Source organism: Mytilus californianus, unplaced genomic scaffold (genome assembly GCF_021869535.1).
Source record: "Mytilus californianus isolate M0D057914Y unplaced genomic scaffold, xbMytCali1.0.p SCAF_6, whole genome shotgun sequence".
Taxonomy (NCBI): domain Eukaryota; kingdom Metazoa; phylum Mollusca; class Bivalvia; order Mytilida; family Mytilidae; genus Mytilus; species Mytilus californianus.
In genome coordinates this window covers 102,696,907-102,841,085 of record NW_026262712.1, presented here as the reverse complement: position 1 = coordinate 102,841,085, position 144,179 = coordinate 102,696,907, and the positions used below count along the sequence as shown (strand labels likewise).

At 32.1% G+C, this 144,179-nt stretch overlaps 2 protein-coding genes and 2 long non-coding RNA genes across 7 annotated transcripts; 2 read left to right on the top strand and 2 right to left on the bottom strand.

Annotated features, from left to right (window-relative positions):
• The first annotated feature begins 52,423 nt into the window (after positions 1–52,423).
• LOC127704627 (uncharacterized) lies at positions 52,424–59,259 on the top strand. 2 transcript variants are annotated; one of them, XM_052208751.1, is made up of 5 exons: positions 52,424–52,743; positions 54,857–54,913; positions 57,155–57,213; positions 57,687–57,766; positions 58,933–59,259. In XM_052208751.1, the coding sequence occupies exons 1-5, from the start codon at positions 52,488–52,490 to the stop codon at positions 58,967–58,969; spliced, it is 489 nt and encodes a 162-aa protein (XP_052064711.1). In that variant the 5' UTR covers positions 52,424–52,487; the 3' UTR covers positions 58,970–59,259. The 2 variants fall into 2 exon arrangements, with proteins under 2 accessions (XP_052064711.1, XP_052064710.1); XM_052208750.1 differs by having other exon boundaries at positions 57,155–57,259.
• Positions 59,260–63,434: 4,175 nt separating this feature from the next.
• Positions 63,435–125,297, bottom strand: LOC127704224 (harmonin-like). Of its 3 annotated transcripts, none has more exons than XM_052208179.1 (19): positions 125,003–125,297; positions 117,998–118,065; positions 115,601–115,684; positions 100,867–100,994; positions 99,108–99,181; positions 96,468–96,576; positions 92,724–92,748; positions 91,478–91,538; positions 90,316–90,416; positions 87,774–87,918; positions 86,671–86,727; positions 85,818–85,948; positions 79,575–79,645; positions 78,169–78,258; positions 77,675–77,820; positions 74,450–74,518; positions 73,777–73,845; positions 64,664–64,704; positions 63,435–63,637 (listed from the first exon to the last, which is right to left on the bottom strand). In XM_052208179.1, exons 1-19 carry the CDS (start codon positions 125,036–125,038, stop codon positions 63,625–63,627), a joined length of 1,518 nt encoding a protein of 505 aa, XP_052064139.1. In that variant the 5' UTR covers positions 125,039–125,297; the 3' UTR covers positions 63,435–63,624. The 3 variants fall into 3 exon arrangements, with proteins under 3 accessions (XP_052064139.1, XP_052064137.1, XP_052064138.1); XM_052208177.1 differs by lacking the exon at positions 125,003–125,297 and adding an exon at positions 119,507–119,661; XM_052208178.1 differs by lacking the exons at positions 74,450–74,518; positions 125,003–125,297 and adding an exon at positions 119,507–119,659.
• Positions 107,637–108,556, top strand: LOC127704226 (uncharacterized). Its single transcript, XR_007983189.1, has 3 exons — positions 107,637–107,665; positions 107,974–108,029; positions 108,530–108,556. It is a non-coding gene; the product is annotated as an uncharacterized LOC127704226 (long non-coding RNA).
• Positions 108,038–108,941, bottom strand: LOC127704225 (uncharacterized). Its single transcript, XR_007983188.1, has 3 exons — positions 108,857–108,941; positions 108,521–108,744; positions 108,038–108,132 (listed from the first exon to the last, which is right to left on the bottom strand). It is a non-coding gene; the product is annotated as an uncharacterized LOC127704225 (long non-coding RNA).
• Positions 125,298–144,179: the final 18,882 nt, after the last annotated feature.

Here is a 144,179-nt window from a genome sequence, read left to right as displayed (position 1 = left end):
GCTAACAGTTTATAATAATTTCTTGCTAAATTTCCTTCTTTTCTCCTCACATTTTTGTTGTTGGAAACACCCAACTGACCGCTATTTAATATACATGGACATCACGTATTTTGTTTGATGTCTTATTTAATTATTCGTAACTGGATAAAGTTCAATCCATATATCAATTGAATTATCTGTGTATTCGATATGACCGAAGAAAAGTTGCATAACGAACTTGTAAAGTGTTTAACTTAGCTTGAGGCTTGACATGTTATATTGACCTTTAACAACATTTATCTATAGTGACCGTTATAACGTAACTTACTTTATTAAGTATATTTACAAATGAATTTAATCAGTTCTTTACAACTTTAATTTCAAGTCGCTTTAATGTAAAATATTCTCAAACTATGGATTGTCCGTTTTACCAAAAATAAAGTAAAATTTATTTCCTCACAGTAATACCAAATAATCAAAGCTGGTATATAGGCAAGATCCATGTTAACATTAAATAACAAAAAAGCATTACAAATAGTATCAACAGGTCAAATTAAAAAGAAAGTACGATTAGAGAGTACTCGCAGCTAGTTAAAAGCCAAAACAATTTATAATAAAAAATCATGCATCAGAGACTGAAATCAACTAAAACACATCCCAGGAAAAAGCATGCTACTTATGAGCACACACAAACACATACATATTTACAGTGTTAATTACTAAACGAATAGTGTATTTTTTAAAAGTATGTAGGCGATTAATTACCATTTATTCAAGTACCTTGAAATATGTAAATATCCTTTATAAGTCCATATATAAAGGGGCATAACGCATGAACGGTGAAAGTGACGCCACACAATTTCGAACTGAATCTGTGTTTTGTGGTAATAAGCATTGTGTATAAGTTTCAAAACATTTGGTTGAGGCAAACTAAAGTTAGAGAACAGAAACGACAAATTTAGCAATTTTTATGTTTATAACTAATTAACGGTAAAAGTGACGCCACCCAATTTCGAAGTACAAACAGACGGAATGGACAGACGGACAGACGGGTCGGACGAACATGGGTAACACTTATTGCCCCCTCCGCTACGGCGGGGGCATAAAAATCAAACAGAAAAGATGAGTGTGACTGATATATTTCCGAAGTGATTTAAAGTAAGCAATATTCATAATATACGAAAATAATCTGTTTCCAAAAAGTAATAAGTCAATATTGATATCAACATTATCAACAATTGAGTAGGTGGAATCAAGTAAGATCTGTCTTACATCATTGCATTTAGAGCAAATAAAAAAGGAAATGCTGGTTATCCTCAACAGGGTGATTACAGTTTGAACAAATAGTGTTTTCTGATATGATCTGATTAAACAAATGGGATTTTAGGTTGCTAGGTTTATTTCTAAGTTGACAATGACTAATATTATGTTTCCGTACATCGTAATCGAAAGGTTTAAATATTTCATCAGTCCTATAAACGTGTCTAGTCTACCTCTAAATATACATAAACTTGGGGATTTCTGTATACTTACAGGAAGACTATTCCAAAGCTTTATATCGGAAGGAATGAAACTATTAAAGTAAGCGCTATTTCTAGCAAGTGGGGGGAGTATTATTTTCATTCCTCAAAGTATTAGGGGTTTGTCTGGGAAATATGGATGGACTAACTCATTTCATTATGCAGGTGTCTGCCCATTTAATTTTTTATAACACAGTATAAGCTTATGTTTATTTCGTCTATCCTCCATGCCAAATTCAATATGAAGTTTTTGTCTTCAGGAATTACACCGTAGTCCAGTAATAATTCTAGCAGCTTCTATTTGAATATTTTTAAGAAGCTCGGAATCGATCTGAGCGCCATTGCCCCAAACAACATCACCATACTCTAGTATAGGTCTAATAAAAGCATAGTAAATACGTATAAGTGAATTCTTGTCTAAAAACGTTTAACTTGTCGAAGCACAGATAAACGAGAGCATGCTTTTTTTTTTATAAATATCAATATGTGTGTTCCATGAAGCTGATGACTAAAATGTTATCCCAAGATGACAGTGGTTATTTATATTTTCAACCTCTTCACCATTTATCCTAAAAAAAATACAAGTAGATGATGACTTCCTTTCTATTTAATACAATATTTTTTGTTTTCTTTGAGTTAAATTGAACAGCCCAAGATTTAGCCAAGTTTGAGATAACATCTAAGTCATCAGTCAAAGAAGCAGCTGCTACTATAACAAATAAAGAGGTGTCATTTGCAACAAAAGTCTCATGTCATTAACAATGTCATTTAATATAGCATTTATATAAATGAGATAAGAAAGGGATCCAAAACTGATCCCTTAGGGACACCTGCACGTATACATACTTCTGTAAATTGACAAAAGCCTTCTGAAACTACTTTTTGTTGACGATCTGAAAGATAACTTTCTATCCAAGATAAGAGCTAATCATTTAAGCCAGATTGCTTAAGTTTAAATAAAAGTCCTTTATGCCAAACTTTATCAAAAGCCTTAGATACATCAACAAATACATGCCTCTCACTATCCATATTTATTACTGATAATTTTATGACATATTTCAATTAACTGATTAGTAGAGACTCCTGGCTGGAATCCAGATTGAAACTTTGACAAAAGGATATTACTCCTCATATAACTATACAAGTGTTTAAAAAGAGCATTTTTCATAATCTTACAAACAATACTAGTAACAGAAATATGACGATAGCTGAATGTGGACTACCTTTTCCTTTGATAATAGGATTAACATATGCAAGTTTCCATAACAATGGAACCTGTTTAACTGAAAGAGACATATTAAATAATTTAGTTTATCATTTAGAAAAAAAGCTATCAACCTTTTTTAAAATTATAGGACTGATGCCATCAGGTCCAGCTGCTTTGTTTATATTAAAAAATTTTATTTGGTCTAAAATTTCTTTCTCAGTGATGACGAAATTGTTTAAATGACATGGATGAGGCTCGTTATTACCAGGAATATGTTGGGCTCCGTTTCAATATTAGCTATATAAGCGAAATGATTGTTCAGGATCTCTGATTTGTCAAATGGATGAATAAAAATTTGGCCATCATGTTCTAAAAAAAGCGGGTGAATCTCTGTTTTTTATTTAGTGAAATTTGACACTGACTTGGCTATGCACCACCATTTACCAGGAGAAATATTTCTATCAGAAAGTTGTGATGTCAGTTTGCACTTATAGTCATCTTTTGCCATTCTAACTAAACTTTTTTCAGTGAGCTGGACTATATGAAGTTTTCGCTTTATGGTGAATTCTATTACGATGTCTTATGTTGTTTCTAGTTAAGTTGTTCATAAATGGTTTATCATTTGGTCGTACTGTAATAGTTTTAGTAGGTATATATCTATTGACAGTATTTGCAAGTGTTTTGACAAAGTTAATATAAATCAAATCATAATTTTTATGATTTGAATTAAACGCTTCATCATCCCAGTCAGTTTCGATCAACTGGTTTTTAATTTTCAAATTTGCCTTTTAAACGAATGTTGTTCAAAAGTTTTAAATGAAATTTCAACTGAAACAGGAGAATGAGAACTGCATATCGAAGTAAGAACAATTCCTGATTTAATCAAGTTTTTGCGATTTGTCACACATACATCAATACAATATAAAAAAAAGAAGCTGTGGTATGACTGCCAATGAGACAACTCTTCACAAGTGACCAAATAACATAGAAATTAACAACTATAGGTCACTGTACGGCATTCAACAATGAGCAAAGCTCATACCGCATAGTCAGCTATAAAAGGCCCCGAAATGACAAATGTAAAACAATTCTAACGAGAAAACTAACGGCCTAATTTATGTACAAAATAATGAACGAAAAACAAATATGTAATATATAGTAGGATGCCCAATGTCCAAAAAGTTCTCTAGTTAACGAGTTTAAGTTAACGGATAACACACGGCTGATTTTTTTGCACATTATAGGAAAATCATTATATTTTACAATCATGATTGTCGTCGTAAGTTCCCGTGGTCACGATTTTCTCAATTTCGTGTTTTTACAGGGTACCACCAGATACCATATTGTACGGGGAATCTTTAACATGAAAAATAAAAATATTGCGGTCTTTTTTGGTGGTTAAAACAGTACCTATAATATAGTGTATATATTAAATATATCATATAACGAAATCGGAAAGTATTTAAGTGATTTTGATATAAGTATTTCAGCATTTTAGTAAGCGTAAAATTTTACCCGAAATTTACCCTATTTTCATCGAAAGCAAAATTATTACGTGTATCATCACAATATTTTTTACTCTGATTTAAGCAATAAGACACAGTGCATGTGTGTGCCAAATTGGATGCGTGAAATAAAAATCGTTTTGAAGAAATTAGTAATACATTGTAGTAAAAGTTCAATGATAAGTTAATATTGATATTAAAAGACCTCCGAACAAAAAGGGATGTTCAGATCCCTGAGCCTGAAGGGCGAGGGGATTTGAACAGCCCTTTTTATGAGGAGGTCTTTCAATGTCAATATTAACTTAATCATTGAACTTTTACTGACGTAATTCCCCTGAATTGGACGAGTCTAAATATGTTCAACTTAAATGATAGTTAAACAGTACTCAGACTGATATATACAATTAACAGTTACCAAATTGCAACGGAAACGGACCGATTAAATGGCAGTACATCATTTAATAATTCATTTATTATATTTTGTTTAGCATTAAAATAACACCAAATGATAGTTTTACAAAATTAGGGGGTACATTTATATTTTTGAATCCAACTTTTCAAAGTAACGATTTCTTATTTAATAAATGAGGCAATCAAAACCCTATACATACCTCATTTATAACTGACCAATGAATATTCTGCACAACAACTTCTTGTTAAATATATTTGATATTTTAATCTGTCAGTAATCATGAAACAGACCAGACATAAGAAAGCAGTAAGTAAATTCTTCCATCAATTAGCTTTTTAAACAACTTGTTTCAGAACTTCTAATCGAACAGACCTAGATGCATAAGGTCCTTCACAATATTCATCTGGTAAATGCTCATTCCTTTTTGATTCTGTAATTTTCCTACACTGTGTAACATGCAAATGCAAAATAACTAGTGTTGTCTGTTCAGTCCAATTAATTAATAGATCTTGCTTTGTTTTGTTTTTTTAAATATAAACTATGCATGGTTTACTTTTATAAATTGTAACTTGGATGGAGAGTTGTCTCATTGGCACACATACCACATCTGCCTATATCTATATGCAAACTTCAATGAATAAAATCGTATTAAAAGCATAAATGTGACATCTATAGCATCAACTACATGTAGGTTTCAATGACCCGATTAAACGTGTTTAGGTGACATATATTCGTAGGTTCGATGTATTATACGAAAACAAACTCTTATTTTAGTCGTCCGTTATTCCCATTTAATTTATGTCCAACTGAAGCAAAACACCTGAAAAAACTTTTACCTTTCTTAGTTTTATCCTTTCCTGACAAAACATCATGTTATAAATCGTATTAAAACAGTAAATAAGAACCATAGTAAAAAAAATATTTAAAACTTTTTTATAAGCAGTCAGTTATGTAATAAATTGAAGGAAAAAAAACACGAATAAAAAATAAAAATTTAAATGGAAATAGTGCATTTTAGCAATTTACAAGATCTTGCTAAGTACATGGAACAATTTATGAAGTTGATTGATTGTTGTTTGCTTTACGTCCAGTGGCAAATATTTCATACATGTTCATGACTATAACACATACAGTCTTTAAATACAATAGGTATGTCGTGCAATAGGAGGTCGACAGTGAGGTTGGACGTGAAACTTTAAAATACCACTGGAAAATGAGGGTATATTGAATTAGGACAGAAATTTACACTTGCAACAGCTGGCCACATTCGGACCACTCAAATAATTTGTGCAAGAGTTTTTAATTTGCCGAGAGCGTTGATCCATGAAATCTACACTAAAGTCGATCATCGATGTTTACGTGTAGTTTACAATATCATTTCACGCATTAAATTTTGGTTAGATACCTTTAGCTCGCTTTTGTAACTGTGAGAAGTCTGTGAAACTGTATTGTTTATTGTACTTGAGTTTTTGGTATATTATGTACTACCGCTCTACTGGTTGGTCTCATGTGAAGGTGTTCCCCTCGAGAGCGGGAGGTCGTTTGTTATATATATCTTTATTCTCGTAAACCAAGGTACAATGGTACAGAGACATATACAAATAAATTAAAATACATAGTATACATTTTAGATACAAATATAAAGTAGAGACATAAAGGAGTTACCCAGGAGATTCTAGGCATTTCATAATAATTCTTATAAACTTACACAGATTGTTTAGTTCAGACGGGTTGTTGCTATTCATTAGACCTTGAAATTTAAAAATATTTGGTCTGTTTACAAAATGATGCTTTAGTAGCATTTGTCTACTTTCGTCTATTGCCGAACATTCTAAAATATAATGGAACTCGTCGCCAATATCACCGGAATTGCACAAAGTACAAATACGATTTTCTCTCTGAATATTTTGCCATCTACCAATTTCGATATTTTTGTGTTCAAAGTTCTAAATCTACAAAAAGAAGCAATATTTTTGTCATCTAAAATATCAAAGTAGGTTTCGAAATTTATACTATTTTTGAATAATTTATAATTTAAAGCTTTTGGAGAATTTTGTAGAGTAGCATACCATGTCTGTCTGAACTGGTAAGTTAATCTTAATTTATTTAAATATTCAGTGTTCCATATATTTGATATTCCACAATTATCAAGCACATATTTTACATTCTTACACGAAGCTATATTTCCATTATAACTACCAGTAACAAGATTGTATAGAATAACAGGAAGTTTCGAATCCCTACCGGGCCAAACAAAGACGTTAAATTAGTATTGGCTTTTTCAACGCTTAACACGTGACTTTATAGAGTAGGAGCACAGACTGGTCGGCTCAGAGTCGGAAATGTGTCGGGGTCAGATGACTTTTCTTCCTGCGAACTAGTATCTTGGGAACTTACGTGTAAAAACACCGACTCAGCGTGTCAGTCTAGTAAAAAGCGGGGTTAATACTTGTATTGTATTTACATGTTATCGTCCTGAATATTCTTTTTATTTGCCGCTGGTCGTCATCACTTATCATCATTTATTTTACCGTTTTATTATACAGTGAAGTGTTTTTCTTCTTCTGGTTTATATTACAACTTCTTAATTAAAGGGACAATAGCTGTCAAATTCATGTTCACCGATTTGACTCAAATTCTCATATGTGTTATATAACAATGTAAAACATTTATCCAAATTATAAAAAATATAAAATAAACAATTTACAGGGCATAGGGTCGATAATATGTAGTTTCGTTTTGTGTGTATTTTAGTCTAGACGCCATCTAACTAACTGCCGAGTTGACCTCCCGAAAACCACCGATGCCCATATAAGGGATATAAACATAAATAAAGATATAAATAGATAGCACAACTCGTGCAATTGGATTCTTCTAGGTCTATTTAATTTCATTTATAGATTAAAAATATATGTTAATCATTATTTTTAGCTGTATAAGAATGATTTTTTGAGGATCGAATCAGTCAATTAAATGAATTACCTTTGTTTACTTTCAATGTTGACATTCTTTTCCTTTAAATAATCAAACATGCACACAATTCGTGCGTTATCCAACTCAATCTAAGGGGTTAAATTGAAGTTCACATGAATACAGATTCAATGAGGTCGAATTATTCACTTGCAAGTGAATAATTAATCATCAATATTTTTTTGCTTATTTTGACAAAATTAGACAATACTGGCTGCTAAAACCGAATTATTATTTCATTATTCCACTTTCATTAATGATTGAACAAAAAAGAAATCATATTTTATATTTTTTTATATCTCGTACTAGTGCCCCTTTAAATTTTCACCGATCAAAATTAAAATAGGGCAGGGGAAATTTTTCCACCAGAGACTTGTGTTTGTTGGGATATCTTTGACGGTAAATAGTATTAAATCAAATGTGACTTTTGGGATAAATAATATTTGACGGTAATTATTATTGAGTTAACTCCGTATAACTATAATTATTAAGTCATTAGGCGGTTTTCACTGATTAGTTTTCTGTATACGGATCTTTCTATAAAAAAAGAAAGACTGAAAGTTGACTATAAATGTTTTGATATGTCTGTGTATTTCTGTTGCTCTCGCATTAATGTACAGTATACCTTCATCACCTTTTATTCAAAATCAAATGATTCACTTGGAATTAGAAATATTGACATCTGGAGACCTCTCCCCCCGTCCCACAGTATACCCTTGCTAAATGGGTGCGTTCATTTGGCTTATCGGATATATAAATACGTAGTTTTGTCCCATCGAAATAGGAATGTATATCCGATTCCTGATGTAGTGAAAATTTCACGCTTTCTATACGTTAAAAAAACGTTAGAGGGAAATACGATCTATGCACTAGTTGAATGATCGAAATGTGTAATCAACAAGAAAGGTCAGCTAAATCTTTTCAAATAAGTCGCATTGCTGATTTTAACACACTTTTTGCGACTTTTGCTAGGACAATTGTTGATGAAAAAAAAATATATATAACGAAACCGATTAGCAAAACAATATCTAAAAAATAAATAAATAAAACGCCCAAAATAAGTTGAATCCTTTAATAGGTTGTTGTCAACATTTTTTTTTTATCCATTTTTGCTTTTATGGCAACTATTATACCAGTCTGAGATACAAATAAACTTGAAACAGCAAATGTTGACACGTAGACGAGACAGTCGTCATTGTTCGCTTCATTATATGAGTTATTGGCACTTAATGAAGATCGTTTTTCTGTTCTTATCCTCTCTCCTATAAGTTTTGCTAAAGGATACAATGTAACCCCTGATGTATACCACGACAACGGTTTCGTAATGTTTAAAAAAAAGATTAAATGCAAAGAGAAAAAGGATGGAAAAAAGATTTACTCTTAAAAATTCATACTCAAATAATTTAAAATATGAAATATAAAAATTGGAATAAAATTGAGAATGGAAATGGGGAATGTGTCAAAGAGACAACAACCCGACCATAGGACAGACAACAGCAGAAGGTCACCAACAGGTCTTCAATGCAGCGAGAAATTCCCGCACCCGCAGGCGTCCTTCAGCTGGCCCCTAAACAAATATATATACTAGTTCAGTGATAATGAACGCCATACTAAACTCCAAATTGTACACAAGAAACTAAAATTAAAAATAATACAAGACTAACAAAGGCTAGAGGCTCCTGACTTGGGACAGGCGCAAAAATGCGGCGGGGTTAAACATGTTTATGAGATCTCAACCCTCCTCCTATACCTCTAGCCAATGTAGAAAAGTAAACGCATAACAATACGCACATTAAAATTCAGTTCAAGAGAAGTCCGAGTCTGATGTCAGAAGATGTAACCAAAGAAAATAAACAAAATGACAATAATACATAAATAACAACAGACTACTAGCAGTTAACTGACATGCCAGCTCCAGACTTCAATTAAACTGATTCAAAGATCATGTCTTCATCATATGAATATCAGGCACAATCCTTCCCGTTAGGGGTTTAGTATCATACCATCATAACATATATGAGATTCAGAAGAACATAACCCGTGTCATGCCAACAACTGGTTTTTAAATAAATGTGTTTAGTGCCGATGCAAAGACCCTATAAGTGAATCAATATTAACGCCAACATATGCAATCTTTAATGACCTGACAACAGTATCGTACCTATATCCCTTCTTAATAAGTCTATTTAAAGGTTTTGTTAGCTTCAGAGGTGAATACTGACATTTTGGAAAACTGTTTTAGACGATTATTTATTGATTTATTGATTGTTGGTTGCTTAACGTCCAGTGGCAAATATTTCATGAATGTTCAGGACGAAAACAAGTTAACAATAAATACAATAGGTAGGTTTTGTAATAATAGAGGCCATCTGGGATGATGGTCGGGGAAATTTGGACTGCCACTGGACAATGAGGATATATTGGATAGGGACAGAAATTTTGCCTTGCAACAGGCCACCTACGGACCCCTCAAAGAATTGTTGCAAGGGTTCTTAACGTGGAAAGAGCGTGGCTTTTTCTGTACACGAGGCATCGGATTTAACGTTCCCAATATGACCGGACGTGGCTGCAAACTTGATACATCCCGCACAACCAAACAGACGGCCCACTTTGGCGAGTGTTTTACTGCCGGTCGGAAAAAGATCAAGTGACCATATTTCTATTCCCCAGTCACCCTTGGGTTACGATTATTTACTGCAACCAAATGATTATACGTCACTAAATGAAGCTGATTAACCAATTGCTCCTTTTATGTCCAGTGGCAAATAAGTCATGCATATTTACGACGAGATGCAAAGTGGATCAACCTGAGGCAAATGATTACAATTTTATAGTGGCACTTTTTACAATAAGGCAGGGCGTTCGCTAGAAGTAAAACGTATGCCGTAATAGAATACATTTGAATCATGATCGAAATCGTAAGCTAAGCTATTAGCCTTCCTTCCCTCTTTTTTCTCCACGGTAGACGAATGCCAAAAAACAAAACGTCATGAATTTACAAACAATGGCGGCCACTATAAGTAAATGAGATATGGACTTTTTATTTAAGTAAATTCCTATTGTAGCCAACATATCTCGGTTCGGGACAGGTTAGTATTTCCACCGAATGATTATTGAATGGAGATATTAAAGCAACCAAAAGCCCTTTGAATCACAATTTTTCTAACATTGTAAATTATGGTATTTTGCTGGGTGTTATTTCCCGATCCTATTTCGGAGCCCCTGATTTTAAGAGGGCGTATCTAATTAGTCATGCCCGATTAACTTTTTAATTAGTTAATTGAACCTCAACTTAAAGACCTACACAGTGTATTTAAGTTCGAGGTACAATAAGTAGACAATAGAAATCCTTTGTGTAATGAGATCGTACCAGGTATCTTAGATAATTATTTTGCGTTGAATAACAATGAAAAATGCACGAGCAGGTTTGTAAGCAATTAAAAACACAAATTAAAGTCAACATTTTGGTATTGATTAATCACGGATTATCTCGTGCCAATAATCATTTTGTTGCTTACACTATTAGGTCATTAACAAGGACAGAGGTCACTCAAAACATTTCTCTTTTTTGCTTGTTGTGTGGTTGATTTATTTTTTGTGAATAGCCAGCTAACTTTGTAGATTGTCACTTTGTTCGGAGAAATCTGTTTTGTGTCGTTTTTTCAAAACTTTAAACTTTTTATTGAATAAATATTTTGTTATAATTGTAGTATAAGAATCAAATCAGTCGGTTTTGTTTTACATCCGGAATATGGCACATCAAAAGTCTTGTATGATGTTTTCGACCTAAGTCCCTCTCGCTTGGAACGACAACAAAAATATACCACCGTTCGTGCAACAACAAATAACCAGATATAACAGACAGCAACCAACGAAAACCACTTAATTGCAGGCTCTTGATTTTGGACAGACATATACAGAATTTGGAAGGGTTAAACATGTTTGTTATCCTTCAACCCTCCCCTGACCTGGACAATGGTTTAACAACACAGCATAAGAAAAATCTGCTGAAAAACAGTTTGAAATGGCTTGACTTATCAAATCGGTATGAAGCACAAAAAAAAACTAACATGAAGCACATAAAAACCAACATGAAGACAAAAAACACAAAGTACCGTTATATAATAGTACTCGCCGTTAGGGTAGAACATTTTATATTCTGAAGAAAGGGATGGGGCTGACGGCGCGAATATTTATTTTCACTTTTGTAAACATTCATATCCTCAACTATCCTGCATTTCATGTTGCAGAGTGTTTATTCTCACCCTGTCTTGTGCAAAGTCAATTATTTCAGTTCATACCAGGCCAAGTAATTAATTTTCAAAATCCTGATTCCCTCCCTCTTTTCGAAATCAAATGGGTGTTCCCTTACTGAAAACTAATGAAAGGACGTCATCAATAGTCTGAGAAAAGTATGATCATAAACATCATTACCGTAAAAATTAGCTTTTGTTTTAAATCAGGCCGTTAGTTTTTTTTTTCAAATGAATTCTTTCATTTTTTTCATAACTGGCCTTTTTATACAGCCCTTGGATGGTGTAAACTTCCCAAAAAAACGTGTATGGTGCAATGGTGTATGGCATATGGTGCAATGGTAGAAGGTGTATGGTGCTATGGTGTAAGGTGTAAGGGGAATTGTGTAATGGTGTATGAGGAATGGTGTGATTGTGTAACGTGTATATAAAGTGTGGTTTTCAAATTTTAAAACTTTGCAAAATATTGATAAGAACTGATTTTTAATTTCATACATTAATTTACAATATTGTGATCAAAATTCGTTTTTTAAAATAAATAAATAATTTTGTAGTCGCACGCTTTCTTTGAAATTAAATTGCATTATGGGTAATTTCGGATGGTGTAGATAGAATGTGTAAGGTGTATGGTGCAAAGGCGTAACATGTATGGTGTAATGACACAGGGTATTTGGTGTAATGGTGTATGGTGAATGGTGTAATGATGTATGGTGTTAGTGGGAAGTTTACACCATCCAAGGACTGTACCCGACCATACGGTATGAGTTTTTCACATTGTCGAAGGCCGTACGGTTGCCTATAATTGCTTGCTTCCACATCTAATTTTATATTATACAAAAAGTATTACATAAAAATATCACTATCAATTTTCCATGTAAATGAGGTAAGGTCAGATGAACTCGGCCACAAAATCATGTACGTAATAGTTATCCCATGAGGACGCGGTGTGTCAAGTGTCAAGTCCGAAAAACCATTTACAATTCTTAAAATCTAGTTTAGAACGTTACACAACCATTATATATATACTTTATATAATACTATATAATATATACCCTGCATGACCCCCGAACACGATGTTTAAATATGAAACCATGTCACACCTCGCCCTACTGGCCAATCGGCCCACACTAAATCGTCACTTTCTAAAAAATCGCCCCACTCTTGTTTACCAACTCGCTCCACTTATGAAAAAGGATAAAATCCCATTGAACAATCAGTCTGACAACTCGCCTTATTTATGAAAAGGGTTAAAATCCCACTGAATAAAGGTCTGCCAACTCGCCCCATTTATGAAAATATATTGCTTCCTTTTAATATGTTAAATTACTGAAAGTTGGTATCCAGTCGTCCTGGTGTAGGGGTATGTGTCGTGGGTTGATATGCCAAAGGTCTTGAGTTCGAATCCCAGCATGTCTATGCTGGATTTTTTTCTACATAAATTTTGAAAGTGTGTCTTTTCTCAATAAATATTTCTAAGTTTTATTGTGGATTAGGCATTCCCGCCAAAATGTTTCAAAACAAAGGAAAGCATGCAAAACAAAGAAACTCAAGCTGGGGTGATCTGGTAGGGATGATCCGGCTCAGATCACCCCTGGTAGAACAAAGGAGCTGGGATGTAAACCTTGTTACCATTCCATACACCAAATATATTTAACCCACTACTATCTGAGACTGTACGGACTTGATCACTGAAACTTAACCTTGTTCACTGATCCGTGAAATTAGGTCGAGGTCAGGTTCAGAATCAGATTCAATAGTTTATTAAAGTCTCACCATATACAACATAGTTAAAACAAGATACAATTATATAATTAAATATACAGTAAACATATTTAAAATAATTCAATATATGTATGTGTCATTCTTAAAAGAATTATGAGAGACTATTAAAATACACATCTATACTAATTCATTTTATAAAATACTACAAATAGTTAATAATATAAAGTACTGTTTCTCCTTGTTAAAATGTTATTGCAAAACCACCAGTAACGAAGCAATTAAAAAATAAGAATATTAATAGACAAAACTCATTAAGAGTTCTTCAGATCAATTTTAGAAGTTGTAAAAATAAAGTTCCTCACATTGAAAATTTATTAACGTCATCTAAACCAGATATTATTATTGGTAATGAAACTTGGCTAATTAAAGATGTATTATCTTCTGAAATTTTTCCAAACACACTATTTGAAGATGTATTCCGAAACGACCGGGTCGGAAAAGAAGGTGCAGGTGTATTAATCACCATTAAAAAAGGTATTATTTGCCAAGAAGTATATAAAAGCAAAAATGTAGAACTTATTGCTGCCCAAATTAATATAACTGATACTAAATCCTTAGTTACTATTTCTGCATATAGACCACAAAATAAAAATGATATAGACTATCTCAAACAAATGATCATTGAAATTAATGAACTTAAATTAAAATTTAAAAATTCCACCTTCTGGCTTGGTGGTGACTTTAACCTTCCAGACATAAAATGGCCGGAGCAAAATATATCTGGCTCATTGTATACTAAGGAGCTGAATGAAGCATTTATAGATATGCTGAACAACTTAGGCATTGAACAAATGGTTGATTTTCCAACTAGGAAAGATAATATCCTTGACCTTTTCTGCACAAACCAACCTGCATTGATAACAGAAATAAAATCCATACCAGGGATATCTGACCATGATATTGTATTAGTGGATGCAATCTGCAAGCCCCAAAGATCTAAACAATCACAACATAAAATTTATTTATGGAAAAAGGTTGATATTAAAAAGATAAAAGACATAACATCTCATTTTATATCTGAACTTATATCTCAGGCTAATGAAAATTTAAATATTGACCAATTATGGAATAAATTCAAAGAAGGTAGTAATAAAATAATAGATGATAATGTACCAAGCAAAATAACTAAATCTAAGTACACCAACCCTTGGGCAAATAGGGATATAGACCATTTATGTAAAAAACAACGTAAAGCTTACAGCAAAGCTAAAAAAACTGGTAAACAAGAACATAAAGATAAATATAAAAAGTTAAAAGCTACTGCTCAAAGAGAAATAAGAAGAGCCCAGAGCACGTACATGCAAGAAATAATTAGCCCCCAGTTAGAAGAAAAACCTAAATCTTTCTGGCAATTTATAAAAAGTAAAAAAACAGAAACATCTGGTGTTTCACCATTAAGAGGAAAGGATGGCTTATTATATAGTGAGCCGAATACACAATCTAACATCCTAAATGAACAATTTAAAAAGGCTTTTACTACCGAAGATACATCCTCTATGCCAAATAAAGGTACAAGTCCCCACCCCACTATGCCAGACATATTTATTAGTAATAATGGCTTATTAAAGTTACTTAAAAACTTAAATCCACACAAAGCCACTGGCCCTGATAATCTGCCAGCATATTTTTTACATAATTTTGCAGAAGAATTGTCTCCATTTTTGACATTCTTTTTCCAAAAATCTATTGATACTGGTAAAATCCCAACTGATTGGAAGCAGGCTAATGTTGTACCAATATTTAAAAAAGGTGACAAGCATAACGCTATTAATTATAGACCAGTTTCATTAACTGCAATACGTTGCAAAATTCTAGAACACATTATAACAAGCAACATAAGGAAACATCTTACAAGTAATAACATATTAAATGATAGTCAACATGGGTTTAGAAGTAAAAGGTCTTGTGAGACCCAACTTATCATCAGTTTACAAGATCTTGCAAATCATTGGGATATGGTAACCAAATAGATGTTATACTTTTAGATTTTTCCAAAGCTTTCGATAAAGTCCCCCATCAAAGATTAGCCCAGAAACTAAACTTTTATGGTATTAGGAATCAAAATTTAAATTGGATAAATGACTTTTTAGCTGACAGGCAACAGCAGGTACTATTAAATGGTGTTAAATCTTCAAAATTAGCTGTTAATTCTGGTGTCCCTCAGGGAACAGTTTTAGGCCCAACATTGTTTTTACTCTTTATTAATGACCTACCCGAACATGTAACTTGCAATGCAAGACTTTTTGCAGATGACTGTTTATTGTATAGAAATGTTAATAATAGTTCTGATGCCAAATTACTTCAAAAAGATTTATCTAGTTTAGTACAATGGGAAGAGGACTGGCAAATGAATTTTAATCCTGAGAAGTATTATGTTATTCATATTTCTAAAAAAAGTAAACCTTCCACTTTTGATTATATATTGCACAATCATGTTTTAGAAGCAGTAAAAGACAGTAAATATTTAGGCATAACTATAAGCCATGATCTTGATTGGGGAACACATATAAACAATATTACCTGTAAGGCAAATAAAACCTTAGGTTTTCTTCGTAGGAACTTAAAAAACTGCACACGTACACATCACTTGTCCGTCCAGTCGTCGAATACTCTTCCCCTGTATGGGATCCGTACAAAAAGCAACACATCACTCAGGTTGAGCAGGTACAGCGTAAGGCAGCCAGGTTAGTCTTCAATGATTATAAAGACAGATCACCTGGAGCAGTTTCAAATTTAATTAAATCATTGGAATGGGAAAATTAAGAAATAAGAATGAAAAAAGCTAGATTAACTATGCTATATAAAATAAATTGGGGGTTAGTGGAAGTTCCTAAGGACAATTTAACAATATCTGATAGACGTACTAGGGGGAAACATAAATTTAGGCAAATATCAACAAATAAAGATTTCTATCAATTTTCTTTTTATCCTCACACTATTTCGGACTGGAACTCACTACCTGAAGCAATAGGTATGTCTGACACCCTGGAATCCTTCAAAAGTGGCATATCCACTCTAACATTTGAAGGATCCACAACAACTTATTAAACTACAAAGCCACTGTACATAATAAAATTGAGAATGGAAATGGGGAATGTGTCAAAGAGACAACAACCCGACCACAGAACAGACAACAGCAGAAGGCCACCAACAGGTCTTCAATGCAGCGAGAAATTCCCGCACCCGGAGGCGTCCTTCAGCTGGCCCCTAAACAAATATATATACTAGTTCAGTGATAATGAACGCCATACTAAACTCCAAATTGTACACAAGAAACTAAAATTAAAAATAATACAAGACTAACAAAGGCTAGAGGCTCCTGACTTGGGACAGGCGCAAAAATGCGGCGGGGTTAAACATGTTTATGAGATCTCAACCCCCCCCCCCCTATACCTCTAGCCAATTTAGAAAAGTAAACGCATAACAATACGCACATTAAAATTCAGTTCAAGAGAAGTCCGAGTCTGATGTCAGAAGATGTAACCAAAGAAAATAAACAAAATGACAATAATACATAAATAACAACAGACTACTAGCAGTTAACTGACATGCCAGCTCCAGACTTCAATTAAACTGATTGAAAGATTATGTCTTCATCATATGAATATCAGGCACAATCCTTCCCGTTAGGGGTTTAGTATCATACCATCATAACATATATGAGAAGAACATAACCCGTGTCATGCCAACAACTGGTTTTTAAATAAATGTGTTTAGTGCCGATGCAAAGACCCTATAAGTGAATCAATATTAACGCCAACATATGCAATCTTTAATGACCTGACAACAGTATCGTAACTAAATCCCTTCTTAATAAGTCTATTTAAAGGTTTTGTTAGTTTCAGAGGTGAATACTGACATTTTTGTGCTTTATAAAGAATATTTCCATAAAAAATTGGATGTGAAATACCTGAACGTATAAGAAGTCTGCATGTTGAGCTATATTTACGAATGATGTCCTTATACCGACGATAAAATTTAGTAAATGTTTGACTAGTTTGTGATATCGAAAACCCTGGTGTAACAATCTTTCAGTAATACATAAATTTCTCTCGTTAAAATCTAAAACATCGTTACACACACGAGCGAATCGTACAAGTTGAGATATATAAACACCGTAAGATGGTGACAAGGGAACGTCACCATCTAAAAATGGATAATTAACGATAGGAAATGAAAAATCATCTCTTTTATCATATATTTTAGTATTAAGCTTTCCGTTAATGATATAGATATCAAGATCGAGGAAAGGGCAGTGGTCATTGTTAGTATTAGCTTTATTTAAAGTAAGTTCAACAGGATAAATTTCTTTAGTATACATACTGAAGTCGTCATTATTGAGAGCCAAAATATCATCCAAATATCTAAAAGTATTATTAAATTTGTGTATCAGATGTTGTTTCGATGGGTCTTTACTGGTTTTTGTCATAAATTGTAACTCATAGCAATACAAAAAAAGGTCCGCAATAAGTGGTGCACAGTTAGTCCCCATTGGAATTCCGATAACCTGACGATATACGGAATCTCCAAAGCGAACAAAAATGTTATCTAGTAAAAATTCAAGGGCATATATAGTATCAAAGCATGTCCAATTGACATAGTTTTTTTGTTTATTGCTACTAAAAAATGACCTAAAAGAGTTTGAACATATATATTCACATTCTGACTTTTTAAATGCCCATTTAATTAGGTGTGTGAATTTTTTCTTAATGAGAATGTGAGGCAATGTGGTATATAGGGTAGAAAGATCAAAACTTTGAACAGATTCAAAATCACCAATATATGCATGCAATTTATCAAGTACTTCCAACGAGTTCTTGACACTCCAAAAGTAATTAATTCCACTATTTTCGAAGGCCTTATTTGAACAATTTATTATCAGGTTTTTGATTGTACCAAGTGTACTGGTAAGAAGAATAGACAATTTAGTAGTGGAACAATGGCTTGAAGACGAAATGAATCTGTATATATGTTATTGTTAATGATTTTTCTTTGTCATATTATTTTTAAATTAAGTCCATATGTACATAGCACACAAGTTCCGGGAAGTTTTACACTCCTACCTAGGAGTCTACTCCCGTAATCGGAAGAAGAAGAAGAAGAAGAGAAGTTTTGGCAACAATATTACACATATTGCTATTTTTAAACATATATATAAATTTTTCTTCATCAGACAAGTTTAAAAACATATCATTATGACACAATATATCAGTAAACAGAGCATGTCTTAGATCTTCATACAAGGGACAATTTAAAAGTACATGTTTTTCATCCTCTAAAATATTGCAGTTCAAACAGACTCTTTCGTCTAGATTTTTCTTTTCATATCGACCAGTTTCAATTTTTAATGGTGCTACACCACATCTAAATTTTGAAAAAGCACTACGATGACGCAATGGCATTTTCTGTAGTAAATATTGTTCAGTGTTATAAGTATGTTTAAAGAGCTTATATGTTCTCAGTTTACAACCAGTACTATATGAAATAATTCTTGTACACCAGTCTTTTTTATATTTATCAACCATTTTCTCTTCTAACTGAGATATACTATAACTATCAAGAAAATTTTCATTTATTTTAAAATATCTTTCAAAATCAAAAGATTTTAATATCTCCATAACTTTGTAACACCAATTTTTCAATTTACAACTGCCTTTCATCACTGACCATTTAAAACTTTATGATTAATTCTATTATTGTCCATTTTTGTACATCTGGACCAGTGTCTAAAAATATTTGTCCACTGTTTAACACATGGTGGCTTCCAGCCCATATCACCTGACACTGCATCGTTAGGGGTATATTTACCCACACCCATGTAGAAACGCATGGCGCGATTCTGTCCTGCCATAATGCACGAGTAATCTCTCGTGCCCCAGATCGATGAGCCATAATTTATGACTGACCAAACCATCGTATCAAATAGCTTTGTGTAGATATTGTGCTGAAAACCACCATGTGCTTTACATTTAACAATAAGTAAACCTAATGCCCTACTTGCTGACCTGGCTACAGCTTTTGCCATTAATTGGTAGTCTAAAAATTCGGTTAACAATAAACCTAAGTATTGGTAACTTGAAACATACTCAATGTTTTCATCATTTAAACTGAACTGAAAATCTGATCTGGCTACAGAAAAATGTATAAAATTTGATTTTCTTAAATTTACTTTTAAACTATTATGATTACACCATACATTTAAAACATCTAATAATTTTTGTAAATCCTCATCATTTTCTGCTAATAAAACTATGTCATCGGCATACAGCAAGATAGATAATTTTTATTAATATTAATACCAATGTCTAACAACTTAATATCATCAATTAAATCATTAATACATATATTAAACATTACTGTTGACAATACACAACCTTGTTTTAAACCAGTATTAAAACAGAACCATTCAGTCATGTTACCATTTAATCTGACACTACATTCTACATTCGAATAAATAGCCTTTAAAGCATATATAAATTTTGTACTAACACCAAGTTTTTTTAATTTATTAAATAACAAAACTCTATCAATAGAATCATAAGCTTTCTTAAAGTCAATGAAAGATACAAAAGTTGACAGCTTACATTTTTTCCTAGTTTCAATCAGAGATGTTAATGTACTGATATGATCTATTGTACTTCTACCTTTAATAAACACAATTTGTTCATCATTTATTATCTCCCTTTCGTCTAACCACTCAGTGTTAACCTTTTATTTAAGACTCCACAATATAGTTTATATGCACAAGATGCTAAGGTAATACCTCTGTATGATAAAGGATCTCTAGGATCTGTAGTTGAACATTTAGGTATAGGAGTAATAATACCTTTATTCCACATATTGGAACTTTGCCAAATTTAAAACAAATATTAAACAATTTAGTTAAATAACTGTATAATTTTTGCATAACTCTTCCTGAATACAATCTACACCTGGGCTTTTCCCATTCTTGGCTGCCATAGCTACCTTATAAACTTCATCAAAAGATATATAAGCATCTAAATCATTACATACAATATCATTCTTTACAATTAACTTTCCAACACCATAATTCTTATTGTTATCTGGATTGGAATTCAACAAACCATGAAAACTGTCTTTCCATTTTTGTAAAACATCGTCCATGTTATTTGTAACAGATCCATACTTCGCAACACCTCATTTGGAATTTTCGATTGTCTTTCATTACCAATACCAATATTGCCTATTTTACGCCAAAATTGTCTTGGATCATTTTTGTTTTTTACAAGTTCCTCTTGACAACTGTGCCAATACTGTCGTTTACTTTGTTGGACTAGTTTATCAAATTCTTTTCGCTTACTAACATAAATTTGTCGTAAATATGTGTTACTGTTTATTTTGGTACAATGTAAATATTGTCTTTCTGCCAGGCATACCTGATTCCATTTTACAGTTAGTTCATCGGTCCACCATCGTTTTTTATAACGGCGCTTTTTGTTATTTACACTGTTCATAATTTTTATCTTTTTGTCCAATTTAACATTCATCTCATTATGCATAATATTAACAAAATCATTATATATATTATCTAATTCAACTTGAATTCCGTTACAGCTTGCTATATTAGCAATGCAAGAATTGATAAGATTAATACTATTTTCATCATTCATCCATGTATCAGGAATATTTTTCACATTATAAACAACATAATTACTTCTATTATCACAACTATTTTTTTTTATAAAGTTTATAAACTTTGCTTATTGATATTTTCACATACTGCATTTTCCAATTCCCAGCATAAAACTGAATGATCCGGGATGTGTTTTTGCTCAATTGGTCCTGTTGTTAAATTTTTATTTGCTAACTCACTTGCACGAATGACTTCAAATTTTTTAAACCTATTTATATTTTCAAATGGGGCGTTACAATAATCAACTACTGATGATCCTCTTGTTGATACATATGTAAAGTCGTTGCTTATATGATTACGACCATTCAATACACAACAATTAACATTGGATAAAAATTCACAAAACATTTCTCCATAGCTATTTGCCTTAAAATCAATAACTTCACTCTCTGGCAAATTATCTACCCCTGGAATATAATCCTCTATATCTCCAATCCTGCTGTTAAAATCAGCACACATATAAAGAGGACATCCATTCGGAATAGAGTATATTTGAGACATAAGTGTATCAAAGAATTCAATAGCATTTGTTGAACGTACAGAAAATTCAGGTGGTAAATACACAACACTAACATAAAATTTATTGCTATCGTTGTTTTTTTCTACAAATTTTATCCAGATTATCCCGTCTGTTGAATCGTCTTCAACATCAATGTTGAAAGTAGATAGTAATTCCTCTTTCACTAATAGGCCAACCCCTCCTGAGCCTGTCTTTGCACGGGTGTGGATTAGCTTGCGGTTATTGCCATACCATTTATAATTATCAATGCAAATACTATGATTCATCAAGTGTGTTTCTACTATCCCTATCATGTGAAGATCTAAGTTTTTCAAACATGCATCAATTAAAAAGTTTTTGTCACTATTTACATTCTTTGACTATCCATTTATGTTCCATAACCCGCATCGGTATTACCATGTCTTACCACGATTGGGGGCACAGCATTGCTCTCAGGTCAGGTGAATCATGTCTGGCGGTCATGTAAACCTTGCAAGGATACCATATATTAGTAACCAAATATAAAATCCTAGAACTTTCGTTTTGTGTATAATCTTTAACTTCATGTCAATTGTAGGCCAATTTATATTCGATAAGTCATGTACATTACACTGTGTGTAAGATGGAGTGATTAGCCTGCGGTTTCTAATTCTCATTTTGTTTTCATAACTTGTAACAGAAACCCTCCCCCTTTTTCACCGTTTGCAGTTTGTTTTTTTATTTCTGTAAAGCAAATATATACTCAGACCTGCTAGTTCAATCAATTCTGCGTTAATATTCATCAGTTTTGGACCCAAGTACTATTTGATGTGTTTCCACGTTCACCAAAAGAAAATTGGATATTTACCCAGTAAATCATGACGAACACCTTCTATCAAAAGACGGAAAAAATAACATTTTGGGAGGACAACTTATAAATGTTAATATCTAAAAAACATCTTTAAAGATCACTTGTATCGAATCTTATGTAAAAATTCCAATTTTGGAACTTTTAAAAGGTCAAGGTCACTGTTATTTAACAGCTGACTGAAAATTGTAAATGTGCACCCTATAAGTACAAATGTCAATCTCGAACCATATTTGGCAATGAAATATCAAATTAGTCCTAAATATAGAAACTATAGTTATAATCCTTTGAATTATTTGAACTTATTTTGCTATAAACGCAAATATGTAGGGACGGTCAGCTGTCTAAACGTGACTCTACGTTTTCCTTGAAATTTTAGATTTGACCTTTGACCCAAATTTAAGAAAATCGTGACCACTGTAGACAACGACATCAATATTTCGACGAGGCTTTTTCTCCTCTTTCCAATGATATAAAATATAGCCGTGTGTTATTCCGTTAACCCAAATAGATCAAATTTTTTGACTGGGCACACTACTAATAGCAACAAACGATAACCACTGAATTACAGATCAATTTAGAATTAAGTTGGCGTTACTTTCACTGTTCCAGAGTAATGTCCTTTTATAACTGGAAAAATCAGTAATTTTTCGGTTTCCGTTCACCGTTCACATGACTTACTTTACTTTGCCACAACCAAACTGAAATGTTATGAAACTTGTACTCATTATACTTATTACCACCAAAGACATATCTAATTCAACATGTCCTAATTAGGGTTGTATCATTTAAAAAAAATGTCATGTTTCTCACCAATTATGTAAATTAAAGCATAGAATCTTTTAAATCTCTTTTAGGTATATTGTGTTTTATGGAATTAACCCCCCCCCCCCCCCCTTTCATAAATCATGGATCCAATCATTATACAAAAGAAGAATGTCCCTTTTCTATTCTGTTTGAATTTTCAGTTGAGATTAGAAGAAAGATAAGAAATGATCAGATTTAGTTACATTGTATGTCTATCTAAAATTTCATATTTAAAAAAAAATTCTCAAAGTTATGGTTGATTCCCTTACAATATGTCTTTCATTACTTTTGGGTTTTAAAAAGTTAAAACTAAGGTATACTTGTGAAAAAAATTTACAGAAATACATGTTGCTGATTCGTAAGCGAAAAGTTAAATTCATATAAGCATAATAATGTATAAATTAAACTTTATCAGACGAACATGTCTCATTTTAAAGGCAAATTTCAGCTATTTATTGCTCTACTTGGCTATGAGAAAAATTAAAATAAACTATCGCACCAACCTTGCACCAAAAAGATTTTTTATCTGAAGTTTGATATGTATTAACTTGTCAAAATGTGAAAATTTTAAATTGGTGGAAGTATGGTGCGGTGGTCAAAATGTAGGAAAACCATCTCAATTTCTGTATTTTTGCCACCTTTTTCGATTATGACGTCATTTGTACCTATCATTGTGACGTCATTAGATAAAGTCAGTTTTTTTCAATCATTGACTCATATTCTATTAATTTATGTAGAAAAATTATCTGGGTTTAAATTTTTATTATTTTGTAAATCTGGGGCCATTTTAGGCTATTATAGCCCTACTCCTTTGTATAGAACTACTGAGGATAGAAACATTCTTTATGTGATTATGATTATAGGGAGGATAATGTTGTAATTAATATAGTTTACAAATTTTCAGATAAATGTTAAAAACATTAATCAGTTAAAACTATCAAAACTAATAGTGAATATATACCTAAACATAAGCACATACTGTACACTTAATATTATACAATTATGCGCGCCTTTATGACGTCATTTACCAGATAGAGGGGGTCACCTGTATCCCTGCGCTATTAAAATTCATCAAGCGTTTTCGTGATCGTCACAATGCAGGATAAACTAGAAATAATGTTTGTTCCGTAAGTACTTAACCACAATTCCCTAATGACAGCAGTGTTGATAATCAATTATAAGAATTTAATTCGCCGAAGTATTTGTGCAATATAGCATCATATTTTTTCAACCGCTCGCTCAATATGGGAAGGAAGTGACGATGCCCCTAAACGCACGCATGATGTTCACAAAAACCAAAGTTTTTGACGGAAATGAAACGAACTCGAAAGTGGTCTATTGCGTTATACATAATAAACAATTATATTTGCAATGACATTAATATGACAAGTTATGCATGGTGTGGTTATGGTTTTTTCCTAAAAAAATATTCTGATCCCCAATTTGATGAAAAAAAAATATTCTGATCAAGCAGATGACTACAAAAGTATTCTGAATCCAGATTTACCCCATGCCTTAGTTTTAATTTTGAAAAAAATAATTTGATTGATAGCGTCGAGAAACTAAAAACTAAAAACAAATCAATATTCGCGCTAAGCTCGATAAAAATTTTCTGACAAGCCCGATTTTTGGTGGGGTTCGTGTTGCTCAGTCTTTATTTTTCTATATTGTGGTTTGTGCACTGTAGTGTCTCTACGTGGTCATTTTTCGTTTTTATTTTTTTGAAATTGTTTGTTTGTTTTCGACATGTTTTTGAGGGTCCATTCGGTATCCGTTGCCTCTCTCCAACAAAGCTGTTATGTTTTTTGCATATACCATATTTCAAAAAGACAAGTACCAAAGTTTTCAGCAAGTTTGGCATAGAGAAGAACGCAAGGACAAATTGAACAAGTTAACATCAATCTAATTTTTTGTATCAAACACCAAATTCACTTCTTTTCATTATACTCTACAGATAAATATAAATAAAAAGTTGTTGTATGAGTGTCAATGAGACAACTCTCCATCCAAGTCACATTGTATAAAAAGTTAACAATTATAGGTCAAAGTACGGCCTTCAACACAGAGCTTTTGCTCATACCGGACAGCAAGCTATTAAAAAGCATCAACATGACTAGTGTAAAACCATTCAAACAGGAAAATCAACGGTCTTTATAAATATGAAGATGTGGTATGAGTGCCAATGAGACAACTCTCCATCCAAGTCACATTGTATAAAGGTAAACCATTATAAGTTAAAGTACGTTTCTAATCTACATGAAAAAACAAGAAACGAGAAACACCTATGCACCACACTAACAAACAACAACCACTGAACAACAGGCTCCTGACTTAGGGCAGGTGCATAAATAAGCATACTTGTCATAATGATTGATAGCTTGTCAAATCTTCTGTCTGTTGTATTTGTTGCAATACGGTTTTAAAAAGAACTAAAATATATCGAAAAGGCGGTGAAAAAAATTGACTAATCGTCAAATTAGACGATTTCATTCATTTGGAGAATCAATGCTGTTTATGTCTTAATACAAACGCAAACAAGTTTTACCTTTCTAAAACGGTGTGGACTGCTTCGCTCTATCCTAATTTAAGGTAATATGTGTGCATGTGGTTGTTGATTTGGTATTGGAAATGCGGTATTTTTAGATATTGATTGATATAAAATTGATGTCTTATACTTGGAATATCAATTTTTGTATATATATATATTAAGATGAACTTTTCTGAAATTTTAAACTGGCAGCTGTTCAGTGTTGTGCGTTATACACCAATGCTTTTAACATTTCGTTTACTTTACTTGTTGAAAATTAAAACATTTACAAATAGACACGACTCTGGAGGTGTGCCTAAATTGGCAGAAGTTATAAAATACAGATAATGCATTTTTGTAAACATTGTATAGGAACATTGTTTAGCAAAACAAATCTTGCATATTGCAGATTAACAAAGCAAATAAACACGTATTAATAACTGATATTTCAATATTGAATTTCAGTGGTCAAAATATGCATAATAAAACGAACATGAATTAATGACAGTTGATCGGAACAGAAATACACATAGTTAATTTTCCGGCATTTGATGTCTTATCCTGAGACGAGAAAATTGTAATTTTTTATCTATTTAAGCCCATAGCTGTTGCTGTATCTCAACCGCATCATAAAGCAACAAATCAGAATCTATATGTGATAAGTTATTTCAAGATGGCTTGTATTTCGACTGAAACTAATAGCTCCGCACCGTGATGCGAAGCAAACAGACCATGTGTGCATGTATGAAAATGAGTGTGAATATTTTTATTGACGATACAAGGATTGCGGGCAAACAGTTGAATTGATATCATTAATTGAAAGCAAACCTAAATATAAAAATATATAAGGTATTGACTGTTTTAATCGAAAGTATTAGAAGACTGATATGACCTTTTCTAACTAGTCCCATAACAATTGTTTGAATAACTTGTCCAAACACAAGTTACCATATGACTTTCATTTCAGTGGGCTAGAGGGAGTCATCTGAAACAGCTCTGAAAGCCTATTAATTAAAATCAATTCAGCAAAATTCAATACCATTAGCTAAGATCGACAGAGAAAAGAAAAAAGTGTTAATTCACCGTTTTTACGCAATGGTATGATTAATACCGTCGTTGCAAACTACAAGGGAACCATTGAGTGCCCATACAAAAACGGCTTGATTCATGCTAAAACAATAAAAGAAAGAAAAGATTGTGGACAGTAACCACCGACTAAAACTGAATAACAGGCTCCTGGTTGTTGTCTGATACCTAGACAATGATATTTTGTTATACAGTTGTAAACTTCGTTCACATTCCATAAATAACAAATTTTGCAATCTTTCACAAATTCACATGCAGGCAATTGATTAAAACATAAGATTTATTACATGTATACATATACCTCTTGTGATAAAAACTATCGTAAATATCACGATTAGAGCTATTATCGAACTGAAAGCTGTTAAAATCCGGAGTATTTTTATTATGTATACTATAGGTTTACATATTTACAGACTAGTTCCCAAACAAAATGAAATTTTATAAATTCAGTGCGTGTAAAGCTGTTTCCAGGATTAACTTTCATTAGGAATTCTAAAACTCAACACTAAAAGCAAAGAATGTATAAATAATCGAACAATTAATAGGTTTTTAAGAACGTATAATTACATATGGCGACAACATTTATATCACAAAACGTATCCATTACTTTTTGGGAGGGAAATTTCGTTTTAGAAGTATTGAAAAAGAAGGTTATTTTTCTTATCACCGTTAGCATTTATGATTTATATCTACACTGCAACAAAGTCTTAACTAACAGAAATATTCCTGTTTAATAAAGTTATATTAATGTGACTAGGTATAGCTATATCTGTTATAATAGTTCCAGAAAATGCAAGTGTTGACATGTGTACAGAAATATGTCCCTCTGGTCTTCTTTAAGCCCAACTTATTCTAATGCTGATGAGAAGCACAAGTTTTGCTGCGCGAAATATAAAATAAAAAAACTACACAGACACCCAATTCTTTATTTGTCCTGTTTCAATGTTAGTTTACCCCTACTGTTTATAATCTGTGAATAAGCTACATATTGCATTAACTATACAATCGTTATTGTTCCAAAAATGCATAAATTGTTTGCTGCTGAACGTAAACAAAACAACACCCAACAATCAATAAAAGCTATATTTTTTCAGTAATATTTTTATGAAGTAACTGTAATGAGATGTGCAAAAAATGGTAAAGCTACTACTTTTTCCTCCTTGATATGCAGAATAACTATGCCCTTCTCAATGTTGCACTGTTATGAATCGCAGCGTATGGCTTAATTATTAAAGATATTGCGAGTATTTCTGAAATATGTGCTTTATCTCTTTTGCCTTTATGTAAGTTTTTGTGGATCGTGTCCATTTATTGTTTAAACCAGCCACATTCTATTTGTGTGGAGTCTGTTATTCGGTCTGTTATTCGGTGGTTGTCGTTTGATTTTTTCTGTGTTTTAGTTCATTGTTTTGTTATAAATCAGGCCTTTTTGTCTTTTGAATTGTTTCACAATTAGGCTTGTTACTATACGATATCGGTTTTGCTCATTTCTTAATGCCATATTGTGACATATGTAGACAATAATAATGTACTGACTTGAAATATCAACGATATAAGGATGAGGCTTAGAAACGGGCAAATGCGAGGCTCTGCCGAGCTTTTTTCTCGTTTCGGACCGAGTTATTCTGTATATTATCATGAATATTTAAATATAGTTCCGGCTCTACTATTTTTAAAAATATTCATGAGGAAAAGTTAAATCGGGTTAGTGACTTTATCCTGCAATTGGGTGTCATATTATACAGATACAGCCCAGCAGATATCGCTAGGCTGTATCTGTATACTATACAGATATCGCTTTAAAGCTCCGTCCACTGTCTAGACTACGTTTGTGTATTGCTGTTGACGAGTGTTGTATGAACCTTTGTCACTTCAGAATGTGTATTGCAGTCGCATTCCAATGACGTATGGCTTGACTTTATGTGAACTATAGATTAATTTACGTTCTGTTGGTTTTCAAGCATTTTTTGTAGAGCAATACGAAATAAATACATTTTCTGCTAACAAAAAACATGAACAGCAGGATTAACTCCATTTTCTACGGCGCCAATCATCGAGTGAAACAATTGAATGTGTACATGTGTAACAGAAAACAACCAACCATGCAACAATGTCAATTTCAGCATGTTCAGTGAATGTCACGTTCAGTTAAAAATTTTGAAGCGTAGGACAAATCATACTCTTTTGTTTTAAATCGTACAACGTTTTGTTATTTATCTTAACTGTTGAAAGTAGTTGTTATGTTATAAGAAGTAATTATTATATACTTAGTAGTAAATACAGATAAATTGTATGTGTAATACAATCATTGGCAAGCGAGCTGTATCAGCCACCCGTGATGATATCGATATCAGCACGGTTGCAAAGGGTTTATCACACCTTTAATCTGTATGACGTCACGTCATCGATTGCAGTCACTGTTGCAAAGACTTTATCAAACCCCTAATATGTATGACGTCATGTCAAACCTATAATCTGTATGACGTCATTTCAAACCTCCTTACCTGTATGACGTCATGTCACATAAAAAACATCTACGTGAGGTATATGTATATAATAAAGTGTATATGATATGGCTTTTTCAATATCACACACCGTATCAACCCTCAACCAATATAATCCCTCGAGCAGAGCTCTTGGGATTATATTGGTGTCTCGGGTTGATACGGAAGTGATATTGAAAAAGCCATATGATTTTCTCTATTTATTTACTTTGAGCGATGTATTATTGTTGACAATACGAGATTCTTTTCTGCGAACCCGTCTTCAGCTGAATGTGTGATTTAAATATTATTACGCGGACCTCAAGGGATTTTAAATCGAAAATAAAGGCAATTAATGTGAGTTTTCTGTCTTTCAAAGCAAAAACAAAATACTAAACTAATTGCAGGATAAAGACAATAACTGTTTAGTGTCTTTAAATATCAGCTGTATTTGTACTCAGCTCGGAACAGGAGTAATAGCTCGCTAAAGCTCGCATTACACCTGTTTCTCAGCCTCGTATATATACAGCTGACATTTAAAGACACTAAACAGTTATTGTCTATGTATGTGATATAGAAATATACAGTCAACGCATTTTGACTGCTCAAATAGAACCGCAAACATGAGGTTCAAAAGTTTGTACACAATATCCGGATTTCGACAATTAATGTCTCTTCAGTGATGTTAGGAATCGAAACGGTATTTGGAAGGCCATATAATTTACCTCAATTTAGGATAGACTCTTCAATTTTGAAGAGTCGAAATAGGATGAACGGATCATATAAACCCGAAGGCAAATATAATACAAGCCCAAACGAAAAAATATAAATAAGTCTAAATTGAAAACAACGTTCAAACCTATGACTGCGTTGGATAAAATCGCAATTTTAATACGTGAGCATGCAAAACAAATTTCTTGGTTGAGGGGTCTAAATATAGCACAAACAACATTTTCCAAAAGACAAAAATGGTGAAAATGTACATTTTAACAAAACGCATTTGACTAACAGGTTGAACAACGGATGTTCTTAAACCCTGCTACACCGCAATTTTTATACCCGTGCATGCAAAACAAATTTCTTGGTAGAGGGGTCTAAATACAGCACAAACAACATTTTCCAAAAGACCAAAAAAGTGAAAATGTATATTTTAACAAAACGCATTTGACTAGCAGGTCGAACAACTGGTGTTCTTAAACCCTGCTGACTGCCATTGGCGATTGCCAAATAAACTGTTCACCAGATGTAACAAAATGGATCTAAACTATTAATTTAATACCAAACAGAAAACAATAAACTTGCGGAAAAGATGGTATACCGCAAACAAAAGGTACAAAAATGTGTACACCATATCCGAATTTCGACAATTAATGTCTCTTCAGTGATGTTAGGAATCGAAACGGTATTTGGATGGCCATATAATTTACCTCAATTTAGGATAGACTCTTGAATTTTGAAGAGTCGAAATAGGATGAACGGATCATATAAACCCGAAGGCAAATATAATACAAGCCCAAACAAAAAAAATATAAATAAGTCTAAATTGAAAACAACGTTCAAACCTATGATTGCGTTGGATAAAAACCGCAATTTTCATACGTGTGCATGGAAAACAAATTTCTTGGTAGAGGGGTCTAAATACAGCATAAACAACATTTTCCAAAAGACCAAAAAAGTGAAAAAGTATATTTTAACAAAACGCATTTGAGATATCTATATATGTGTTAGCGGCAATAAGTAAAATTAGGCATTAAGCTTATACCGTAGGCAATAAGCTAACGCCTAGGCATTAAGTTATTGCCTGAAATATTCAGGCATTAAGCTTATTTCCTGAAATCTGATGATGATTATTCATCCTATTGCCGAACATAATTTAAGGCAATAAGTGAACTCTGGAATTTATGTATATTTGGTGATTTATTCTTGATATAAAGTAGTTTCTTAATTATATTCCTAATATTACATGTATCAATATACATTCATATGACAGATCTTCAATTTCAGTTAGTTTATTTAGTAATTTTAGCAGTTAAAAAACAGAATTAACTCATACACTTCACTAGTCGAACTGGTTTGAACTGGTCAAAAGTAGACAAAATTAAGATATGATTTTTTGCCTACACCATTTTTCTATTTTTTTATTGGATGAGTAAATGTTCGTTATAACAGTTCCCCAACTTGAGATAACAAATTATTTTAACAAAAATTTCTATTAAGTTTTCACATTTTTGAAGTATTATTTGATGAGTTTTAATATAAATAACATATTTTATTAGTGATTTTATTTCCGGTAAATGACATTTTAAACTTCAGGGGCCTGTTTACCGAAGCAGTCTTAGAATTAGGATGTGTCCTAAGACCAACTTGGGACATATATAAGTCCTAAGTCACTTACTAAGTGGGTTTATCAAACATGTCGCAACTTAGGAAAATCCTAGGAATTATCCTAACTGTAATATACCAATTTAGGTGTCTTAAGATAGTCTTAGGATGGTTCTAACTTTAGGATAAACTTAGGATGGTTATTTTATAAACAAATATGGCCTGTATTGGTTGCGTTTACTACAGAGAGCTACCATTTGATTTTTAGAAGGATGGGGGGGGGGGGGGGGGGCTAGGATGAAAAATTGTGTCTTGCATTTTTTTTTAAATCTCTGTCTTTCCTTTTTATTTTTCACTCTATTCCTCTATTCATCCTGCCTTTTTTTCAAATTTCATACTACCCCCCCCCCCCCCCCCCCCCCTCATAAAATTCAAATGGTAGCTCCTTTAATGCATATTAAATCCCTATCCCTAATTTCAGCACCATTGACATTTTCAAAAAAGCAGTTTTACTATTTTCCACGTCGTCCAGGTTTCACGAAGCTATCCTAAGACATGTCATGATCCTCTTATGACTATCATATACATATTTCAGACCTCGTCTCGAAGCTGTCTTAAGATGAAACTTGACCCTGTAGTTTTGCATCGGTAAAGTTCGAATTTCGTCTCTTGCTCATATTCACACGTATGTTATTTGCAGTAATAAAATAGTTGAAGTACTCAATATTCATACGAAGATGCACGAGATTTGCCTTTGAACTTTTAAGTATGAAACCGTGACACTTCGAATTCACTCACTCAAAGCATATAATGACATTACCGATTATATATTAAATTTTTACTATTTACAATTAGTTTGTTCAATTCTAATATAAAACGTAGTTATATTTTTTTAATTATGTTTTGTTTCATAGAGATTAAATGTACAATATAATATCAAAACTAATTATTACCTTTAATTTAAAACTAATAATTATTTTCTAATTATTAATCTTTTTTAAAACTATAGTTATTGGTTAAATTTGATACAATATTTCATTTTTTTCCATTTGCTATTTTTTTTACGCCAATACTTAGGACAGCGGTTAGAACATCCTAGCTCATAGGACCGATCTTAGGACAGTTTCGATAAACAGGCCCCAGTTCTCATACTGTTATTATGTAACAAATGTATTTTTATTTAAATGAATAAATGTCTTTTATTTACTCGCATTTATATTTTAGGCATTAAGCTTAATGCCTGCACACATTTTTCAGGATTTAAGCTTAAATCCTAGGATTAAAGACTAATGCCTAACATCATTTAGGCAATAGACTTACTGCCTAGGCGTTAGCTTATTGCCTAGGATTTAAGCTTAATGCCTAATTTCACTTATTGCCGCTAACATATATATATATATATAATTTATCACAAAAAAAAGAAAACATTTGTTTCACCTGACTCCAAATATTTCTTAGAAGTAATACATAAAAAGACTCTGACAGAAAAAAAGTCGAATTATTGAATATTGCAAATACAACTTGACGTTATGTTTTGTGATTTGAGAGTTTACATTAAAGTCATACACTAAATGGTCTTATTCAAAACAATATGGGCAAATTCATTTCGATTATGTGATGTCGCAAATCCAATCACCCAAGTGTACCACATATTTTACACGGATGTTCCAATTATCGTAAACAAAATCCCGTTCTCTACTCTTCGTTTGTAAATTCGCCCAATTAATTTTTACTCACCAAACTCAACATAATGAGTGCCACTAACGGAGGAGGATCTGCATACCATTCCGCAGCACTTGAGATCACAATAATTTTTTTATGGGGTTTGGGTTGCTCAGATTTTATTTTTTCTATGTTATGTTTTGTGAACCTGTTTGTCCTTTCGTCACTTTTACGGGATTTTTTCACGGCGTTGTCAATAAATTTCCCTATTAGTTCGTTACAACGTTTTATCGGACCTTGGTTGGTATTTTTGTATTTAGAAAATGTTGTTGTATGTGTAAAGGTCAATACAAGTTCAGAAATATATTCAACATTTAGAGAAAGGAATTCTCTACAGTTCCTAAATTTAGTCCATAAAATTGAGAATGGAAATAGGGAATATGTCAAAGAGACAACAACCCGACCAAAGAGCAGACAACTGCAGAAGGCCACCAATGGGTCTTCAATGCAGCGAGAAAATCTCGCACCTGGAGGTGGTCCTCAGCTGGCCCCTAAATAAAATTGTGTGTTAGTTCAGTGAAAATGGTCATCACACTAAACTCCAAAACATATAAATGAACTCAAATTAAAAAACATACTAGACTCACAGAGGCCAGAGGCTCCTGACTTGGGACAGGCGCAAAAATGCGGCGGGGTTAAACATGTTTTGTGAGATCTCAATCCTCCCCCTATACCTCTAGCCAATGTAGAACGAAGAAACACATAGCAATACGCACAGCAAAACTCAGTTTAAAAGAAGTCCGAGTCCGATGCCAGAATAGGTATCAAAAGAAACTAAGCAAAATGACAATGATACATAAATGAACAAAGGACTACGAGCAGTTACTGACATGCCAGCTCCAGACCTCTATTAAACTGATTAAAAAAGATTATGTCTTCATCATTTTAAAATCAAGTACAATCCCTCCCGTTAGGGGTTTAGTATCATACCGTCATAAAATATATGAGAAGAACATAACCCGTATCATGCCAACAACTGGTTTCAGAATAAATGTGTTTACTTCCGATGCAAAGATCCTATGAGTGAATCAATATCAATACCAAAATATGCAATCCTTAGTGACTTGACAACAGTATCGTAACTATATCCTTTCTGAATAAGTCTGTTTAAAGGTTTGGTTAGGTTTTGAGGTGAATGCCGACATTTTTGTGCTTTATGTAGAATATTACCTTAAAATATTGGATGTGAAATACCTGAACGTATAAGATGTCTGCATGTTGATTTATATTTACAAATGATGTCCTTGTACCGATGATAAAATTTAGTAAATGTTTTGACTAGTTTGTGATATCGAAAACCCTGGTGTAATAAGTTTTTAGTAATACAGAGATTTCTTTCGTTGAAATCAAATACGTTGTTACATACACGAGCGAATCGAACAAATTGAGATATATAAACACCATAAGATGACGACAAGGGAACGTCACCATCTAAAAATGGATAATTAACAATAGGAAATGAAAAATCATATCTTTCATCATAAAGCTTTGTTATTAAGCTTCCCGTTAAAGATAAAGATATCAAGATCCAGGAAAGGGCAGTGTTCATTGTTAGTATTAGTTTTTATTTAAAGTCAGTTCGGGAGGATAAACCTCTTTAGTGTGCATACTGAAGTCGTCATTATTGAGAGCCAATATATCATCTAAATATCTAAACGTGTTATTAAATTTTTGAATCAGATGTTGATTCGATGGGTCTTTGCTGATTTTAGTCATAAATTGTAACTCATAACAATACAGAAACAGGTCCGCAATAAGTGGTGCACAGTTAGTCTCCATGTGAATTCCGATAACCTGACTATATACGGAATCTCCATTGCGAACAAAATGTTATCTAGTAAATATTCAAGGGCAGTTATAGTATCAAAGCAGGTCCAAGCGACATAGTTCTTTTGTTTCTCGTTACTAAAAAATGACCTAAAAGAGTTTGAACATATATATTCGCATTCCGACTTTTTAAATTCCCATTTAATCAGGTGTGTGAATTTTTTCTTAATAAGATTATGAGGCAACGTGGTATACACATTCATATCGTATGAACAACTGCCTAGATGTTCCGAAAACTAAATATATTATTGAATGTCATTAGACTTGTGCCTAGGATTAGGAAGGTGCCACTAAACAATGAAACTCTGTTTACCTTTAGTCAAACCCAGAGTTAAGTGTGGTTGTTGTTGCTCATTCTTTCGTTTGTTGTGGTTTGTTCAAAAATTGTTGTTTACATGACTTTTTTCTTTTATTTATGGTGTTGTCAATTTGTCATATTTTATTTTATTGTACTCGTTATATTGTTTTCATTTTTATAATATTATCACAATACGATACCCTATCAGGTTTAAGAAGGAAATGAAAATTAGCAATCCAATGAATCCGTAAAGGCATAGACATCGACATTTTAAAAAAGAATTTATGGAAGGCTATCATATTGACATTTTTAAATATTCATGTTTTAATATTTTACAGCGAATGTAGTAAAGTAAAAGCAGGAAACTACATACATTATATCTAAAAATGGTTAAAAATTGTAAGCCTTAAGAGTTTTTTACCATGCGGAAATGTTTGAATTTATGCTTTTTCGTGTATAATAGCACATATAAATATTTCATACCGGATGTTTTAATACGAGATCGAATTGGACTGCGATCTGAAATAGTAGGAGGCACAATTATCATTACTTCAAGGTAGGATTAGTTGATTTTCGTGAATTGTTTTCGACGATTCAGGGACAATCATTTAATAAAATAACGTCATTTCGCATCGTATAACGTCAGCACAAAATTACAAACAAAAATATGAGTGCACGCGCTCTTTATACAGTTCTGTTAAGCAATTTGAGTTTTAACTTCATATAGAAATATCCCATGTACATTTGGATGCACATCTATGAACAGAAAGGATTATAATTCATCATTAAATGGAATCAATCATACGGATCAAATTTTTCATAAAAACATAATTTGAATCTACAACGAACAAACTGACTCGATGTTCTACACTATTCAACGAAAATATCCTGTACTTTTCGAAATTGAAATGTAATATGAATCTACGTTGCTTCTACAGTGGACATGATATCAAAACTATTTCATTCTTTGCATTGGGAACTTATCTTAATCTGTAAGGTTTCGAATTATGGACATACCATAAATAGTAAAACTGCCAATTCCATATTCGACACTGTTATTAGAGATCTATTTATACGAGTTGTTTCCCTTAGTAGGGACATACATTTTCATTGAAAATTAATATCGAGCGGTAAGAGTAAAATTGATTTTTACTTACCTAGAAATACTGAGTTAAAGCGCCAATATATCACTTTCAACTTATAATTTGCCGGTCTAGAACAAATCTATAATTGACTTGGGACATGCACATAAAGAATATGGCTGGGTTTTAAATGTTTATGAGCACTCAAACCTCCCCTTACCTAAGACCGTGGTGTTACAGCACAACACCATAACAAACTGTAAAAATAAATTGCAATTTTCTTAACTCAAAAGATCAGTATGAGGCACCAAAACAACTAACATTAAATAAATAGAAACACAAAGCACCGAAAAAAGAGTACTCGCAGTTACTAAAAGCTAGTTCAAAACCAATAAAAACTAATAGATAAATCAGGTTCTTACAGACTAAAGTATCAATCATAATGTATCCAACACATTTAGTGTAAAGATGTCATAAACAATCTGAAAAAAACATGACCTTGTGCAATGAACAAAATATAAGTAAACAGTATCGACAGGATGTAAGATCCTGAGTTCTCATAACTGTACATATAAACGGATATATATAAAATTCTGTTTTAATTTTTCAAAAACAAAAATCAATGATAGTTCTGATAGAAACAATATCTAAAGATTTTACTATTGTGTTTACTTAATAACATTTAGGAATAATTTTGTTCAAAGAATCAATTATTTACCATGGATCGTATCTAAATTTACGAGCTTTATAAACAACATCGCTGTAAAATATATGGTTGTTTCTTATGTTGTATTGTTACACCACTGTCCCAGGTTGGAGAGGGGTTTGGTGGCAGTAAGCATGTTTCAAACCACCATATTCTGCCCTCATGCAAAATATGAAACCTACACTTCATAAATTGCATGCGTCCGAAGGTTTTCTGGATTTGCCCTCCTCTGGAACGCTCCAAGCTTAATATTTGAAAGCCAATGATATATAAGAACCGAAACAATTGCAAATATGGGACTGATAGTTCACCAGCAGCGGTATCAACTTAGTGCTGTAAAAATAAAACAACACTTTAAAATGTACATGCGTCCGAAGCTCAATTCTTGATTCACCTTTATCGAGAACGTGCAAGCCAAATATTTGAAAGGCAATGCTATATAAGAACCGATTTGCAGTGCTATATGACCAAAAATACATTAAATGCATGATGGAGTTGAAACCTTTGTTTCCGAATAATTCATAAATTTATAAATGAACATTGCAGAAAGGTTTGCTACAAATCGCAAAGCTCTGATTCTTTGTCAGGGTTTGGCTTTATTTCTATTTTTGAAGAGACGTTATTTGTCAAAATGCGCATCTACATGTAGTGCAGTAAACTTGGTATCGTTAATGTTATAAATAGCATTGAACTTTATATTATATATATTTTTTTTAATATAATCCTATGGCGTTGTAACCATATAGTGTATTCTTGCGGAAGACCTGAGGGTGTCATTAAAGCATTATTGCTATTTTTTATGAGTTTTGCTTCTCCAACAATGTTAACGTTACGTTTCTCAGAAGACATTTTCTGGTGAGATGTGACAAAAAAGACGAAACGACACGATCTTTGAAGAAATAGAAAGATATCTTTATTTAAAATTTTGATTTAAATTTATCAAAATATAAAGACTTTGGGACTTGGGACACTTTAGAATTCTTTTTGGAGATAGACACTAATCTAATGTTCTGCATCAATAATATTAACACATATGGTTTACTCTTGACTTATACTACATTATTGTCGTTGGTTTGGCACGTTCCGATTGCTCAACATCTTTCAAAGGCATACACATGTGAAGATTTTTTGTTATAAGTATTGTCTCGTTGGCATTAATGCCATTTCTCCTTATGTCTATAGAGGATTTGAAATACTCAAATGTTAATTTTCGTTTTTTGTTTGTTTTTTTTGTTTGTTTGTTTTTTTTTTTTTTTTGGTTATGCACATTTTACCAATTAGTCGTAGTTTGATATGTACTTTCACTTTTTTGCAGATGAGTGGTCTGATTGTAGCGGTGCTTACAATTTACTTACAGAGCATTCAATCAGGCAAGTTTATTTCTAACATGACACTACAACACTTTTATAGAATACACTACAAACCAGTAAAAGTCTGAAATGGCCTATATCTGTACTCGATTGTACTGATTTTTACTCGACCAGTCTGAATTGGTCTGAATTTTACTCGACATTACTCGACCCCAGTCTTAACCATACTCCGTACAGACCGTACTGATTTGTACTTGACCCTTATCTTTGCCATTGAAAATAGTCTGAACAATTACTCGACCAGTCTGAAACAGTCTTAACCCATTCTCGACCAGGACTCGACCAATATTTTCAGTCTAAACCATACTCGACCAATTCTTTCAGTCTAAACCATACTCGACCAAAGGTCTGAACAATACTCGACCAGTCTGAACCATACTTGACCAAAAAACCTATACTTTTTTTTAATTTTAGCTGTTAAAATTAATTTTTTTTTCTGACATGACAACAGCCACAATAAAATAGAGATATATATAAAAACACATTTTTACATCCTTACATGATTCTCAGATTTATCAAATAGAGATAGTTAAATTAAATTATCTTATATAATAATTTAATTATATTAATTTTAAAGTTTTAGAGTTTTGTTAAAAACAATATTTTCTTTTAACTAAAAACCACACCTTAACTGAGGGTGATAAAACCTTATTGAGGTGCTTCTTGTTTGGCATGTGTTTTTTTTTTTTTTTTTTTTTTAAACTTTATTTTCCTAAATTCCTGAAGAAAAACTATATAGGTTTCATGGTTTCATACAATAGTAATATAATTATGAAATTGTTTAACTTTATATTAGAAATATATCTATTCTTACTATAATTTTGGATATATTATATATAATATATATCAAAACGGGATACAAAAATTAAAGAAATAGATAAAATTTATCTTCTGATTAGTGGTAAAGTATAAAGTAATACCTCCTGCTTGGGACAAACTCATTAAAAAGATCACACCTGGCTAGAGAGTATTAATTTCTTATTAACATTCATTAAAAATTGCAACATCCAGTAAAACTTAAATCGCAAAGCCTTTTGAATTCACTAGATAAGTAATACACGAGTTTAAGTAAAAAAGGGCTTTCTTTTTACCTGTAAAACACACATGTACTGAGGTAAATAAACCTTATTAAAGTTCTTCTTGTATGCCATGTCTTTAATTTTGACAAAAGTTATTTAAATTTAATTGAAATAGATTTTTTCTGCAACTTTGGAACACATTTCCTTTTTTAAATGGTTATCAAGGATTGCTATGGAAGTTCTATTATCATGATTATATTAAATCCTTTGTTTTACAAAACAAAGGTGTGATTTTTAAAATTTATTAAGTTGCTTTATATACTATTTTAAATATATTTTAATAAAAAAAATGTTCACTGCATTATTAACTAAACTCAACTGACACCATAAATCTATACAAGGCTTAAGTAAATGGTGAAAATTGTCCAGTAACCATAAAATATATCTGAAACATTCAAAAAAATTTGAATAACATTGAAAATATTAGTCACAATTCAGTTTTGAGATATTTTGATCAGCTTGTTTTATTTTTATTTTAAAGGTGATATATATATGTAAGTGTTGATAAATATGGTGTTGAATTTATATTATGTTTATTGTGAAATTTTGGTTTCAATGCCATATTGAATACATTTTAAATTTCAAATTGTTGTTCAAATTTCTAGCCAGGGGAAATAGCTGTTAAAAACAGTTCCTAAATTGATGAAATTCAATAGATAGATAGATACAAAAATTAGGTCTAGGTTGGTTTAGACTTAGTCGAGTATGGTTCAGACTAGGTCGAGTATGGTTCAGACTAGGTCGAGTATGGTTCAGACTAGGTCGAGTATGGTTCAGACTAGGTCGAGTATGGTTCAGACTAGGTGAAGAATGGTTCAGACTAGGTCGAGCATGGTTCAGACGAAAATAAAATGGTTAAGTACTGGTCGAGTAAAGGTGGAGTACTAGTTCAGACTGTTAAGTATGGTTCAGACTAAAGTCGAGTATTATCAAGTAAATTTCAGACCAATTCAGACTGGTCGAGTAAAAATCAGTACAGTCGAGTACAAATATAGGCCATTTCAGACTTTTACTGGTTTGGAGTGATAATAATACAATGTAAAAAATATTGCATTATTACTCTTGCAATTTTGCCTTTAAAGGATAACGACAGCAGTATTGTAGTAGTAAGGAATGATACATCATTTATATAACAAGAAAGGTAAATGCACATGTACATTATTCTATATTCATTTAATATGTGAAAAGGAAATTTTAGTTTCGTCAATTAATTTACGGATGTCAAGTTGGTTCAATATTCAACATTCAACATTCAACATTCTTTTTTTTTTTTTTTTTTTTTTGGGTACCATTCATTTTCAACATTCAACATTCGATTTCAACATTCAAAATTTTTTTTTTGTTAAACTTTTTTTTTCAATTTTTTTTTTTCAACATTCGTTTTCAACATTCGATTTTCAACTTTCAACATTCGTTTTCAACATTCAACATTCGATTTCAACATTCAACATTCAAATTTTTTGTTTGTTAAATTTTTTTTTCAATTTTTTTTTTTTTTTTTTTTCAACATTCGTTTTCAACATTCAACATTCGTTTTCAACATTCGATTTTCAACATTCGACATTAGCTTTCAACATTCGATTTTCAACTTTCAACATTCGTTTTCAACATTCAACATTCGTTTTCAACATTCAACATTCGTTTTCAATATTCGATTTTCAACTTTCAACATTCGTTTTTAACTTTCAACATTCGATTTTTAACTTTCAACATTCGTTTTCAACATTCAACATTCGTTTTCAACATTCGTTGTCAACATTCGTTTTCAACATTCAACATTCGTTTTCAACATTCAACATTCGTTTTCAACATTCGATTTTCAACTTTCAACATTCGTTTTCAACATTCAACATTCGTTTTCAACTTTCAACAGTCGTCTTCAACATTCGTTATATAGATAATGTGATGTGTACACAACATGACATTGGTTAATTGTATAATGTATGTAGTTCCTGCAAGTTTGCAGCAAACACGCAGGAGAAAGATTAATTTGCGTAAAAATGTTTGCTGTAGGTCTGCAGCAAACATTCGTTTGCATATAGATGTTTGCAGCAGGTCTGCAGCAAACACTCATGTGCATGGTAAATTGTTTGCAGCAGACCTGCAGTGTATTTGCAACAAACATGCCGCAAATACAGACTCTGTGTTCGCCGCAAGTCTGCAGCAAGTTGCAGGAGGCTGATTTTTTCAGTAAGGGGGACGCGATACGAATGCTTAACGGACACACACAGGATATGCAACGTACGAGAAACGGATGTCGAACGTACATTCAACGGACAAGTACCACATAAAACGGATACCTAACGGAAGCGTATCGGATAAAACGGATGAACAAGATATCCGGAAAATTAAAGGCAACAATAATAATACATGAGGCAATTATCAAAACTCAAACTACAGAGGGAGAGGTGATTATTTTAATACAAGCTACAGAGGGAAAGGTGATTATTCAAACTCAAACTACAGAGTGAGAGGTGATTACTCTAATACAAGCTACAGAGGGAGATGTGATTATTCTAATACTAGCTACAGAGGGAGAGGTGATAAATTCAAACCCATACTACAGAGGAAGAGGTGATTATTCTAATACAAGCTACAGAGGGAGAGGTGATTATTCAAATACAAGCTACAGAGGAAGAGGCGATTATTCTAATACAAGCTACAGAGGGAGAGGTGATTATTCATATACAAGCTACAGTTGGAGAGTTGATTATTCTAATTCAAGCTACAGAGGGGGAGGCCACTATCCAAACTAACTACAGAGGGAGAGGTGATAATTTAAACTCAAACTACAGAGGGAGAGGCCATTATTTAAACTAAAACTACAGAGGGAGAGGTGATTATTCTAATACAAGCTACAATGTTCAGAGGGAGAGGCCATTATTCAAACTCAAACTACAAAGGGAGAGGCGATTATTCAAACACAAACTACAGAGGGAGAGGCTATTATTCAAACTTAAACTACAAAGGGAGAGGCGATTATTCAGACACAAACTACAGAGGGAGAGGTGATTATTCTAATACAAGCTACAGTGGTAGATGTGATTATTCTAATACAAGCGACAGAGGGAGAGGCGATTATTCAAACTTAAACTGCAGAGGGAGAGGTGATTATTCTAATACAAGCTACAGAGGGAGAGGCGATTTTTAAACTCAAACTACAGAGGGAGAGGCCATTATTCAAACTCAAAACTACAGAGGGAGAGGTGATTATTCTAATACAAGCTACAGAGGGAGATGTGATTATTCTTAAACAAGCTACGTAGGGAGAGGCGATTATTCAAACTCAAACTGCAGAGGGAGAGGTGATTATTCTAATACAAGCTACAGAGGGAGAGGCGACTTTTAAACTCAAACTACAGAGGGAGAGGCCATTATTCAAACTTAAACTACAGAGGGAGATGTGATTATTCTTAAACAATCTTTAGAGGGAGAGGCGATTATTTAAACTCAAAACTACAGAGGGAGAGGCCATTATTTAAACTCAAACTACAGAGGGAGAGGCCATTATTCTAATACAAGCTACAGAGGGAAATGTGATTATTCTAATACAAGCTACAGAGGGAGAGGCGAATATTCAAACTCAAAATATAGAGGGAGAGGCGATTATTCTAATACAAGCTACAGAGGGAGAGGCGAATATTCAAACTCAAACTACAGACGGAGAGGCGATTATTCAAACTCAAACTACAGAGGGAGAGGCGATTATTCAAACTCAAACTACAGAGGGAGAGGTGATTATTCTGATACAAGCTACAAAGGGAGAGGCGATATTTCAAACTCAAAACTACAGAGGGAGAGATGATCATTCTAACTCAAACTACACAGGGAGAGGTGGACCTGGTTCGAATATTTATCGTAGTGGATACAGAGGAGACCGTCATTGTGGACACTATTAAATATTTAACTTTATTGCTTTATCTAATAAAGAATTTTATTTATAAGTATTAAGTAATAACCTAAAGCACTAAATATAAAGATTGTAACAAGTTCATAGGCTAGGATGAAATTTGAAACTAGAGGCTCTAAAGAGCCTATATCGCTCACCTTGGTTATGTGCATATTCAACAAAGGACACTCTCCAACATTGAAGAGAAGAATAGAATTCATGGACAAAAATCTGTTTTATTGATCTTGTATTGCTGATCATTTAGCCTGTTTAGTTTCTCTCTATCTTCTTTAGTTTTTGCTCAAAACATAAAAGGGGATATAAAAAATCCTCATTTAAGGGCAATCACTCCTATAAAGAGTCACAGTCTACTTATCTTTGTAAAAGATTACAGAATTTACGAAAAGTTGTTAAAAATTGACTATAAAGGGCAATAACTCCCTAAGGGGTCAATTGAGAATTTTGGTCATGTTGACTTTTGTAGGTCTTCCTTTGCTGAACATTATTGCTGTTTACAGTTTGTCTCTATCTATTATAATATTCAAGATAATAACAAAAAACTGCAAAAATTCCTTAAAATTACCATTCAGGGGCAGCAACCAAACAACAGGTTGTCAGATGCATCTGAAAATGTCAGGGCAGATAGAACTTGACCTGATGAACATTTTAACTCTTTCTCAGATTTGCTCTTAATGCTTTAGTTTCAGAGATATAAGCCAAAATCTGCATTTTACCCTCATGTTCTATTTGGTTCCGTGGTAACCATCTTGATTGATGGGCAGGGCAGTCGGATATATTTTTAAAACAAAATACCCTACGGATGATTTAGGCCAAATTTAATTTAATTTGGCCCCGTAGTTTCAGAGAAAATATTTATAAAAGATTACAAGAATTTAAAAAATTGTGAAAAATTTACTTCAAAGGGCAATAACTCTTTGTGGGGTAAATTGACAATTTTGGTTATATGACTTATTTGTAGATCTTAATGTGCTGAACAATTTTGCTGTTTACAGTTTATCTCTATTTATTATAATATTCAAGATAATAACCAAAAACTGCAAAATTTCCTTAAAATTACCAATTCAGGGGCACTAACCCAACAACAGGTTGTCTGATGCATCTGAAAATTTCAGGGCAGATAGATCTTGACCTGACAAACATTTTTATTCCATCAGATTTGCTCTAAATGCTTTAATTTCAGAGATATAAGCCAAAAACTGCAGTTTACCCCCATGTTCTATTTTTAGCCATGGTGGCCATCTTGGTTGATGGGCAGGGTCATCGGATACATTTTTTAAACTAAATACCCTAAGGATGATTTAATGCAAGTTTGGTTTCATTTGGCCCAGTAGTTTCAGAGGAGAAGATTTTTGTAAAAGTTAACACGGAAGACGGACGTGATGAGAAAAGCTCACTTGGTCCTTTTGGGCCAGGTGAGCTAAAAAGGCAGGACAGAGATAACAACTAAAAAACATGCCGGACAAAATTTTTCATCCTAGCCCCCCCCTCCTAATGGTAACTCCCTTATTTGGTAAATTCGCTTGCCATAAGACCGTCAGATCTAGTGTAGTCGATTATTAAATAGTATCAGAATGTTTTATGTCAAATATATACTTAGCTTTGAGGTTTCAGATTTTTTACCAACTTTTTCTGACTGTCATTGTAAGCTTGTATTCAATATTTAATATAGCAACTTATATTAAGAATTCGTCAAAACTTAATATAAATATAACTGCTTTAACATGAGGATACATTTGGAGTAATTCCTCACCAATAAATTTTAGAGATGCTCTGTATGTCACCCACTTTGTAAGACTAAAATATATGATTTTCTAAAGCAAGATTTTGATTAAGAAAAAGCAGCCTACCAATTTCTGATATACTAAAAACAGCTGCTTCAAAAGGTTGTATTCTAAAATAAAAGTATTTATTAGAGTGAGGCAAGGGGATGTTTTAAGTCCCAACTTATTCAAACTTTTAATTAATGATCTCCCTGATGTTTTCCCTTATTGTGTTAACCATGTCAGAGTTAATTAGCAAAGGGTTGATTGTTTAATGTATTCTGATGACATATTGTAATTCTCTCAGATTCATCAGAGGGATTGCAAGAGAGGTTAACTATGCTTAATAATTTAATACCGGTACATTAAATAACATTGAGGATGAGATACACTTTGTGACTGAATGCCCACTGCTATGTTGATACTAGAAATGAGTTTTTTACTGAAATTTCTTTAACCTGCAATAATTTTTAATTTTTATAGACAATCTTTCAAAGTTGTCATGGCTATATTTACAAAAGAAAATTTATATGTATATAAATGTTTGGGAATTTTTTATCTAAAAATCTGAAGATAAGGAGATGTTTAAAGATAATAAATGCAAATCAGCCACAAATATACAGATTTTGAGTGTTATATTTTATAGATGTTATTTGTATTATCTGGTTCTTTCTTGCCTTTTATAACACTTTTTATAGTGTAAAACGGTGTTGTTTTCTTATATGTTTCTCAATTTATATTTTATCTTATGCATTTGTATGTAATGTGATTAAGGCCTAAAAAAATAATACATGTGTTTCCGCTAACCCTACCTACACTAATTTTATAGTGCCTACCCTAACACTGAAAACGAATGTTGAATGTTGAAAACGAATGTTGAAAAAAAAAAAAAAAAAAAAAAAAAAAAATGAAAAAAAAGTTTAACAAAAAAAAAAATTTGAATGTTGAATGTTGAAAACGAATGTTGAATGTTGAAAAACGAATGTTAAAAGATGAATATCGAATGTTGAATCTTGAAAACGAATGTTGAATGTTGAAAATCGAATGTTGAAAACGAATGTTGAATGTTGAAAACGAATGTTGAATGTTGAAAACGAATGTTGAATGTTGAAAATCGAATGTTGAAAACGAATGTTGAATGTTGAAAACGAATGTTGAATGTTGAAAACGAATCTTGAATGTTAAAAACGAATGTTGAATGTTGAAAACGAATGTTGAATGTTGAAAACGAATCTTGAATGTTGAAAACGAAGGTTGAAAGTTGAAAATCGAATGTTGAAAGATGAAAATCGAATGTTGAATCTTGAAAACGAATGTTGAATATTGAAAATCGAATGTTGAAAACGAATGTTGAATGTTGAAAACGAATGTTGAATGTTGAAAACGAATTTTGAATGTTGAAAACGCATCTTGAATGTTGAAAACGAGTGTTGAAAGTTGAAAATCGAATGTTGAAAACGAATGTTGAAAAAAAAAAGAAAAATTAAAAAAAAAGTTTAACAAAAAAAAAATTTTGAATGTTGAATGTTGAAAACGAATGTTGAATGTTGAAAACGAATGTTAAAAGATGAAAATCGAATGTTGAAAGTTGAAAATCGAATGTTGAAAGATGAAAATCGAATGTTGAATCTTGAAAACGAATGTTGAATGTTGAAAATCGAATGTTAAAAACGAATGTTGAATGTTGAAAACGAATGTTGAATGTTGAAAACGAATGTTGAATGTTGAAAACGCATCTTGAATGTTGAAAACGAGTGTTGAAAGTTGAAAATCGAATGTTGAAAACGAATGTTGAAAAAAAAAAGAAAAATTGAAAAAAAAGTTTAACAAAAAAAAAATTTTGAATGTTGAATGTTGAAAACGAAAAAAAATTTTGAATGTTGAATGTTGAAAACGAATGTTGAATATTGAAGACGAATGTTAAAAGATGAAAATCGAATGTTGAATCTTGAAAACGAATGTTGAATGTTGAAAATCGAATGTTGAAAACGAATGTTGAATGTTGAAAACGAATGTTGAATGTTGAAAACGAATGTTGAATGTTGAAAACGAATGTTGAATGTTGAAAACGAATGTTGAATGTTGAAAACGAAATCGAATGTTGAAAACGAACGTTGAATGTTGAAAACGAATGTTGAATGTTGAAAACGAATGTTGAATGTTAAAAACGAATGTTGAAAGTTGAAAATCGAATGTTGAAAACGAAAGTTGAATGTTGAAAAAAAAAAAAAAATTGAAAAAAAGTTTAACAAAAAAATTTTTCTGAATGTTGAATGTTGAAATCGAAAGTTGAATGTTGAAAATGAATAATACCAAAAAATGTTGAAAAAAAAAAAAAAAAAAAATCGAATGTTGAATGTTGAATGTTGAATATTGAACCAACATGACATCTGTATATCAATTTACATTAATCTATCGAACATGTCGAAAGAAACGTTTAAATTTCAGAAAATATATCTCTGAACCCAGGTGATGAAAACATGTATAGTATTTTACCTGGTGACACTCTTACACTGGTATGCCCTGTGAACAGTACCAAAAAGAGCGACGTCCGATGGTCATATGTGACCGACAAAGAGCCATCTATTTTATCAATTGGAGAGAAATTACAATCAGAAGACTTTCGATTTAGTGTTGCGTATAAGAACCATCTCAAAGAAGTTATATATCTAAGGATATATAATATCACTTCGGAAGAACAAAACACGTACAACTGTTATTATCCTGTTCAAAGCAATAAAAATTTGACAGAATATAAGTATGATATACAATTAGGTAAGTAATGCAAATGTATCGAACTATTGTAGGGATTACAATTAATTATGTCACCTTTCGCTATCATAAATTATTTAAATTAAAGAACCGGCGGATTTTGGTGAAATTTTATATCTGCTCAAAAGAACTTTTAACAAAAGTTCTATTGGGAACATTCACCATATGATATTTTATTCATTGCTGTAAGAAGATTTCCTTCACACTGGATAAAATATTACATAACAGATATTCAATTGGAATTTCAGCAACACACATGGATTTCAATAACACCTAAAGAGAAATAATGACATAGGAATAAAAAATATGCAAACGATTTGATTGTTAAATTGCAAATATTTATATTTTTGACAATACTCAAAACAATATCTTAAGATTTACAAAATATTTAGTTATCACTTTTAAATTATAATGAAATATTCAATATAAGTATATCATGCATATTGTTTACTGCATATTGATACACGTTATTCAAATCATCAGAGCAAATCATGTGAACTAACAGAAATGGGCCAATTCCATATCAAAGATAATTAAAGTACATGGAAGTTCAATGTCAAAATAATTATTTTTCTAAGGAATGTCTGTATTGGCGTATTTTTAGTTGGACATATTATGTACGAAAGGTTCCAGGAATATTTATTATGTAAGAGAAATTGCTGGAATAATAATAATGTAAGCGAAATGCCAAGAATAAGTTTATGTAGGAGAACTTTCTGAAATAATAATTATGTGATAGAAATTAAAGTGTCATGCATGCATAAAGTTTTATGTACAGATGATTACTATTTTAAATGCAATGTCTAGGTGTAATCAATCAGATGATATACAAGTATCTTTTATTATGACCGTCAAACATCTGTCTATTGTATACAAGTCATCATCGTAGGAACAAATTTTATAGGGCTTTATGTTTCAGGAAATTATTTAATGAAGAAGGAATAAATATTATACAATTTACGTACTAAAGAAGTCTACCATTTTGTTCCATATGGATTATATATATTGCGGAACAAATACATATATATATATAGTCACAAAATGGTGTGTTATGTCTCCACAGTAACAGCCGAAATGTTATGACGACCGATAAATGTTGGCATGATAACAAATCGAATAAGTATCCCAGTAATTCATAATCTTTATATTCATATGACATATTTTTAAGACGGCTTTCATGTGCATAGACATCCTTTAGTTTAATATTTCACTCTATAAGATCCCTAAAGTATTATGGATTTTTACTTCAGCATAAGAATAATATTTTGTACGTTGTAGATTTTACAAACTCCTTTATAAAGAATCAAAGTGGAAGAGTGTGTTGTCTAGTGCATGGTAGAAATATAAAAGCAGTCAACTATATTTGGGAACAGCGAACATTATTAGGTGAACACGTGCGTTTTATTGAAGCTGTCAAGAAAAATTATTCAGGAGCATCAGAACTAGTTTGTGTTGCCACACGTAAAAACTATCACTTGATTTCATGCCTGAACTTTAATATAAATCAAAATTTGACATATGATAGAGAAGGGGAGTACATATGTATTGCAGAAGTTTTCATCGAAAGAAGGAATCAGTCGATTAAAAAAACATCCTCCAAAGAGATAAAAAATATACAAGGTATTTTACAATGTCTAATCATGACTAAGAGAATAAAATACACGATAAAAACATCGCATAAGAAAATATTATATTGAAAGTAACATATTTTGGAAGTCACCTTGCCAGAAGATCGGTTATTTGGAGGAAGGAGAAAATAGAATTACAGATAAACACATTACACGAACTTGTAAAGTAAAAATAACTTCAAAACTTATCAACAAATAAAGTATGTTTTTTTAGTTTGTTTTCGGTATATGTAGTTGTACACAATCTTTCAGATTTTTTTTACTAAAAGATATGTTTTGTTGTTTAATTCTGTGATTTATTTTCTTTATCGTTCGTTCCTCTTTGTACTTTTTGTTATGTATTTAAAAATACCACTATTTTGTTCATCCTTTTACAAGATTCCGAGGCTAAAGACCATATGAAACCTAATTAGTGTCAATTATCGAAAACACTTGCAAAGATAACAACAATGCCATACTTACTGATATAATTGTGATGGATTTTGTAAGACATTTGACAAAATTACGCACACAATAGTACTGTCCAAGTGTAGCTTTTGAGGCATTGATTACAACACCTTGGAATAGATAAAAGTCCCCTCTCCCAGCACACACAAACAGTCATTATTGATGGTATTTAATCGGACAAAATTAATCATAATTTATCATCTGTTGGTTTCCAATGACGAAAAATGACAAAAAACAAACAGCAGTACCCAAAACACAACATAAAAAAATTAAAGACTGAGCAACTCGAACACCAACTAATACCGAGGGAAAGCAGGTGCCCCCGAATGGCGAGCAGGTCCTGATCTTCATGTGACGGGTTTCGCGTTACTATAAAAATACGTTAATAAGCTATATCGAATGATAAGGAAGCGGATTGTTAATTGACTCTTATCTTATACCTTAAGAGATCAACACTTTCGTAAACAATAGGTCGTGTAAATTTTCTTACCCTGAAACCTGACCAAATGTGAAAGTAAGGAATTTAATTGAAACACGTTTTTCATGACTAAGGATAGACAATACTGTTTCCAGTATAAACAAAACAAACTTTAAAAAAATAGAAAGCACAAAAGACAATATTTAAAATTAAAGCAACACGAACACGAAACTTAGGGTGATCGCAGTTGCTCCGTAAGTTTGAGTAAATCATGCTCCATATGTGGCACAGAAAAACAACAAACACATTACCTTTAGAATATTTGCAGATGACAGCATCATCTTCAAAACAAAACAAAACAAAAACAATGAAGACACACACAAATTTCCTTAAATTAGCAGCAAAATGGGAGAAGGGCTAATTAGTGCATGTTGTCACATTCAGATAAGTTATATATTAAGAAGATTGTATGCATATGCGGTATAGTGACATTAGTGCACTGTACATGCAAAGAGTGCTGAGCTATAAATAAGAGAAGCACATATTGTTTTCCAAAAGACTAGTTTAACTGCGCTAAATGTTTATGTGCCTACACAAATTCGAGAACCGACTTTGTTGGTCCTTTTGAAATAAAGAAAAATAAAAGTATATTTACACTTCCCAATTATATTTTTCCAAGATTCAGAAGGTCTTTCCGATTTCAATATTGATTTTTATTTTATTCTTTTGTCTTGCATATTTTTAATTTTTTAATGAAACTGCAAAACCTTAAATTATCGTCATGGAGATGTTGTCAGTAATATTAAAATATGAAGTAGAGAAAAATAAGAGATACTTTACTTCATTCTATTATGTAAATATACATCACAAGGATAACAAAAATTAACTACAATATGTCGTACTGTATAACAGACCACAACATGCATCACCACCCGTCTTATAAAACGCCGCAAAATCAAAGAGATATAATAACGGACATTTATGATCACTATACCTTGATTAAGTATAGGCAGGAAGCCAACAGAAGTTTACCGATGTTCAAATCTCATCAATCGTTGTAGTAATCAAGCAAGATAACAAACAAAAACCTAGGTTATCGAGTACACTCAAAAAGGAGGAAGCCCGTGTGTAGTGGCATTGTAAGCATCTCCGGCTACGCATGCATTATCCAACATGCGAATTCACAAACCTTCATCTTACATCTCAAGACCATAGATGAACATTGACACAACAAAAATGCACAATCCAGGTCTTTTTTGTTATATTCATTTGTAGCTCTTCATATGTTTCGATTCAGCTTTACGCGTTCCAGTGGCAGGTATATAAAAAGGGCTTCGGACGCATGAAATGTATAAAGTGTTGTTTTTATTTTCTTGTTTGTGTGTGTGTGTGTGTGTGTGTGTGTGTGTGTGTGTGTGTGTGTGTGTGTGTGTGTGTGGCTAATATTTAAACCACATAATATGTAGATTTCAATATTTCATAATGTTATTTTAATTGTAAATGATTCAACAAAAAACAGTTAAAAAGATTTCGATCGACATTTTCAGACCGTCCTATATGCGTTCAGGAGACCAGGACACAAAGAAGCATTCTTGGAACTTATATCAGGATCGGTATGAAATTTTACAGCAAGCCTAAATACTCAGCTCTATTTTTAAGCAAAAACATTAGTGAATTAAAATTTGGAGACGATTTTACTGTTTCCATAACAAATATTTCATTGGATGTATATAACGTTACTGTTATGGTCAGTGGATACGAAATAAAAATCAACATCACAGAATTCAGTGAGGAAGACATTGGAAATTATACTGTTGATATTACCAATGAGTTTGGTTATTCTAACTGTACAGTGCAGTTACTGTCTCTAGGTAATCAATAATTTCTTCTTTTGATATTTAGTCCTTTTTTTCATTTAAAGTATCAGATCAGTCTTATTAAATCATTTAATTGTAAAGCCTTGTCTGATGCATTAAAATTGTTTGCACTCATTTTGAAGCATTCAATTTGTATTTAAACAATAAGTATGTATGGATATTTATGAACTAGATATTGATATCCAGGTTTCGTAATAATCATTGAGGGTTTAAAGCAGTTATTGATAGCTAAGAAACTTTAACCCAAGACTGAATATATATGTAAATGTTCAATAAATACAAACATATTTTTGGTTAAGATGTTCTCTCTAATTATTTATAAAGAGTGTCTGTGCATGTGTCATCCAACTTTAACCTAAGACTGCAACTAAATGTTTTAAAACTGCAAAGAACACATCTGCATTTACCGTCACTTAACAAAAAATTAGAAAAATAAAAACAAACTGGATCTAAATGTTGATGACGCCGACAACGACTCAATGTACGATCGTTATGTGTCGTTGACGAGATGTTCCTCGCAAGCCAGTAATTATTTCTGCATTTGTGGTATAATTAACGATAAAGTGATAACTTTATAGGAATATTAACATTTCATGTTGATTGCTAGAGAAAAAAAAAACAATGTGTGTACATTGTATGAAGAAACTTATAAGAGACTGAAAACAGAACAAGAGCTTATCTCCCTGATTTTAAAGCTCGTAGAAATCAATTTTAAATATTATTACAAGTGTACAAAGATTATTTATTCCTACATTTGAATATTTACACTTATTATTTCATATGAAATATTGCTAGATGACAAATGACCAAAACCCATACGGTAAAACCAGCTACAAAAGGCCTTGACAAATCAATAGATACAACAATTTGCACAAAAAACCAACGGCCTTATTTATTATAAAACAATATACAAAAAAGATATAACTGACCCTGGCATAGGACAGACACATAAAATGATGTGACGGGATTCAAAAAGTTTGTAAGCCTACCCGTAACTTGTATCTATACAACATAAAACAAACTGTAAAAATCAGTTGGAAATGACTCGACTCAACGGTGCTGTACAAAGCACAAAAAATAACGGCTAATAAAAAATAAAAAGTGACAGTAGTTTTCCGATGTTCTAATAGTAAATTGTTCAAATCTTGTTCTCCCGGAATTTTTTTCTTTTTTAAAATCAGACATTTAATTTGATGTTCAATTCAAATCAACATGACCTAAAGACGTACATTGATTTAAAAACTATATGAAATATTGCCGTTTCTTTAATAAAGAGAAAGTATACCAGAACACTTTATGTTTATGCTATAATAATAAACAAATATATGTTTGAATAAAAATGAAGAGATGTGGTATGATTTCAAAAGAGGGACGAAAGATACCAGAGGGACAGTCAAACTCATAGATCGAAAACAAACTGACAACGTCATGGCCAAAAATAAAAAGACAAACAGACAAATAATAGTACAGATGACACAACATAGAAAACTAAAGACTAAGCAACACGAACCCCACCAAAAACTGGGGGTGATCTCAAGTGATCCGGAAGGGTAAGCAGATCCTGCTCCACATGTGGCACCCGTCGTGTTGCTTATGTTATTACAAATCCGGTAAATAGTCTAATTCGGTAAGTCAAATAAGACAACCACTCACCAGAGACCACATATTGTCGACGTCAATATCGGTATTTGTATCATAGTGTCAACACCATATCGATTTGATAAAATTATGTCCTCAAAACTGGGCTGATTGTTTACAAAATTGTAATGAATGAGACTTAAGGAAGCAGTTGTGTTTTGTTTCGTTTTTTGTAGACTTTTGTTCGTTTTTTCGTTGTTATTATTTTGTTATTTTGTCGGTCTCTCTTCGACATTTGAGTTTTGATTCTCTCTTTGATGTCTTCTGTCTCTTTTTTTATAATGATGTATAAAACTTTACATTATAGCAACAGTAAAAACTAGTATACCAGCTACGATAACACACGCATGTAATCAATGAAGAAAAGAAAAAAAAAACAATCATTAGTTGGCTGGTCAAATCAAATCAAAATGTCTTAATATCCGATTTAATTTATAATCAAGTTAGTATCTTATATTTTTTTCTGCAGGAAATGGCAATCCTCAACATAATCACACGGAGAAAGTTGTAATAGAGGACACGAAACGTAAGTTTTTATATCATTTATCAATTATTTCCGATATTTGCTGCATCATGTATAAACGGGAAAGTAGATTTAAAATACGATTAACATATATGTAAAAAGTAAACAAATCTAAATAATTATATTCGTATGTATACATCTCCATTATAACATTTAACGAAATTCAAATCATCAAGGCATTTTAGCTACATGATCTAATTATACGTCATTAAATATCTGGAATGATTTACATATGGTTAAGATTTAATAGCACCTTTTCCTTTACATCGGATGTGACCTTGAGAGGTCATACCGGTGTTATGTTGCCGCAAAAATTTCCTTGCCGTTTGACTGATAACCGAGAGTTATTAAGATGATCTGCTATATATATAACTGGTATACAAATATTAATATAATATATTAAAAAAAAACAGAGTATATTGATAACAAATGATTATATCACTACAATATAATAATTATTACGGTGAGGTTGAATTCTCTGTCATTTATTAATCATCCTCACAGGAACTTGTCTCAGAAAAAATATATCTATATACCTTAACCTAACTTTCAGGTAAAGAGATGTGATTTTTTTTCTGAGACAAGTGCTTGTGGCCATCCACCAGAACTTGCGGTCATCCGATGTTCAGTACTTCTGTACTTTGATTCTTAACTGGTATATTGATCCCCCTTCCCCTTACATGGAAAATTGAACCCTCTCTTCTTATACGTCATCCTTGTAATTTAAGATTTCATTTTCACTATTTTAATTGGATATAATGTAAAAGTTTCTTGAATGAAGAAACTATGTTCGAAAAGTTTTATAACATGTTTTTATGCCATGTTTTTATCCCCTACCTTGGAAATTGAACTCCTCCCCTAATAGGTCATTATTTGATTTGCAATAGCAAGTATACTGTTTATTCATGTATTTGCTCCGATGAAAGTCTTATAGGTGTTGTTTATATCGAGAAACAAGGGGTTTTAAAAATATCTTATCGATCGTTCCAAAGCGGACAAGTTCACCAGTGTGTGTAGCAAACCAGCCGAAAGTTAAACTTTATAGCAGGTTTGGTTCAATCGGAGTTATCTGGGTCAAAGTTAACCTTATGCAGGACTGTTTAAAATTTAAGTTAAACATAAGTAGCGGACCTGCCCAAAGTTTATGTTTTCGGTAGTAAAAAACAGTCCTATGAACAAGTCTGCTTTTTAGTTAACATGGTTTTGATCTTAGGACCGATCAAAGCAGTCTTTAAAACCTATTGCAGATTACTTTGGCCCGTCAAAATGTCTGGTAATCAAGTTAACTTATTGTACGGTTTTCACATCCACATCCATATGTACCTTGTTTCCAGCTACAAACAAATATATTCTGATATGTTGGTGGTTGAAATACAATGTAGCTGTATTATCTGCCAAAAATAAGTGTATCAATTTACAACTGAAATATTTTTTTTTTCTCAAATAATGAGATCCATTTTTCCATGAAATGGAATCCATCTAAACAATATAAATGTAACGGAATCAGTATTGTCTAAACCATTTACCGTTTAAAAAACTAATAAAAGATACCAGCCATATAATTTGGTGTGCCAGACTCGCGTTTTATCTTCATGAAACGTTTCAATGGCACTCGAATCAATACATTTGGAATGGTAAGTTCAATGCAAAGTTGAAAAAACTTTTAACCCTAATAAACCGAATAGTAGTTTTAAATATAACTACGCCATCTATGACTGAGGTAAAAATAAAACACCTTATATAATTAGTGTTTCAAATAATAGAATTAAAGCATGCTATAATTGCTTACATCCACTTCATTTGAACTTTGGTGGATAGTTGTCTCATTGGCAATCATACCACATCTCCTTATTTTTATATTATAACCATACACATACATTACATTTTATGTCAACTCAAAAGTGATGATCACTTAGTTGGTAATACCCTTGGGAAAGAAACGTCCATCATCAGCGGCATCGACCCAGTGGTTGAAAATCAACGAAAAAATATGTTTATGATTGGGAACGAAACAATGTGCATACAAACTTGATCAATGTTGTTGCTACACTAATGTTCAGAATCATAGCCAAGATAAAAAAAATATCACTGAGTTCTTTATTCTAAGGTTTATAAAAACAGTTAAAACGTGTTTAGACTGACTTCATCCTATACCTATAACTCTTTTGCTTGAAAGGTTACACAACTTATCATTCTTATTAGTAGTTTGAAATATTTTTTTTTTCTGAAAGATATATATTTCAGGGACAGAAGAAACCAAGCCTCTACAATGGTATATTGTGGCATGTGGATCGATCATAGTGGTATTGTTAGCAATGTCAGCACTACGATCTACATTTTTAAAAACGGGTAGAAATAATATATAGTTTCTCATACAAAACAATTATTGTGTTTTAAGTATAGGTAGTAATTTTTACTAAACTTTGGTCTATATCTCTCGAGACTGAAAGTAAAAAAAAATCCCGAAAGAAACATAATCAACGAAAAATTTTAGCGTGTGAAGCAGTCTTCGGTCAAATCTGTCCGAATGATTGTTGCTTACGTGTCAGTACAAATAAAAGAGAATTCCCATTATATGGTAGCAGCACTTTACAGTCCATGACTATGACTCTTTTTACTATGGCACTTGTGGTGATTCCCAGAAACAACCTAAAAATCAATATAATGATAATTTTACAAGCAAAACAAACTAATGTCATTTCAAACAATACCAATTCTTTCGAAATCATTAATATTTTACTACAACTTATTAAATATTTTGTAAAACTCTTTGTAGTTAATACCTGTTCAGAGCCAACGATTTGGAAGCCATGTTATCACAAAAGCACAGAGAAACAAGCAACTAGGAAACAAAGGGTATGCTCAATAATAGTTGTTTTTTTTCAAGTGATTACATAAAAGAGCATTTCAAGAAATTTCACTGCGATGCACAACCACCTAACAGTATCCTTATTTCTTAATTATTACATGTTCATGCATATTAAACTTCTCTTTTCCTTGGAAAAATCTATCTTAGCTATTAAACACCATATTTGAGTGTGAAAAAAAAATCATCTCTTAAATTAAAGCTTGTTTCTCTTTAGATCTAGATTGGTTTTCAATCCAACGGTTTGATACTACAAGTTATCTTGGTGTAATCAGGGGTGTACAAATACCGGTGTAATATTCCACGTACACCCTGATTACACCAAGATAACGAATTTATTTCTTATGAAGCGTACCAGGAAATTTGTTTATCCCGGGGTGAAAAAGGGTGGGGTGTTATTTACACCCGGGTAATTAACCTATCAGATTGCAGGATTCCTGCTGCATACGAAAAAAAGTAATTTACTCTTTGTTAAAGAGGTAATATTAAATAGTAATCTTCACAAGATATGTATAAAGTAAAATAACAAAAATACCGAACTCCGAGGAAAATTCAAAACGGAAAGTCCCTAATCATGCAAATGGCAAAATCAAAAGCTCAAACACATCAAACGAATGGATTACAACTGTCATATTCCTGACTTGTATGTATGCGTCTCTGTTTTTAAACACCAAAATTTCTACCGTATGACTATGCTCAGGGGTGGTATACTCAACAGATATTGGTATAATTTTGCCTGCAACTTCGGCATATAGAAACTTTAAATGAATGAAATTAATTTTGTTTTCCCACTAGAACCATATAGTTTGAATTTTCATTACAACGAATTCAGTATAACAATGATTATGTAGCATCAGTATACAGATTTTATCGTGCAACAATCAAATCCACAAAAATTTGCATGCATTTCAAAACGTAAAATTGATGAATTCTTACCATTTAATTTTCTGAGAATCGTATTTTCGACAACATCGAGTTCATTAATTCATTTCTATACAAGTACCCAAGCAAAATTAGTTAAATTGGAAAGAAACACCTAGAAACTTATTTGTTTTCCGATGGATGAAAGATCCAGACAGTCAAAAAACTATATACCTTTCTGATTCAATGTTTGAAAGTAATATATGAAAAATGTAAATCAAAAATACTTTTTCAGAGAGCTTACAGTGATCATTTCACGGAGGTTACTCTAAATCAATTACAAAATGGTGAACGAATACTGAGAATAGGACAGACCAATGAAATGAACGCCAGTGCTGAGAGCAACATTTGATTTGTTAGTTTTTGTTTTCTTAATGTTACGATTCGTCTTTTCAAGTATTGTTAAAAGTTGGAAATTGATCTTGATATCACTATCAGTTGATAAAAGAAAACGCACGATTTAGGACCAAATTGGCCCTGAAATGTATATACATGTAGGTCTTTAATTTGAAGAATAAAATTATACTGTTTCTACTTCTTTAGTAAAGCATTGCAGTTTTCATCCAAAACATTTCTGTTTTAGGGGGTTATATATGGTCGATTAAATATGAATGGCTAAATTACACAATAAGTCTCGCTTTTTTTCTCTCGCACATGCTGAGAAACAATAAAAAGCAAAACCCTCAGCTTAACAAATATTTATATACAATGTAGATGTTATACTCCTCTACTCATCGCGAATTTTTGAGACTTTTGTACTATATATGCTATAACAAAATGTCCCAGAAATATAATTAGTCCTGTTATTGCTTGTCCAGGTTTGACTTTACTTTAAGTCTTTTTATGTTTTATCATCTCTTTGACATTGTAGTCGGTTTTGGACTTTCAAATTTTTGCACACGAGCATCAATGAGGGAACCTCTGTTAGTTTTGTTTGTTTTTGTAGCAGTAAAGTGTTTCTGTTGTTCCTTTGTTTTCCTCTTATAGTTTATGTGTTTCCCTCGGTTTTGGTTTGTGACCCAGATGTGTTTTATTAGGCTTAAATCTGACAGAAAATAAAAACCCTTTATGATGTCGCAACAAATTCTAAAGCTTAATTTTACAGGGCGAAAGTGTTTTTAAGTTAACAAAAAGATCCAGGAGAAGGATGTATTGGCGCTATACCAAGTATCGAAGGCCTAGATTGCATGGAAGACAAAAACATACATAATTGTCTACTTAAGATTTATATAAACGAGAAAGGGGAGAAAGAATTAATTAATGAGTAATTGTTTCTACATTTTGTGACTTAATGTTTCTTCTGGAAATATTATAAGCCATCCAAGCCAAAACAAAAAAATAAAACAACTTAACAAAATTCCTTATCCGCATTCCGCAGTCTAGGGAATTAAGGCTTAAGAAAAAAAAAAACCCATCGTCAGACAAAATGTAGAATTCGTTACCACTATCTGAAATTTCAGCTTATCCCAATAGTCAGCAAATTCACATATCTCCTGCCCTTAAAATGATCCATCACTGCATATATCTATGATCATCAAAATCATAAGATATTATAATATTGATTGTATGGGGGGAAAACCTCATCAAGATCAAAAGTCTTATAATTATAATTTGGTAACCAGACTCGTGTTTTGTCTACATAAGATTCATTAGTGGTGCTCAGATCAAAACAGTTGGAAGGCCAAATTAATAAACAGCTGCGCCACAAGCGCATGATACGCCCGTCGTCTTGTTTGTGAGGTTCTATGCAATAATCATAAATCGTTTCTGAGATACGGCGCGACATGTGAAAACCCCCCTTTTTTATAAAAAAATCAATAACACTAAAATAAATTTTGAATCATCACCAAAAAGTATACAGATCTTTAGATTAATATAATTAAGAAGTGTGTAAAGTTTTAAGCAATAATCGTAAATCGTTTTTGAGATACGGCGCGACATGTGAAAACCCCCCTTTTTTTACAAAAAAACTCAATAACTCTAAAATAAAATTTTGAATCATCACCAAAAAGTATACAGATCTTTAGATTAATATAACTAAGAAGTATGTAAAGTTTTAAGCAATAATCATAAATCGTTTTTTGAGAACGGCGCGACATGTGAAAAAAAACTCCCAGTTTTAGTTACAAAGTCCCGTAACTCAAAAAGTTTTAATCTTATTTTCACCAAAAAGTATACAGATCATTTGACCATCATAAGAAACAACTGTTAAGTTTCATGAAATTTGGATATAAGTCGTTCTCAAATTTTGTGGTCGACAGACGGATGCGACATTTGTATACTATAATACGTCCCGTCAAAATTTTGACGGACGTATAAAAACAGTTAAATAGTATTGAAATATTGAAAACAACAAATTCCGAAAAGTTGTGCAAAATGCGGTTAAGGCTAACTATACAAGAGGCATCAAAACCTTAGCATTTCAAATAATTAAACATTTTATAAACAGTAAGTTCACTGATTTTTGTGTGGAAAATATATGAACAAATATCAAGTTTTTTTTAACTTATTAGATAGATTGATTGCTGGTGTCTAATGCCACTTTTATCACTCTTGAATATATAGTGTCAGTCAGTTTTTATGTGTTGTCTGTCCTTTGACATATGTGATTATTTATAGCCAATTGGTATCCAAATTTATTGACTAAGAAATATATATGGTATTTAAAAACTGATGTTTTATATCAACAACATTATCATCACAAGATGCAATATAGTTCTTCCCTTGTATATTTATTTAGAAGACAGTACCTTAGAACCAAAATATATCTTGCTATTAACATCATTTTTGCTGTAAATTGTATTATTAAAAAAACTTAACATTTGTCAAAAATCGAAATACCATGGCAATAAGTCTGGAAGGGAATCAGTAACATTGATAAGGTTTAGTAATATTGGCTATTTTCTAGATCTAGAATTGCTGATCATTTTTAATGTTTCTCTCGAGCATGTCAAGCTTGCATATTTCTCATGATAATTTATAAAACAGTAAAACATTGTCATGTTAGTATGGCAATAACTTCTATGCAGGGGGGGGGGGCCTCGGTGGCCGAGTGGTCTAAGTAGTTACTACTGTAATCACTAGCCAGTCAACACTGAGGTTGTGAGTTCGAACCCCGCTCGTGCGGGTGCACTCGACTCCAATCTTAATTGACTAGGATTGTCAGTTTTCCTATCGAAGGTCGGTGGTTTTCTCCGGGCGCTCCGGCTTCCTCCACCAATAAAAACTGGCCGCCACGAAATAGCCCAAAAGCGGTGCTTAAAAGTGGCGTTAAAACACCAAAAATCAAATCAAATCAAATCTATGCAGGGTATATTAAAGGTTTCAGTCATATTGGCACTTGTGTGAATCTTATACTTCTGATCTTATATGTCAGCCATATCAATTGTCTTTATCTTATAATAAAAAACTAAGAAAAAAAATGCTATAATTCATAAAATGCTGTCCTTGCCATTGCTTACAGGATAATTAATATAACTCCTATGCCACGATATTGACTTTCTAAGCATCTTTATCTCTCTCATATTTCCTGTATTTCACCATGGATTTTTTAAAAAGATATGAGACAAGTAATTGCATTTTATCCTAATGTTTTAATTAAGCTGTTGAGACTATGTTTGTTAATGAATTGAAACAAAGTTCTAGACCAATTATCTTAGACACCGTAGGAACCAATCATATTATCTAGACACTGTAAGAACCAATCATATTAAATTTGATATAAAATTTTATCTGAAGTTTCAGAATCTAAAACTTTGAGAGAGGTTTTGACAGACAACAGTGGCCAAATGATGGCAAAAGCTCTCCCGGCTCACAAGAAAACTGTTTTAAAAGCAGAAAACAAAGAAGTTTTATTTTGGAGAGTGTGACCATGCGTGAAGTTCATACGTGTAATATCATCCAGATCATTTGCACATAACAGACTTTAATGCAGGGAGAATTTATAAAAAGTGACATGTATATCTTGCATCAACTTATCATGATTTTTGTCTCGCTGCGACAAGTCGCAGAATCCAAGACATTGGGATTACTATCCAGTGCCGGATACATAAACTATTTGTATGAATGTTATATTTCTGAAATTAGTATGTATGTAGTGTATTGAATGATTGTAATGCGTGCATGTCCTACTGGCATATTTCATCTGACCTTGACCTAATTTTTATGGTTTATTGGTCAATGTAATTTTTTGTGTGATTTGGTTTATTTGTCAGATACTCTATGCAATAGGGCCACTATATTTGGTGGAGGGAATAATTGTAAGGTGTTCATGTCTGTCTGACAGGATTCATCTGTCCTTGACCTCATTTTCATGATTCATTGAACAATGTAAAGTGTTTGTGGTTGTATCTAGTTCTCATATACTTTAAGCAATAAGGCCGCTATTTTACTGTTGGGAATGATTGTAAGGTGTCTGTCCAGCAGGGTTCATCTGATCTTGACCTCAGGTTTATGGTTTATTAGTCAATGTTAAGTGTTCATGGTTATATTTGTTTCTCAGATACTTTAAGCATACATCAACTATATTTAGTGTATAGCATGATTGTAAGGTGTTCATGTCTGTCTGGCAGGATTCATCTGATCTTGACCTCATTTACACTGATCTTTGATAATGTTAAGTCTATGTGATACTTGTAGTAAAACCTTTATATTACACACTTTCAATCATGGTAAGTAAAGCAGGCAAGAAAGCTAAGTGTGTGCAACCTTGTTAAACATGTAATAATAAATCCAGTATTCCTGAATAGGTTTTTTTTTTATTATCAAATTTTGTTTTAACTAAATGGCACATCAATATATTTTTTTGTTTTCAATTGTAATACTCCATCACACTTGATGCTCTCCATATTAACAATGATCTGTTTATGGTTTCAAATAAGTTATCACAGAATAAACTGGTTGTTCTACTCCTAAATCATCTACTGTGTCAAAAGTAAGTGCTGAAATATAGAAATTAATTATAAACAACCAGTGCTTGTCTAAGTAGGATGTTTAAGTCCCAACGTAGCTGCCACACAAAATATTTCTATCATAAAAAATCAGTACAATATATTTTACATAAATCTGACCATTAGTATGCCAATTAACTTCCATGAACATCATTCAAAATTTAATCTCTTTAACTTTTTTTACAAACTTCTAAACAATCACCGTTGAGTTACTACATTTATCACTACATGAGCAAGTTATTGGTTACAAGTATATTTACAACAACAATACAAGTAGACAGGAGGTAAAGGCATTTATTTGTATGTGAACAAGATGTAAACTGTTTTAAACTGGCATAATGTGTGTATATGATGTTAAATAGTGAATAATAAACTTATATACCAAGCTACTAAAATACAAAGAAACTATTTAATGATAAGGTTATCTATTCTGATAGGACTTACAACTACTCCTGAAATTCTCTAGTACATAGCTGTATTAAATAAACAACATAATTTTGTAGCAGGTTTATCAAATTGTGCTTACTCACTAAAATAATCATTTGAAAAAAAACAGGTGAACATTTTTTTTGGATGTGCAATCCCTAATTTATACCAATTTCCTGTTTTTGCATATCTTTTTGGGATGAAATCCAGTAGAAACAAAATCATGTGTCCATAGGATACCATAACTAGGATCATCATATTTTCATTTCCATAAAGAACTAAAATCTAGGTCAATACCCTACCTTGGTATATATTTTCAAAATTCGTAAAGGGTTCCACGGAACCCTGTATCTCGTCTATGATTGCTGCTGTCAGTAATGGTGTAAATTTGACTTAAAAAGAGTCCATTTGTCAGTAAAATTTAGTAAAAATAGTTTAAACTATAATTTAAACCTGATCCTGAATGTACAAAAGTTTTGATGCACAGACTGCAAACCATAATGTGGCTATCTTGGGCAGGCACATGACTATGTGAGCCTCTTGGAACCTTCATGACAGGATTACAAAAGTACATTAAAGTTATTAACTTACCTGACATCAGATGTATTATTTCTATCAGATCCTTGTAGTCCCTGTTAAAAGAAAAGAAATTAACCAATTATAAGCATGCTTATACAAGATTTCCTATGTTAATCTCTTCAGTGTTTCATATGATGAGAAGCTTTTAAAATTTAAACTATTTTGTTATGCAGGGGTCTTTTATAGCATACAAGTATGGGTTTTGCTCATAAATGAAAGCCACATTGTTCAAATCCTCATCCTTAGGTATCTCGTTAATAGACGTCTCATTGGCATTCATACCTAATTTCCTTATTTTTACATTAAATGTGTATTTTTTCCAAATATATAAATTTTAAAAAGGAAAAAAAACACAACCATCTTTCTTTTTTTGTGCCCTCTTTCACATGTTTGTTCAAACAAATGGTCAACCTGTTTGAAGCTGCACTGTGCATGTTATTTATTGTGTGTCTTACTTTTATGACATATGGTCACGAGGGAAATAGGTGGAGGGTTGTCTGCATGTAAAACTGGTTAAACCCAACAACAGTTTGTGCCGTTACCAAATCAGATTCATACATTTAGGTCTATTATTGGGCAGCTGTCAGGTGTTGGTGGTTATTATGGTCTGTTGTACTGTCTTATAACTCATATATATGCATATCTACATGTCAATTTTTCATTTGATGGTATATAGTATCTAATGAACAAAAATGCAAATGTTTGGGTTAAGAATAATAGGGGTAAAACACATTTTTTCTAGAGGTTATTGATGTGTAAACTGGATTGCTGACTCACAATCTTTACATTTTATGTTTGAGAGTTAATCACTCCAGCTTACATATCAATAACCTCTTGAAAAAATGTGTTTAATCCTATAATATTTTTGGTGTTTCAGCTAACTTTATATATAATTGACTAAATAAACAATTATTTTTCAATTTCAAATGTCATTTCACATTAGATGGGACTATATAAGCAAGTGGTCCAAGGACACAGCTATCGTCCTTTAATTTCCGTTGTCTACAAATATAGTCCCTAGTGTATACATTGCATATTTTGTTCATACAATTTCCAAATTTATTTCTTTATATTTTAAGCATTATGGCACGTTTAAATTCCACAACAAATTTCTGCTAAAGTCCATAACGCCGTTAAAGTCCACAAACTTTCCGCTAAAGTCCACAAAATGACCTCCGCTAAAGTCCACAAAAAAACACAGTTTAAGTCCACAATAACAAGTTCCGCTAAAGTCCACAAAAAACACCGTTAAAGTCCACACTATATGTTTTTAATTAAAAACACAATTCGTTTTTTTTTTATCCCGGTTGTAATAATAAAAAGCATGAAATTTTGTTCTTGGTAGTTATTTCTTATCAGCTTGAATTATATGTTTGATAAATTAAAGATTACAGTATCTGTAGAAGATTTTGATCCCCATAAATTTGATCTTTGTATTGTGATTTTCAGTGAATCAAAGATGCAACATTTCTGAAAAGTTATATAGCTATATTTTGATTTCAAACAGCAGCCAAAACGGTCCATAAATTTCAAAGATAGACTTTAAACCATAATGTTCTTGTTTGAAATCAAAATAATAATAAATAAAAACAAGAATGTGTCCATAGTACAAGGATGCCCACTCGCACTATCATTTTCTATGTTCAGTGGACCATGAAATTGGGGTCAAAACTCTAATTTGGCATTAAAATTAGAAAGATCATATCATAGGGAACATGTGTACTAAGTTTCAAGCTGATTGGACTTCAACTTCATCAAAAACTACCTTGACCAAAAACTTTAACCTGAATCGTAGGTGGGGCATAAAAATCCACACATGCATTTTGTGGTGCTAAGCAGATTCCGATCACTCATTGGTTTGCATGTTTGTTTGGTTTCCAACAAGGAAAAGGTATTTGTTTCAGAATGTGTTCAAAATGAATTGAAAAAGTTATACGTGGATGCTGTTCTGCATTGTGTATTACCCATGATGAGTATTAAAGATTTTATTTCGACAATGCTACATGTATATGTTGTAGGTCACTGTAAAAACAATTTGAAGATGAAAAATTTGATCAAAACACTCCTAATGGAAATTAGTTGAGCTTGCATAAACTAGGTTTCAGATTCAGATGAGAAAATCATCAGACTATAATACCTTGCACTTGTAGAGTACTTTACACAAGACCTTTGAACACCAACTTTACTTCCGCTTTACCATTTAATAGGTCGAATGATGATCTGAGTAACCTGGTAGGCAAAACTGTTCAATTGACAACACTAAAATAAACATTTTACCCTGATTTCAAGTTTGTAAGGAAAGAGGAAACAAATCAAAGTGGCTTCTCGTGTCTTAGTTTCATCCATTGATTTGTCTGGTATCAAGGATAGGAAAGGCGATCAACATTATTTTCGTATTTTGGATTTATGAGAATTGATAATAAACAAAAAAGTGAGAAATGAACATTAAAATTTAATAAACGACAGGAAATTCTGTGCAACATATACATATCTAAATAAAAATTATTAAAACAAGAGGATCATGTGATCTTAAGATTGTATCGCTCACTTGACCTAAATAAGCTCATTGCTGGTTTTAAGGAAACACATAGTTTAAGCTTTTTCTATGAAAGCGTATTCTAAACTTTGGCCTCTAGTGCTCGATCCCCATGGACAAGCATTTCTTTAAACTAAAATCTTCACGCCCGCCCTACTGAAGATTCGTGCAAAAACTTTAAATAAATAATCTTTTGAAGAATTGTCCTTTTTTCAGGAATGGTGGCCATCTTGGTCGTCTCACGGGGCCATAGGGACCATTCTATCAAAGGGTGGTCCAAATTGGCCTATTGGTTTCATCGAATATATTTTGAAAGAGGAGCACAAGAGGACCATCCTCACAGATTTTTTTTTCAGAAGAGAAGACTAAAATGCGAAAAAATTACTACAAACGGATGATCGAACGTTGACAATGACAATCGCTCAGTGGTAGCAAAAGCTCACATGTAAGCAAAAAGAAAACAAATTAAATTTAAGTCCATCGAAACAAAATACAATTGGTAGTTAACCAGGCACAATTTTGAAAAGGCAGCATTCATGGAGCATTATACCAAAGTTTGGTCTATAATGAACAAAAAATTTTCACAGGAGGAGATATGTGTATTGTGGACGAACAAACGACGGATATAGTAATGGCAATAGCTTACATGACCAACAAGGTCATGTACTTGACTTGGCTTTCAACAGTACAATGATGGCTTCAATATAACCCTTTACTCATAATCTAATACCAAAATCTACATCTTTTAGACCCTGTACCCTAGGCCTACACATTCTCAGTCAAACAATCATGTACTTCACTGGAGATTGTGGAACAAGGTTAAATCAAAATTAAATTAAATGTACAAATACTCAGAATTCTTATCTAACTATTTCATTAGTTTAACAATCAAACACTGCCTTTTATAATAACTAGTAATTAACTAACAGAAAGAAATTCTGCATTTAATAAATGAAAATATAACTTCTTCCTCTTATTGTAAAAATCAATATAACTTTATAATATATAACAATTTATATACAAGTTTTTTAAATTTTTTAGTAGTTTACCTACTAATTATATCAAATGTTAATCTCTTGCTATGTACAGATGTTCCAGACCATATGCCCATTTGGACCATACGCGTTATTTTAAGAAATTGGTCAAATTTAGAATTAATAAGAAAAGTTGTAATTGAAATAAAAAATTATTTTAACTAAATACAAAAGTCACACTACATTGTAACTTAATCTGTAAATCTCCTGTATTAAGCATATCAGTAATACATTAAATTGAGTTAAAATGCTCACTGAAATTAAAGTTATCGGAAGTAAATCATTTGTAAATATAATGTTGGAAGATAAGTTTTTACAATATTTAGAAACTTTACTACAAAAACCGTCAAACCAGCTGTTTACTCGTGAAAAGACAGATAGAATTAAAATTGTTTTGATAAATGAAAAAAAGTATAGCTTTGTTACTGTAGGAATGCCAGTTGATGATAAGGCATCGTATTGATTGTTGATAGAGCATCATATTCAGATATAATTCAATAGATATTTAATTCCAATTGATTGATTTGGTAAACTATATAAAAGTCGAAAAAATAGCTGGAGGGGAGGGAAGGATACATCATCTTGACTCCATGTCCCTGTGCTTATATTTAGTAACAATTTAATTAAATCTAGCAAAATCGTTTCATATGTCGAATTTCTTGTATCATTTAAAAAAGAGCACCTGAGATCACCCCCAGTTTTCATTTATCAAAACATTTTTAATCCTATCCAGAGTACCTGAGATCACCTCCAGTTTTTGGTGTGGTTCGTGTTGCTTAGTCTGTAATTTTCTATGTTGTGGTTTGTGTACTATTTTTTTGTCTGTTGGTTTTTTTCTTTTTTAGCTATGGCGTTGTCAGTTCATTTTCGACTTATGAGTTTGAATGTCCCTCTGGTATCTTTCGCCTCTCTTGTACGTGCTCACGTCTCTTATCATCAACATAAAAAAAAACATTATAAATAACATGTCACGATACTTTTGATATGTACATTTAATAGTTACATCAAAAAGTGATTATATACAAAGAATAAAAAAAAAGGTCATGTGTCCCCACAACGACAGTACTTGTTCCGTTCAGACACTCTAAAAGAAGAATGCAGTAATTATGTATTAACTAACGAATGTACTATGGCTAGATAACTTTTCAGAAATGTTGTCCAAATTGGCCTGTTTGGTTCACTGATCTGATCATCACAATACAAAGATCCAATTAATGGAACAAAATATTCTACAGATACTGTAATTTTTTTCATTTATCAAACATATAATTCAAACTGATTAAAAATAACTACCAAGAACAAAAGTCCATGGTTAGTCACTGTGCTTAAACGGCTGTGGGTAACTTAAGTTAAGTTACCCACAGACCAAGATGGCGGTCTCTAAACTCGTTGATATATGATTGATACAAAATCTACTTTTTGCGACGTTTTTCATGCACTATGTAAATATTTATAGGATTCTTGAATAAAGAAATCACTTACCATTACCATAAATTTGCTAATTTTGAGTTCATTTTAATGCAAGGCCAACTTTAAGAAATGTAGAAGATGTCCGTAACTTTATGGTCAAAACTAATCAGACTGTCCGTAACTTTATTTTCGAATGTGGGTAACTTTTGTTTTCAAAATTGTAAGATTGATAATTTCAACAATTAAAGGACAATAAACACTATCAAATCCTGTATTTATTACCTAGTTTTATACTATTACGATATGCGTCAAAATAACCAAGAGAAAAGAGAACATAGCTGTAAAAAATCAGACCCGAGTTTTACGGATTTACCGTTGTTTTTTTCAATTTATTCCCGATTTTCTGATAATATGTTGATAGATTAATCCAGTAAACCTGGTTAGCAGCATCCAAAGTATACTTTGCAGAGTGTTCACATAAAACAAGATCTGATGGTACGGCGAAATTTATCTTGCATCTTCTGGCTTTATAGATTGTTTACTGTTGAGTCCTTGGCCCTTTAGCCGCGGGCAAAATTGATACCTTTTCCTTTAAATAATTTCCGAATTGTTAGCCAAAAAAGTATGGTCTCCACTATACCTAGTGTTATGAAAAAAATGCGAACATCTTAAAGTAAATGGAAAGCTATATTGTTGAACAGGTGTCCGTTTATAACAGCAATTAAGGTAGATTTAAAATCTTCTAAACGTTTCATTGACCTCAGGGATTCAATAGCACTTGGTACCAAAGCGTAAATATCTTTTTCAGGGGTCTGGACAGCTCTGTCTATGTATTTCCGCTCAGGATTGACATCTGAACTTGTTCTCTTAAAGGTGATTTTCGTATATTCACTTTTAATGTATGGTTTAAAGCCTTGACACAATCTTATCAAGAAAAAGTTTTCATATTTATTTAAATGGTCTTTTGAAAAATCTCATTACAAATTTATTGCTGTTACTCGTTTAAAGCCTTTTTCTGTAACCAAAAAGGAAAGTATGCTAGATGCACTTTCTGGAAATGTGAAGATATGATTGAAACTTTAAATTTTCTCCTGGACAACATATAGGTACGTTTCGGCGATAAAGTGTATCGACAAGTAGTAGGCATTCCTATGGGCACTAACTGCGCCCCTTTAATAGCAGATTTATTCCTGTATTGCTATGAATCTCAGTTTATGACCAAACTCAGTAAAGACACGTCATTGTTACATTTGGTTGATACATTCAACAATACCTTCCGTTATCTAAATGATATTTTTTCGTTAAATAATCCAGAGTTCTCTAAATATATTACCGAAATTTACCCAAGAACTTACTTTAACTAAATAAACAGCAGTAGTTGTCCTTTTCTAGATTTGGACATTTCTATCTCTAAAGGAAAACTCCATACTAAAATTTACGACAAAAGAGACGACTTTTCATTCCCTATTGTTAATTTTCCTTTTTTAAACGGCGATGTTTTCCTTTGGCTCCATCATACGGTGTTTATATATCCCAACTCGTTCGTTATGCCCGTGTGTGTAGTGATGTCATAGATTTCTGGTAAATTATTAAGTCAGGGATTTCGCTACCATAAATTACGTAAAACTTTTACTAAATTCTTTCATAGATACAAAGATTTGATTAGTAAATTTGGCTGTACCTGTAGAAAACTGATTATAAATGGTATTTCACATCCTAATATTTTATTATTAGTAAAGGTTATCTTACCAGTGTTGTAATTAGATCTTTGAATATAGTTTACATTGGCACTAATACCGATTTTGTCATCAGCAAATTAAAACATAACTAAATTTGTATTCTTTTCAAACGGGATGTATAAAGACACACCCACGTTCATTTTGATCTATAAAGAGGTTAACTCCTAACTTTTGGCATTGCACAAGTCCTGTCTTCTTTGACTGTCCATGACGTTAAAATACTAAATTCCTGGGGTGTGTTTTAGTTGATTTTGGTCTCTGATGCATGTTTTTTTTTATTATTAATTGTTTTTGGCTTTTAAAACTAGCTGCCAGTAACTGCGAGTACTCTCAAATCGTACTTTCTTGTTTGTGACCTGTTGATACTAATTGTAATGCTTTTTTGTGATTTAATGTTATTTAGGGTTATATCTGGTCTATATACCAGCTTTGATAAGTGTTTGGTATTACTATAAATTTTCACTTCTTCATACTATGAACATCAAAATTATTTATTTTGTAAAAATATTTCATTTCTCTATCTGAACTGTACAAGTATGCCTAACAACAAAATTATTTTATTTACTTGTGTTTAAAGTAATTGCAAATGGCTGATATTTTTGTTCAAGTATATTGTTTTTCTTAGATTGTTTAACATTTCACAGCGGTATAACATGTTACTTTAATTATTCTTCCCTTAGTTTATTTATTTTGTATTTGCATTGTATCATAGATCAAATTTATTTGTTCAGTGTATGTTCACCGGTGTCTTTTGATTGAGTTAAGCCATTTAGATTGATATTTTATAGTGTGTTTTTCTATGTTGTGATGTTACACTATTGTTTCAGATAAGGGTGAAGGTTTGGTACCATTAAAACGTTTAAACCCGCTGCAATTGTTTGCACCTGTCCTAAGTCAGGAATCTGATGTTCAGTAGTTGTCGTTTGTTGATGTGGTTCATAAGTGTTTCTCGTTTTTTTATGTAGATTAGACCGTTGGTTTTCCTGTTTGAATGGTTTTACACTAGTAATTTTTGGGGCCCTTTATAGCTTGCTGTTCGGTGTGAGCCAAGGCTCCGTGTTGAAGACCGTACTTTGATCTATAATGGTTTACTTTTATAAATTTTGACTTGGATGGAGGGTTGTCTCATTGGCACTCATTCCACATCTTCTTATATCTATTGAGCAATTTGATCTGAAATTTGTGATATCTGCAGTGGGAAGTGGTGAGATTTATAAGCTGCATGTTCTGATTTTTCGTCCAAAACTAGTTTCCTTATGCTAAATTTTGAAGTTCCATTGTGTTGGCTGATTGAATGATAAACATGGTATCTATGTCACTAGATAAACTAACACATGTAATTTAAAAAAAAATTTCGAGTTTATTAGCTGGGTACAATACCAGAAATCATGGTATTCACAAAAGAATTATATCATACTAGAAATCTACTTTATTTTTGATTATATATTCGATGCAATTTCTATAATATGTTTAATTATTACATCCATGCACGAATATCGATTCTTTGAAAGTTACAGCTGGGACTATTATACTATAATATATTATGTCCCAGGCTACGGACATCATGTTAAAGTTACGGCCATCCCGTTAAAGTTACGAACATCCCTTTTTGTATAATGAAAAAAGTTACGGACAAGTTATTTTCAAGTTACGGACATCCTAAGTGTTTTCGAAAATCGTAATGTGATCGTTTATTTTGCAGTATTTAATCATCTTTTATGTTTAGGTGTTTCCCTAAAAGATTGATACAACTTTTTAATTACTGAACATTTGTGTTGTTTTCATTGTATTGTTATTAAATAGGAGAGAAGTTTCTTACCGAAGCCAGGCGGCTCCATCTTGGGCTGTGGGTAACTTAAGTTACCCACAGCCGTTTAAGCACAGTGTTTAGTGGAACTTGTTATTGTGGACTTTTTAGATGAGTTGTGGACTTTAACGGTGCTACAAAGCATGAATTATTTAGTAGGGGAATGAAAGTACATGTTAAAAAAATTTGGGTGATGAATTTCTATGTAAAGTAGTGATTTGGTCCAGTTAAAAAAGGTCAAAAATAAATATGCCTGAAGCTGTTAAACTAAAGACCCCTTTAACATAGAATTGTCCATATTATGAGTTAGAGCTGGCAGACTATTCTATAATTTTGATATCATTTGTCCCAAGAGAGAGCAGGTGCAATTTTTTTAATTTGAATTTATTGTCTAAAAGAAATGCATTACGAAAATAACTGTGTTCTAGGGCCAAGTACCATTAACAAAAAATACAGAACCAGTGGTTTCAAAAAGAAAATTACAGAACCAGTGGTTTCAAAAAGAAAAACACAAAACCAGTGGTTTCAAAAAGAAAAATACACATCTTTTTTTTATCCGAACTGAGCATCATTTAAACAAAAAATTTTAAAATTTGTACCTGAGGATTTCCAAGCAAACCATAACTTGTTTTCTTCAGAGGACCTCCTCGACCAGACAAAATTTCATCCTGAAAGTAAAAATGTAATATCTTAGCTTTTGTAACATCAATCTGATTTTGTAAAAGGAAGGGGTATGGTAAGGGCCCCTTAAATTGCAGAAATAGTGAACTACTTCCAGCCTTTCAAAACTATGTTAATCATGTTGATAAATGAACAGGTAATTATTTATCTTGAAACATTATTAGTGCAGATAGGTCACTTGTGATGGCACTATGATGTCATAAAGATATCAAAATTTAAGTGTTTGACCTAAAATGGCCATTTCACTCATAGTGTTTGGTCAAAATACAAAAATGTATATATGAGCAACAGCTTTCCACAAAAAGCTATTTTACTCATATTAACAACTTATAGCAAAGAACCCCAAATGGTAAGTACTAATTTTAATGAGCAAGATTACCAATGCAATCTTTTTTCACCTTTATGATAATCCTAAAATTTATACTGTTACTTTCTAAATACTCAAACCCCTCCTTATGGTATTGCACTAAACTAATTTTTTTATCTCCTTTGTTTCCTTGGTGATTTAATTTATTATCCCCAAAATATCATTTTGAACTGGTAATATAAATTTTCTGAAAGAAATTATTTTACAAGATTTGTATTACCCACCTCTTTCTTGTGTTTTTTAAACAATGACTTTGGCTGCCAAAGTTTAGAAAACGTTTTCACAAATCCACTCTGTTCATGATAGCATACAAAAATGTCAATATAGAATATAAACTTTACAAACTAATTCAGTCCAATAATTTAATACCTGATATGATGAAATAAGTTGTCAAAACATATTTTTAAAACAAAAATGTTAACGGCCAAAGTTAAAAGTTACTTTTGAGAAGAAATTTGTGAACTAAGATATAAAGTGCTCCTCATTTATAATATCTGAGGAAGAGACTTTATCTGATCCTTAGAGCAAGAAGTGGGAAACATTGACTGGCTGATATATATGGTATCTTATAAATATCTTATTATTTATCCAAACTATGTACCAAATTAAAATAAAATTCTTAAACGTAGACTTAATAATGACCACTGAAGCATAAACCTTATATATTCCATGTTGAATTGCTGTGAAATGGATCTTCAACAAATTGACCTAAAAAGAGATAAGGGTATTCCTCTAATCATTTGTTTCCATGATGCCAATCGGATTCCAATCCCAAGTAAGGTTCTTCGGTAATTTATCATCAGGAAACAAAATTGACTGACTGGCAGACTTACAGACAAGTAAAAAAAACTATATATCCCTGATACTTTGTAGCATTTGTATAATAAATATAAATATCAAAAGCTTATTATCTTTCAGCAAAAATTCATTCATATTATAAATATGCTCAGGAATACTGCTTTGCCTCCAATTCTTCCAATACCCTTTTGTACAAATTATTACCATTCTTAACTTTTATCGCAAAGCATCCAAACTTTTGTTAGAATTTACAAATAAAATTACTATTTATACCAAGATTTTCGCTTATGATTCAATTTATCTATGAAAAACAACTTTATATTCGATATGACTATGCAATTATGTAACAGACATCAAAACTGTAAAACCAAAAGTTTGCTAAAAATATTGTTAAAAAATCTTCAAAATTGTGAAATTTTAAAAAAATTGAAGTTTCTCCTAGCTTTGTCACTGCGGAAAAAGCAAACAACGGTCAATTTTTTTTGTCGTTTCCTGAAAAAATTTTCACAGCTGTTACAAATTCAATATACAATGTTTGAAATGTTGCCATATATTGCCCAAATAAAGCCATTATTTCCACTGAATATCCTTTTATATACATAAGGGTATATACATTAAAAAATTATAGTAAAATTTATCATTTAATTTTAATTTATGAAAAAAAATTGATTCAAATTTGAGGAAATTATTACTTTTATATGAAAATATACAAAATACAAATACAAAATATTTTAAAAGCAGAAATGTTCTAATTTGATATTTAACAAATAATGCTACAAAATGACATAAAAGGCGCTACTACAACTGAAAATGTCTGGTGACTACAAAAATACCTAATGACATTTATGAAAATAAAAGACTATGTATTAGTTTTAAAATCCAAACTATATAAAAACATAATCTGAGAATATATTGTTCAACAAATTCAAATGCAAATAATAATTCTTAGAATGGAGAAGTTATTCAAATGCAATATATATATGTAGGCATAAAAAGTAAAATTGTGCCTGATGGAGAAAACAACCTGTGAGAGGGAAAGGGAGACAACTATACCATTTCCCCGCTTGATTCACGTAACATTTCCTCCTGCTCTTGTTTATGTCTACAAAATCTTAATTCTTTTTCTGCATCCATACTATTTTTCTCAATTTTGCTCAACAACTGTTTTTCAAGTCTTTGACGTTTCTTTTTGTTTTTTTCGAAGGTCTAGTTCAAGACAAAGATATAATAAAACATGTTTTAATTCTACAGGAAGGTACATATCTATTCAAACAAATAGGCCAATTTAGAAAATCGTTCAAAAAGATGCCAAAAATCAAATTTAAATGTATAAAAGATCTACTGAGAATAATTTCCGGCTAAATTTTCAATGGCTTGTATTTCAAAAATAAGGACATGGATCTTAAATTTATTATGACTTTATTTATAAACTATTAATATATAACAGTCTTTTTGAACAAAAGTGTGTTATTTTGAAACAGAGTAACCAGCATCCTTAAACATCTCTCACATTTATATGATCATATTCTCATTTGCATTCTTAACAATATGATCATATTCTCATTTGCATTCTTAACAATATGATCCTATTCTCATTTGCATTCTTAACAATATGATCATATTCTCATTTGCATTCTCAACAATATGATCATATTCTCATTTGCATTCTTAACAATATGATCATATTCTCATTTGCATTCTTAACAATATGATCATATTCCCACCTGCATTCTTAACAATATGATCATATTCTCACCTGCATTCTTAACAATATGATCCTTTTCTCACCTGCATTCTTAACAACATGATCATATTCCCACCTGCATTCTTAACAATATGATCATATTCTCACCTGCATTCTTAACAATATGATCATATTCTCACCTGCATTCTTAACAATATGTTCATATTCTCACCTGCATTCTTAACAATATGATCATATTCTCACCATATGATCCTATTCTCACCTGCATTCTTAACAATATGATCCTATTCTCACCTGCATTCTTAACAATATGATCCTATTCTCACCTGCATTCTTAACAATATGATCATATTCTCACCTGCATTCTTAACAATATGATCATATTCTCACTTGCATTTTTAACAACATGATCATATTCTCACCTGCATTCTTAACAATATGATCATATTCTCACTTGCATTTTTAACAACATGATCATATTCTCACCTGCATTCTTAACAATATGATCATATTCTCACTTGCATTTTTAACAACATGATCATATTCTCACCTGCATTCTTAACAACATGATCATATTCTCACCTGCATTCTTAACAATATGATCATATTCTCACTTGCATTTTTAACAACATGATCATATTCTCACCTGCATTCTTAACAATATGATCATATTCTCACTTGCATTCTTAACAACATGATCATATTCTCACTTGCATTCTTAACAATATGATCATATTCTCACCTGCATTCTTAACAATATGATCATATTCTCACCTGCATTCTTAACAATATGATCATATTCTCACCTGCATTCTTAACAACATGATCATATTCCCACCTACATTCTTATCTGCATTCTTAACAATATGATCATATTCTCACCTGCATTCTTAACAATATGATCATATTCTCACCTGCATTCTTAACAGTATGATCATATTCTCACCTGCATTCTTAACAACTCTGCCTCTTTCTTGTTCTCATCTAACTTCTGTTGTAACACTCTTTGTAATCTTTCAGCCGTATCATCTTCTTCATTGTCTGATGGTACATCTTTGTTCTCAATACTGACCTCTGGTTCTATAATATCAACTGCAAACACACATGCATGTTAACCATTCATAAATTGAGAGTAAAAATTAGAAATATAGGAAAAGAAATAAAAAAATAACACATGTAATCTATTGTTTTAAAAAAGAGGCAGAAAATACCAAGGGACTTTGGTCATATCAATTTCCATATCTTAATAGAAAAGAAATGTGACACTTTAAACTTGATTTTTATGTTAACAGATCAAACATTCAGGATAAATGACTTCATATTTATAAATTTCACTCAGCAACTTGGCAACCAGTTTTTGTTCATGTTTTCTTAAAGAGCAGAAATAGTATGACATATTCTTAACACTGTACAAGTAGTTTGTTTTAGTTGTTCCCTTACCGATTTGTATCATATCATCTTTATCTGTCTGGTCTGGCAACCTTCCTTCTTTACTCTTCAGATTATAAGATGATACTACATGTACCTCATCTGAAAATATAACTAAAGATATTTCAGTAAATTCCATTTCAATAGAAAAATGTGTCTTAATTTACGAAGTTCAAAGTGTATAGATAAATATCTAAAATCATGACAAAGAAAGATATTTATTTATAAACACGACCAAGGTTACTTTTTATACTGTACAAACTGTATGATACATTTGAATACAAATTTTTTGAAGAGTTTTTTCAGTTTTTTTTTTTGTTTTTTTTTCATCATATCATAAAAGTGTTTGCTTCCTGAATAGGAAAAAGGAAAGTACAAATATAAAAAAGACAATCCTTTGGTCAAAGGCTAATTTGTACAGGTTGTACAACTAACCATAAGAATCACTGTACAATGGGAACCTCCAAATCATGTTGTGTGTTGGTATATGCTCATATCAGAACAGTTCCATTAATCTCACACGTTCAGTTTTCACCAGTTCAAAAGTTTTCTGCATTCCTCTTTACTCAAAATTTTGAAGATAAAATTAGCAATACCAAATATAAATTAGTTATGCATATCATGCATCTGTCAATCAGATGTTAAGAAAAGATCAGTTGGGTGTTTAAATGTCTATAATGATGTAGATTGAATTTTTAGTATATAGCATAACAAACTGTTCAGGGATTGCAAAATGTAGCAAAATATAACATCTGCTGAACACATGAATAAACTTTAACCTATCTGAAACTGCTCATTTCCTTGGTATCGTTTATAAAATAAATTTTACAGAAAATAAAATAAACCTCAAGATTATATCAGCTCATGCTTTAACAGACATGCAACAATTCATTCTTTAATATAAAAATCCATGCTACATCAACCTTGTTACAATCACTTTAGTCAGAAATTTACTATAAGTACTTTGCAATAGTGGTTTTAAGTACCAACATTACAACTTCTTGCTGTTCATTTGATTATATATTGTGAAGTGTTTCCTCAATATTATTTTCAATTTGACCTCATTGGTGATACTATTCTCATAGATATCATGGTATAATTATATTAATAACAAAAATTTTACTTTGTAACAGGCTCTTGTCAATTTCCTTCCTAAAACAATTTTCAATTTTTTTCTATATCTTCCTTCCTGAAATTCAATTCATTCAAAACTAGGATATGACATTTGTTAAAATTTTTTGTCTTCCTGTCTTCCTGCTCTGGACAGTCTATCTGGTGCCAGCTGTTCAATCCTCTCTGACCTCACATGTAATGAACAATGTCACACCAATAATTATTACATGAGAACTGGGTCACATCATTAGAATTGAAGAATCTTTCAAATTATATACTGACTGAAAACATATGAATGATCAAACCTGTATTCTGAGATGAGTTGTCAACTTGCATCTTAGTTTCTGTGTTATAAATATCATCTCTGTCAAATATTCTGTAAATAAATTCCAATTTAAATGTTAATATTAAATATATTGGTAATTGTACACATGGTACAAGAGTGTTGTAATTATCAACATCAGAGAGAAAGAAATATAGAGGTATAGTTGTCAATTAGAAAAACTATCAACCAGAGACCAAAAAGCAAGAATGTTAACAACTCTTAGAGCCTGTACAGTTTCAACAATGGGTAAAAGCACATACTCTTGTAATTAGATATAAAAGACATGACAAAATGTGAAACAATTCAAAAGAGAAAAAACAACAGGCTGATTTGATAACATTCTGAATGTGAAAACAATTTCTTTTTTTTTCTTTTTTTACATGGACAATGTCTTATTCATATTTCAATCATGTAACTGCACTTTATTCATTAGCTGGTACTGAAAATTAAAGAACCTGAGCAAGTCAGCTCACAATACCACAAGCCAAGCTAACTAGAGACTGTTAAAATGACAGTAAACAGGGTTTTTCCTACGTACTTGAATTGGACCACCATTTTGTCATCAGTTACAACATATTAATTTTTTTTTTAATGGATAAAAGCAATGGAGTTATTGATATATTACTTTTCTGCATTTATTTTCGATAAATATTTATCCTGATCTTGGAAAAAGATTATATGATCTCAAAATCAATAGGATTACTCCTCTCATTATATGTGACCATATATGTATGTTTCATTGCAATTCCATGTAAAGTTCTGGTTTATTTATCAGGAAACCTCTTTTATGCACTAATCTCAGTCTATTATTACCCACCATATCCATGTCATTAAACATAGTGACCTCTTAATTCTTAGGGGTCTTCCTCTTATCATATGTGACCATATATCAAAGTTGGGTTGCAGTCCTATGTAAGGATCTGGTTTTAATATCTAGAAGGTTCTTTTTGCACTTGTTTCAGTCTATTTTTAGCAATTACAACCTTATTCTTAGATGTGAAGTGACCTCAAAATCAATAGGGATCTTCCTTTTATTATATGTAAGAATTTATCCAAAGTAAGGTTACAATATAATAAAAGTATTTGGTTTATCATACAGAAACCAAGATGATGAACAGACTTATGAACAGGTTAAAACTAAATAAACTGATTACTTTGTAGTGTGAGGTATAAATAAGTTTAACACAAAGTACCATTATCTTTAGGTACTAAAATTACACAATTGACAACTACTTACATCAGCACTGACACTAAGGAATTGTAGAATAAATTGTAGGGTTTTGATTTGATAATTTGATAAATATTGGATTTAAACTTTTACAAATACTAAAACATGTTGGATTTTTACTTTTTTTTCTTTCCTTGTTTTTCTTTTTAATCGACATGTGACTTGCTCAGACTAAGCCCTTTTTTGAAATTCAATTACAATGTCAGATAGTAAATGTCATGCTGGTCTCAAGATTTGCTTGTGAACAGCATTAAAAGAAAGATGTTTGAAATCATCAAACAGATGAAACTTATTGTTTGCACACAAACTTGGATTTTTAATGAAAATATCAATGTCTCGAATTGAGGGACATCCTATTTTAATCAATGAAGTGGTAGAATCAATACTGGGTTAAATGCCTGTAAAAACGAGGTGTAGATATCAAAAGGGCAATAAAAACCCATAAGTCGAAAAAAACAAAACAGATAATACCATGCATGGCCAAAAAAATAATGGCAAAAAGACAAACAGTCCACAAAATACTACCCAAAAAACTTATAATTTTGGCAACATGAACCAGACCTAAAACCTGGGATGAATTCATAGTTTGTCGAAGGTGAGCAGTTCCTACTCTTTTAGTGGCAACCTCAAGTTTTTTATGTTAAGTAAATATTTGGTAATTAGTCACATTCAGTGATGTCACTATCTAGGAAAAAAGGAAAGATAGTTGCTATGACAATTGGGCATATCTATGGTTATCTGTGACACTATAAAATGGGAGATATATATTCCATAAGCAGGCACTCCTGGAATATTGCTTACCGAAATAAAAAGTTCACAATGGAAAAATTGAAATCATTTCTCGTCCTAATGTATGGTTCTCCACCAACCTTCAATGTCAATTTCTAGATGTAAGAAATCATGATATGAAGCAGACTTGATAAGTTAATATTATATGAGGTATGCTTTATATCCAGTTTAATGGGCCAGATTTGATCAACATAGTCACCAAACTTTTAATTATTCAGTAAGAGATCATTTATATTGCAAAATGTGAAGTCACAGGATTCTTTTCATTCTAGCGTGATATCTTAAATATGATTTTCAGAAATATCAAAAAATGTTGCCATGGTTCATTGAATACAGAGGCTGATAAGGGGATCCATCTATGCCACCAGTGGAGCAGGAACAGCTTTTCATTTCAGAACACCTGCATGATTCATCCATCTTTTTGGTGAGGTTTGGGTTTACTAAATCTTTAGTTTTTTAATGGTTGTGGTGTTGTTTCACTGTCCGCCTTCATCAAGATATTTATTGCCCCTTATATTTTCTTTTTAAAGCCTGCAGCAATGGCCAATATAATACATTAGTTAACTTAATTTTTTTTTTTCAATGACAGAAAAATTTCTTTCTTCAAACTGTAAGGGTCAACATCAAAAACTCTTTGCTGAAAGTCACAAAGCTGAAAGTCACTATGGTGGGTAAGGGGAGATAATCCTAATAAATTTTCATTATTCATTATTTGGTCATGATTGATTAAGAATAAGGAGACCTGTGTCAATGTATATTTGAGTCTGCAAAATTCTGTTTCAAGCCAGAGGCATTTGTAAATTTTCTTTTGTTCCTCGAAATATAATAATTTCTTTTTTTCTCTTAAAACAAGTAACACATAGTCAGTGAAAGCTATCATAGGTTATAAATTGTAATTCTTATGGAAATTGATAAACTTGCATATATTTAATTATCTATTTTCTATTTTCTCTATCTTTACCTGTTACTATTCAAAGCAGTTCTTATTAAAGATATAAATGTCTAATACAAGCAGTCTATGAACATTTGGTTTATTTATTAAATGCTAAATAAAACTATCTTTCAGTAACTGTGAGTTCTTAGGCTGGAACTTTTCTAGTGTTCACACTACCAGATATTGGATTCTTGTGTTTAGTACCAGTCTGATTGAATCAGAACTGTTTGGTTGATATGAACAGTTTGTTACTTCTGAAAGGTGGAATAGACATGTCCTTAAACTTATTGTAATATAGATTACTCCTTCCTTGAAACAAATTGTACAGTTGTATTTCCTAGACTTTCAAGTAGTTTTTCTCTTGCTGTTTCTGTATTTCTATTTGTATTCTTTTTTTTTTTTGGGGGGGGGGGGGGATATTTATTAAACAGTTCGGATTGCAGTGTTTGATTGTGTAGACATAAAAAACAAGTGATACTGCGAGCTACTGCTCACTGATGATACCCCGCTGCAACTGGATAATTTGAATAGTATAAAAATATGTAAGTGTTCGGTAAACTGGAAGTTGTTGAGTGATGAATCTGAAAACGCATCATACGGTATAGCTGACTTATATAAACCCTAAAACCAAATTTCAGAAATCCTTATGATGTAGTTCCTGAGAAAGATGCGACGAAAAATATTCATGGGACGGATGGACAGACTGACTGACGGATGGATGGACGGACGGACAGGCAGAGGTAAAATAGAATACCCCCACTTTTTTAAAGCGGTGGTATAAAAACACCTCCTTTTTTACATCTCTTAACACTGCACTGCAGAAACCAGTAATTACTCCTCTGAATGGAAAATATTTCAGAGTAAATTCAGGATTAAAAAAAACTTATAAAAAAGGATTGTATTAATATTTAAGGAAGTTCACTTACTCTGTTTAAAAATAATAAACTTTTCAGAAGACTGTTATAAATCTATAATATTTCAATAGTGGAACTAAAATAGCAGAAAAAATGATGGGTCCGTGTCTTTGTTTTCGCGATATAAGCCATTGAAAATTTTGCAGGATATGATTCTCTCTAGAATTATCATACATTTAGCATTGACACCTTTTTCCTTTCAAGAACTATGAAAAAATAATCAGAATTTTATAAGATTTTCAAATATGGTTTTCTAAACTATATGTAATAAAATTATGAAAAGAAAAGTAGAGGGTAGCGGGCAAATTTTTTTAATGGCACTACATGGATGAAACCAGAGGATTCCGAATATCTGACAAAAGTTCAAAAACAAGAAGAGCGAACATCCTGAAATTATAATAGCATCCACTGTCCTAAGAAAGATTTTGTAAAGAGTCTGAACTTTTTTTTTATAAAAGATTTTTGTTCGTTGTGTGTATGTCTGTGAACTCCATATTCATTAGATTAAAGAGAAGTTAGGTGCCCATCAAATGCTTTAACTAAAAATTGTAAAGTTTTCCTTGGATTATATCTAGGTTAGCCATATTTTTAAGAAATGACACTAGTTAGGAATTTTGTGACTTTAAAGAATATCTTATTTGATTTTTGCTACTTGGTAATAGAAATACAACAAGTAAAAACAGTGCAAGCTAGAATTGAGTTTTGAGTGTTTTTTTGTTTTTTTATTGCTTAACTTTTTTTATTGTTTGCTTACTTTTTTATGCCTCATTTGTTTACAATTTTATCTCACTGGTATGATTAAAACTATCAGATATAGTTCAATTATAACACAAATATCAGCAGTTCCATTGATGACATAATCCTCTAAATAATCATAAAACACATATATCCATATCTTCTTAAAATGGAAATGATTTTGAAATAAGAAACTTATTTTCATTAAAAACTAAAGTTAACAAACCTAATATGTTCAATATAATAAAAATATCTGAAAAAAATGTGTCTGAGGGGAATATCTAGCTTACTACAAAGACAGAAATAAAAGCTGAACAAGCAATGGTTATATATACAAATTTTATTAAAAATAATCATGCAATTATTAAAAATCATGGCAAGAATTGTAAATGAAACAACATGCAATGAAATCAGTTGGGATGCAAATCAAATAATACATGCATTATCAATTACAAATGGAAAGTACGGGTAACCGCCATTGTTATTACATTTAAGATTCATATGTGCAATTTGTATCTTCAATTTTTTCTATTGATTTGAACGTGATTATCTAGTGAAATCATCTATCTCCAGCATTTGATTTCAAATAGTAAAATATAATTATTAATTCTCTACAATTCGAATAAAAAATGTGATCTAAGGGAGACTATCCTGACAAATATTTGCACACATTTGCACAGAGATAATAAGAATTTTTTGTATACACTTGCAATTTTCATTTCATTATTAATATATTCAGATTTCAGTAAACAAGAAAAGTATCAAACTTAATAATTTTGAAAATCTACTGAATCATGAAAAGTTACAAAATTATTTCTTGGTAAGTAGTAGGTTCCATACCAATGGTTCAATTTCTTTTCTTAAAAATACTGTAGACCATAAAGTTTTTCCATTTACAAATATACATCTTTTCTCTGATTGAAAAAAAATCCCCTTTTATTCACTAATAAGAGTTCAGAGAATGGTTTTGATATTTTCAAAATAAAAGTAATCACAATTACTGTAGTTGTAAACTTAATACTTAAATTGGAAAAAAATCAACAAAAACTAAATAACAAATGGCAGGCAAATATGTTTAACAAAAAATATAAACTAAAACATATTTAATAACATAACCTGAATGTCATGGTTTCATTCTATTTAAAGAATTCTGGGCCTTCCTATCTTGATTCTTAAGATCCTTTCATGATCATAAATAAACAAAAATTCCCTGATTTATTCAGTACCCTTCAAGCTATTTGAATAATTGCAAAGGTCTGTTGCACTTCAGTTGAAAATTTCAATGTTAACACTACAAAGAAAAAGGGTTCAATATCTCAAACTTTTTACCATTCTCCCAAATCTGTATATAAAAGCAATTAATAAGCATCATTATCAGAAATATCCTTGATAATTTGCAATATGTTTGCAAAAAATGTGCATAATATTTGGCAAGAAACATTGACTGGCAAGATAATATTTTATAAATGATAGACTAGAATTCAATATAAATATAAAAATATAACAAAATCTGACTAGGGACTGACTAAGTCTAAAACAAAGGAAAATTAAATTTTCATTTCCATAATAACTGTATTCTCATCATCTATATCATCAAATTCTGCTGCCAAATCATCAGTGTACCTGTCATTTACTGCAGACCTGTCATTCAGTGAGGAGCTGTCATCTTCTGCTACAGGTGGTGGTGGAGGGGATGCTGGTCGAGTCATCTGGCGATTCATGGCAGAACTTCCACTCTGGATTAATGGAATACCCTGAAGAAAAAAAATACAACCTTCAGGTAATTTTGTTTGGTAATTTTTTTTGTATGAGAATTTTCTAAATCATCTTGACATGATTAGTAAACAGTTATATTGTTTTGCAATAAAGTTTCAAATATAATAATTGTGTATTGATTGAACTGAAAAAAAACTTAAAGAGTACAAGGTTATTTACACTAGACTGCAGTATTTTAAAACAATGCAGCTGAAAGTCTTCCAGTCGTTTATGCCTACTAGCTACCGGTAATCTAAAGTTTCAAAGGAATTAAAGGACTTAGTGATCATATAAATAGCCCTTAAACACAATTTAAAAAAAACATTTAATACTTCTTTGCAAAAACAATAGATGGGGCACTGAGATAAACATACATTGTCAGAAGTTATCATGCCTTGAGAAAATATTCTGTTTAGTTTCATATTTTTATGAAAATTTTCCAATCAGAATCAAAGATAATATCAGATGGCCTATTACAGGTCACGATATGGTATATGTTTTGTTCATTGTTGAAGCTCATACAGTGACCTATATTTGCTTACATCCATCTCATTTGGACTCTGGTGGACTGTCAACTCATTGGCAGTCATACCAAATCTTCATCTCATATTTTGTTTATAAAAAAGATAAATATGTTTATTATTTTATACTTAAGTTCCATTGAAATATTACTTATATAAAACAACAATCTCCAAAGAAAGAAACAGATTACAATACTCACCACATGCTTCCTGAGTATAACTATTAATTCTTTACTGCTTTTTAATGCCACCACAGCCTATAGATAAAAACAATATAAAACATATCAAATAAAAGAAGAATGTGTCTGAGGACACAAATTCCCCCGCTCAAGCTTCAAACAAACGAAAATGGGAGGGACAGACGGATAGACGGACGGAAAGTTGGACGGTCAAGGGTAACACTTAATGCCCCCATCGCCTTTGGCTGGGGCATAACAATTTCTGAATCTTGCGGGTAATATGTAATCATACAACCTAACAATACATTTATTTTTTATTATTTAAAAGGAAATCTATAGATTCTACCGCAATATTGCATTGATAAAAATATTTATCATTTGCAGACGGTTTAATTTCAAAATTGAAAAATGAAATATTGAGAGTGGATAAATATCACAATATAATACAGAGGAAAATTGGTGATATCTTTTTTAGTATGGCCTTGATGACAAATAAAGTATTCCAGTCAGATTTGGAAATCACACGCTAAAATGTAATATATGTCTTATTTATCAAAAATTAATCAAACCCAGTTAAATTTTTTTATGAAGAATAAGGGAAAAACCAATAAATAGCTAAAACAATTCACAGTTATCTCTCTTTAACCAGTATGTGGTTCATGTACTGGTAGTGGTATCATGTTAACCCTTCATTACTTAATATTTGGAAGTTTTTAAACCAAAAAACATAAAAACATCATGAAAAGCTGACTTCAATACCTAGTGCCTTTCTTTTTTGCCAAATTGGTGTTGTTTTTTAACATCTGAAGATCCAAGCCCTGTCCAACAATTTTTAGTTTATTCTTATGTTGTGCAGTAGGTTAGGGGAGGATGTTTTACCACATTGAATACTGTATGTTCCTGTCCCAAGTCAGGAGCCTGTAATTCAGTGGTTCTCTTTGGCTGTTGTTGGTCTTATTTTTTTCATTTATTGTTTTACCATAAATCAGGCCTTTTATAGTTTTCTAAACAGTATGGGTTTTGCTCATTGTTGAAGGATGTACGGTGACATATAGTTGCATAAATCTTTCATAACCAACTTCATATTTTTCATAGCATATGCCTAACAAAGATTAAATGATTACCTCTTTATGTGTGATATCTATAAAACTTGTATCGTTAACTTTGATAATCTGATCACCAGCTTCCATGCCTACTTTCTCTGCTAGACTGTTCTGTTTGACCACTTCTACATATATACCTGGGAAATGTCTAGGACCACTGATTATACTGTAAATATAGAATACACTCAAATTTGTAGGCTATAATTTTATTCAATATTATACTTAATTTATTATGGTACATATTTTTCTGTTATTCACACATTTAGTATAACAGATCACAACAGAAAAATTCAAGCAGAACGCCTCTATGTAATCTTTTTAATACCAATGGGGTATGAATATTCATAGGATGAAGACATACTAAACAAAAATTCTAAACAGAACACAAGATAAGATAAATATTGTACATTGTTTAGAGTCTGAAAAATTGAAGGCATGTCATGAAATTTTAACAGTAGGACAAATCTTAAGTATTATAGTCTGTTTATTAAATCTAACTTAATAAATCTATGGAAGAGTTTAAAAAGTAGGAAGAAAAATTGAGGGGTAATTAAAAATCACAAAATTGAGGACCTTGTGAATTACATACTTTTAAGGTGAGTCGATACAGTTTCAACATTGTTCAAGGGTGATAACTCTTTATGCAAGAATGAATAATTAATTTCTTGTAGTTTTTAGTTGTTCCTATAATGACATCATAATAACAGAAACTAATCATAGGGCTAAATCTGAAAAATAAGTCAAAAGAACATTCTTCAACACAACTGAAGTTTTTGCCATAATTTTTCTTTTCCTGACCACATTTTGAATTTGCAGGATACGTCAATTAACTATTCTGAACGTTAGAAAAGAAATTTCCCCCAAAACATTGAGGCAACATTTGAGGAAACATATTTTCATTAACTATTATTTAGTTTTTCTCTAAAATAAGTACAGATACACATACTTATCATATATTTATTTCAAACTGGACAATAAATGCTGACTCTTATAAAAATATAGGAAAAAAGACAATACAATAACCGTGTAAAACTCTATTAAGGATGGCAAATGTTAATTATTTTGGCATATAATTCTAAACTTCAATTAGATTTTGAAATAAAACTATACATTAATTAGTGGTTACTGTAGTAAAATACAACAAGTTGTTGTGTAAAGCATACCTCCAGTTCAGTGGTTCATGAGAAAAGAGTGAGCTTGCTGTTCAGTGTGAGCCAAGGCTCCGTTTTGAAGACCGTACTTTGACCTATAATGGTTTACTTTTATAAATTTTGACTTGGATGGAGAGTTGTCTCATTGGCACTCATACAACATCTTCTTATATCTATGTTTTCATTCAAAATATTGAAAAAATCAAAGGACATGTTTTAGCAAACAGAAAGTATATGTCTGAAATATCTACTAAGCAGTAACACGTTATTACAACTTATCATTGTCAAACTGTTGACCAAAAATAAAATCATTCTGTTTGGTAGTTCCAGAGAAAAGTGTGATGAAAATATTTGTTGAACAAATGGATAAATGAGGTGATTACAATGTACAAAAGTCTGAACAAGTGTGGGTATTATTATATGAATTATAATTCATCAGACAAGTCATAAAAAAATCAGGATTTCCAAAATTAACAAATTTAAACACCAAATCTTATTTTTTCATTGCACTGTTTTCTTATGATATCAAAATATATACAAAAGGTTCCAAACTTCATGAAATCTGTTTTTTTTCAACTCTATGTATTCATTATTTGTTTTTAATTATATAAGTACATTTTTCTGATGCTTTATTAATGATGTACCTATCCTAGTACATTGTATTAAATATTAAAGATTGATTTTAAGCTTATTTCTATAAAAGATAATACTGATGTTATTTATTGGCAATTTATATGCAAATTAAATCATTTTTTTTTTTAATCATTCAACATCAATGGGTAGATTAATGTGATTTGATGATCAATAAAATGATTAAGATATGTATTTTTCTGTAATTTGGATAATTTGTCAATAGGACAGGTGTGTAAATGACCTGATTTGACCTCAAAATTACAGCATTAGAAAATAACGGGAACTCTGAATCATATTGATAGGTAGATGAAAAGTCCTAATGAGTTTATAACACACTGTAGAAAGACTATGGTTTGTGCCACTTAATTGTCCAAGATAAATATATGGAAACCCTAATACTACTTTAAGGGTACATTTGGTGTCTGTCAGGAAAACTTCCCTTGCAATCCACTGAAATATAGTATTGATATATGAAAAAGCCACAGGAGATGTCACTTTGCAACATAGTATATATATATATATGGTTTACTTTTATAAATTGTAACTTGGATGGAGAGTTGTCTCATTGGCACTCATACCACATCTTCCTATATCTATGTACTGGAAAGTGTAGTTTGAAATTTGAGAGGTTAAAAATCTCAACTTACCTACAACCAAGTGTTGGAGCAGTTCTCAAATTTACTCTACTTACCTACAACCAAGTGTTGCAGCAGTTCTCAAATTTACTCTACTTACCTACAACCAAGTGTTGGAGCAGTTCTCAAATTTACTCCACTTACCTACAACCAAGTGTTGGAGCAGTTCTCAAATTTACAAACACTTTAACTTCCTCTCCTTCTTTGTCAAGAGAACTGTTGGATTTTCTTCCACTGTCTCTTTGCTATAAAAACACATAAACAATTCTTATATGTTAACACAAAATTCTTCACAGAAATTCCAAAAAAGCATCTTGTGCAATTTTCAAATATGGTTTTTATACTATTATTCATAGCATCAGAGTTAACAAAATTGATAAAAAAAATAAATTCTAACAAAAAACATTCCTGCTCAGATTAAGGTAAAACAAGTGTTCTCCAAAGGGCATTTTAGCATCAGGGTATACTTTTCCTGTTGATAAAAGACCCTACAGAGAAAACTGATGTAACTCTGTCATTTAATTCTTTTGTACAATTTCAAATGCTTTGCAGAGCAAAACACATTGGTCCTTGGCAAGTAATTCATACGCTAGTAAATAAATAAACCTTATCTCTATTTGTTCGAAATTATTGACCATAACAGAGGTTCCCATAAAATGTTGACATCATAAGAGAAAATGTTTGATGCAGCAATGCAAAAGTGATTGTTGTATGATGTCAATAGTTCAAGTGTTTCAAGCAGTTTTCCACTACAATCTAAGTAAGTCTGCAACCCCTTCCAATGTGGTGATCAGCTGATCTGTTAAGGTACCTAAACTATCCACACAATTCAACCCTTGAATTCTGTATTAATTTCAATGGAGATTTATAATACATATGTCCAGTCTTGTTACATACTTCCAGTCGTGTTACATAAGTCCAGTCTTGTTACATATTTCCAGTCTTGTTACATAAGTCCAGTCTTGTTACATATTTCCAGTCTTGTTACATATTTCCAGTCTTGTTACATAAGTCCAGTCTTGTTACATATGTCCAGTCTTGTTACATACTTCCAGTCTTGTTACATAAGTCCAGTCTTGTTACATATTTCCAGTCTTGTTACACAAGTCCAGTCTTGTTACATACTTCCAGTCTTGTAACATATTTCCTGTCTTGTTACATATTTCCAGTCTTGTTAAATACTTCCAGTCTTGTTATATATTTCCAGTCTTGTTAATCCTTATGATTCATTGAATTCATTTCTGAAACGGTTTTGTCTCATGTATTTTTCAAAACTTTATTCATTATATTATAAAACTTAATTTACCGATCTTCTCTTTGAAGCCTGTTTTTCTACATATCTCCATGTAACATCATGTTCAGCTTTACTACAAATAAAATGGATATATCTTAAAATCATATAATGTAAATTTTTGTGTTGTTTTTTATTTTTATGAAAATGCTACAGAAGAGACATCACAAAAATAGAAACTTTCATTTTAATTCTTGATAGCATTATTTGTTACAATGTTTACTAAAATCGCAATAAAAAATGCTCACAAATATTTACACTAAATCCATTGGATGTTGGATGTATACTGATTGATATTTTAGTCTTAGATGCATGATTATTTTTATGAGTTGTTATTGGCTTTGAACTAGCTGTCAGTATACGTAACTGCAAGTACTCTCAGATCTGTACTTTGTGTCATTTTGTTGTGGGGATATATAAGTACCAGCCATGTCCACTCTGTGTTTTTGTTAGATGTATTTCTATTTGTATCCATCTGATGAATTAAGCCTTTTTCAACTGATTTTTATAGTTTGTTCTTATGTTGTACTGTTACACCACTGTCCCAGGTTAGGGTAGGGTTGGCGCCTTCAAACAAGTTTAACCCCGCTACATTCTGTATGTGCCTGTCCCAAGTCAGGAGCCTGTAATTCAGTGGTTGTCGTTTGTTGCTGTATATCATATTTGTTTTTCGTTCATTGTTTTGTACATAAATCAGGCTGTTAGTTTTCTTGTTTGAGTTGTTTTACATTTGTCATTTCGAGGCCTTTTATAGCTGACTATGGGGTGTGGGCTTTGCTCATTGTTGAAGGCCGAAAGGTGACCTACAGTTGTTAATTTCTGTGTCATTTGGTCTCTTGTGGAGAGTTGTCTCATTTGCAAGCATACCACATCTTCTTATTTTTATATTCATAAAAATGTCTGAGTTGATGGTAATGTAAAGTGATCATCATATAAGGTTTTCAAATTGTGTAAAAATGAATACTATTTACAATGTTGAAAACACTGGCATTTTTTAAAAAATTTCTTAAGAAACTGCTAGGAGCAATTGATTACTGAGTGTTATGTTTTGTTGCTGTAAAAGGAGTAAGTGCAATAAATTATGAGACATTTTTTAATTGCCTACAGGCAACAATAGCAATGATGTGGATGGTGCTTAAGAAGCAAAAAATCCTACATTATTTTTGGTTTTATTTTTTATGAGGGCAAGTTATTGACTATCCGTGTAACCAATCAACAACAAAGTCCTTTTTTTACTACATGTAAATACTACACTACTTACTCTCTGACGGGAAGCATTCCAATGTCTACAAAAAAAATCAATTTCTATAAGTTCAGATTTTAATAAAAGCATACTATCAAACACTAATTAGATCAAACCCTATCATAACATTATCAAATACACAAACATTATTCATCACATGTTGGATAAGCTAACGTTCAAAAAACATTTAAACTAAACTATTCTTAATTCACACTGTTGTTTTTCTTAAATTATGAGATGTAGCAAAACACAGCAACCATCTTCCCTGGATGATCTTATTTGCCATAAATTGTTCTAATTAGGCCCATGACAGATCGTTCCAAATGGTTTTACCTTTAAATATTTTGACAATAACTACAGCTGAAGTTCAATTTAGAAAACAATGTCATATCATGAAAATTTACTTCTATTACTTAATTCATACAAATCCTCAATGATTTTTTACAATTCATTTCTTTGACTTTTATAAAGCTGATTTAAACTAAGGTATTCTTCACATTAAGTTTGAAACATAGGGTCTTACACCAGTAGTTACCAAGTTGTCCAAGGTTTTTTAATAGTTATTCTCAAGGAGAAATAATATTACTGTTACCCTGACAGCAACAAATAATTTTTTTAGCAGAAAAATGCTTATTCATAACATTAAACTGCAATGTTTAAAGTTATATAAATTTGGACTGATGAATAAAAAATTGTAAACTTTAACCTTTGAAAAATTGAAAACAACACGTTTAATAATTTCATGTGTCCGAAGCACTTTTCTGGATTTACCTTCATCAGGAACGCTCAAAGCCAAACATTTAAAATCCGAGGATGTATAAGTACCGAAACCTTTGAAGAGCTATATGTCAAAAATACGACTGTATTTAATGTTAACTGTAAAAAAAAACCAAGGCCCATTTACCAGAAAAATATTGAAAAACTAGAAAAAAAATATTTTCACAATTTTGATCTGAAAAACATGAGATCATGATGATATCTTGGCCATAATGAAAATGACAAATATTCATAGATTTTCATAACTGATAACTTTGATCCCAAAACAGGTTAATAATTTAGTTAACTCTAAAATTGTCTTTTATTTGTAGTGATTATGTCATGATAGTTTGAAAAACATCATAATAATTTTTAAAAAAAGACAAAAACAATTTTCTAGACTAGCGATTTATATCATAACCCTAAACTAGAGGCTCTCAAGAGCCTGTGTCGCTCACCTGACTCTACTTTGGTTTTAGAAATCATGTAAAGATAGATAAAAATCATAACAGATACCCAAATAATGATTGAGGCCAAATTTGGATTAATATTGGTCCCGTTATTTAATAAAATATCCTGGTGGCCATCTTGAACAGTAAATCGGCAACAAAGTAGCCACACTTGGTCAGCACTTCATAAGGAACATTCATGCCATGTTTGGTTTCATTCCATTCAGTGGTACTCTAAAAGAAGACATTTGTATGTATTTCCCATAGGGTCCTATGTTAAACTAAGTCCCCGCTGTCGGCCATCTTGGATGATGGACTGACTGCAAAGTAACAACACTTGGTCAGCACCTCATTAGGAACATTCATGCCATGTTTGGTTTCATTCCATTCAGTGGTTCTCTAAAAGAAGACATTTGTATGTATTTCCCATTGGGTCCTATGTTAAACTAAGTCCCCTGCTGGCGGCCATCTTGGATGATGGATCGGCTGCAAAGAAACAACACTTGGTCAACATCTCATAAGGAACATTCATGCCATGTTTGGTTCCATTCCATTCAGTGGTTCTCTAAAAGAAGACATTTTGTATGTATTTCCCGTAGGGTCCTATGTTAAACTAAGTCCCCCGCTGGCGGCCATCTTGGATTATGGACCGACTGCAAAGTAACAACACTTGGTCAGCACCTTATAAGGAACATTCATGCCATGTTTGGTTTCATTCCATTCAGTGGTTCTCTAAGAGAAGACATTTGTATGTATTTCCCATAGGGTCCAATGATAAACTAAGTCACCCGCTGTCGGCCATTTTGGATGATGGACCGACTGCAAAGTTACAACCCTTGGTCAGCACCTTATAAGGAACATTCATGCCATGTTTTGTTTCATTCCATTCAGTGGTTCTCTAAAAGAAGACATTTGTATGTATTTCCTATAGGGTCCTATGTTAAACTAAGTCCCCCACTGGCGGCCATCTTGGATGATGGACCGACTGCAAAGTAACAACACTTGGTCAACATCTCATAAGGAACATTCATGCAATGTTTGGTTCCATTCCATTTATTCGTTCTCTAAAAGAAGTCATTTTTATGTATTTCCCATACGGTCCTATGTTAAACTAAGTCCCCCGCTGGAGGCCATCTTGGATGATGGATCGGCTACAAAGTAACAACACTTGGTCAGAACCTCATTAGGAACATTCATGCCATGTTTGGTTTCATTCCATTCAGTGGTTCTGTTAAAGAAGACATTTGTATGTATTTCCCATAGGGTCCTATGTTAAACTAAGTCCCCCGCTGGCGGCCATCTTGGATTATGGACCGACTGCAAAGTAACAACACTTGGTCAGCATCTCATAAGGAACATTCATGCCATGTTTGGTTCCATTCCATTCAGTGGTTCTCTAAAAGAAGACATTTTTATGTATTTCCCATACGGTCCTATGTTAAACTAAGTCCCCCACTGGCGGCCATCTTGGATGATGGATCGGCTACAAAGTAACAACACTTGGTCAGCACCTCATAAGGAACATTCATGCCATGTTTGGTTTCATTCCATTCAGTGGTTCTGTAAAAGAAGACATTTGTATGTATTTCCCATAGGGTCCTATGTTAAACTAAGTTCCCCGATGGCGGCCATCTTGGATGATGGATCGGCTACAAAGTAACAACACATGGTCAGCACCTCATAAGGAACATTCATGCACTGTTTGGTTTCATTCCATACAGTGGTTCTCTAAAAGAAGTCATTTGTATGCATTTCCCATAGGGTCCTATGTTAAACTAAGTCCCCCGCTGGCGGCCATCTTGGATGATGGATCGGCTACAAAGTAACAACACTTGGTCAGCACCTCATAAGTAACATGCATGCCATGTTTGGTTTCATTCCATTCAGTGGTTCTCTAGAAGAAGTTCAAAATGTAAAAAGTTAACGTCGACAACGGACGACGACGGACGACGCCAGACGATGCCGGACGACGCCGGACGACGGACGCCAAGTGATGAGAAAAGCTCACTTGGCCCTTCGGGCCAGGTGAGCTAAAAAGCATATTTTAACAGTGAATTATTTTCAAAATTAAAAAGTCCTAGCAATCCATAAAGGAATTGAAGTATGAATCTGTATATGGGAAAGAAGTCATACAAACAATACCAAAGTTTAAACATTCTGAATATGCCTGTAATACTTGCTACTGGTTGGTAAGCATATAATAATCAACCAATACATTACATCAACAAATTGAAGGAAATACATTTGCTTTTGTAAGTTTAAAGGTAAAGCATAAAAGAGCTTCTGTCCAAGATTTGTAAATCTGTATGAAGGTTTTACAAAGTTATTTATGTCTATGTCTAAAAAAGAAACCACAGACTGAATTAACCTAAATGTTGATGATGCTAATAACACTGGAATAAGGATCTCTTTGTCTTGCTTCTGCAAACAAATGTTGCAGGTTTAACTAAATTGCTTGACCAGGTTAGGAAACCAAGGGCTAAAGGGAATTTGAGTTCTATCTCATGATAACTTTTAATAATTTTCCCCCAGATATATATATTCTATAGTGACTTACTTGTGACTTTTAGTTCTATCTGATTATACGTTTTGATAAGATTCAGGACTTCCTCATGGATTGCTTCAGCAATAGTAAATCCATTGACTCTGACAATTTCATCTCCAACCTGAAAAAAAAAATAACAGCTTTATATAGCCACTCTTTTCTTCAAGCTTCAGTAATAATATTTCCTTCACTTGACTTTTTCAATTCAAACCTGAAACAAGAGGCTCTCAAGAGCCTGAATCGCTCACCTGTATTTCAATTCAAACCTGAAATAAGAGGCTCTCAAGAGCCTGAATCGCTCACCTGTATTTCAGAGGAGAAGATTTTTAAATGTTAGCAAACTTGATGAACAAATTGTGTAAAATTGTCTTTAAAGGGCAATAACTCCTTAAGGGGTCAATTGACAATTTTGGTCAGATTAACTTTTTTGCAGATCTTACTTTGCTGAACATTATTGCTGCTTACAGTTTATATATATCTATAATAATATTCAAAATAATAACAAAAAACTGCAAAATTTTGTTAAAACTACCAATTCGGTGGCAGCAACCCAACAATGGGTTGTTCAATTCGTCTGATAATTTCAGGGCCAATAGATCTTGACCAATTAAACAATTTACCCCGTGTCACATTTGCTCTAAAAGATTTAGTTTTTGAGATATAAGCCAAAAACTGCATTTGACCCTTATGTTCTATTTTTAGCCATGGCAGCCATGTTTGTCGATGGATACAAACTTCAGATACAATTTATAAACAAAATACCCTAAGGAACATTTAGTTAAAGTTTGAAGGTAATTGGCCCAGTAGTTTCAGAGGAGAAGATTTTTAAATGTTAGCAAACTTGATGAACAAATTGTGTAAAATTGTCTTTAAAGGGCAATAACTCCTTAAGGGGTCAATTGACAATTATGGTCATATTAACTTTTTTGTAGATCTTACTTTGCTGAACATTATTGCTGCTTACAGTTTATATCCATCTATAATAATATTCAAAATAATAACAAAAAACTGCCAAATTTTGTTAAAACTACCAATTCGGTGACAGCAACCCAACGATGGGTTGTTCGATTCGTCTGAAAATTTCAGAGCTGATAGATCATGACCAATTGAACAATTTTACCCCATGTCAGATTTGCTCTAAAAGCTTTAGTTTTTGAGATATAAGCCAAAAACTGCATTTGACCCCTATGTTCTATTTTTAGCCATGGCGGCCATGTTTGTCGATGGATCAAAATTTCGGATACAATTTATAAACTAGTCACCCTAAGGAACATTTAGTTAAAGTTTGAAGGTATTTGGCCCAGTAGTTTCAGAGGAGAAGATTTTTGAAATAGTTTACGACGACGACGACGACAGACGACGGACGACGACGGACGCCAAGTGATGGCATAAGCTCACATGGGGCCCTTTGGGCCCCGGTGAGCTAAAAAGGAACATCATCTATCTCTCTATTTCTAACAAAGCTACTATATGTACGTTTCAGGGTTACTAGATTAAAACCATGAACAAATTCCAACAACTGTCTAATTTTATTTCTCATTGTGTTATACAAAATAAACATTGATCAACTTGTTATACAGCACAAAGTTTATTCTTACATAGTTTCTTTACATTTTCTTTTTTCCTATCAATTTCTCTTTCTTCATCTACCTGTCCATTTTGTAATTTTTAGATACTATAGAAATATCCTGGTCCTAGAAATTTTTCTGTCTATTTTTATATATGCAAAAATATTTTCTGTTCATATATATATATGATGATGCCATTTTTTTCATTTATATTCAACCACCCCCTTCCTCAATTTTGGCTATCAAATGATTGCTCCTTATATTCACTTAGGTTAAGCTGATGTCCGTAACTGCAGTCCCAAGATGGCAGACAGAGAATTAGGTAAAAATATTTTTTCTAAATGTAAAGATAAGAATGTTTTTAGTGTTTATATTAATTGTATAACTAGAAAGGTCACAACACTTAAACATATATTGTGTAGATGTTCTCATTCAGTGAACAAATCAACTTACAAAAGCATGAGTACATATCTTGGTCATAATGAATTGGACAAATATTCATAGATTTTCATAACTGATAACTTTGATCCAAAACAGGTGAATAATTCAGTTCAATCTAAAATTCTCTTTAAATTGTAATGATATCAAAATAATTTGAAAAACATCATAATATTTTAAAAAAACACAAAAAACAATTTTCTAGTCTAGTGATTTATATCATAGCCACTTAAAAGCATATTTTAACTGTGAATTATTTTTAAAATAAAGAAAGTCCTAGTAATCCCATTACGGAATTGAGTATGAGACTCTATATGGCAAAGAAGTCAAACAAACAAAAAACAAATTCTAAACGTTCTGAATATGCCTGTAATGCTTGCCACTGGCCTCTTATAATCAACCAATACATTACATCCCCTAATTGAAGAACATACATTTGTTTTTGTATGTTTAAAGGTAAAGATAAACTGTATAAAGCTGGATCATAAGTGATATCCCTGACATATGCCCAATATATCCCTTTATTCATATTTTGAGCAGGTGCCTTTTGAAATAAACAAAAGTGCTTGCTGTTAAGAAAATAATTACAGCAAATTCTTCACTTCTTATTTCAGTGACAAGATATGTGTAACAGTATAACAATAACCTTTAACCCTTGTATATCTGCCTGAGATCCTGGTGTAATCTGAGAAACAAACACTCCAATACCATGTTCAAATCCTGAAAAATAAAATTCTACTGATTTACTAATATCACAGTCTTTGTTAAATAATTTGACTATCATTCATCAGAACAAAGAACTGTAAATTCAAAAACGTTTCTTATTTTTTTTATTAATTGTGCAAGGATAATTACCATGGATTAATTTAAAATTGTCATTTAAATCCATATTTCATTATATGTGTGCAGATCATCCAGAAGTCACTATAAATAATCTCACATTTTGGTACATTGATAAAAAATTACATTAATGATGATGAATGGTTGTTTAATGTCTGGCAGCAATCTGAATGAATAATCAGGATTAGAACTGCACTAGACTGGCATACTGAGCCAGATTGTCAAAGAACTATAGCTCATATATTATTCTGATCCCCAGCTGACCAGTCTTTGCACTTTGAACCCATGACCTCCTGCATTTGATGCGAGGATGCTACCATGAGAACACAGAGACAGTCAAAATTGCACAAATAAATGCACATTTAGGATTATCAAATTAGTAGTATTTACAGTGCTAAAGTCTAAGAAATGTATTACAGCGTTTATCCGTTGGATCAGTATGGAGTTACAATGTATGTTACCTGCACTGTAATTTTATTGGAATATATTATTACAGGATTGATTGATTGATTGGTGTTTGACGCCACTTTCAGCACTATGGTGTTATTTAATGTGGCGGTCAATTTTTTATTGCTGGAGGAAACTGGAGTGCCCTGACCACCGACCTTTGGTACGAAAACTGATAACCCAAGTCAATTAAGATTGGAGTAGAGCGCACCAGCCACATGTGGGATTTGAACTCACAACCTCAGTGTTGACAGGCTAGTGGTACAATAGTTTGACTTATAACAGGAGGATTGCAAGTAAGTGTGAAATGGTTTATATCAAGTTCATTTCTCTGTTCAGTTTTTAGTACTCTTTCTAATGTATAACTTTTTTTATCCTTTTTCTTTACCCTTTAACTTTACAACAGATAATTACTGACAAAAAAAGTCATTTGAGCAGCATACACTTTCAGTAGATAGATTTTAAGCCTTCCTTCTTGAGAATTTTTTAAATAAGCCAAATTGAACCACTTTACTTTTGATTAGCTGTTCCTTTCTAAAACAGCTATACCTTTAGTATACCTACAGCAGTCAGAGATTGCTCTGAACAAAAAAAACTTTTTTTAAATTTGCTTAAATTCCTTTTTAATTTTAATCCATAAAAAAGTCCCATGGCCCCAGCAAGTTTAAAGGCTAGTAAGAGAAAATAAAATACATTAAAGGTCCTTCCTTAGGTTTAAAGATCTCAAGCCTATAACAAGGTAATACTACTTCAAACAGGGTTCCCTTATATGGATATTATATAAATAAAGTTTCTTTTAAATTCTTCTTTTTCTGTGGATTTGGAGAAAAAGAAAAAGTTAAAGTCCATGCAAACTTTTCAACACCCTATTTAAAAAGTAAAAATTCACTATCTACATTAGAATGTTATTCTTAACAGACAAAAAAGACCTTGCTATGATACATAAGGACATCATAGTTTTTGTGATGGTACAAAATCTTTGTTGTTTTGTTGTTTTGTTGTTAGGCTTTTTGTTTTTCTTTTCTTTGTTTTCCTTTTTTTGTGCATACATATATATGGAATCTTATGAAAAGGTGTAGTAAAATAATTTTAACTCCATATTAAATGTATTGAATTACCTCCTCTTACTGCAAACCCCAGACTTTCATTCTGTCGTCTCCGTAGATTAACAACTCTTAACTTTTGTCCTGCAGGTGGAGGTGCCAACTTGTCATATTCTACCTGATGCTTTGGAGGAATGAGTGGCCTGAAAAAAGGTGAGAATAGTTAGACATGAAGCATCAATTATTAAAAGAAGACCTGATTGGAAAAATGGTTAGTCTTTGAGACTTACCACAAGCCCTACAGACTTGGCCAATAAAAATGTTGTCTAGCCCCTTAAATTTTCCTGAATTTTGCCTCACAAACCATATAAATTCAAAGAAATTTTATGAAAGACTAATTTTTGGGTTTGTAAGACAACAGTTATTCATGAAAACTGCCCATAACATTTAGCATCCCGCCAGTGGAGACCTTATACCTGATCTGTTAAAAGAAGATGTACAAAGACATCAATGAATATGATATATGAAAAATTATTCATTAAATATAACTTGATATTCTTAGACATATAAATTTTCATAATGCTTGAGAAAAAATGTATGTACAACATGTAATATACCTGCAGTTTTCTTGTATCAATGTCATACTACACATCAAATTTATGAGAGCAAATTCTTTAATGTGTGGGCTGAAACCCTTACTAACTTTCACAAACTGAGTTAAAAATTTGAAGAAAAACATATTAACAGAACCACATTTCTGCACTTATAAAAACAATTGAAATACTGACTGTAAAAGTCTTAATATCTTTTTTATTTTTTTATTGTCATTCTGATTTTATTCAAATTTTGCTCTTTTTAACACAGCCACACATTTTGCCAATTTGAAGAGCCAAGATTGATTTTACTTAAAAATGTCTACTTTATACATGAAACATGTTATTGCAATATTCACAAATAAGAATACAATTTGATTATTAAAATGCTGAAATTATTTTCATTTAATATCTTTATGAAAACTCATCAAGTTTAGGGCAGATTCACTCTAATTGACATTATTAAGATCTTATTTTTTTATAATTTAGGGTTGTTTTTTTTTATGCTCCACTTGGGTACTTATAATTCCAAATGACCAGAGAGTTTGTCAAACTATTCATAACTGTTTTGAAGTTTTAAGGACATCAGAACTAAATCATAAAAGGCATGCATAATTAACAACCTAACCTTAAATGCTTCATTTTAAATTAAATACTAAAATTCATTTGGTTAATAATAATATAACCTCACTGAAATATTACATTTGCAGGATGATTTACTTCAATTCAAAATGATATTTACTTTTTTAATTAGACACACAGTTCTTTCAAATTACACAATATGGTATGATATTATTTTAAATAATTAACAGATAAACCATTAGATATGGTATAAGTTGTGGGTCTGTATTCCTTAAGGATTGCACTCATTATCATTTAATATATCTGATAGAAACCAATAACACATCTCCTTTTATTATTTATTCAGCATGACTGATAAATTAAGTGTGAACTTAAACAATCAAATAATAATACATAGAACTGTATGCACTCAGAGTTATATAAATGACGTCCATTTTCACTGAACTAGTACACATTTTTGTTTAGGAGCCCGCTGAAGCCCGCCTACAGGTGTTGATGACCCATTGGTGGCCTTGGGCTGTTTTATGCTCTTTGGTTGGGTTGTTGTCTCTTTGACAAATTCCCTGTTTCCATTCTCAATTTTAATACAATATTCTTTTTTCTGTAAGGAGGAGCAACATTTTTGTCTTTAGATTATGCCATAAGTTGATCTGTATGACTACATATAACTCTATGTACTAAGAGTAATACAAATTAATACAATATTCTTTTTCTGTGAAGAGAAACTACAATTTCGTCTTTACCTTATGCCATAACTTGATTCATATGGCAGCCATTAGCCTTCAACCTCCCATTTATCAGACTTGTACAACCAACATACTTGCTTTTAATATTTCATCTTGATTGCAGATAAAGAATAAATTGCCTCGCCGAATGCAGCTGGATACGACCGCAGAGGTCCAACCCTGAACAGTTGGGGCAAAAATGGACACAATATTCGTGCTTGATACAGGTCTGAATTTGGATTGTAATTCAATATTTGACACATAATAGGTTTCTGACACAGAATAGCTGTAGTCAAAGAACTTAGAATTGGTTATATGATTTGAATTTATATTCAATTTTTTGCTTTTATGCAATAAACTATGCTGTTGCAAATTGACCTCTCCCCCCCCCCCCCCCCCCTTTTTTTCAAAAAAAAAAAAATTTGAAGGATTTTCTTTTTGATTTATGAAATCTTGAGGAGAAAAAATTGCCCCCCACCCCCCACCACCAATTTTTTTTTACCTCCCCCCCTCCCAATTTTTTTTTAACCTCCCCACCAACCCACCCCCTTTTTCAAAAAAAAATTTCTTTCCCTCAGTCATGGTCATAATTTCAATTTAAATTTCCAAAGGAGTTTGCAACCACAATAACCCATTTAAATACATCATAAAAGTCTTAAAATAGAAAATGACATACATAATCATAGCTAAAATTAATTTACCTTAATCAGCATTTTTGAAATTATTAAAATAGTAACTTCTAAAAATGAATTGACAGCTAATCACCTCAAGACAATACAAAAATTCTTAATATATAATTCAAAAGCAGTGTAAGGGAGGTAATTCAAAGTTGTGATTGAATTACCTCCCTTACACTGTAATTTGTACTTAAGTAATTGTCCATTAACCAGGACACACTTGTTTTTTCTCACTTTTTTGCCCCTAATTCCTAAACGGTTTGAGCCATAACCCCCCAAAGCCAATCCTAACAATCCCCTTGTGGTATGGAAACTTGAGGTATAATTTCAGAGAGATCCATACATTGTTCCACAAGTTATTGTCATGAAAATAGAAAAATGCTTATTTGGGCCCCTTTTTGGTCCTTAATTCCTAAACTATTGGGACCATGACCCCCAAAATAAATCCCAACCTTCCTTTTGTGGTTATAAACCTTATGTTTAAATTTCATAGATTTCTATTTACTAATACTAAAGTTATTGTCCGGAAACCAAATGTCTTCGGAAGACGACAACGACGACGTGATACCAATATACAACAGCAAAATTTTTTGCAGTCGTATAAAAACTGTTATCAAGTGTTAAATGTAAATTATTTGAGTAATGACAAGATGTAATAAACCTACATTGGATTATTTGTAATACAAAAAAATAATTGTGGAGCAGGATCAGCTTACCCTTCCGGAGCACCTGAGATCAACGATGGTTTTAGGTGGGGTTCATGTTGCTCAGTCTTAATAGTTTTCTATGTTGTGTTTTGGTCTTTTTTCATTTCTTACCATGGCTTTGTTAGTTTATTTATAGACTAATGAGTTTGAATGTCCCTTTGGTACATTTCCCCTGTCTTTGTCTATTTTCAAAGTAAAACCTCTAATGATATTTTGTCTTTACCCACTTTCTGTGGTGAATTTTAGTGTCAGGAAATGTTTCTTTGGTGACATTGATAAAAATAAATCATCCTCACTTCATAGACGGAATAGGTTTGGAAACTTTACATATAAAGTTCTCAAAAACTGGTTTGAAACAAAAATAGACCTGTACCATTGGAGCTGAAAAATCACTTAGTTCCCAAGTCAGGACAAATTGGGGAAAATTCCACAACCATTTCAATAATAGAATGTGCGCACAACCTAAACAGGATGTGCTCAACTTCAACATGTGTGTAATCTTTCAGTGGAGTTTAAGGGGTTTGGATGGATCACACATTATAGGTAAAATTGCGAATGGAAATGTGAAATGTGTCAAAAGAGACAACAACCCGACCAAAGAGCAGAAAACAGCCGAAGGCCACCAATGGGTGTTCAACATAGCGAGAAAATCTCGCACCCAGAGGCAGGCTACAGCTGGTCCCTAAACAAAAATGTGTACTAGTTCAGTGAAAATGGACGTAACACTTAACTCAGAAACATATGATAGAACTAAAATTAAAAAAAACATACAAGACTAACAAAGGCCAGAGGCTCCTGACTTGGGACAGGCGCAAAAATGCAGCAATGTTAAATATGTGTTGTGAGATCTCAACCCTCTTCCTATACCTCTAGCCAATGTAGAAAAAACAAACACACAGCAATACGCACAGTAAAACTCAGTTTAAAAGAAGTCAGAGTCCGATGTCAGAATAGGTAACAGAAGAAACTAAGCAAAATGACAATGATACATAAATTAACAAAGGACTACTAGCAGTTACTGACATGCCAGCTCCAGATCTCAATTAAACTGATTGAAAGATTATGTCTTCATCATATGAAAATCAAGCACAATCCCTCCTGTTAGGGGTTTAATATCATAACATCATAAAATATATGAGAAGAACATAACCTGTATCATGCCAGCAACTGGTTTTAGAATAAATGTGTTTATTTCTGATGCAAAGACCCTGTACCCACTCCTCCTACCCTACCTTCGTTATTTTTGTTATTTTACTTTTTTCTTATTGTGATTGTTGGGACAATGGACACAAAAGCATGTTTGATTATTGCTATTTTAGGAAATACTGCAAACAAAATAATGCTATCAAATTCAAAATACTAGTTTTTATCTGTTCGACAAATATCTCATCACAATACACGTAATAAAACTATCATTTCTGAATTGACAGTATTTGAAGTGATGATTATAGAGATACCAGTTAGTTATATTTTACAAAGCAATTTCCTATTCAAAGGTGCATTTAGCAATTAAAAGCATGGTAAATATTAAAATATAATAAAGCAAAACAAACATTATATTTCTTTATGATTACCTTGACATTTACTAGATAAACTCAATTACAACAACATTGAAAAGTCAATTAAAAAACTTTGAATAATACATGGACATATGCAAGACTGCATCAAATAAAGTAGCATATTAATTTTGTTTCTTCAAATTTTATTGCCAAGATAAGGTTTATTTTTAATCATTATATGGAAACCACTATTCCCCAAACAATTATTAATAATATTGGTCTAATAAAAGCTTTTGTTGTTTATAAAGGGAGGAGTCCAACAGTTATTAGACAAGGAGTGAGCTGTCAAATTGACAGTAAACTGGGTTTTCTGTATTTTCAAAGGTGCTTTCAGGATTTTTTGACCTGCGACATTTTATGCCTATTTTTCAATCTTTCAAGAACCACAACTCCTGAACGACAAAAATGTAAATCATCAATTTCAAATTTGACCACCATTTTGTTGTCTGAGTAACAGCATATCAAAATTTTAAGAGTATTTGTTGAACGGTCAATATAAGTAATTGCAAAGTAATGACATAAAATCAGACCCATAACTCACTGACTGCAAAAGTAAAAAATAACATCAATATCTAACATGAGTTCCATTTTTTCATCAGTAATAACATATTAAAATTTTTAAAGCATTGGTCAATTGGTTCATAAGAAATTGCACAAAAACCACTTAAAGTGCCATTTTCCAATAGACCAACTCCTGAACGGTAAAAGGAAAAATTGTCAATTTTCAAGTCGACCTCCATTTTGTCATCACTAACAACATATTATTATTTGTAAACTGGGGATGGAAGGGGTTCTTAAGTTATTGAAAGGAAACAACATAAAGTGCCATTTTCAAATATATCAACGACCATTAAGAACTCCTGAGCGGTAAAAGTGAAAATCGTCAATATCAAACTTGACCTCCATTTTGTCTTGAGTATCAAGATATTAAAATTTGAAAAGCATTGGTTGAAAGATTCATAAGTTATTGCACGGAAACTGTTGGCTGCTGCGGCCCGTCTGTCTGATTACATTCAAACCTTTTACTTGCTCTTGTTTATTGATACAATTGTGCTCGGGAACCAACATGCGGCATATTTAATAAATAACAGCAAGTGGAATACCTCACACTCATGGGAAAAAACAATAAAACTCATTATTTGAGACCAGCAATGATATGAGAAAAGTTTAACTCAAGACTGAAATCATATGACTGTAATGTTCTCAATGACAGACAAAGGAGGAAAGATTGATGGAGGTCATATCAATAGCTCAGACTTGTTCTCAACGACCGACAAAGGAGGAAAGATTGATGGGAGGTCATAGCAATAGCTCAGACTTGTTCTCAATGACAGACATAGGAGGAAAGATTGATGGGAGGTCATAGCAATAGCTAAGACTTGTTCTCAACAACAGACAAAGGAGGAAAGATTGATGGGAGGTCATAGCAATAGCTCAGACTTGTTCTCAACGACAGACAAAGGAGGAAAGATTGATGGGAGGTCATAGCGATAGCTCAGACTTGTTCTCAATGACAGACATAGGAGGAAAGACTGATGGGAGGTCATAGCAATAGCTCAGACTTGTTCTCAACAACAGACAAAGGAGGAAAGATTGATGGGAGGTCATAGCAATAGCTCAGACTTGTTCTCAACGACAGACAAAGGAGAAAGATTGATGCGAGGTCATAGCAATAGCTCAGACTGCACTTTTATGGGAAAAAGGGTCAGACTAACATCTTCCCTAAAAAATTGATCTGTTTACCAAATATTAATGATGTGTTTTCACGATGAAATCTGGGTGCAGATTTTATAAAATCATTAATGAATGAAATTGAGGTCAAAGACTTCCACCCATGAGGCTTAATTACTAAGAAATAATTTGTAACAGTATGCTGAGTAGTTTTAAACTTTCTTATACAATTATATAGAAAAGTTCAGGTGCCAGTGTTTCCCTCACCTAGTACAGGTGCCAATATTTCCCTCACCTAGTACAGGTGCCAATGTTTTCCTCACCTATTACAGGGGCCAATGTTTCCCTCACCTAGTACAGGTGCCAATGTTTCTCTCACCTAGTACAGGTGCAAATGTTTCCCTCACCTAGTACAGGTGCCAGTGTTTCCCTCACCTATTACAGGGGCCAATGTTTCCCTCACCTAGTACATGTGTCAATGTTTCCCTCACCTAGTACATGTGCCAATGTTTCCCTCACCTAGTACATGTGTCAATGTTTCCCTCACCTAGTACATGTGCCAATGTTTCCCTCACCTAGTACAAGTGCCAGTGTTTCCCTCACCTAGTACAGGGGCCAACGTTTCCCTCATCTAGTACAGGTGCCAATGTTTCCCTCACCCAGTACAGGTGCCAATGTTTCCCTCACCTAGTACAGGTGCCAATGTTTCCCTCACCTAGTACAGGTGCCAATGTTTTCCTCACCTATTACAGGGGCCAATGTTTCCCTCACCTAGTACAGGTGCCAATGTTTCCCTCACCTAGTACAGGTGCCAATGTTTCCCTCACCTAGAACAGATGCCAATGTTTCCCTCACCTAGTACATGTGTCAATGTTTCCCTCATCTATTACAGGGGCCAATGTTTCCCTCACCTAGTACAAGTGCCAATGTTTCCCTCACCTAGTACAGGTGCAAATGTTTCCCTCACATAGTCAGGTGCCAATGTTACCCTCACCTAGTACAGATGCAAATGTTTCCCTCACATAGTCAGGTGCCAATGTTTCCCTCACCTAGTACAGGTGCAAATGTTTCCCTCACCTAGAACAGGTGCCAATGTTACCCTCACCTAGTACAGATGCAAATGTTTCCCTCACATAGTCAGGTGCCAATGTTACCCTCACCTAGTACAGATGCAAATGTTTCCCTCACATAGTCAGGTGCCAATGTTACCCTCACCTAGTACAGATGCAAATGTTTCCCTCACCTAGTACAAGTGCCAATGTTTCCCTCACCTAGTACAGATGCCAATGTTTCCCTCACCTAGTACAAGTGCCAATGTTTCCCTCACCTAGTACAGGGGCCAATGTTTCCCTCACCTAGTACAAGTGCCAGTGTTTCCCTCACCTAGTACAGGTGCCAATGTTTCCCTCACCTAGTACAGGTGCCAATGTTTCCCTCACCTAGTACATGTGCCAATGTTTCCCTCATCTAGTACAGGGGCCAATGTTTCCCTCACCTAGTACAGGGGCCAATGTTTCCCTCATCTAGTACAGGGGCCAATGTTTCCCTCACCTAGTACAGGTGCCAATGTTTCCCTCACCTAGTACAGGTGCCAATGTTTCCCTCACCTAGTACAGGTGCCAATGTTTCCCTCACCTAGTACAGGTGTCAATGTTTCTCTCACCAAGAACAGGTGCCAATGTTTCCCTCACCTAGTACATGTGCCAATGTTTCCCTCATCTAGTACATGTGCCAATGTTTCCTTCACCAAGAACAGGTGCCAATGTTTCCCTCAACTAGTACAGGTGCCAATGTTTCCCTCACCTAGTACAGGTGTCAATGTTTCCCTCACCTAGTACAGGTGCCAATGTTTCCCTTACCTAGTACAGATGCCTATGTTTCCCTCACCTAGTACAGATGTAGATATATGTAAGTATAATGACATAATGTATACAAAAAGTATAAACAAAATTATCAAATTTCTAAGTTTATTTCAAAAATAGGGAAAACCTTAAAACCTGACAAGATCAAATGCTTGACTTTTTCAACAAAGGTAATTAATGAAAGGAAAACAAACTGTTGTATTCCTGACTTAGTACAGGCATATTCCTGACTTAGTACAGGCATATTCTTGACTTGGTACTGGCATATTCCTGACTTGGTACTGGCATATTTCTGACTTGGAACAGGCATATTCCTGACTTGGTACAGGCATATTCCTGACTTGGTACTGGAATATTCCTGACTTTTTACAGGCATATTCCTAACTTGGTACTGGCATATTCCTGACTTGGTATTGGCATATTCCTGACTTGGTACTGGCATATTCCTGACTTGGTACAGGCATATTCCTGACTTGGTACTGGAATATTCCTGACTTGGTACTGGCATATTCCTGACTTGGTACTGGCATATTCCTGACTTGGTACAGGCATATTCCCAATAAAATGGAGGGTTAAACCTTGTTTTATAGCTAGCTATACCTCCCACTTGTATGACAGTTGTTTTTGGTTTAGTTGTATTGGCAAAGACTCATACAGACATAATTTGTTAATGTGACAATAATTGGGATTCATCAGCAAAATAAAATGCTCCGCTGGGCGCAGCTTGATACGACCGCAAAGGTCGAACCCTGAACAGTTGGGGCAAGTATGGATACAACCTTCAAGCTTGAAACAGCTCTGAATTTGGATTGTGATTAAATATTTGACACAGCATAGGTGTTTGACACAGAATGAATGTGGTCTAAGAACTTAAAAATTTTCAATTTACCTATTCAAACCATATCATTATTATTTGCTTTTATATATAAATCAGAAATAACCAACTTAAAATGGAAAAAAAAGGAAGAAAAAAAAAAGAGGAAAAAAAAATCCCCCCGCCCAAATTTTTTGAAACCCCTTATGATTCATCACCCCCAAACTCAATCACAGCCTTCCCTTTGTGGTATGGTACCTTGCAGTACAATTTCAGAGAGATCCATACACTTGAACACAAGTTATTGCCTAGAAACTAGAAAAATGCTTATTTTTTGGCCCCTTAATCCTAAATGTTTAGGGCAATTACCCCCTACTCAATTCCAGCTTTCCCTTTGTGATATGGAACCTTGTAGTACAATTTCAGAAAGATTCATGCACTTACACATAAGTTATTGTCATGAAACTAGAAAAATGCTTGTTTTTTGCCCCTTTTTTGGCCTCTAATTTCTAAAATTTTAAGGCAATTACCCCAAAATCAATCCCAGCATTCCCTTTGTGATATGGAACCTTGTGGTACAATGTCAGAGAGATCCATACTCTAACACACAAGTTATTGTCTGGAAGTTACAAAAATGCTTATTTTTGGCCCCTTTTTGGCCCCTAATTCCTTAACTGTTGGTACCATAACCCCCAAAATCAATCCCAACCTTCCTTTTGTGGTATTGAACCTTATAGTAAAATTTCATAGAGATCCATTCACTTAAACTAAAGTTATTGTGCGAAAACCAATGTGTCTTCGGACGACAACGACGACGACTATGCCAACGAAAAAGATAACAACAAAAAACAAAAGTTGTAGTTGATAGTACATATACAGTCTGACAGTATAGTTATACTGGCAACATATACAGCATCAGATTGTACTCTCAATAATGTACGAAAAAGTTCGGAAAGGTGTAGGTCACCGGTGCAAACAAAAAACAGAGCAAATCACTCATTGCAAATCACTCATCCAACAAGAATAAAATGTGAAGTTTTAAAAAAAGGTTATTGGATACAGTATAACTGTACGTCAGGTAGAAATTGTCCAATAAGATGCAAATATGCAATACTGACTGAACCTAATTAACAGTATAATACTGTCTGTATCGAAACTTAATCAGTGCAAAATTATTAATCTATGTAGAGGGTCTCTTAGTTATAATTCCTTTTAATGTTTAAACAAATTATTTAGATATGTAGTTATAAATTTAGAGGAAAAATTTGACATCATTGAGGGGGTAGACAGGGTTAAGGGAATGAGGGGTGGGAAGTGGGAGTCAGGAGGGATGAAAGCAGGAACCTATAGAAAAGGGGGAGTAAAAATAGGGATACATGTATTCTGGTATTTTTTTTTAATTATTTTTCATCTGGAAGTAAAGGTGGAGGAAAGTAGAGGTATGGGTGGAGGGAATTGTGAGTAAGGGGGTTGGACTTGGGGGTAGGGAAGTTGGAATCAGGGACCCCCTGTCCACCCCTCATCATTTGTAAGAAAAAAAACTGGGAACCCAAGTTAATATCCTAAAAAAACTGGGAACCAATTTAATATCCTAAAAAAAAACTGGGAACCCAAGTTAATATCCTAAAAAAACTGGGAACCAAGTTAATATCTTAAAAAACTGGGAACCAAGTTAATATCCTAAAAAAACTGGGAACCCAAGTTAATATCCTAAAAAAACTTGGAACCCAAGTTAATATCCTAAAAAAAACTGGGAACCAAATTATTATTCTAAAAAAAATGAAGAATTCTATAAAAAAAAACTTTTAAAACATAATGATTTTGCTAAATTTTGTTCAACTGACCAGAAGTGGAGATGATGAAAATGTGAAAAACTAAATGACATCTAGATGACAATTATCTGAGGTCAAATTAGACATCACAAAGAACAATATACCACACTGGCCAGCTTAGTTAGTAGACTAAGATCATTTTCAATGCCTGTATTAAAATCAATTTCAAATCAAAATTTTAACTGCAATAAAATGAAGAAATCAAATCCTCCTTATCATTTTACTTCCTGCCTAAACTTAAAATTATGTTTCTGAAATTTCATATTATTAATGAAAATATTATGGCAAATTCATATTTGTATGAAATTTAAAACCTTATACTTTCCTAACAATATACAAAATATTTCTTTTGCATTATTTCTGAATAATATTTCTGCTCAAGTTTCATAAAGTAAATTGATATACATAATAGTAAGCAACCAAATTATTTATGAAATGCTATTAATAGACTATAAATAAATAATCAACACTTTGGCCATTGCATTCAGGCATAGATCAATAAATTATACAAATAGACAATGTGAAAGCCTTTAATATTTGATAATACCTACTAGACCTGTCTAACAAAAAAAGACATTTTATTCTGTATTGTAAAAAATTGATGAGTTTGTATCAAAGCCTACTAGATTATATTATGAATAATTAATTTTTTAATTATAATGCTGAAAAATTGATTAGTCGAAACAAAAGATAATTGGCAGACTTGTAATCTTGTGTTGTTAAAATTTTATAAAACAAGAAGATGTAATGTCCTTTAAACTGGAATTCTGTAATGAAAATTTTAATATTTAATGTGTAAATACGATAAATATCCAAAATGTTTGTAAAATATGTTAGTATAGATAATGGAATTTAAATAATTTAGTACAAGATAAGATGAACCAACTAAAAATCAATAGTAATTTTTTTTGTCTTGTTATATTTCTTTTTATCATATAACTATATTTTTTATAGTTTTTTTTTTTGTAAACAGCAATTTTTGCAGTGATTTCATTATGCTTATTTAACTTGAAAAGACTAATTCTGTGGACTACCAGTGAACTAATCGAAAAAAAATGTATGCTATTAAAGATTGTTCTTAATATTAAAAATTTCATGACCTCATATTTTTTTTAATAAAACCTAAAAACATATTTCAAAAATCTTTTTCTTTTTAATATGGCTAAATATGTACAAAGTATAAAAATAGTTTAAACTTTTCCCCCCTGAAGTCTTGTTTAACCCGAAAAGGCATCAATTATTTCCCAAAAATAAAATGTCTCTACATATGTTTAGCAATGAGATTTAAATGTGAAATGGAATAAGAATTTTTTTTTTGTCTTTTAATTTGATTATCATACATGTCACTAATCGAATAGTGCACAGAAATAATTTTTGAAACAGTATCATTATGGAAAACTACAGACTGATCATGCATTTAGTAGCTATACAAATGATGTTATGTTGTAAATTACATCATATAATTAAATGGAATTAAATGATCAATCTAAAAATAGTTTTATCTCTGATCTATAAAGTGACATTACAATTTATGTATATATTTAGCTGAACATGTATTCATTATTTACATATTAGCACTTTATTGAGGAAACAAATACATTTCTTATTATCTTAACTTTTTTCAGTAAAGAAGTTCTCCTTTATGCATTATATAACTTAAATGAAAACAATTAAATCGACAAAAATTATCATCCATTTTCTTGTCAATGTATTTTTTCAGCTTAATTTGATAGTTAAAGTCAAATAAAAGTACATATCTAATCAGAATCTTCACTATAAACTGCTTATGAAAATAGAAAGAATCTTTAGCTATAGTGAGAGAGCACACATTCTCCATTCACCACATAATTAGTACGGGATATCAGCGCCCTCTTTCCAAAAAATAGTCGCCAAATACAAGTTACAGATAAGATAGATAAGTGGGTTAAGAACAGCGTGTTATATTAAAGGGCTTTATTGGTTATAATATTTTATTAAAATTTGAATTTTTGATTTAAAGTTTCCATTGATATACAATTAAGGAGATATGTTATATGATTGCCAATGAGAGAACTATCCACCAGAGATGTGATATGATTGCCAATGAGAGAACTATCCACCAGAGATGTGATATGATTGCCAATGAGAGAACTATCCACCAGAGATGTGATATGATTGCCAATGAGAGAACTATCCACCAGAGATGTGATATGATTGCCAATGAGAGAACTATCCACCAGAGATGTGATATGATTGCCAATGAGAGAACTATCCACCAGAGATGTGATATGATTGCCAATGAGAGAACTATCTACCAGAGATGTAATATGATTGCCAATGAGAGAACTATCTACCAGAGATGTGATATGATTGCCAATGAGAAAACTATCCACCAGAGATGTGATATGATTGCCAATGAGAGAACTATCCACCAGAGATGTGATATGATTGCCAATGAGAAAACTATCCACCAGAGATGTGATATGATTGCCAATGAGAGAACTATCCACCAGAGATGTGATATGATTGCCAATGAGAGAACTATCTACCAGAGACCAACAAACAAAAATATAAACAACTATAGGCCTTCAACAATAAGCTGTTTTAAAGTTTAGGTAATACAAAATTAAAAACAAGTACAGCTGTTCAAAGTCATATTGAAATCAGTTGGCCCGTATACATATTGTCCTTACAAATCCATTGATTTTGGTCAATTTTCAGATAGTTTTTGGACCCACAAGTAGCAATGTATACAGCAAAATAAAATAATATACCAGTACAGTCAAACCTTGTTATATCAAAGTCGAAGGGACCGGACAAAAGTATTTGACTTATCCAAGGTTCGACTCATCAGAGGTTGAGTGTATCGTCTCAAATTTGGAATGAGTGAAATACAGTATGAGATTTTTGTAAACTAGATATTTTGAACAGTGTGCCTTTTTTTATATGACTCTTTATGAGGGTGTATTCAATCTCCATATTGTAGTAAGTGCTACATTTATTTCTACCCTTTTTATGTATAATGACATATTTAGATTTTGATATGCCTTGTATATACATACAGAATATAAAAGATGGGATATGGGGTTTCTATTCATGACAAAAATTCCCCACAATTCATAAACCCGGAGCATAAGGTCTTTGACACAGAGCAATAGCTCACATCTCACTGCAAGTCCCAAGCACCAAATTTACTTTTTATACAGTTGTCAGTGAAGTTTGTTTATCAGTTTATAACTGCAAAGAAAATTGCAATCTGATTAAACTGAATATGACACAAATTTGAAATGCCTTTATACTGAAACTAGTGTCACACAGTTTTTACTACAGCTTACCTGACCGTCTAAAGCTAAATATATATTAATTAAGAGCATCTTTCCTTGCCAAAGAGAATAAATATTCAAACAGGAAAGGCAACTTTACTGAAATACTTAACTGTATTTGACCTAATGACTTAAATTCAATGTAAATATAGTCTTCTTACTCAGAGTTTTAATCACCATATAACAACTAATTTTCTGTTGTTACTACTTGATGTCTTATGGAAGTTCAATAAATGGCCAATAAACCATAAATAGCCTACAAGGAAATGCTGTAAAATCCTGAAAAAACCCAGGAAATGTTTGCTAATGTAAGCACATTTTGTTATCTGATTTTGATAAATGCCTCTCTCTGTATTTTCATAATGCTTTCAATTGCAAGGCATATATTATACTACTGCTGTAAATAAATATGTATAAATATTTTTTAACACTATGTCCAAAAATTGCTAGTATTTTGTACAAGTTTGCAATCATCCCTTACTGACCTCAAATATTCAAATAGCTCTAGTTTGGTTGGTTCATCTATGTACTTCATCATTTCCTCTACCAGTTGGAGAAGATCAAGCGTTCTGTAAACAAAGTATATTTATATATATACCAAACATGGCATAAGGTAAAATAACAAATCATATTCAATGATGGTATTCAGTCATCAATGGCTATTCCAATTTATGGAATGTTCCAGGTTCAGAAGACATATTTCACAAAACAAACAAGGAGGCCAAATATTTTTTAAAAATTGCCCCCTAGTGAGAACAAATAATATATGTCTTTTCAACCGGCTACATCTATTAACACATGATAGTCCTCAAATTTGAGAGTAAGCAACCATAAATATTGCAACTGAAACACTTTTCAGCTCATACAAATAACCTTCCACCTGCTCACAGCAGACAAAGTCCTTTTTTTTTTAAATATTTTACCTAAAATGTTTGCTAGCAATGTCCAATGTTTTATCAATCCAATGTGTTGGATAAACTTGAAACATCATGTAAACAAATAGTACAAACAAAATATACAGAACAATGTATGGCTAATCTTATACGCCCACAATAAGCAGGTGAAATTGTTTGGTCTACCTGAGTTGTACATGTAGTGCATGATGTTGATAATGCTGATAAACAAATTCTGTTTTTATTGATAATACTATATGAAGCTTTCATGATTTCTGCATTAGAAAAAACAAAATTTATTAATCAGTAATCAGAGAGGTTGGGTAAAGTACCAATGAAAAAGTAATCCAAAAAACACAAAAAACCCTGAAAAGACATTATAAGGTCAACATGCCATGCTAGTTATAGAGAAATTTAAAGAACATTGTGTGTCAAAAAACCATATGAACTGGTCTACTGAAAATTGTCATTTCAATTTGTGCAGGTAAAATTTAACATGTCATTTATGATTTCTATATATGTGTATCAATAAAGCTGATTAACACATTAGACAAGCAAAGGTGTAAGTTTATGAAGGGTTAAAATTAGTCCTGAGATTTTAATGGTTTTTTTTCTAATCTGGAAAAAATACTTCAAATTTCACATAAAAACTGCTGAGATTAAGAGATAACTGTATTGAATTTGAAGCTTTGCGCCGTCCATCAGTAGTTTTACTGTCGCAAATTTAGTTTACCTGGCGACGCGTAGCGGAGACAGGTAAACGGGTATTTGAGACAGTAAAACTACCGATGGACGTCCGCAAAGCTTCAAATACAATACAGTTATCTCTATTCTAATGCAAAACAAGTACATAATTCAATTTCAGTCATTATTTTAGTGTAAAATTTTCATTAAAGAAAATTCTGCGAAAAGATGTTATCTTCTTTGGCCCCTAAACTAAGTGACGTCATAGGTATGCTGACTTTGGAGCTTTTAATGGATTCTTATGAAGCAATTTGTTTGCCTAATATAAGTCTTTTGAAAAACCAAATTGAGGTCTTTTTGATATTCATGATCCATATATCATGTATATTTCATCATAAAGTTGAAATTCAAGGCCATATTTTGCCAAAAGCAAATCTGGTCCTTTCTATGTTAGAATAACTACCTGTATTTAGTTTACAAATTGAATTTGTAAATTTAATGAGACAGACAGTAAAACAAAGCTTTAGAGAAATATTATTACTTTTTCTGCTTATTCCAAATGCAATAGACAATTTTCATATTACCAACTTTTGACTCCAGATTATATAATTTTTCGACAGGTTACCTTTTCTGTGGTAGGGCATCCTGGTACTCGATCGGCCAGGTAAGAGTAACCAAAATAAGTAAAAACAAACATACAATCGGTGTAATTTGAGGGGAAAGTTTACTGTTTTCCAATGATTTTTGTCGTGTAAAGAAAACATGAAGCAGTTAATATTCCCCAAAAATTGTACCGTTTGAAAGTTTGATTTTACTATTTTACGTTGCTCTTACTTGACTTGGTACCAGGATGTCCTACCACAGAGTAAGTAATCTGTTGAAAAAATATAAACTTCGGAGTCAAAAGTCAGTAATATGAAAATGGTCTATTGTATTGGGTTTAGATGACAAATGGCTTCATATAATTTGTCCATGAAAAATACTCACACATATATACATGCTTATACTCAACCAGCTTTTTTCCTAATGATCAATTTGAAATGGACTAATATTTGACTTTTTTTATGAAATCCCAATTGTTGTCACTTAAACAAAAACTTGGAAACCAGTGAATGATTATCAATATATCTGAGTTGTTCAAATGTTCAGCAAAAATAAACAAAAAATTATAAAACTGTATATATGCATGGGAAGAAGTACTGTACATTATTTGTGTTGTTGGGTATAATATTGTATTCCTATACGAGAGATCTAAATTTTGTTTGAATTTTATAATGCTTCTATCACATGACATATTTTACTTACTGCTGATAAACTTCCAGAGATCTAAATATAGCATCTCTCTCTTCTGGCTTGGGTATCAGGTCATTTACCTGAGAAAATAAACAAAACTTTACTTTATAAGGTTTACTTTGCTTATGCAATAAAGAAATTCTACAATTGCTCTAAGTCTTCATACATAATTTCTGTCAAATACCAATAAATTACATATATAGACACTGTAGAAACATAAAAAAGTTTATATATTTTAATTTTACAAGTATATAGACAATAATCATGTGATAATGTACGTACCAATCACAAAACTCGACACATTCATAATCCGTAATATAGTATTTATATCCCCATTCTGACCTGACATGGCTGTGAATTTAAACATTCCGTAAAGCCAAACAGAAGTTTCTCTTTAGCAAGGGTTTTACTTCTGAAAGGAAAGACCTCCAGGGGTGACAATACTTCTATACCCCAGTCAAGCCTTGGGGTTCACCGGTTACTCTATGATTATAGCAATGGATAGCTTGGGACTTTTTATCAAAATAAATAAAACTGTATATATTTCTACTTAGCATGCTTAGGTAATCTAGGTTATGGAGGTATTAATAAGTACTTATATTATTTACATGAAATTTTCATTCTATCTGTCTATCAGAAATACAGTCATGACAGCTAGTGTACATGAAAAGGATTTATTCTATCTATAAGAAATCTAGCCTAAACAGTAAACAGTTTTGGTGATGCATTCTCTATTCCATGTCAATACTGAAGCATTAGACTCAGCAATGTCAGCAACGTATGTGTTTTTATATATTAAACAGGTTTTTCTATATTTCCATACAAATTAACTTGATTTTCCTCTTCACTGTCAAATCTTGTATGCTATTAAAAATAATGTCCTTCTTTAAATTTTGTTACATAATTTGATTCATTAGAGAGTGAAGACAAAAGCTCAAAAACTATGGAACTCTCTACATGAACAATTAATGGGAAAGTCCTGTGTCTTGCATCAGCTAGGCATAATTCAAATATTGATATTATCCCTGATCTGTATCTTGTTATTATATAGTTGGATACATGCAGTGTTCGCCACTATTGAGACATATGAATTTTAGATTTCAAATTATCAAATAGAGCCCATCAAAAGTTTTCCAATCACCTGTATTGTTCGAGAGTGCAGAAATATTGCATTTACATGTACATGTAATGTAATTTGGACAGTGGTAGAATCTGGATATCTCACATTTTTTTAAGACATTATGCTTGTAAATTAATGATGATTATCTGATGAAATAAAGAAATATAAGTTGTTTGTAGGGTGTCAACAGACTGTCATCCTATTTCTGGTCTTCAGTGTTCCATATTCAATAATATTAGAAGTGTGAACTTTAACCTTTCACTAAGGCTAGATGGAGCAACAAAAGAAAACTACACAGACAATGGCAGGGTTGCACTGAATGATCAGGAAAGACAAAAATAGCAATGAACACTTTGTATTTGGTAGAAAAATGTTAATAAAACTTAATTCTCCTGACTCACCTTACTGGAAAATTCTGAAGCGTTAGAATTTCTTGTTGAAGCCATTTTGATCTGTCTTAAATCAAGATTACCGTATCTGATAAGATTTCTTTGATATAAAACTTCATAAGAATTTTCCATTCAATACACAATTACTCAATACAACAATTATGCAAACAAACAGGTAGAAATAACTGTCAAACAGAGATATTTATAGGACCTTAGATAACCGATTGATATCTCTTATCAGAGTAGGATCAAAATTTAATAAAAATCATAATCTGTTTTCTAAGGACCCTTGAGGGAAATGTTTCATTAAATTGCTAAATATCCACTGGCCTTGTCGAAACAAACACAGCCTGTCATAAAATAACTTAATATTGCTTATCTCATGAAGCAACTACATAATATAAGTTTTTTTGTTATATATATTTATTTTTTGTTCAGACACATACATGTATGTGAAAACATGAAGAATACACCCCTTGTCCAATAACTACATTTTGTAAACCTGAGATAGGGCTGGTTTTAAATTGATTTTTCTGGTTAAAGGAGAGGTAAAAATGGTTGTCATTAGATTTCAGTATAACAAGTATTTTTCTTTATTTTTGGATACATGTACATGATGTAAGCTTTTAAAAATGGTAAGACTAGATATATATACAAGAACTTATTATTCAAATAAAAATTTTAATTCTAATTTTCTTTTTTGTCGTTGAATATTCCTATTTTTGATAGACGTTCACAGTGGAATAAACATGTAGTGATCAGGTGATTAGGTGGGAAGAAAAATTAAATTGAACATTTCCTTAAATAATATTTTAATTTCATTTACCTCATGTATTTTGTAAGATAATTATAACATAAATCTTCTGATCATGTTTTTTGAAATAAACGAGACTAAAACCTATATCAGTCTGAAAGAAGGACATTTATTATTTACCACTTATTACATCAACCATTTCAAATTTCAGTTGCAATTCCAATTAAAACTAAAATTAAAACCAACAGTTAATTGATAGAATATAAATGATTAAGAAGTTAGTGACAATATTTGATGGCCATAAAATGTTAATGATCATTCATGAGACAGGTTATATAATAAAACCCACATCCCTAAAATAATCATGACTTCATCAATATTACATACAGACAATGTAATTAAATGGAACGCTATATATATGTAAAATCTCAAAGGGACTTGTTCAGGAGTTCATCCTAATATATTATTTATATTTGTAAAAGGACAAATCAGAATAGTGTCTCTGTAATCTTCAGCAATGGACCAATTTTATAAGTGCATGTATAAAATAGGTGACCAACATTTCCAACCATTTTTAATTTCTTGGGGATTATGAGTTGTATTTAATTATGATATTATTTTATGTTTTTTATAAGAAAAAAAAAAGAAAATTGCATGACTTTCCAAAAATTTGTTCATATCAATATGTATGCCCACTAATGACTAAAACCACCCTAGGAAATTTGTTTTTGTAATGTACAAATCTACAGATGTCCAAAATAAATTCAGAATGTAAATATCTGGTACATGAAATATGAATATCTGCCAGGAAACAGGAGTTTTTCATTCTTTTATATACTTATTTTGTGGACATCCTTACCATGCTTGAAATATCATGATACTTTTATGTACATGTATGCAATAATGAATAAAAAAAAATTAAAAGTAGATATTTATGTACATTTTGTAATTTTTAATCTTATTTGATAGCATTTCAAAATTATGGACTACAACTCACACATTGCACAATGCACCTACCTTTTAAAAAGGGGGTATTTATAATAGACAGATTTTAGAAAAAAAATGTTAGAACAAATCTCCATATTGTACACATGTACAGGAATACACTCTACAGTGCATTATACACTGAATCTGTATCAATGCTACTTTCAGATAACCTAATATTTATGGAAGGGTGAAAGGATGTTTAAAGTCCCACTTACAGATTGGTTTATATTACCTTTGACTTATGTTTTAATAATCATATGCTTAATTGGAAGACTTCTATATTCTACAGTTTATTTACATAATGCCGTAGCAGATATTGACAATTTCTTTTATTACGGAGAGCTCCTGTGTTCTTGAAATTGTGTCTTTGGGAAGAGTAAAATTATAAAGAGAATTTACGGGAAAAGCATTATTTCCCAAGAGCATACTAGATTTAACTCTCAAAAGTAATTTTGTCAAGCTCAAAGTATGATTTGCAGTCAACTGTTAATCACATGTACAAATTTGCATTTTCAGTGTATACCAGGGTAGGCTCTCATTTCAGGCACACATATAGGTCCATTCAGTTAGCTTGTACTCAACATTTAAAAAAACAGACTTTCTTTGAGGCTTTTGATTTTTTTTATTTATAAAACTACTTTATGCATAATTAAATTCAAAAATGACTTGAAGGTGTAAGGTTTTTGTAAAAAAAAAATTTAAACACTACCTTCAAAAACAATATTTGTCCTTTTATAGAAATCAATACTATATGTATGATAGTATGCATGTGCAACCTTTTGTATAAATACTGTACCAGCCAGCAGGGTATATTACTTTTACTATCATTTTACAACACAGTAGGTATTTCCTATGCACAGTTTGACAGTAGACAATTTTAAGGTATAACTGTACAGTAATATTTACATGTAGTAAGAGAGCATACCACATCTTCTTATCTTTATATTTGAAAAAAACAAATGAAAATGGAGGGAAACTTTTTTTAAAACCAATATCAATGACTCAAAACACATGGTCAGTTAAGCCAGTTTCATACCTCTATATATTGTACAAATCATACTTAATCCACTACAGTACAATACAGGTCCGTTAGTCATACTTAAACCAATACAGTACAATACAGGTCTGTTAGTCATACTGAATCCACTATAGTACAATACAGATCTGTAAGTCATACTTAATCCACTATAGTACTATACAGATCTGTTAGTCATACTTAATCCACTATGGTACTATACAGATCTGTTAGTCATACTTAATCCACTATAGTACAATACAGATCTGTAAGTCATACTTAATCCACTATAGTCCTATACAGATCTGTAAGTCATACTCAATCCACTATAGTACAAAACAGATCTGTAAGTCATATTTAATCCACTATAGTACTATACAGGTCTGTTAGTCATACTTAATCCACTATAGTACTATACAGCTCTGTAAGTCATACTTAATCCACTATAGTACAATACAGGTCTGTTAGTCATACTTAATCCACTATAGTACAATACAGGTCTGTAAGTCATACTTAATCCACTATAGGACAATACAGGTCTGTAAGTCATACTTAATCCACTATAGTACTATACAGGTCTGTTAGTCATACTTAATCCACTATAGTACAATACAGGTCTGTTAGTCATACTTAATCCACTATAGTACTATACAGGTCTGTCAGTTATTCATTCTTAATCCACTATAGTACAATACAGGTCTGTAAGTCATACTTAATCCACTATAGTCCATACAGGTCTGTTAGTCATACTTAATCCACTATAGTACAATACAGGTCTGTAATTCATACTTAATCCACTACAGTTCAATACAGGTCTGTAAATCATACTTAATCCACTATAGTACCATACAGATCTGTAAGTCTTACTTAATCCACTATTGTATTTTACAGGTCTGTGAGTCATACTTAATCCACTATAGTACAATACAGATCTGTGAGTCATACTTAATCCACTATTGTACTTTACAGGTCTGTAAGTCATACATCATGTACATAATCCACTAAAGTACATACCTGCCAACTTTTCAAAATCTACATTGGAGATTTTAAGACCTAATGCTCCTCTTATATTGTCATACCTGTTTTTAATCTAATACTATATTGTTTGAATGAGTATGTATTTGCTTTAGTATCCTTTTAACCCATTTGAATGCATGTTTTGAGGTGTTCAGTTGATATAATAAAGAATTTCAAAATTTAGGTCAACACCTCTCATGGGGGATATCCCCATAAATTGGTATAGTTGGCAGGTCTGATAGTACAATACAGGTCTGTATGTCAGCATTGGAATGATCATTAAATTACTTCTGTAAGCGTTCCGTCAAGATGTTTATAGTAGTAGTCCTTAGCTTTCCAATATACACTTTATATCTATTTTTACATCACTACTGAATATCATACATGTTACAATAAAATTTATGGATGCACACGTTACAAGAGTCCACATAGCAAAAGTGATTGTAATGTATGAATGTATGATGTTGATACATGCATGTATCTTGTCAATTGTCCAAGAATCCTAAATAGAAATTTAAAAGGTCTATTGAAAATGTCATGAAATCATTTTTTGATAATAATCAATTAAATTTTCAAAATTCAATTATTTGTTTTGAACTTATTTACATTTTATATATAATTCCCATGCACTATGTACAATGAGCATGCAAATAGTTTGTAATCTAGATCTTCAATATCATGAAGTTGAAATTGTTTACTTGAAAAGAAGAAAAGTTTGATGTACGATGCTGAAGTTACACATGTTAAAAGAGTCTTGTCACCACAGAGAAAAATTTATTGTAGTGTATGATGTTAATTTTTGCTCTGTGGTGACAAGACTCGTCATTCAACTTTATCGTCCTGAACATGTCATGAAGTTGAAATTGTTTACTTGAAAAGAAAAAAAGTTTGATGTACGATGATGAGGTTACACGTGTAATAAGAGTCTTGTCACCACAGAGCAAAGTTGATTGTATTGTATGATGTTAATTTTTGCTCTGTGGTGACAAGACTCTTCATTTAACTTTATCTTCCTGAACATGTCATGAAGATAAAATTGTTTACTTGAGGAAAAAGTTTGGTGTACGACTCTGGCTGGGAAGTTTGGTGTAAATGGTGTACGACTCTGGCTGGGACGTTTGTTCATCCTGGAAGTTCTATGTTAAAAGAAATGAACAGACTTACATGTACATGTTGTTGAAAGACAACTGAAATTACTGAATTGAGGGCCTCCATTTACTTTTAGAGTTAGGGTAAGGCTAAGGTTTGTTTTAAGTTTGGGATATGATTTAGTGTTAGGGCTATTGTTAGGGTTAGCTTAAGAGGCATGGTTGGTTTAGTATAGCTCTTTATGGGATGGGTCACTTACAGTTAAATCATTGATTGATTGTTGGTTGCTTAACGTCCAGTGGCAAATATTACATGCATGTCCAGGACAATAAAGTTAAATCAAGGCAGATTGAGGTGTATCTTATTTCATGAATAAAATCTGATTTTGGGTAATGTTCTTGAACTTGTAGTTTTTATACCATGTTACGTCATATTGGTAAACAGACTACGATATAAAAGCATATGTTCACTTTTTATCATTGGGAGGTGTTTGCGAGAACTGAAGTCTGAAATATTTTGATTGTCTCCCTTAAATTAGGTATTCTTGTCCAGGTTAAAAAACATATTAGACATTCGTAAGTTAACAGATTTATATCATACACATTTTTATCATAAAAATCAAATAATACTGAAATGCTGCTGATACCTGTTCAACAAACCGATTTGCAACCCTATTTTCCATCACTCCGACAGCTTTGTTTACATTTAAGTTTCTAATGACTGAAACAACGGCGGACCAAGCGTGTCACAAATTCCGGTGTAAATAGAGTTATTTGATCGGATACCGTTTACGTCTATCAAGGATTTTCATGGTTGTTTTACATTTTGAAAAAAAAACATGACACGCTGTGTTATAGGAGTCTTGGATTAGATAAAGTCAAGTCTGAAAAGCATGAACTTGGAATAACATAACTCTGCAATTGTCATTTCATGATTTCCATCACGGTACGTATCGCCGCATACAAACCTTTAAGTTTTATTTTAAAATAAAATCATGCAACGCTCATTCTAAAATTAACTTCTTTTAGAGCTCAGGTTTGCCTAAACTACAATAGAAGTTTAAACTCACACTTTAGTCAAAATCATGAACCACAAAGCCTATTAAAATATTTTGTTAAAGTTTTGGGGATGTAACTAAAGTTGGTATGTATGCCTTTTTCATGTGTTTACATGTACAACATTTTTCATAACCATATTTTAACTTGAAAAATACAACAACATAAAACATGCTTTTTTAACATGAATTTAACATATTTACTAGTATTTACTAGTTTTTCCAATCATATTTGATACAGTCACCGATAAAATGTGTTTGTGCTAACTTGAAGCTTTGTATCCCAAGCAAGTCCAAAGTCACTTACGGACACCTAAATGTCTTCAGTAACAAGTTCCTCGGTATGGGTATCAATGTCGGATGGGAGATGTCCATGTGATCACCGTGATTCGTAATTCCAAATCAAACCTTAGAGTATAGAGCCACTGAATGTCCCCTGTATTTTTTTTCGCTCGCAGAGTAAAAATGTAAAACTTATAAAATCCTACCGGAATTTGAATGCTAAAAAGACTATAACATATACTAAATAATTTTCAACAATTTAACACATTTCCCTAAAATATAAAATATTATTCACCGCTACATATTGCAAATTCTTAATTTTACATGTTTGAGTAACCAAAATGAATTAATTTGTACCAGAAAGACAAAACACAGACCTTATACTTCCAACATTATTATGCTTATCGTTAACGCTGTCCTTATACATGTATTAGTATTACTCAAAATTTGCAAAAATCTGTCAAATTATGATTTTGAACTATATATCCACTGGGACTATTATACTAACTGTTAGTATAATAGTCCCAGATATCCAGGCATCAGGTGTTTATAATTTGGTCATCTGTTAAGAAATAAGTCATAGTATTGCTTAAACCGCGAAGGTACTCAGTCAAATGGAGCTGTGATACTCGTGAATTTATATAAATGTTGAAGACTTCCCTGGTGTGAAATAAATTCAGGGGAAATTTACACTTCCTCTTTCGACTTGCATACTCCGTGACGTATACCGAAATGCCACCGAAGATTATAATATCCTCCCAATCAAGACTGCCTAGGTTTTTTGTACTATTATTATTTATTCATGAATTTGTCAAATGATTCAAACTATATGTATTTGTCTTGATTTTGCCGATGCATATGTAACTATGGACTTATTATCTTAATTATACCATATGATATTTATACATGTATTTTTGCCAACAAACACATTACAAAAAAAATAATATACGAATTAGTATATGTAATATATACATTCTACACGTGCTTTTTCGTTGGTGGCTACGAAGTGTTAGAAAAAAAGGTACAGAATTGAATTATATGGATATTTTAGTACAACGCCTAAAAGGATTCTCAACTGGTTCAACTATTATGCATATGTTTTCTTTTATTGAATAATATTTCTCCGTAAAAGCTCTCGAAATGTTACGACGATAAAACTTGTAACTTAATTTCAAGTAAACGAAGCCTGCGTTATCACAAAAACCTACACTACGTCAAATCCTGACAGAATATATAATCATTACGTCGAATTCAATTTAGTAACCAATCATATAATATATATATATATATTATTCACCGCTACATATTACAAATTCTTAACTTTACATGTTTGAGTAACCAAAATGAATTAATTTGTACCAGAAAGACAAAACACAGACCAGTATACTTCCAACATTATTATGCTTATCGTTAACGCTGTCCTTATACATGTATCAGCATTACTCAAAATTAGTAAAAATCTGTTAAATTATGATTTTGAGCTATATATCCACTGGGACTATTTTACTAACTGTATATATATATATATATATATATATATATATATATATTTGAGTAATACAATGAAAGTACACACTTGAGTAGAAATTAAAATCTGTATTGTAAAGATGTTTAGTAACAGAAAAGACATATTAAATTAAATTACTATCTATTACTCAAGAGGAGAATTGTTTCTATTACACATTGCTTGTAAACAGAAGTCGATATTGTATTTAAATGGATTTACTTTTAACATATTCAAATTGTCAAAGTAAATGAGATGTCAGACTGTATAAATAATATATTATTTTTATTCCTATTTGTTATAATTATTTTGAGGCGTTTTTCATTTACATAGTGTATCGACCGTGGGTAGCGTCCAATGTAAGGTCATTAATTATTCAGCATTATTACACTGAACCGTTCAACATACGTCGCATGAATTCAATAATTAAGAATTCTGCCAACAGAATAATTTACAAAGGGAATCCTCGTTGTGTTAATAATTAATAACTTCTAGTTTTACCCAATAAATTGCATTAGGAGCTTATAGCACTAATATTTTATTTCGCATTATTCACTGTAAATTGTTAGTCATTAGCAGATAGGGGTCTGGTGAAGAAGGATTTGTTTTATTCAACTTAAGGAACACAGACTGTAAAAGTTTTGGAATATTCTTAGTTTAAGTTTAGACAATATTAAATCGTATTTTCATCTTTAACTGAAATGAGCAAAGAGATGGTATCTCAATTAGAAGTTTCTGCCATGATCCAGCGTATAAAACAGGAACCGCAAGATGAAGAACTCATCAACAACAAACAGTGTAACGGTTTAACAAAAGAAGTGGGATTGAAACGAAAATCAACAGAAGATATTACGGCAACAGGAAAAACAGGATTGAAAAGATTCCGCAACCAGTCAGAGAATGGAAAGCCATCTATTCCGTGTTTAATGTGCGATAGGTATTTAGAAAACCAGGACGAACTGATGATACACATGGCATTAGATCACCAGTGTTCTCAACAAGGAAGCCGTAGACAGGTTGGACGCATTCCCAAACACACATGTCAGATATGTTTTGCCAAATTTCGTACTTTGCGGGACTTGTTTACTCATACTGCTTTTCATGCAAAGCAACTGCAGTTAAATGGAGAATGGGCGTCCGAAATCGGGAACAGAATGGAGAAGAACATAATGAAACAAGGAGCCATACGACAGTACTTTTCTAACTTACAAAACAATCTTAATGGAGACATTCAACATGGGACTTTCAAGTGCGATTGTTGTCATAATATATTTATGAATAGAGACACATATGCAATGCATGTGATGATGCGCGTGAAAGATGAAACGTGTAAGCCAGACGACGTGCATTTGAAAAAATCTAGCGTTAAAGAAAACGGCAGTGAATATGGAGAGACAATTGATCTTGTTCCTTCACAAAGTGGTCAGGAATTTCTAATTGATGTTACATCGTCCGTGAACGAGGATGAATATTTAAAATCAGCACTGTCTGTTGCTGATAGCAACCAACGAACGCCGAGAGAAGAATCGAAATTTCAACCACTACAAGGAATAAAGTGCATGTGTTGTTCAGAACATTTTCTGGACCAAGATGCAATGGCCATGCATGTTATGACAGTGCATGCAGCTACGAAGAAACAACAGATGACGTCACTGAATCATCCAAAGGAATCAGCTGCCGGTCAACAAAACAGAAAAGGTAAAAAAAGTCAGGATCAAAGTAATGATATCACTGTCCATGAGTTTTTCCGCTGTCAGTTTTGTGGTTCAATTTTTGAATCACGTGACTTTTTGACAATGCATGTACTTACCCAACATGCAAAGGAAAATGAAACTAGTAAAAACAAATCGAATGAAAATGAAAATAAAGATGCAAAAGACTTAAACAAAAAGAACAATGACGAAAACATGTCCACTCAAATCGTTCAGCACGAACCTCTTAATCTTGTATCTGAGAAGAAACCAAAAGAACCACACAGTATCACAGAACACGACACAGCTATCGATACGAAGGAACCCGTCAAATCCTCTCATATCACACAGTCACAGGCAGATTTAAAATTGAATTTAACAGCTGTTGACGATATCCGTCGTGCTCGGAGCGCCAGTTTATCTAATGTTGGAGATTCAGAATTCACTTATATGTCAAGACCAAGACCTGCTTCTACTGGTAACATAGAAAGTCGTACATATTTTGAGAAAGCTAGTGAATTTGACAATATTGTAGGTTCTCCTGTGACATACCGCTATGAACAACCCGAACCTTACATCGATGAGCGCGAGCACTCTTGTCAATATATGGCATCGCCACAGAATGATCCTCTAGAACTTTTACTGCAAAAACGTGAACATGCGCATATGTGTGGCTACTGTGAAATAATTTTTCTGAATAGAACCTTGTACTATTTGCACATGGGACTCCATAACGTTAACAATCCGTTACAATGCAATATGTGCGGTAAGGCATGTGAAAATATCCACGACTTTTCTGCTCATGTTATGCACTTATAATACTTCTATGAAATCAATTTTATTTTGCTATAGATATTAATTATTATTTACATTAAAAATATATAACTGTTATCACTTTATTATCACCATATGGTCTATACATATACATATTTGAATCATTTGTATCTAGAAAGATTATGATTGTGAACTACACATTATAACAAGTGACATCAGGTTAAGTATTCAAGTTTACATCACGGTTCACATAGTCACTGCTAAATTTGTTCATAACTATTTTAGATACTGATATTTTAGAATAATCATATATATTGTATAGATATCATGTATTTGTGAAGAACGCATATTGATCACTAGACGTTTTGTGTCATTTGGTTGTTGTCTCAGCAGCGAGCCCGAATATTTCACATCTCCTTTTCTCCATACACATGGAATTGCAGTGTACGTTTTGAGAAATTAGGAGGATTTGAGATTGGAGAAAGATATTTTATAAGAAAAGTTTATGATATATCATCTCAGGGGTCACCGGTGAGTAGACGAGGTCAAACATACAAAATTGCGAAAGGACCAAAAGTCGGGAATTGGTTGAACTTTCAACTTCACATGGCAATATTGTACTTTATTTTTGATTGTGAACAAATGTGCTTGATTATATATAAGACAATGAAAGGGGCACATGACGTTTGCGCTTTTTTACCTGTAACACGATAGGACTTTTGCGCTCCAAACACTATAGACATTTGCGCTTTAATTTTTGATACACCTATATTAAATTGACCGGACATTTGCGCTTTTTACCTATAGTTTTAATGAGTTGTAATCATTACGTAAATAAATTCAACTTATATATATCTGTGGTTAGTTAGTTCAAATTGACGCAGTCTTAAACATAGATTTTAAAGTTATAAACAATATATAGAAAAGGAATAAAATGTATATGTCACGATGGATTTTTATCATTCAACAACAGTAGGTTTATTACATTAAAATTTGTTATCTTGACGAACAAGGGCCTCAGCCAAGAATTGAGAAAGAGAAACTAAAATAGTCATTTGAAATGTGGGCGAAATACCAGTCGGGACAGATAACAAGAGCTGAATTTGTTTATTCCCTGAGCTTCAGACATCAAGCGAAAACAGACCTGTGATGACTATGCATGTCTTCGTGTCTTTAGAGTGAACAATATTTTATTATGAATTATACGAATTACAAAATATATTCACATTCACAAATAGGATTCAGAAACAAGCAACAAGTGTCTTTAGAATGTTTACTTTTAGCTATACATGTATATAACTATATTAATGTTCTATGAAATGACTATTAAACTTTTATCAAAATGAAAATTATGACTTGAACTCAGCCAGATCAAACCTGTCGGTACTAAGCTTGGATAAAATACGAGGGAAATCATAAGAAGCAAATGTTGTAAAAGCGCAAATGTCCTATTTAAAAAGCGCAATTGTCCTTTTTAAAAAGCGCATATGTCCTATAAATTGAAGCGCAAATGTCCATTAAAAAAAAAGTGCAAATGTCTTGTGAAAAAGCGCAAACGTCCCGCGCCGAATAAAAGTAAATCGATTTAAAAAGTAAGCTGATATATGCAGATGATTAAATATAGATGAGTGTAAATGAAATACAACGAGCCATTAATAAAGTATGTAAATTCTGTAAAATATTTATAAAATTAGATGAAATTACATTCAATATTTATTGTAATGTGATAATCTATCAGAGAGTTGTCATGAAGACAGCAATTAATTGTCTTTCATAGATATATTCGTACTAAAATACCTTATTGTGGTTTATTCTTAAATATCTATGAAGAGTGATAAAATGAGATTTGAGGTAAATTCTAATGAATTAGCTTAACTTGACAAAGCACTACCTGTCCTGATTTTAATCCGGCCATTCACATATTTTTCCTGGGAATTATATAAAGACTGATGTGCACAAAGGTTACTTAAAAATCTATATACTACGGCGCAATACAACAGATGTCGAACACAGAACAGCAAATGCTTATCCTTCCAAAGTACATTAATGCAATTACTCAAAGTTTTTACAAATATTTTTCTGTTAGCATACACATTTCTCAGTCTTTACGCCTGTCTTATAGTCAATCAAGTAGTATTCACTCCTTCATTTTTCTGAAACAAGGTTTGAAAAATTATTTTCAAATCCACAATTGTACATACCAGTACTATATAAAAAAATAACCAGGCATCGTCTAGAAATATGTATTTGCAGAAACAGGTATACGGAGAAACGAAAGGCGCTCAACAAGCATTTGTACCATGTTTCGTGTGGAGAACAAATAAAACTAAGAGAAACTTTTTTTAAGTGGACTAAAACTTACATCCATGATGTCTCCCTTTACTTATAGAAGTCATTACGGTAAAGTTCAAACAAATCAACTATTTGAACTTGAGGTTCAAGGTCAGAGGTCATATGCAATTTTGCGTGAAATATTGTTTTGAGATGGTGTACTCACATGTCGAAAGTTAAAAGAATATGTAAAATGATAATTAAGGACAATCAGTAATGGTTCTTTGATGTCAAACGCCAGGGCGTCTACAACGGTAAAAGGCATATAGTTTTAACGCGATATGGGGTTTGCTCATTGTTGAAGGCCGTACGGGACCTATAGTTGCATACTTCTACGTCATTTGGTCTCTGGTGGAGAGTTGTCTTAATGACAACCATACCACCTTTTTTATATTGAGGTGATGATGCATCCACCTGTAAATATAATAAGCCAATGTCAACGGATACAAGTGTTAGGGCCAGAGGCACTTGTCTCGGTAAGAAATAGCTACACACCTTTACGTAGTTCGGTTATGTTTCGGTAAGAAATAGCTACACACCTTTACGTAACGGTTATTTTACAGACATAAGTGTCTCATATAAATAGGCCAAATACACGAAATGACCCGAAAAAGAAATATTTAAATTGAGATTAACAGTCAAAATACAATGAATTCATGGTTCGGATAAAAACAAAACAAAACAAAAAAACAGTTGTTTGATCTTGAGATACCGGTCAAAGGTTCAGTACAGAAGTTATCTACCATTGGTACACAGCACGTACATTTTCTTGAGATGATTCTAATATCAAAAGTCAATGTCAAAGGATACCAAAGTTATAATACGAACAGAAATTTTCCCCAAAAAATCAATTAGGTCAAGGTCACATGAAGTCAGGAACCTGATGTTCAGTGGTTGTCGTTTGTTGATGTGGTTCATAAGTGTTTCTCGTTTTTCGTTTTTTATATAGATTAGACCGTTGGTTTTCCTGTTTGAATGGTTTTACACTAGTCATTTTGGGGCCCTTTATAGCTTGCTGTTCGGCGTGAGCCAAGGCTCCGTGTTGAAGGCCGTACTTTGACCTATAATGGTTAACTTTTACAAGTTGTGACTTGGATGGAGAGTTGTCTCATTGACACTCATACCACATCTTCTTATATCTACATAATGGTACACAGGACAACACGTTTTCTGGTAATGCACCTTCATACCAAGTCTTTGACAAAAATAGGTACACATCAGTGACAATGTTGAATTTGAACATTGAAGAACAAAAGAATCCTTCTATCGGCTTTCCTTCTTACGAAATAAAGACCGAATGTAAAAGGTAAGGTATTATATATTTAGGTTAAAAATATCAACACTATAAACTTAAGAGTTTAAATTCATTACCCAATAAAAAGCCAAACATTAAGGAAAACCCCTGACAGGCATTCGGTTGATTTCCAATGGGATCATATATATAGAAGTATTTTCAACATTTAGAAATATTTCTATATGTTTTACACTATTTCTTAGGCCATTGCTTTTGTTCAACTTGTAATTGTTTTTCAAAGCCTGGGACATTGCACGAGGAAATACGTAAGTTGTTCCGTGTTTCAGCAGTCAAACAATTCATTTTTATATACACAAACATTAAACGAGAATCAACCTTTTTAATAATATAAATAACTCCTTTTTTAAGACTTCACATTTGATGCTACTCTGCGATTTGATACATACTTTTATTATCGTTAAAAATCCACTACACGCTTGTATCATCGATAAGCCTATCACTAAATACTTGTATTATCGATAGGCCATTCACTACATGTAAAAATAAGAAGATGTGGTATGATTACCAATGAGACAACTCTCCATCAAAGACCAAATGACACAGAGGTTAATGATTGTATTCTAACCATTCATTACATGCTTGTATTATCGATAAGCCATTCACTACACCCTTGTTTTATCGATAAACCATTGACTACATGCTTACAATATCGATAATTCAATTCACTACATTCTTGTATTAATGATAAGCCATTCACTACATGCTTGCATTATCGATAATCCAATTCATTATATTCACTACATGTAAAAATAAGAAAGATGTGGTATGATTTGCCAATGAGACAACTCTCCACCAGAGACCAAATGACATCGAATGCTTGTATTCCAGACAAGCTATTCACTACAGTTTGTATTTTCACTACATGCTTTTATTATCGACCCGCCATGCACTAAATTCACTAAATGCTTGTATTATCGATCAGCCATTCACTAAATGCTTGTATTGTCTATAAGTCATTTACTAAATGCTTGTTTTATCGATAAGTTATTCACTACATGTTTGTATTGTCGATAAGCCATTCACTACATGATTTGCCTTTCACTGCATTCTTGTTTCTCGATAAGCTATGATTCACTATATGCTTGCAATATCGATAAGTCATTCACTACATGCTTGTATAAATTATCTAGTAACAATCCTATCGTTTGAATTGCACACTTGTAAACTTTTTTTTCTTTTACATGATCCTAGTTATGAGAGATAAATGTCATGACTATTGTTACTATCATCTGCATACAATTAAAGTTAACAGGCTAATTTAATGCTATAACATGTCGTTGACATAATAAAAAAAGAAAGTATGGGTCCTAGGATACTCCCCTGTGATAACCCACAGAGGATGTCTGTTAAATTGGATTCTGTACCAATTACATTAACGTCTTCTTCCTGTTTAATACGATTAGAAACATTTAATGTTAGAGACTACCATCGTTTGAAGCTTGTTAAAAATAATTTGATGGTCGACGATATCTTTAAATGTCTTTTATTTTGAAGATCGATCATTACCATAACATTATATAGGACTTGTTTGGTATTTAATATTATCGAAGGGGTTAATAAGGCACATGTCGGTTCTAAATCCACATTTGAAGTATACAATTTTATGGTAAAAACTCATAAATCTCTAAAACAAAACAAAAACGTTTCATAGCAAAAATCTTGGTTTCTGTATACAAGTGGTCTCGTTGGCCGAGTGGTCTAAGTAGTCCAACTACTGTATCACTAGCATGTCAACACGTGCACCGAGGTTGTGAGTTTGAACCCCGCATGTGGCAGGTGCATTCGACCACAATCTTAATTGACTAGAATTGTCAGTTTTCCTACCGAGGATCGTTAGCACAAAAATAATGTGTCACAGTTCTCTCCGGGCATACCGGCTTCCTCTGCCAATAAAAACTGACCTCCACGAAATAGCCTATAGTGCTGAAAGTGGTGTTCAACACAATTCAATCAACATGATCAATCAATCAATCCTGTAGAAATTTTTTTTAATAGTTTTATGTATCTCTTCCATCGAAATAATGACCAACTTACCTAGGTAACAGTTTTGCTCTTGAAAAGCGTTTCTTCGTAACATGGTTTTAGTTAAAGCAGTATTCACACAAGGCTGCTGAATTTTTTTTTTTTGAAATAAAGTAAAAATAGTAATTCATTCAGTTTGCCTTAATCAAAGATTATTTCATTTCTTGGGGTTTTCCTCCAAAGTGTGATGACATAAAAGTATAATCTATAATGAATTTGGTATAATGTAATAAATCCTATTCCAAGCTTGAATTTAGAAGATAATAATATTAACAGTGCTGTTATTACTGCACTTGATTAACATTTCGACAATTAATGTCTCTTCATTGACGATCTAGGCTAAAATATTTGAAAATCCAAAAAGTTGTTTTTAACAGGCCAAAGGGAAACAACTCTAATCTAATCGCGTGACCGACATTCTTTGAAAAGAACCAACCGTCACCACGACTGTATAGTCAAAACTACAAGAGAAGTTTGTTTCTACTTTTTTTCTTGTCAGTGAATTAATATGCTTACCTTTTACCTAAAAAGTATGAAAACTGCATTTCATTTTTTTGTTTCTGACAAGGCTCAGTATAAAGAAAAAGACATTGTCCTTATTACCAGTGTTTGATCGTGTTACGGAAAACAAACATGAGATGGAAAACACCCAATGTCATTATTTAGAAATAGGGACTCTGTGGGAACGTCACGTCAATAAACTCATATCTGCCGTAATGCATAATTGGTGTTATCGACGTTGGTAAAAATTACAAAAGATAACTTTTTCATTCGATGTCAGTTAAAAATAAAATATCACAGGAAACATGAATTTTAGCTCTTCAAACTAGGCTAAAAGTTATAGACTTTACCTTTTTGTATCTATATTTCATAACAATGTGAAAATCGGTAATATTATCCACAACGTTTATTTTTCGCTATCATATGCAACAATTTAATATCCTATCGGGACCTAGCGCTATTGCCAGTATAGAAACGTAAACAGACATCAAAATTTTGCATGCATCATCCTGAAGTTGAGAACAGTAAAATTTTGTAGGTATCCTAATCCAATTTCGTCAATAAGGTGTCTAATTTTGAAGAAAATCAACAAAATTTTGAGATTTCCCCCGAAAAGATACCCCATGTTCACATATTTTTCAAGGATCCATCGCTCCTCGCAATCTACAACATATTATCTTTACAACAATGTCCAGTTTATGTAAATGTGTTACGAATTGACGAGGCGCCAGTGCGTCAAAGGCGGCAAGGTCCAGCATTAAAAGAACCCAAAAAAGTGCCGTAACGTTAGATTTATATTCACTGTTCACATCATCATGCAGTCCGTTAAACTTTCAATTTCTGATAAAAAATTTACACTGACGAACGTAATGGTTGCGTTATTCACGGTCTATTGTTGTCAATTAATCAGATTATAAATTCGAATACATATTTACTTGCTCAAATACGACAAAGATTCGCTCGAAAACTAACTTCATGAAATATTGTCATTATAGATACCTGATAAGGGTTATTTCCCTTTGTTTATAAAAAATAGTTTGAGGTACTGTGCAGGATATTCTGTACACTTGAATTCACATAACTTAATAAAAATTGTAATGCAATAATAAGAGTTAAGTATAAATAATTTATTTACTCAACAAATTAATACTTTCCTTTAAAGAATAATATATTATTATAATGGAATTCAAACAAAATATGCAATACATGCGACGTAAAATTTTTCTATTTTAAAAATTAGAATGGACCAGGTTTTGTAAAAAATGTTGAAAAAAAATAAACTATCCCCCCACTTTTTCCAAAAAAAAAACAAAAATAAAGACAAAAACAAAACAAAACAAAATTAAAACAAGACGAAAAAGAAAAGTCAAAATGATTTAACGAAAAATTAAAATGAAAATAAGCAAAACAAGCAAAAAAGAATTAACAACATCATGTTTTATCTTAAAATAATATGGATAAAAACAAAATAAAAATAAGGAGATGTGGTATGATTGCCAAAGAGACAACTATCCATCAAAGCCCAAATGAAGTGGATGTAAGCAAGTAAAAGCAACCGTACGGCCTTCAACAATGAGAAGAAAAATACCCTATGGTCGGCTATAAAAGCTTGTTTTTGATTGTCCTCAATTATTACCATTCAGTATTGATTAAATTTGAAGAAAACAAGTATAATATTTATAATAAGTATTTGATTCAACATTGAATTTGTGTCACGGAACACATACGTACTACATGAAACGCGTCTTCTTTAAAATATTAGACCCCGTTTACACTTGTACGAAGTTGAACTGATCTTTATTTGAATCGATCTTAAAAAGACCAGTTCGCGTTAAATTTTGCACAAGCAAGATCGATCGAGATCGATCTTATTTAATCTAGTGCGTTTACACTGCAACATAAACAGAACCGGTCTGACCTGATTACTTTACATTTCGTAAACAAATAATCGTAAAAATCGAATTGAATAATAACGAGTGCATTTCGCGCGGACTATCACACACTGCAAAATTATGGAGAAAATAGTTGGATCATTGGAATTTCGTATGCAGTTATCAATTATCTTTTTGGTTCACACGTCACAAGTCATTTAACAAAGAAATGCGAGAAGACTATCTCTTAAAAACAAACTGTCAATGCCTTTGAAGATTAGGATTTGCAGCAAAGAACTAGAATTTATCGATTCAGAAGAATGATCCAAAAACGGCGGAATCTTTTCCCATCCATCGTTTTTAAACACGTGTGTTTTTGCCGCCGAACATGCGCAGATTTATTTTCATATCTAAATATAGCATTCACTTGAAGAAAGATCGATCGCAATCGATCTTAGCGCTTACACTTGAAGAAAGATCGATTCAAATAAGATCGATCTTTTTAAAACCACCTCTGGGGGGTGGACTTTTTAAGTCCGATTGAAGATCGATCTTTCCTGTATACATTAGACTAAGGATCGATCTCAATAATGATCGATCTTTTTTACAAGCGTAAACGGGGTTTTAGAAAGTTACATAAATGCTTCCAATCAAAAAACACTAAACCACTCACTAAATTCATTTCGAACTCGAAATTGCAAAATTGCTGCACTTATTTGAACCAAGCGTATGTCAAAGTGTTGCATGTATATGTTTAAAATCTAACAACATTTATCAAGTAGAATTAAGATTTTTTTACCACGATACAGTTTATATTAATGTGATTTAGATTTACATGTAACAGCGTTCATTCATAATAATATCATTTTTAAAACTATATATCCCTGAAAATCTTAAAGTTCCTTTCAAATTATATATATTATATATAAATTAAAGAAAGTTGTATTGGATCTAGCTGTTTTTAACCTAGATGTAATGTTTCTAAGCTTGAACATTTTGTAACTTTAATTAAAAATATGCATGGCTATACTATCCATTTTTCAAACCAAATTGTTTGCCCAGGTTTTTTGGATGTAAGACCCTTATTGAGGTGGCTGTACTTTAGCTGTTTGGTATATCGGATGCATAAATACGAAGCAACAGTATGTCAACTTTAAATTTGAAGCCTTGTTTGCGGAGAACATTTATAATTCTGCAAGGCAAATCCACACACATACTTAACAATCCCGCTATAACGTTTGAAGTCTTAATTTCCTGCCCTTCATTCCGCGATCGTCTATTTTTGAAGACCATAAATAAATGAATAATTTGATTTGCTAACTTATTGAGCATATATGAAATGTTTGCCACTGGACATTAAGCCAATTCTAATTATAAACCACATATCGTGTCATGTATAAAGATCAATCAACAGATGAAGAAGAGTTTCTTAGCTGGTTTGACTCCTTCATGTGAAGTAGTTGTCGTTTTCATCCACCACCACACGGATTTATTCAAATACATGCATTGTAATATTTCGATTAAAAATTGTAATAAAATAACATCTTATTATTCAACAAGTTTTTTTACTTGGAGGTTACAAATCCGAAGTATTCTAGAGTCTAAATCAATATATGAGCTGCGTCGGATAGAAATCGACCTTATGCAAATGAATATCAATACATTTGTTAACTTATTTCGGTTTGAAAAAATCTTTATGCAAAGTATGTAACTGTTTGAAAATTGAGTCGATACAGGAACCCAATAAAATAGACCAAAATTCATCTTTAATTTCGTATTTGAATTTTCCAAAATTAATCAAAGTCTTATAAATGAACATGTATACGTGCACTTGCATAAGGTCGATTTCTATCCGACGCAGCTCATATATTGAAGATTTTACAAAAAAAAATTACACATATATCTATCTAGTAATTCAAAAGGTTATTCAGTGCTATATATATTGTTGTAGGGGACAGTTTTAAAACAGTATGTATAAACAAAATATTATAAAATGATATTCAAAATTTGGCATTGAAAGACATCCTTAAAATAACTAAAATGATTTGTATCTGAAATACAAGAAGAAGTGTTACTTTAGAGTTTATAAGTGTGGCGTCCATTTCGATGAACTAGTATATATTATTATTGAGGGGCCAGCTGAAACCCGCCTCCGGGTGCGAGATTTTCTAACTGTGTTGAAAACCCATTGGTAGTCTTCGGCATTTTTCTGCTCTTTGGACGGGTTGTTGTCTCTTTGGCCATCCCCGTTTCCATTCTCAATTTTATTGGTTTTTGTAAAGTATGCTATTCTTCTTCATTGTTGTGGTACAAATGTACATGTGCATACTTGTAACAATCTACCTAAGTTGCAGCTATGACCCATAATTAGGTGATATGTTTTTAAAGAAATGTCATAATGTTGTGGTTAGACCTTCAAAGTATACACAAGAAGATACCATACTCTAAATATTGATAATGATGAAGACTCTTTGGAAATTGTCCGCATGTCTAATATATTCAGGGAAATTTAGCTCTATTTTTTTTTCAGAAGAAGATACCAACATAATAATATCCGAACATGGCCATATTAAATTAGATTAATTCATAACATGTAATGAAATTGTTCATATTTTAAGTCCATATTTTGAATTGAATGTATGAAGGAGTGCCTGTACATATATATGTTACGTATATACAGGCCTGTGTTATTCTCATTTTCTGTACATACAAGACATGTACAGTAGCATGTCTTCATCCTTGAACCCCAAAGGTGACTGGTGGTATAGAAATATGGTTTTCCCCCATTGTCCTAGTATATTTCTACCACATATTTATTTCAAATAATAAATGCTTTTTGTGTATTCTTTTCATTAAAAAAAATCCCTCAGAGTCCCTATTAGAAATGTCAAGTAGTTTGATCTATTAATATTATATTTGACAATGAATTTTCGCCTCGACGCAAAAAGTTCTCTCTTATTTCGACATAACCTGAATGAAAAATGTCCGTGGTCACCAAAGATATACTTATCGAACACACATCTACAGGTTATCGTTTGTCTTCAAACATTATTACAACCTAATAACTGTATTGATATTGACACGATAAAGTAAACATAGTGAGGAATGAATGTTGTCATTTGAAATAGAGTAAAACTTTATAACTTATGCAACTTTACGATTACTTTAGTAACATTTTAAGTGGCTTGAATCAAAGATTAGTTCTTTTTTTTGTGGGTTTTCCTCCAAATGTGATTAAGTACTTAATGAAATGTAGGTATATTTGACAATGAATTTGGTATTATGTAATAATTACCCTAGCCAGAATAAGATGCCATGCTAATTCTATATTCCATTTGACTTTTTTGTATAAAATGGGTTGTAAATTTTAGATTTCAAGATGTTCCGTAACCAAAAACGTTTCAAAACTTTTCCCAAGTCAAGCCAGTAGTTTAAGAGGATAAGATGTTGAAAAGAAATATATATATTTTTACTTTAGAGTTTATTTTGTGTCGTTAGACTGCTGTCTCATTTATGTATAAACCAGCGATCCCTTTGTTCATATCCACAATCTTGACACATAAACGTATTTTGACGATATATGACCATTACTTTCACTTCAAAATATCCAAATGCATGTTCGAAAAGGGTCTACATATATTTACACGTGAACCCACACCTAATTATTACGCTGAACCATAAAATAGGGGAAATGTAAAACAAAAATGTTGAAATATTTGAATGAAAATTGATCGGATTTCGATTAAACTATTGGAAATCTATTCCTTTTGAAGTTTTCGTTGCGGCTTTATACACTTGATCAGGTAGTGTTCTACAACTGAATAAATGTGGAAAGCATCATCAATGTACATCTTCCCGTTTTAGGAGGAGTTGGCAGTGACAAGATTAATGAACAAACGGACCAGCGAATAAGATGATTCCTATAAATGTCCCCTAGAGAAGCAAAAACAAAAACAAATAAACAAAAAACAAAATCATAACAACAATAAAAAACAACAAAAAGGCAGAAAACTACAACAACAAAAAAGAAAAAAAAAGAAACCAAACAAACACATTTTGTTTGCAGAGGGGTGTGATAAAAATATTTTTATCAAATTAAAGTTGTTATTAATCGATAGTTTTGTTGTTGCTAAGAAAATATGAAATGACTGGAAATAAACGTCGTTTCACAGGTCGGTATGTACATGTACTTGCATTTTTCAAATTCAAAAGTTAACAACAGGATTATTTGTTATTTGTTTTTGTTTATTCTGCTTATTTGATTTTGTTAAGAAAAATATTGTAAGTGAAATATAGTTCTTTGAGTATATCTGATATATTTGAGTACAAGCACGCGAGTTAAGATAGATTTGAATTTTAATCAGATTGAAAAAAACACGGAACATCTTTGTTTTAAGTTATGTTTCACATCATAAGAATGCTTTATATTACCCGTTTCTTGTTCTTTTTTCAGGCAGATGACGCTAGATTGGCCCTCCACGTGTTTAGGTATACAGCGTACATGAAAATCCAGAAAAGTGCTTTGGACGCACAGCAAAATGAAATGTTATTTTAAATTTATAGACTTTTATTTAAAACTTTCACCATCTGTCTTTTATCAATTGTTTGGAGCTAAGGATTACAAGATGTCCCAGGGTAATGTCATTGTTATATATATGTTATGGAGTTGCATTGTATGGTTTCATGTATGACTGCATTATATCGCTACTCTTCATATGTGTTTTATTTTTACCTAAAGTTGCCACTGCATATGAAAGTCGATTTTTAAGGCTTACTTTTTTTTTAATTCCAACAAGATAATAACAAAACTGCGTTGATTTTGTGTTTATAAAGTTACTAGTGTTTTCGAGCGCAAACTGAATCATATGACTAAATTGCTAAATGAGCACGGATCTTTTAACTCGACTTTCTTTTTGAGTGCTCTCTGGAATTCGGTTATCCCACCATATGTAGCACAAAGATGTGCCATGTGGCTACCGTAATCCGCTTCTAGTCACCAAATACTCGAATCATGGCAATCTATACTCTATAGAACGGCAATATGGATTTTTAATACTAAGACGATTATCCCAAAATGTGCTCTTGTCCTAGACTTGGGATGGGAACTAATACACGACTTTCTTGAGAGACAAAGGGTGTCTAATTTTGCTAGGATTTATGGCCTAGATATAAGTAAATTATGTCGAATTATATTTGAAGAGTTTAAGTCTTTTTAAATCGTCAAAGGGGATGGGATTATCCACAGTATATGATCAATTTGTTTAATATGGTTGGTCTGAATCAATTTTACAACTTGAATGTTTACTTGAATATATTTAAACAATTTCTTTGAATGTTTGTTCGTTGAAGGGAATATCAAGTAATAAATAATTACGGCAGTCTAGATGTTTTCTCTAAATTTCATTTTGCGCTCGGAAGGCTTCGAACTTCTTTCGAACTTGCTGGACTTTAAATCTGCAAGACTAAAACTATTAACACGAACAAACTGTTTACCTGTAAATCAAGTTTTATATAGAATGAAATTTAACGAGAGTCCCACTTGCCAAATGTGTTCATGTAGATCTGACAAGTCCGTTGGACACTACCTATTTTAGTGTTCTTTAGATATTATTCACTACGAAATGAATATTTTACTGATATAAACGAATATCTATGTTCTACCTTTCAAAGCCTCTGCCTCACAGAGTTATCGTCCTACGATACATTACAAATATTGATAGGGGATTAATTTTATCAGGTTGATCCCTATATTAGTAAAATATGGAAAGTTTAAGGAAAGAGATGCTGAGCGAAATTTTCTCCCATATGTTTTACTCTTTTGTTATTATTCATTGCGTATATTGTTTGACGCATTTGTGATACTATGTCCGCAAGTGCCATCGTTGTAAATTAAGGACAAATGCTGATCTTTTATTGGCTGAAAGACAAATCATTTGATTCCGTCATATGTTACCAAATTGTATGAAAACAACCCGAGATTATATAGAAACATTAGCTCCGCCAACCTAATAAATCACCGCAATTTTTACACATTGTTAGTGTTCTTCGTGCAAACGGTTATGCTTTAAAAAAAATATTAAAATTGAAAAAGTAATGGACATTATATTTATTGTAAATATGAATATCAAAGTGATAGAAACATGCACAAAAATAAATTATTATCCATAATATTCTTATTTGAAGATAGGTAAATATAAGAATTGAATGCTTTGTGTTTGAACATTTATACGAATTGAAAAGTGACGATCACATTTTTAACAAGAGCGACTTTTATGTGTGACTCCTTTGTCTATAGCCTATCCTTTAAGAATTGTTTCCCAGCAACCCCTTTATTTCTCAGTGAGGATGTCCCCTAGAGTTAACCATAGGCTGTAACATATAGTGTACTGAATAATAAACAGATAAGCAAACACCATGATCCTGTATTATTATTATATTTCCATGGCTTAAACAAACTCTTCCCTTGACTTCATTAAGT

Coding starts and splice junctions, on each gene's coding strand:
- LOC127704627 (XM_052208750.1), top strand. CDS start 52,488: ATGAAATTTTACAGCAAGCCTAAATACTCAGCTCTATTTTTAAGCAAA. Junction 54,914..57,154: donor TGTAATAGAGGACACGAAAC/GTAAGTTTTTAT, acceptor TATATATTTCAG/GGACAGAAGAAACCAAGCCT. Junction 57,260..57,686: donor ATCTACATTTTTAAAAACGG/GTAGAAATAATA, acceptor AACTCTTTGTAG/TTAATACCTGTTCAGAGCCA.
- LOC127704224 (XM_052208177.1), bottom strand. CDS start 119,626: ATGGAAAATTCTTATGAAGTTTTATATCAAAGAAATCTTATCAGATAC. Junction 87,919..90,315: donor GCTCCAACACTTGGTTGTAG/GTAAGTGGAGTA, acceptor CTATATTTACAG/TATAATCAGTGGTCCTAGAC. Junction 79,646..85,817: donor AGGTCTGCAGTAAATGACAG/GTACACTGATGA, acceptor ATTTATTTACAG/AATATTTGACAGAGATGATA.